Raw genomic sequence first — 144,179 nt, 5'->3', positions numbered from 1 at the left:
CTTGCTGTTGTGGGCGTTGTGATCTAGTCGTTCTCTGAATCTTGCCCTCTTGGTGGTTCGGATCAGCTGATGGTGTTTGCGGATGGCGTTCATGAGGGCTGTCATGTTTTCTGGTGTCTGGTTGCGGCACCAGGCTTTCTCGAGGCTGTGGCAGGATTGCTTGGAGTTTTTGAGGTCGTTGGTGAACCAGGAGGCTTTCTTGCTGACGGGTCTGCTGGGAGGGGATTCCAGCGGAGCAAGGTCATTGGCGCAGTTGGTGAGCCACTGTGTAAGGTTGCGGGCTGCTTCGTTGGGGTCCGTCGTGTTGGTGGGAGTGTTCTGGCTGAGGGAGGTGGTGAGCTGGTCTGCGGTATCTTGTTCCAGTTTCTTCGGGGGGCCTGGCGCGGGTGGTGGTGGGTCGTGATTCTCCTGAACTCGAAGTGGACGCAGCTGTGATCTGTACAGTGTAATTCGGTGGAGTGGCTGAAGGAGACGTGCTTGCTGGAGGAGAAGACGGGGTCAAGCGTGTGGCCGGCGTAGTGGATGGGGGTGTTCACCAGTTGCTTGAGTCCGAGGTTGGCGAGGTTGTCCAGTAGGGCGGCGGTGTTGCTGTCATTGTTGTTCTCCAGGTGGAAGTTGAGGTCCCCTAGGAGGATGTAGTCTGAGGAGGTTAGGGCGTGCTGGCTAAGGAAGTCTGCGATGTCTTTGCTGAATTGTGTGCGTGGTCCCGGTGGTCTGTAGATGAGGGTGCCTCTGAGGGTGGTCTTGGGGTCGGTGTGAATCTGGAAGTGGAGGTGCTCGGCGGTGGTGAGGGTGTCGTCGGAGTTGGTCGTGATTCGGATGGTGTTTCTGTGGCTATGGCGATGTCGGGAGCTGAGGAGGCGTTCATCCAGGTTTCCGTGAGGAAGGCGACGTCCGGTGATGTTGTGTCGAGAAGGTTCCGAGGTTCGACGGCGTGTCTGTGGATGGAGCGGGTGTTGAGCAGGAGGCACTTGAGGTGATTGTTGCTGGCGTCTGGCTTGGCCGGTGCGGTGCAGGTTGGGAGGCAGGTGAATTTGCAGGCTTGGCAGGTAAAGGGTCCGTGGGTGCGTTTCGGGGTGGCTCTGTAGCAGGCGGAGTTCCGGCCGGTGTTGAGTGCGTGGAGGGTGGTGGCATCGTAAGTCCTTCGTGTGGGCTGGCCTCGCCTGGGGCCAGGGGTCCTGGCGCTGGGCGCGGTCCAGGCGCGGACGGGCACAGACGGGCTTGCCTTTGGCGTGCCTTCGGTGCACCAGCGGAGCCCCCTGCTGCGCGTGCTCGCTGCGCGTGCTCGCTGCGCGTGCGCGCGGTCCCTGCCATAAATGGCGAAATGGGAGGTAGGAGCAGCTGGGAGGCGGGAGCGGGACGGCGAATAGGAAGGGTGCAGGGTACAGAAAAAGAAAAGGGGGCGGGCCGCAGGGGAGCAGCGACGGGGGAGCGGGAAGACGGTCGCGCAGGGCGGTGAGGAAAACCAGGAAACACGAGGTAGAAAACAGTCAGTGGGCACAGAATACAGTCCAATAAAACAGAAACAAGGCACAATACTCAATCAGCAGGGCGGACTCGGGCAGCAGCGGGAAAAACTCGGGCGCACTCATGGGGGGCGTGCGTTGCGTGGAGCGACCGGCCCTGTGAACAGGGTGAGAGGTCACAGCTCACCACCGCGCGGTCCCCGCCATAAATGTCCAAGTGGGAGGGAGGAGTAGCTGGAAGGCGGGAGCAGGGCGGCGAATAGGAAGGGTGCAGGGTACAGAAAAAGAAAAGGGGGCGGGGCCGCAGGGGAGTAGCGGCGGGGGAGCGGGAAGATGGTCGCGCAGGGCAACGAGGAAAACCAGGAAACACGAGGTAGAAAACAGTCACTGGGCACAGAATACAATCCAATAAAACAGAAACACGGCACAATACTCAGTCAGCAGGGCGGACTCAGGCAGCAGCGGGAACAACTTGGGCGCACTCACGGGGGGCCGTGCGGTTTGTGGAGCGACCGGCCCTGTGAACAGGGTCAGAGGTCAAAGTGTGTCGGGTTTCGTCGTGGAGTTCTATGGAGCCTTGGAGAAAAGATGCTGCAGGCGACCAGGAGAGAAGAGTCCGGTTGGATCCAAGGGCGGATCGAAGATGTAGAGTAACTGAGAGCAGAGGGGACAGAGTCTGGGTCACTAGCCAGTGACCAGAGTGGAACCAGGAAGGAACCAGGCGAGGTTGGGCGCAACCAGGTGGTTGTCACAAAGCTTGTCTCCGCTGCCACGTGGACCAGGAGGTATCGATGATGACCAGGAGCTGGCCACAGACTGTCCCACAAAGGTTCTCGCTGTCGGCGGTGTCGGCTTCCGGATCGGAGTCAACAAGCCTTGGCAAAGGCAACCCATGCAGGAACTGAAGAGGGCTTCCTACTCAGGCCAGCAAGGACTGAGGGGCTTCTCCTTCGCAGGGAAGCAAGGGTCAGTCTGGAGCAACCAGACCAGCAGTGTAGATTTCGGGTTTTGTCGTCACAGAGGCCACCAGCCAACGGGCAAGTGACTGGACAGACGCGTCGAGCAGAAAAATGCAAAAGGGCCCCACGCAGGGCTCGGTGAGTGTGGAGGGGGATCTTCGGTGCAGTTGATGCTCGGGGCTGGGGCTTCTCAATCCCCAATGCACAGCTTCGAGGGTGCCTCGGGAGCTGCACGGGAAGCGTCTTGCAGTCTTTTCAAGATGGCCAGTCCCACATCTCACATCGCCTCTACTGGTCTCAGCTTTGCTGTGGCTGTGGATCGGGCTGAAGGAAGTCTGGGAGTCTGGGTCTTGTCAGGCTCTGTGGTCGGGCTCCGGCGGGAGCATCGGACAAAGCAAGTCGTTGAGCGCTTGATGGTGCCTGCTTGCGCAGGATGGACACTCCTTGGCCACAAGGGAGATTCTTCAGTATCGTCTAGTAAAGTAGATGGTAGAAGGTCCAGAGTTATGTATCAAAGTTTCAGTCAGGATAATCTGATGTCTTAGGACGCAGCTCCTACCTTTATTCCAAATCAAGGGGCTGGATTACCTGCTAAGTCCCTCCTATGGGTGGGACCCAGGAAGGGGGTGGTTACACCCCTTTCCCTTTGTCCAGTTTCGTGCCAGAGCTGGGGCTGGGGTGCCCCAGCACCGGTTTGAACTGGGCTATGCATGGGACACCTTGTGTGCCCCAGACAGTGTCTAGTTTCATTCAGCCCTCCCTGCCCCAATCCACTATCTCCTGTCTGGGGTGGTGCTAGCACCTCCATGTGACAGGAAACCTATTGTCCAGGCCTCCCCTGCCGGAGTTTCGGTCAGCAGCAGGAGGCCAGACTTGTGTCTGTGGCACAAGCATCCATTTTGTGATGCTGAGGCTCTGGTTGATTTTAACCGCGTTTAAGGAAAGTAACATGTCTTCTCCCTCTAGAAGGGTGGAATGCTACCCCCGTCGCCAGAACTGGCGAGGGGGTAGTATTCCAAAGCGTATGACACCTTACACAGCATTTTTCGATAAAGCCAAATCAAAGTTAGCAATAACCGCAAGGATTATAATGCACTTAAGAGTATATGGTATGGCAATATCATAGAACAGATATAAGGACATGGTTCTGAAAGCTGCAGACAGGCTCAGCTCATGCTAGAGCACCATCTCACATAAAACCAAGCACTCTGCCTTCAGGATTGTTAAGGCCTGCCAAAGGAGTGACTTATAGGTTCATATGTGTCTAAATGTAAAGGTAGATATAGGAATACTATATCTAAGCAAGGGGTGATTACACCACCTTGCCCCAGCTGAGTTATCAGCCAGTTGTGTCAAATTGGAAGGCCAGCCAGGGGTGGCAAAAGATATGCTGCAGCCCCTGGGAGAGCAGATAGCCTGGGGTCCTGATTAGCAGGATCCCAGGCCAACTAAGTCGAAAACCAGCTAAACACAAGGCAAATAATCTGGGGTAACCATAGTCAGATATCAATCATCCTACACCATCTGTATTAAAAAATTAGTGAGTGCCAGCCCTTTGGCGTGCAGCTTTCTCCGTGGTCTTTGCATTTATGGCTAGAGGTGGGTTTTGAATGTTTGGGTGACTTTTTTAGTACATCTAATTTGATTACCAATGAGATGTTGTCCCAGTGGCTGGGCCCTAGGTTTCCAACTTTGGCATTTAGTTTTAATCAAATTTCGAGCTTTTTAAAAGCAAATTATGTTGTGACTGATAGTGACATTTTAAACATCTTAAACCAACTCTATGGTCAGGGTCTATGTGGAGTAGGCAACTGGTATTCTTCCCTAATACAGCCGGGCCAGCAGAAGGTGCTCAATACCTTCTCTTTATTGAAAGAAACCGGCTGCAGTTTTAGCAAAAAGGAATGGAAGTCTCTATGTGAAGTAGGCCATAAAGCGCTCAGAGCTCCAAACTTTAAAAAGAATGGCCTATTTGTCAAGATGGCTAACTTATTATACACCTAAAAGATTGAATACAATTTTCCAAGCCTCGTCAGAGTTTTGTTTTAGATGTGGGAACCCGGCGATAGGGTCCTGGCACCATATTCTTTTGTCCCGATCTATATCAAATCTGGCCTGATGTTTTCTTAAGAATTAATCAGTGTCTAGCTTTATCAGTTCACATTACTCCTACTATTAAATTAGTTATTTTTGGGTGTTCAATAGAGGTTCAACATTTGGCTAAATACCAACAATATTTCTGTTCAATAGCTATCCAGTGGCCAGGGCTTTAATTTTACAAAATTGGAAGTCTAATAAGATACCATTGATTCAGCAGTGGCAAGAAAAAATGGCTAAGACATATATATGGGAGGAACCATATGCTAAGCGGGTAGGGTCTCTTAGAAGATTTGTAGCATCTGGTCAGGGTTTTTCAATAATACATTTTAACATGCTCATAGTCATCTATACCCTCAACTAGCAGCCCGTCCCGACGTTGTCCGGGTATGAAATAGAATGTGTGTAATGTGTGTATTCAGATACAGTCATTCGCGTGTTCCCCCGCTGGAGGCCCAGCTGCAGCCCTGGTTGATGTTAGCAGGTGCGTGTCCCCCCGCTTGAGGCCCAGCTGCAGCCCTGGTTCATGTTAGCAAGCGCATGTAATTAGTGTAGTGATCCGCCGCCTGAGCCCGGCTACAGCCCTGGCTGATGTTAGCAGGCGCGTGTAATTTGGTTTAATGTGATAGTTCAGTAACAGCGCGCATGAGAGGCTGCAGTAATAGTCTCCGCAGACACGCTCAGTCGCGTGTGCCCCCACTTGAGGGCCAGCGGCGACCGTCTAACAATTAGAATTGTGAGAGTCTTGAATGATTTTTTCCCGCTGTTCTTATTTTTTTATGACCCACACCGACGCTCTTCGGCCCGAGTGCTTTTTAGACGCACCCAGGCCAAGCCCCACACTGCGTTCGGCCCTTTCAGATGCACCCAGGCCAAGGCGCACACTGCATTCGGCACCCCCAGTATGTGTGAGACAACGGGCAGTCCCCCAAGGGAGTCTTGCGAATGGTTACTTACCACGCTTCAAGGTGAACGCGTTTGTGACGCCCCAGCACACGGCCACAGCAGACGATCTGATTAATGTACGACCCAGATAGCATGAAGTGCGGAACGTAGCACACCCCCTCAGCGTTTGTCATGCCCCCAGCGTGCCCCTTGATGCGGCGCAATTGCGTAATTGGCGCTTCACATGGCATGAAGGGCAGACACACGCCCACAGCGCGGACACACGCCCACAGCGTTTGTCATGGCCCCAGCGTGTCACGCCCCCAGCATGCCCCTTGATGCAGCGCAATTACGACTCACATGGCATGAAGGGCGGAACGTACCACACGCCCCCAGCGTTTGTCACGCCCCCAGCACACGCCCACAGCAGAACGCAGACACGCCCACAAGGGACTACTTTGCTGGCACGGTTCTTTTACCATTTAAATGTATATGGTGGCCATCTGCATAACTTATGTCCTTCTGCTGCAACTGCCCTTTCCACCGCTGTATCGGGTGTTGTGATTGGTGCTGTGGTTACTGAGATTACCCGCCTCAAAGGTTTGGGCTCTCTCTTTATAATATTAGTATGGATATGTCATGAAAGTAGATTATTAGCTATGTGGCATTTGATCATCTGCACTTTACATCAAAGTATAAATAACTTGCAGCTATCGATATATTGCCTGACTTTGTACTGTTTAACACTTTATTTCTATAGCATAACACTTTATTAATGTATCTATGAACAGATTGTTTTATTGATTATATGTTGTGATGCTTTTTAAGCCAGCGATATTTTGGGTGTTTCAATTTTAGCACTGTATTGATATGCTATTAGCACTTTTTTATGGATTTTTCGATCTAGTAAGGATAGCACCTTAGTCCGATTGCACTAGCACTTTAATAATATAATTATGATATCTCTTGATGCACTTTTACCACTTTAGTGCCATTGCACTAATGTTTCTACTTATGTATGCAGGAATTGATTATTTTATTGATTTAAGCGGTATCATGCAATTGAGTTGTTTTTCTTTTTTTTTCTTCTAATCCACTCAATAAAAAAAAAGAAAAAAAGAAAAAGGACGTCTACATAAAGTGGTGGATGACCTGTCAGCCATAACAAAAGTGTATACATGCCTACACTCTGAATGAGGCCGACAAAACATCCACCATTTTCTGGTGGATATTCCCCATCCACTAAACTTTCAATGAAACCCTAGGGGGCCCATTAGGATCACGGGCGGATCGCCACCGCCCGCATGGCGGTGGTGATCCGCCCGTGATACGAGCCCACCGGCCACCCATTTCCCCCCCCCTGCCATATTACTATGACGGGGGACCGCAGCCACCGTCTGCCACTTTTCCGCCCGGTCAACGAGTTGACCAGACGGATAAGGGTTTAATATGCTGGTGGTGTCTGTTAGACACCGCCAGCCATATTAACATGGGTGCCGAAAGATGCCTCATGCGGAAATAGAGTGCGGGGAACCGTTGCGGGTCCCCACATACTCCAGGGGTGGGGGTCCCACATGGGGGTACCTATGGTACCCCCCTGCAGTTCCATGCACAACATGGCAGGCACCGCGCAGTGCCTGCCATGTTGTGCATGGAAGTGCACAACATGCCTTCTGCCACAATGACAGGAATGCAGGATGCGCCCGCCACTGTGGCGGGCGCATCCTAATTGCCCCCACGGGACCCCCGCCCTTATGGCGGGCGGTCCCGTTTCCCGATAGGGTGGCGGGCCATCCTAATGACCCCCTAAGGGTCTGATTTGGAGTATAGCAGACAGGGTAGACTGTCATAATGAGAGAGCTGTCCGTAAGGCCTGTGAATAACTCCATATTTGGTGGGTGGAGGTCCCTTGGGATAACAGAGGTATTGTCATCTTTTCTCCCAATTAGTGAACTCCGTCCACCAGACTAGAAATCAGGTCCTTAAGGTGGTGTTGTCTTGGGACCATGAGCAGACTGTACACAGTGACAAGTGTCTATATTCAAATACAACATTTGTTAACTGCAAAGTCCAAGCAGAGAGTGATTTTTTAAAGAGCAGAGTGCAGGTGCTGTTTTGAAGCAAAAGTGTGATAAGAGGCGCTGTGTGATCCTGTGTGGCTGTGCAGGAGAGGTATGTGAAGTGAATAGTGGCCCTGTGAAGCCCATTTTTGATATCGAAATATAAAAGTGCAACTATCTCAGGGCACCAGTTTATTACTAAGAAGCACTGGTAGTCTCCCATTAAAAGTGTTGCACTACAGCAGATGAGTGCCGTCGCCTGGATACCCTTACGCACAAGTAACGCTCTCCATATCTACTGATTGATTGATTGAGTGCCAGTACCCACCCTTTCAAATACATGCGGGTACTCAGTACCTGAGTGTTCCCACCCATTTAAAACACTGATAATCGGTTCTGCTCCCAATGGCTATTTGTTGAGCGTGCATTCATGGCCTTTGTTATACACCAGTCCATTTCTATCGTGGTGACTGAGGTCAATGAATACAAACATTAGACTGTAAAAGAAGAGGGCCATATTTTTCCTATCTCATCTACAGGGATGTAACTTGCACTTCTGCTTACAACCTAAGTAGAAAGATTTAAAATTAGGAATATTTCTGTACATTGATTGACGGTCTGCATTTGTATAGCACTGAGGCTCTCACTCACACTCCTCATTCATCCAACCTGTTTTTTTCCAAAATTGCTTAGAGCTACATTGCAATGTCTAGCTATTTATTTTACTGTAGGAGCTAAGCATCAGCATTTCTGATAAACAAACACTTGGAGCTTCAGTTTACTCTGGGTCTCTGCCAGAAACTGAGTTAAACAGAAAACTAGCAATAAATAAAGAAACCTTGTTTTTTACTATTCCCACTCCAGTGAGAACAAAAGTAGGGAAAGTGTTGGATAGTGGAGGCCACGAAATTACTATTCCCACTCCACTGAATGCAACAGTAGGATAAGTGTTGGGTAGCGGAGGAGTACAATGTTTTATTCCCACTCCGGTGAGGGCAAGAGTAGGGAAAGCGGAGGGGTAAAAATTACTATTCCCACTCCAGAGAGTGCAACAGTAGGGAAAGTGTTGGATAGCGGAGAGATAAAAATTACTATTTCAACTCCAGTGAGTGCAACATTAGGGAAAGTGTTGGATAGCAGAGAAACAAAAATGACTATTCACACTCAAACATTTAAAAAATATATATATATTAAAAAGTAAAAAACAATATTTAAAAATATATTAAACATATAAATGAACACATATTATAATATTAATTGCTTATAACAAAAACCTAGAAATATTCTGTAAAATAAACAAAAAAATTAATGTATAAAAAGAATTCTTTTAAACTAGAACATATTTACAAACAAAAAAATGTATTTAAACACAAATGTGTTTATTTTATTTCCTACCCTAAACACCACACCAATAACAAAACGCTTCAACATTTTTAATTAAACGTTTTTTCTAATTAACATAATTGATAATCAATTAAATAATTATTATCAATAAAAAAAACAATAAACATAATTGACTACAACCACTTTAACACTATAATATCCACAGCACACACCTAAATTAAACTATAAAATAATAAAACACAATTAAAACATATTTTTAAATTAAAAACTATTACTATTAACAACTAATATTTAAATAATTAAAATGTATTTAATACCCACACATTACTTCTTTAAAATTAAAAACAACACACGAAAAATAAACAATTGCTCAAAGTAAATGTCAAATAATTAACATTAATTAACAACTATACATTCATTAATTAAAACAAATTACTTCCCACCCTTTACTCCTATAAACACCACAACACACCCATAAAGTTAATTACGCAATCACCATAATTAATTACCAATTAATTCATTTAAATTATTAATTAACAACCAATTATAAATGTATCAATTACAAATAAATTACTTCCCACCCTTTACACCTATAAACACCACAACATACACCTACAATCATTTACACAAATACCAACATTAATTACCAATTAATTCAATACAATTAATTAACAACCAATTTATAATTAATTAATAATAAATTACTTTACACATTTAAGACTATAACATCTCAAATAAACATATATAAATAAATAAAAATATTCAATAAATTTAATATAATTAAATTACTTCCCACCCTATTCCCCTATAAACCCACAACCCGATACAGAACTAAAAACACATAAGTCTAATAAAAATAAATAAATAACTACTAAAAATGTAACACATATATTAAAAATGCAAGCAATTCGTATACAAAAAAATACATCACATAAATATATAAAATATAAATGAAAATACATAACATTAATAAAAAAATGATATTTTTAACAACTATATTCTTGCAAACGATAAGAAACACTTTGATATTTTTTAATTTGATATTACTTGCCTTAAGTCAATATTTTGACCACAATATTTTTCCTGTCGATGTTTCTCACCCACAATATTAAGGACTCGATATTTGTGCAACTCAGTACTTTTTTACTCCATATTCTTTCTCTGCACCAGCAGGATTACCTATACTCAAACTGCGTAGGCGAAGACAGTAGATTTGCAAAGACAACAACGTACTATGATTATATTTGTTTTTTAACTGCAAGCACATACCACAAAAATAAGACAAAAATAAGAATACGCATCCTTGCCATAAACTAAATTAAACAAAATAATTAAAAAATTTTAATTAACAAAAATATATATCAGCAGAGAAGATGCATTCTTACACAGAGGTGTAGAAAACTTTTTTGTTTGAACTAACAATAGAGTATAATGTGATTTTTATTGGCCGATAAAGGTACTAAAGCCTTTGATTTATTCCATTCTGATAACAGGAATTAAACCCACAATATGAAAAAAAAATAAAGAAGTATTACTATGTAAAGAAGAACAGCACTGCCAGAGAAGAGTATTGGCCAAACAGCACGGGCACTGAAGTACACTTCTTTTTTTACTGAAATTCCACAATTAATCAGGCAAAAAGCCATCTCTCACAGTGCAAGTGAACTGATAACTCAAGTGGGCTGACCCTTAGTAGTGGATAGAATATTCTGTTCCACCCATGGAAATGGCAGAATTTTGGTGATGTCACATTATTCTTGTAAGAGGGTGTTCTGGCCAAATTTTGAAAACTGCGCATGACAACCTTTTTTCTCATTCACTGCTCCAGAATGGTAAGTTGGCAAGCGTGAGTCCAGTCACTAGGAGGACATCCGGCAAGATTTATCTAATGTGGGCAGTTGTGGACCGTCGCGAGCGTTCAAGATCAGAAGGCTGCTGCTCGAGCAGCAACATCACCTCAGGGTAGCTGTACCCTCTGGTGCAGTACGTGGTGCCGTTCACACTGATTTTTCAGTGTGGAACACGGTACCGGTGCTAACTTACAGCACGAGCAGTGCAGCTTCCCTATTTCCACTCTGCAGAATCTCGTCGAGTTTTTATGTAACTCTGTGGAATTCCTCTGAGTCAAATTCTGCTAATTTCGCCCACCCCTATCTCTGACACACAGCCCCATGCCATCTGCTGTGATGGGTGGATACAAAACGTGAAAGGCAGTTGAATAGACCAATGGATTAAGAGGGGTGTCCTAACACAGGAGGAAGTCGTACTCAGTCGTGTTACAGGCTTTGGCCATTTATCATAAAAACATAAAATTGGCCAGTGTTGGAAACCAGCTATTTCGGGTAGGCTAAGGCTGACGCCAAAGCCAGGCCAAAACCACCATTCCAGTCAGGGCAAGGAAGTCACACGCCAAGATAACCCCTGCTCACCCTCGAGGTAGCATGGCGCGAGCAGTCTAGGCTAAACTCGGAGGCGATGTGTAAAGCATTTGCGTCAGCGCACAACAGCAACAACATACTAGGTACACCACAAAAGAGACTCCACACAAGGTTATATTAAAATAACTTTTGTATTGTCAAAAACATCTCAGATAGAAATCACACATGTACATTGTGCCAACGGGCACGGCAATATTCACAAGTGATTATTTACACAGGACAGGGCCACATGGGCCACTGTCATAATCAGCACTTTTAGAAATATAATAGTACTTATAGAACTTAGAATAAAAGTGTATAAAATCACTGTAACACAAAGTAACAGTTATAGATCACATCCAGTAACTACTGGGAACAGGTAAGTACCACCTACGCAACCCTAAACCCTTAGGAGACTGTCACGCAGGGGACCAGGACCTCACTAGGACCACCTGTACTAAAAAGAACAACCCCCTAAGTATCACACAGCATTTAGGGGTCTAAGAAAGAACACATTACCCATGATGTATGAAACACATTCAGAGGAGTAGTAAAGGAAAACCACCTAAGTAGCACACAGCGTTTTAGGGGTGTAAGGAAGAACACATTACCCATGATGCATAAATATACATTCAGAGGAGTAGTAAAGAGAAACACATAATGTATAAACCTACACATTCAGCGGTGTTAAGAATAAAGCACATGATGCAATAAAATTACATTCAGAGGTACCAGAATAATACAGTAGCGCAATAGTCACATGATGTCTAAAAGCATTCAGAGGTGCAGGAATAAGACATGATGCAAGAAATCACATTTAGAGGTGCAAGAACCATACAATTGCGCAAAACCTACATAAGCCACCACCTGTGGCAGTCCCTAGGCCAACTGGCCTTGTTGGGGCTAGAACGCCCTGAGTCTCAATGTCAGGGGCCTAAACGATGCAGGGGCCCACTATTTGCTGGGCCCCTGGGAACACTCACAAGGGCCTAAACGTTGCAGCTGGCACTAAGTGCTGCGCAGCTGGGAAGGCCGGGCACCACTGTGCCCTCGCTGTCCCACACAGGGACTCTCTCCTGAAATTGCGCCTAAACGGTGCAGCTGCCCACTAATTGCTGGGTAGCTGGAGGAAAACGGCGACAGGGCTCTCGCTAGCCCTTAGGAGACAAAACTGCACCAAACTGTAGGAGCCACACAGGCTCTGGGCAACACTACACAGACGTTGGAGCCACACAGGCTCTGGGCATCACATGCCCCCCATGCGGGGGCCACACAGGCTCTGCAGGCAATGCCCCCATGTTGGAGCCACACAGGCTCAGCGTCACGTTGGGGCGACCCGCTGCCAACCGGGGTCGCCCTTGAAGCCCTCGGGGCTTCCTCCTGGCGATGCTCGCACTACTGGGGGCGGGGAGTCCCTCTCGGGGGACTCAGAACACAATGCCCCTTGATGCGGCCGCTGGGCTGGCAACCCAATGCCCCCTGGACGTTGGAGCCTCGCTGGCTCAAAGCCCGCAATGCCCCATAACCCTTCTGGGGCTTCATCCTACGTTGGGGCGGCCCGCTGCCAACCGGGGCCGCCCTTCCCGTACCTCCATCTCTACGTGGGAGCGGTCCACTGCCATTCGGGACCGCTCTGGACCTGGTGCCCCCCCACCGGCACCGCCAGCAGCCTCATGGAGCCCCCAGCCCTCTCACTCACCGGGCTGTCTTCGGCGGGGCTCCTCTGCTGGCCTCTCCTTCGCCGGCGCTGCTCTCCCGGCTCCTCTCCTCGGCCGGACCTCCTGTCTCTGCAGGGCTCCCTCGGCACACGGGAGCCCTGCCAACCGGCCGCCTCATCTCCCTGGGGCTCCCTCAGCCGAGAGGAGCCCCTTCCACCGCCGCCATCTCCCGCGCCTTCTTCCTCTCCTTCCCGCCGACTGCGGGGGGCGGGGCTTCCGGCCGGCCGCGACAGGATTGGCCGGCCGGTCAGTCACTTCCGGGTCGCCGCGGGCAGCGCAGCGGCCCGATCCTTAGGCAGGCAGGCGGGGGCTGATTCCTTCTACGGGCCAGATACCGGGTGGGCACCGGCCATGGGAATAGAGCGCTTCTAAGCGCTAGGGAAAATGAGCAGAGCGCTACCAGCGCTATAATCGAAAATGAAGCGCTCCTCAGCGCTAGGAAAAGTCCAGACAAAGCGCTCTCAAGCGCTTGGGGAAAATGAAGCGCTCCAAAGCGCTAGACAACAGGCAGAGCGCTCCCAGGCGCTCAGGGGGAAGCACAGCGCCTCCAGGTGCTAGGAGTACAGCTCCAGCGCTCCTCCCCAGGAAAATGCAGCTTCTCCATGCTGCCAAGGCCCCAGAGTTTCCCAGGGGGCAAAGCCAAGTCCCCCCATCAGCCCAGGCAGGGCAGAGGGGTCCCCCAGGAGTCCAGGAAAGTCCATCAGGAGTCCAGGGGCTGGGCAGGACTCAGGGAGTCCCCTGAGCCCAAGCAGCAACACGCCCCTGGCAGATTCAAGTCAGAAAACAAGAACAAATTGGAAGGGAACACAGCCCCTTCTTATACACAGAAAAGGCTTTGAAGTCTTTTGAAGTCTTTGTGCAAGCGAGCCCTAAGCCCTGGGTGTATCTGGTTTCCCTCTCCTGTCAGCCTCAGGTCAGAGGTGACAGTGGATTATCAGGATGGAGAGCCATCAGGGGTGGGCCGACAGGCACAGCCTGGTTCCACCAGACGCTCTTTCCTCCCATCCCTGACAGCAGATGGGGGCCTTTCATCTACGGCTGACTCAGACCCCCCTCCTCCGGACAGTCCATCTACCAGCAGGCCCAGGCATGCCTGGGCCAGGCCCATCAGCCAATCACGTGCTAGCAGACTCACTACACAATTATGCCAACTTCTAAAAGTGGCGCTTCTGGACTAGATACATCCATGCCGCATATACCATCATGCAGCATTCACTCTCACGAGTTCACACATATCAAACTCAACCCTGCACTCCCCACGCATCAGGAATCTACCATGGGCATACATATTCCCCATTCATTCCTATGGGAGGGCAGGGCGCTCACCACACATACACAGAGAGCATACGCACTTTACACTGTACCACAGTGAAGAAGTGCGCAGAGGCCTAAAAATCACCAACTCAGGTTCCAAAAACAGGCTAGGAAAAAGCAAAAAGTCACGGGGTGAACCTGCCCAAAGGACCGGGTCCAACACATCCCCCTTCCAGCCAAAACGCAGAGTAGACCAATCACTACACTGATGGTCTTCAATGCTTTGGGCGACAAAACCCACGGACACGGGCCTGCACAGCAGGGACCTTCCAGTTTTTCGCCACTCTGAACCCACATAGATTTCCCTCACCAAAAGCTCTCTGGCACAACTAGGATACCCCACTGGTACACACTAGTCAACCACAGCCAGGACCAGGCCCTAGGCCATCCAACGATCACAGGTCCTAACCAATCCACAGAGTGGGGGCAGAAGCCCCTGGCACACAATAGCCAATCTCCACTCTCTCTCTCAGGGTAGCTACACTACCACTGATTCTACAACCTAGGGACCACACCCTCAGGCTGACTAGAGGTCACGGCAAGAATGCCCGATCCTACCTCTACTCCACCAATGTTAGAACTGGGGGTCTCTAGTTGGCAGAGGTAAGTACCTTAGACCAAGTAGGGACCCTTGCTTCCAGTCAGGGTGAAGGAATAACCCTCACAGGGAAGCACTCACCAGAACACAACTCTCCTACCAGATCAGGACCTCACTCCGTCACTGGTCTACCACCTGGAAACGATTCCACTTCTGAGGTACAAAGCATACAGCACAGTCCCTCTTCAAGCAGGTGGGGGCACAGCACACAGCAAAGCCCCCTTTCCTCTACCTTAGTGGAAACAACAAACCGCAGGCGGGCCCCAGAACACACAGCAAGGGCAGCCCCCTCGGTCTCTTCAGCTGATTCACCTTGGTAGAGTTCCTCTTGACCTAGAAGTATCCTAATCTCCCAACCTAGGATTTACACCCTCAAGTTGCACCGGGGTCAGAAGTACACCGTCCTTCTGCACCCCCTTCCAGTTCCATGATCACAGGCACAGTATGTCTCAGGCTAGACAGAGCACACGCCAGCGAGGTAGCAGCGACACACTCTCCTCCCACCGGGGTCAGAAGTAAGGACACCGTCCCTCTGCACCCCCCTCCAGAGTTCTGCACCCTCCCACCTGGGAGCGGTACCCCTGGAAGCCAACAACCGGTCAGGACACTGACTACAGATGCCGTTCCCTCCAGGTCAGGCTGAACCTGAACCTGGCCTCCCCCCTCCTCGGGGAACAACCTCCAGAGGCCCCAAAAAAAAATGGTCAAGCACTCTAGACGGTCAAATGCCCAGCGAACCAGGACTTCTGCACCCTCCACTTAGAAGCGGTACTGCCCAACACTAGGACCGCCGGAGTTCTGGTTACAGAAACTCCCCGTCCTCTAGACACAGGAAGATCCTCTTCAAATGACTTGTAAGTACAGCCTAGGCCCCTGACCTGGCGCTCCCTTAGGGAACCCTCCAGGCCCTCTGAGATACGGTTTCGGGCCAACGTGGGACACACCGTCCCACACTCACTCCGCCTCCACTGAGACAGGACGTGAGCCCCTACACCCCTACCATCCTAATGGGACATAGCTGGGCTACACATGAACCTCTTCACCTACACAGGATCATCAGATACACAAGCCACTACTTTTAGAATCACTTTCTAATGTCTCTGCACGACATCCAGCACACCGCCAGACATCCACCTTCTTGTCCAATGCCTCTGCAGGATCTCCTGCACACCACCAGAGGTACACCTCACGTGCAAGCTCCTTAAAAAAAAAACTCACACCAACTCCTCCAGTTCAAGACACCACACATCCACACACTCCCCCTCCAGACTGGTGAGACAGTTCCTCACTGCCTCTGACTCTCAACCTGTCACCCTCTTACTGAGCACCAGGCACCATACTCTGGGAACTGGGAATGGGACTTCACGCACTGGACACATTTAAGCTGCCACCACTGGATCCTACCCTACTTGGGAATCCAGACACACACACTACACTCAGGGAATAACCACCCTCCTGAGCAAGCAATTTCTCCTCCACCCTCCCTCTCTTCCATCTACCCACACAGGGACAGGAATAGGGATTGGACACTGGACCCAGCAAGGGATTCCTAACCTATGGGAACCTCCCCTATCTACTGGCGTCCCGCCCTGTCATTTTCTCTCATCTGCCACTAAACATAAAGCGCAGGAACACCATCTGAAAATGACACTTTTGAGGAAAAACAAAATCAAAAACAATAATCCCAAATATGTGACGATCTGAAAAACGCAGAGTTTTTGTAATGTAGCCAGTTGTCGCTATGGCACTGGGCAAACGCAAGTCCAAATCCGCACCGCTGACCCACCAAAGTTGGAAACCGGCTATTTCGGGTAGGCTAAGGCTGACGCCAAAGCCAGGCCGAAACCACCATTCCAGTCAGGGCAAGGAAGTCACACGCCAAGATAACCCCTGCTCACCCTCTAGGTAGCATGGCGCGAGCAGTCTAGGCTAAACTCGGAGGCGATGTGTAAAGCATTTGCGTCAGCGCACAACAGCAACAACATACTAGGTACACCACAAAAGAGACTCCACACAAGGTTATATTAAAATAATTTTTGTATTGTCAAAAACATCTCAGATAGAAATCACACATGTACATTGTGCCAACGGGCACGGCAATATTCACAAGGGATTATTTACACAGGACAGGGCCACATGGGCCACTGTCATAATCAGCACTTTTAGAAATATAATAGTACTTATAGAACGTAGAATAAAAGTGTATAAAATCACTGTAACACAAAGTAACAGTTATAGATCACATCCAGTAACTACTGGGAACAGGTAAGTACCACCTACGCAACCCTAACCCCTTAGGAGACTGTCACGCAGGGGACCAGGACCTCACTAGGACCACCTGTACTAAAAAGAACAACCACCTAAATATCACACAGCATTTAGGGGTCTAAGAAAGAACACATTACCCATGATGTATGAAACACATTCAGAGGAGTAGTAAAGGAAAACCACCTAAGTAGCACACAGCGTTTTAGGGGTCTAAGGAAGAACACATTACCCATGATGCATAAATATACATTCAGAGGAGTAGTAAAGAGAAACACATAATGTATAAACCTACACATTCAGCGGTGTTAAGAATAAAGCACATGATGCAATAAAATTACATTCAGAGGTACCAGAATAATACAGTAGCGCAATAGACACATGATGTCTAAAAGCATTCAGAGGTGCAGGAATAAGACATGATGCAAGAAATCACATTCAGAGGTGCAAGAACCATACAATTGCGCAAAACCTACATAAGCCACCACCTGTGGCAGTCCCTAGGCCAACTGGCCTTGTTGGGGCTAGAACGCCCTGAGTCTCAATGTCAGGGGCCTAAACGATGCAGGGGCCCACTACTTGCTGGGCCCCTGGGAACACTCACAAGGGCCTAAACATTGCAGCTGGCACTAAGTGCTGCGCAGCTGGGAAGGCCGGGCACCACTGTGCCCTCGCTGTCCCACACAGGGACTCTCTCCTGAAATTGCGCCTAAACGGTGCAGCTGCCCACTAATTGCTGGGTAGCTGGAGGAAAACGGCGACAGGGCTCTCGCTAGCCCTTAGGAGACAAAACTGCGCCAAACTGTAGGAGCCACACAGGCTCTGGGCAACACTACACAGACGTTGGAGCCACACAGGCTCTGGGCATCACATGCCCCCCATACGGGGGCCACACAGGCTCTGCAGGCAATGCCCCCATGTTGCATGGCTCGCCTGCAAGTGCTGTAGAATGCAGCAGCACGCTTGGTTCTTAGGCTGCCCAGAAGGGCGCCCTCGAAGGCGGCCCTCCAGAAGTTACACTGGCTCCCTGTGAGGAGAAGAGTGGAATACAAAGCCCTCTGCACCTGTCACCGAATCCTGAATGGTAGGGCTCCCGACCCACTGAACAAACTGATTGAAGTGTATCAACCTGCACGAGCACTCAGATCTGCAGGGGGTGGTCTTTTGAGGATCCCCAGAGTTAAGAGAGCCCGCATGGGAGGCAGGTCCTTTAGATGCCTAGCGGCAAATAAGTGGAACAAACTACCAGCGGACCTGCGCCTGGAACCGGAGGAAACGAGGTTCCGAGCGAAATTAAAAACATTCCTGTATACCAAATAACTGTCTGCCCAGTCTTTTGTGCTCCTTGCACGCTGCCTCTCTCACTGTCTTTAGCGCGTGGACACGCCGGTGTGTGTAACGCAGCGCTTTTACAAATGTCCCTATTATTATTATTTTATTATTTTGGAGCCACACAGGCTCAGCGTCACGTTGAGGCGACCCGCTGCCAACCGGGGTTGCCCTTGAAGCCCTCGGGGCTTCCTCCTGGCGATGCTCGCACTACTGGGGGCGGGGAGTCCCTCTCGGGGGACTCAGAACACAATGCCCATTGATGCGGCCGCTGGGCTGGCAACCCAATGCCCCCTGGACATTGGAGCCTCGCTGGCTCAAAGCCCGCAATGCCCCATAACCCTTCTGGGGCTCCATCCTACGTTGGGGCGGCCCGCTGCCAACCGGGGCCGCCCTTCCCGTACCTCCATCTCTACGTGGGAGCGGTCCACTGCCATTCGGGACCGCTCTGGACCTGGTGCCCCCCCACCGGCACCGCCAGCAGCCTCATGGAGCCCCCAGCCCTCTCACTCACCGGGCTGTCTTCGGCGGGGCTCCTCTGCTGGCCTCTCCTTTGCCGGCGCTGCTCTCCCGGCTCCTCTCCTCGGCCGGACCTCCTGTCTCTGCAGGGCTCCCTCGGCACACGGGAGCCCTGCCAACCGGCCGCCTCGTCTCCCTGGGGCTCCCTCAGCCGAGAGGAGCCCCTTCCACCGCCGCCATCTCCCGCGCCTTCTTCCTCTCCTTCCCGCCGACTGCGGGGGGCGGGGCTTCCGGCCGGCCGCGACAGGATTGGCCGGCCGGTCAGTCACTTCTGGGTCGCCGCGGGCAGCGCGGCGGCCCGATCCTTAGGCAGGCAGGCGGGGGCTGATTCCTTCTACGGGCCAGATACCGGGTGGGCACCCGCCATGGGAATAGAGCGCTTCTAAGCGCTAGGGAAAATGAGCAGAGCGCTACCAGCGCTATAATCGAAAATGAAGCGCTCCTCAGCGCTAGGAAAAGTCCAGACAAAGCGCTCTCAAGCGCTTGGGGAAAATGAAGCGCTCCAAAGCGCTAGACAACAGGCAGAGCTCTCCCAGGCGCTCAGGGGGAAGCACAGCGCCTCCAGGCGCTAGGAGTACAGCTCCAGCGCTCCTCCCCAGGAAAATGCAGCTTCTCCATGCTGCCAAGGCCCCAGAGTTTCCCAGGGGGCAAAGCCAAGTCCCCCCATCAGCCCAGGCAGGGCAGAGGGGTCCCCCAGGAGTCCAGGAAAGTCCATCAGGAGTCCAGGGGCTGGGCAGGACTCAGGGAGTCCCCTGAGCCCAAGCAGCAACACGCCCCTGGCAGATTCAAGTCAGAAAACAAGAACAAATTGGAAGGGAACACAGCCCCTTCTTATACACAGAAAAGGCTTTGAAGTCTTTTGAAGTCTTTGTGTAAGCGAGCCCTAAGCCCTGGGTGTATCTGGTTTCCCTCTCCTGTCAGCCTCAGGTCAGAGGTGACAGTGGATTATCAGGAGGGAGAGCCATCAGGGGTGGGCCGACAGGCACAGCCTGGTTCCACCAGACGCTCTTTCCTCCCATCCCTGACAGCAGATGGGGGCCTTTCATCTGACTCAGACCCCCCTCCTCCGGACAGTCCATCTACCAGCAGGCCCAGGCATGCCTGGGCCAGGCCCATCAGCCAATCACGTGCTAGCAGACTCACTACACAATTATGCCAACTTCTAAAAGTGGCGCTTCTGGACTAGATACAGCCATGCCGCATATACCATTATGCAGCATTCACTCTCACGAGTTCACACATATCAAACTCAACCCTGCACTCCCCACGCATCAGGAATCTACCATGGGCATACATATTCCCCATTCATTCCTATGGGAGGGCAGGGCGCTCACCACACATACACAGAGAGCACATGCACTTTACACTGTACCACAGTGAAGAAGTGCGCAGAGGCCTAAAAATCACCAACTCAGGTTCCAAAAACAGGCTAGGAAAAAGCAAAAAGTCACGGGGTAAACCTGCCCAAAGGACCGGGTCCAACAGCCAGGAAGAATTGTCTTACTTTACAGTTGATTGAAGCTGGCAACTCTTCTAGAGAACTTTACAAAATCTTACAATCTTTTGTAAAACCTGTGGCCTGTGAAAGCCCTGATGACTTCTCCCAAGCTTTGTGTGATGATATCGCTTTGTTCTTTGAGAATAAGATAGAGTTAATAAATGAAAAAATTACAAAGGCCGCTAATTCCAGGAGCAATGCTCATAGCCCGCCTCTTTTGCCACCCATGTGTGAAAGTACTCCACTCACTATGTTTCCAGAAGTCAGCCTATCTGATGTCATTTCCTTGTATAGCCAAATTAAGACAGGGTCCCCAACGGATCTTATGCCAGCCAAAATGATTGCTCTTTTAGGTAATTTACTCTTACCAGGTATCCAAACTGTCATTAACCTCTCCCTTAACCCCTTAAGTGCTGCCGTCGGCCGTTGGACGTCGCGAGCACTACCTTCCTAGTGCTGCGCACGTCCAACAGCTGACGGAGCCCCGCCCGTTTCGCGGAAGTGCCGCACTGCCGCGAAATCGCGGCCGCGGCAAACGGGTTAAGGAAGGAATGGAAAAAAGTGATAGTGAACCCTATTCGGAAGAACGCAGTGCTGCCATGGTCGGACCTTTCCAATCTCCGTCCTATCTCCCTTTTACCCTACCTTAGCAAGATGACCGAGAAGCATGTGAACACCCACCTGTCTAATTTCATCAGGGCAGCGGGTGGTCTGGACCATTCACAATCTGGGTTCAGACCTAATCACAGCACCAAATCAGCCCTTCTCTCCGTGACCGATACCATCAGGATGGCACAGGATAGGGGGGGTTCTATGTTCCTGGTGCTGTTGGATTTATCCGCTGCCTTTGACAGGGTGTCACATGATATTCTTCTCGGTCGTCTGCAAAGGGTGTGGATAGGCGAATCTGCTCTGTCCTGGCTTGAGAGTTTTCTCTCAGGCCGCTCACAAAATGTCAGATTGGGCTCCCACTATTCCACCTTTAGGGAGCTCACCAAGGGGGTTCCTCAGGGCTCATGCTTAAGCCCCACACTTTTCAATGTGTATGTGGCCCCCTTGGCTGACATTGTGAGAGAATTTGGGTTCACGCCAATATCGTACACTGACGACACCCAGCTTTTGTTTCCTTTCAAGGCTCTTACGCTAGCAGTCAAAAATGCTTTTGCTGTGGGTATGCGAGCAGTCTCCAACTGGATGGCCTCTAATTGCCTACAATGTAATGTGGGCAAGACGGAGGTCATGATTTTTGGGGAGGCCCCCCTCCTCTGGTCACCTGAATGGTGGCCTTTGGACTTAGGATCAGCTCCCTGCCCTAAGCAGGTAGTAAAGAACTTAGGGGTACGGCTTGACCAGGCACTGCTACTAAAAGACCATACTAATCAGGTAACGGGATCCTGTCTTAGGGTCATTGGACTCCTGAGGCGTGTGTTCCCGTATCTGGCAGACAGCCATAGGAAAACTTTGGTTCAAACGCTTGTAATCAGCAGATTAGATTACTGTAATGGGCTTCTTATATTGGCCAATGAAGAGCAGCTTGGCAGATTACAGGTAGCCCAGAACACGGCAGCTAGACTATTCCTTAATGCCCCAGCCAGATCCCCTTCTCATCCTCTTTTGGACAAACTTCACTGGCTACCTATCCACCAGCGGGTAAAGTTCAAAGTATGCTGCGTAATTCCTAAATGTCTGTATGGCATAGGCCCTAAATACCTGACTGAAAAATTCACACTTTATGAGCCAGGTTGTTCCTTGCGTTCTAGGAACCAATTGTTGCTCCAGGTTCCCAGTATCAAAAGGGAAAGGCAGGGTGGTCGAGCATTGTCCTATAGGGGCCCTACTTTGTGGAACACTCTGCCCCTTACCCTTAGGCAAAACACCAACCACCGAGCCTTTAGGAAATCCTTAAAGACATTCTTGTTTTCGACAGCTTAAACCCTGCATTATTCATGATTTGGTCTTGGCCTCTGGTAAGAACACAAGCGCGGAGATACCCCTTCGGGGGTCGAATTCCTGCGCTATATAAGCAAATAAATAAATAAATAAATAAAGCCATTCTATGTATGCGTGCAGATATGTGTATATTTTTATTCATGAGTTTTTAATTACATGATGCTGGAGAGATAGCAAAGATACTTCGAGGTCAGACCCAGTGGCGTAACGAAAGTTCGGGGGGGCCCTGCAAAGTACACAGTGGGGCCCCCACTCTGGATTTAATCCGGAGAGCTCAGGCCGGAGTACTGTGCTGAGGGGGCCCCCTGAAGCTCGGGGCCCACGCACCGCGGGGGCTGCGGGGGCCTTTGTTACGCCCCTGGCCAAACTCAAAAACCCAAAGAGAGCATTATTGGAAAAGTAAGTGTTGAACCTGAATCTTTTATACTCTTTGAAGCTTCTGCTTCAATCACCCATGACCCACAATCATTGGCTGAGAGAACAACATCCACAGTAAGTAAACAGAGGTCAACTTAATACGGTCAAAGCACAAAGTATTGAGAGCAAATGGATCAGTGTGTGAATGAGCGACACCTGCAGCTGCATTTTAAATGTTGGCTCATCCCCTTTGCACTGAACTGGAGAAGGGTCCCATGGGCCATGCTGTGCTTCCAAATCCTTTCTTCTTTGAAATGGCTTCCAAATATGCACAGCCCAATTGTGAAATGCCTTTGCTATCACATGTCGTTATTTCTTTTGTAATATATGGGTATATACAAGTTGCATCATAATTCTTAGTTCATTTGTTTAACTGATTCCTCGTGGTGCTATCTTTCTTTCACGCAACTTGATATTACATTATATTTTATTTAAATACACCTGCCCATGTGCTTGCAATAACTCCCTTTCTGTCGATGTTGTGTCTTTGTTACCCGTGACCTCTCACAAAAATGGTATCAAGTGAAATGGTAGCGCATGAAGCAATTGGAGCCATTTCAAGGCTACTAGGAAATCACAACTATTTTGGGAACTATTCCAATTCTAGGAACTAAAAAAGACTGGTCATCAAATTAAATTACCCATTAATTTACATAGCAGGAGAGGACACAAATCTTTTGCATAAGCAACATACAGCCACTGCTCTGTGGAGGAGAACCTAATAATGCACAACTAGGGTATTTGTTGTGGGTTGCTGCAGGGAGTACAGCAGCCACCCAGAAATATGTTTGGAAAAATAGCCCTGTGTTTCCTGGGGTATATAGAACATGACTCGAGGAAAATTTGACAATACGTTTAAGCATTCCCAGATTAGGATATTTTCCTCTTCAGCTTGGTAAACCAGGAACCCCTAGTGGTTGGTTTTATGGCTGCATTATGTGGCTTGAAGAGTGTAAAAGAAAGTCTGACACTTGTTTAATGTTTGTTTGAGTACAAATACATTAAATATTTATAGACAGACATTGCAACTATCCCTTGACAAAAACAATAGGCCTCCCTTTTATATATTGACAGACTTACATTAAAAAAAACACTAGAAATGACATTCACTGAAAAAAACAAAGGTGAAAGAGAAAAAAAGCATAGGTTAAAGTGGTGCTATAATTAGGTGACAATGCCAGTTGCAACACGCCATTTTATACAAACAAAAAAAAATTCACCAGTTATAGTTAACTGAAGTAACTATAACCCGAGTCCTGAAGTAACTGTAACTCATGCCCTAGCCATGCACTGCTTATACCCTTACATATTACATGGTTCATGGCATGTTCAATGACAGCATTGATAACATCACTGATGACATCTGAAATGACATCACTAATGACTACACTGTGCATGGTGGGGGCATATCTACACATGCATACGCTAGCGCTGTTTTTGAACGAGACTGAATAGTTCACGCGAGGGGCATTCCGAGTCTGCATAAAGAACCCCAGTTTCAACTTGTTCTTCCTACAGCCCCAGAAGCTCGAAATAGAAACACTGCTTACTGTCAAGGCACTGTTCTACAGGCGCGGCCGACTCGAATTACAGTCTTCCAGCATGTCAAGCGTACAGAATGAGCCTGCTTGCCATGGTGTGCACTCCCTGCTGGAAACCACCCTCTGCCTAGGGCCACTCCTAATAGCACAGCAGACCTGAATGCAGGGCAGGTGTTTTGACACAGACACACCATTGATATGATTGTGCTTTGTAAGACAAGTCGCACGTGAGATGTTGAGTAAGTATATCACTCACGGCAAGTGATTACCAGCCAACATGCTGTCAAGATTTCCTGAGCTTCTCAGATAAGCATAGACCTAAGAGTTTCATAATAAAATGTTTGGCAAACGTACTCGGTCCTGTGTGAAAGAGGAGTTGTTTTGCAACTAAGGACACACAGCTCTAGGCTGAGGTAACATTTGCAAAAACAACAGTTGATGGACAGAATGCAGAACAATGTCATACATTCACCCCAGTACAGAGATCTGGGCCTAAATCCATCGTTTTTACTTCAGGGCTCAGGTTATCGTTTTGCACTCCACACCACCCCAGTTCAGATATGGCCATATGCAAATCAGCCTTGACCCTGTGCCTCATGGGAACAGTCCAGCCCGAACTGCCAAACCATGTCTTCCCTGGACCGGAATCTAGCATCCTAGGACCGGTTTCTGGCTATCAGCCGTCATCAGCCAGGATAGCTTGACTCCAGTGGTGTGGAGAGCACGGGACTCACTTCTGAGCATACCCATCCCACTCGGGTGACAAATGCAAAAACAACAGTTAATGGACAGACTGCATAACCTTCCATCCATCATCTTGTGTGTTTTGCTGTTCACCCTATGTGGGAAGGGTATGCCCAGATGTGGGTCCCGTGATCACTATGCCACTGGAGTCAAGCTATCCTGGCTGAAGACGGCTGATAGCCAGAAAACGGTCCTAGGATGCTTGATTCCGGTCCAGGGAAGACATCCAGGCATTGGTCATTTCAAGGATTGAATATGGCTGCACAACCTTAGCAGGGCTCCCTAAGATCTCAACAGCCCCATTGAAAGCATGGCTTAAGGCAGCCACAAGACTTATAGCGGGATCCAAAAAATTCGACCATTTCTCTCCTCATTTGAAAGCTCTCAACTGGCTACCTTTTGAAGCACGCATCCAATTCAAGCTGGCATGCATCACTCATAAAGCTATACACAACAAATCTCCAGTCTATCTCGCCCAGAAACTCACGCTTTCAGGGGTGACATGCTCCTCCAGGAGCAAAGCGGATCTACTACTGAAACCGGCACGTTCCCGTAAGAAAAAAACTTATGACCGAGCATTCTCAGGGGCAGCACCGAGAATTTGAAACGCCCTCCCCCCCTGACATTAGAAGAATCCCATCCATCGCAGCAAGGAAGCAAATTTGTTTTATATGAGGAAATGTCTTGCCTAATTCCTTACAGCTGAACTATATATATGTCATGCTGCTCTGCTGTTCGAGTGTTCACACTAGCAGCTCACTGTACAATTTTTGGACTTGTATATTCGTGTTTTGTCTTATTGTGTTGTATAGTTCTAGAGGCTTTATGGTAGTCTATCTGTTGAACACTTTATATGTGGTTATACTTACGCAATTGTAAATGTTGCAAACCAGTAATGGCTCGTAATATGTAAGAGTTGGGGTGTTTAAATGCTCCTGTAAAGCACTCTGATACCCGGTACTGGGTCATGTTCGCGCTATAGAAAACCTGAAAATGAAATAAATAAAAATAAAACATGGCTTGGCAGTTTGGGCTGGACTGTTCCCATGAGGCACAGGGTCAAGACTGATTTGCATATGGCCATGTCTGAACTGGGCTGGCTTGGTGAGCAAAATAACGATGGATTAAACCCAGATCTGTGACTGGGGGTGAATGTTTTGCCATTGTGCAACATTCCGTCCATCATCTTGTGTGTTTTGCTGTTCACCCTATGTGGGAAGGGTATGCCCAGACGTGGGTCCCGTGCTCACTAAGCCACTGGAGTCAAGCTATCCTGCCTGAAGACGGCTGATAGCCAGATACCAGTCCTAGGATGCTTGGTTCCGGTCCAAGGAAGACATGGCTTGGCAGTTTGGGCTGGACTGTTCTTATGAGGTACAGGGTCAAGACTGATTTCCATATGGTCATGTCTGAACTGGGGTGGCTTGGTGAGCAAAATAACGATCGATTAAACCCAGATCTGTGACTGGGGGTGAATGTTTTGCCATTGTGCAACATTCCGTCCATCATCTTGTGTGTTTTGCTGTTCACCCTATGTGGGAAGGGTATGCCCAGATGTGGATCCCATGCTCACTAAGCCACTGGAGTCAAGCTATCCTGGCTGAAGACGGCTGATAGCCAGAAACCGGTCCTAGGATGCTTGATTCCGGTCCAGGAAAGACATGGCTTGGCAGTTCGGGCTGGACTGTTCCCATGAGGCACAGGGTCAAGATTGATTTGCATATGGCCATGTCTGAACTGGGGTGGCCTGGTGAGCAAAATAACAATGGATTAAACCCAGATCTGTGACTGGGGGTGAATGTTTTGCCATTGTGCAACATTCCGTCCATCATCTTGTGTGTTTTTTAAGGTAACATTTGCAGCCAGGAATGGATAGTAGAAAATCAAAACCTTTAGAAATAGCTGTCACCATCTTTTTAAGTCTCCAAAAAGTTATGAAAACATTTCAATATGTCTTATCATAGGTTGTATGATAGTGGGTGTATTGATTAGTATTGTTTTATATAATTTGTTTATCATTTCAGACTAGCAACATGGACCAGAAACACTCTCTAGTTGGTTGGGTGAGGGCCTGCCGCCTTTTGTGTGTGTCATTCGTAGAGTCCGGCTAGATAGTGTGACCCATTTGGGGTAGCTTTGGGTCTTGTGTTTGAGGGTAAGAGGTGTACTCCAATCATGGTGTAATAAACGTGTAGTTCTGCCTTTGCAGAAAGTGAGGCACTTTCGTCTTATGCAGAAATACCATCATATCTCACTCAGGATAGGCAGGAGTAGAGGATCATTTTTTCAGCTATATTGGGACTGCAAGAAAATTAAGTTTTGTCCTATTTTTAGGCCTGATCTTAGCTAAGACCTTTATATTTTGACTAAAATTACATATAAAATACCAACTTATAGGGGCTTTAAGCAGCCTTTTTTAGCCATTGGTCTGTTGCATTTATTTTTCTGCTCATAAGAGCATAGAGCATGGGCAATGGGTCAGTCCACTTCATCCATTGATGTGTATCGCTATGAGTGTCGTCAATCTGGTCTTTCACAAAGAGCATATCCGCACACAAAAGTAGTTTCCTTCACTGTCAAGGACGACTATATCGGTCTGTAGTATTTGTTATATTTTTGCTCTATGCCAATGTTTTTTTTAAAAATATTGTCCGGGGTTCAGCATCTCCGCCAACACAAAGTTTTAGAAAGACCATGACAAAACAAGCATTGACAAACCAAAAAGATGGTAGCAAACGCCAGACGAACTACTATTTCCATTGTTTCCCTTGATCTATGGAAAATGACCCTAAAATAGGAGAAGTCACATGCATGTGTCCCATTAAGTATCAGTAAAAATAATTTATAATAAGTGTCATAAGATATTATTTACTTGTAATAAGGTGGACAGGATATCAGTCACATTTGGGATAGAGCAAACTGATAACCAAACTATAAATTAGGCTCTTAGTGTAGTATCAGTAACCACAAAGAGTGTATAGTTATTATAAACGTATGCACTGATGCATGACAATCGAGAAGGTTCCAAATGAAAACCCCAAAATTATAATGGGTATCATTCAAATTTAGTATATGTAAATGTATCTCCCATGAATATAAGTTACAGCTTGTGTAACCCTTGCCCTGGTGGATCAACAATGGACCCCACCAATCTATACCATTTCTAACTTGATTCCACCCAGCACAAGAGAGGCTCTCTCTGAAGCTTGTGTTTCTATAGTTAATCCAACCTCTTGTTATTCATAGAAGCATCTTGCACTTTTAGAGGTGTTACTGTTTCAGATTTTCTAGTAAATTACTGATTATATACAAAAAGACCTGCCAAGTTCTTTCTTTTGTTAAATTGGGAGATGCTCTCTGAATTAACAGTACACATACAATAAGATGCAGAGAGATCAAAATGTGTTGGTAATGACTTCTGGGAATAGCATAGCATTAAAATTGGCGAGCAAATTACTTTTGTCAAATGCAGTATTAGAAGGGATGGAAGAAGAGGAACACAGAAAATTTTCATATAGAGGACGCGTAAAATCTATACTACTATTATAAAGGAAGAACTTTGCACCTTTGAGGCGGGTAAACTCGGGAACCACAGCGCCAATCCACACACCCGATACACCGTTGGAATCGTCAGGGTGTGTAGATGGTTATAGGCTCTATAAATAAATAAAAAAATGTTATTTAAAAAATTAACATAAAAAAAAGTAGTCCCTTCGAAGTAGCGCCGGCCGCGACCTGCGTGCTGACGTCAGGAGCGCGGGGAGGAGCGGCGTCCAGGAACGCGAGGAGGAGCGGTGGACATGGCGCGGGGGAGGAGCGGTGACGAACGGCGGAATGGCGGTGAGGACCGGCGGACAGGCGGGAGGAGCGATAAGCGGCAAGGAGCGGCAGAGCGGTGAAATGAGGAGCGCGGGGAAGGAGCGGCGGCTGAGGTAAGGCTCCGGGCAGGCGGGGGTCGGGGCAGGCGGTGGAAGGGGCGGGCGGGGGCCCGTGCTGCTTGACAATGTCGGGGCGGGCTGGGACCTGGGCTGCTGCACAATGTGCGGTTAAATGAGGAGCGCGGGGGAGGAGCGGCAGCTGAGGTAAGGCTCCGGGGAGGCGGGGGTCGGGGCAGGCGGGGGACGGGGCGGGCGGGGGCCCGGGCTGCTTGACAATGTCGGGGCGGGCGGGAGGCCGGGCTGCGGCACAATGTCGGGCGGGCTGCCAGTATTAGATAAAGGAGCACTCAGTTATTTAAAAACTCTCATTTTTTGCACTTAATCATTGATATAAACTAAACAAGATGTCAGGATCTGAATAACAAAAACATCACACGATTAACACCTTGTCATGTCAACAACCTCCTATATTCTGTTGAGGGTTTAGAGGAAAGGAAAAGCCACACCCTGATACTTTCTGCCCCTTTTACATTCATGTCAATGAAACCACTGAAAGCAAGGATGGTCATGTGGGCGCCCCTAATCGCGATTTTTAGTGATCACGTTAGTGTAAGAAGAATGATCCGCAGTCTCTCCGCATTTGGAAATTGAATCTGATGGCATGGATCTAGACAGAGCGTGTACAGAGAAGGTTACCTGTATTTTTAAGTACATTATATTGTAACATTTATATAGCTCTTACTACCCCTAGGTGGGTGCCGAAGCACCAGTAGATCTCACACTAGACTCAGTTCAAACTCTGAAATTCTATCTTGGAATGTCTGCTCTCACTTGTTCGGTGCAGCTGGTGCCACCATTTTCTCCCATATAAGTTACCACATTTCTGACACCTTTACTGGGTGGAAGCGGTCAGACATCGACAATAACACCTTAACGTTCTCCCCTTATAGAAATGAAACATCAGCACTTTAGCAGATCCTAGGTACAGTGCAAATTTGGATGCTGGCCAAATTTCATCAATTTAACACTTCAACATTGAAGCTGATTTTGGGATCCATGAAATAAATATTTTTTTTCTTTATTACAGGTCCCAGAAGCGTTTCACTAGTTACATTTTTACATCAGTAAAGTGAAAGGTCTTGGCCTTCCTTTCATTCAGTATTTGACATTAGGAACTTAAAATAAGTTACATTTTTGGACATGGTTTGTTCCAATAAACTGACCTATAGCCATAGATTATAGTAATACCAATAAATAGATGTACAACTTGAACACATTTTAGTGTTGAAGGAAGTAAAACATGCAGCTATAAGATTAATTTCACTGTTTTCATAAAAAGAATCCTGTCATTTCCATTAGATGAGATATGATTCAGAAGGCCAAGCCCATCTGCTGGGCCCATCTGATGGGCCCATCTGATGGCCAACCCATCATCTTGACATGGTCCAAGGGGCGTAGTTTGCAAAATGTGGATAAAGTAATATAATATTACCATAAATGTAACATGATTTTGATATTCACAAATGCATTGATGCACAACAAGGGTAGAGCTGTAAGATTATCAGAGTAACTTATTTTCAGTCCACTGCCTTTCCTTTCACCAACCATTGTTTGCAGGTGTATTGGTGGATTTCTGTTCAGTGAATTGCAACTCCTCCCAGAATGCAGTTGGCTATCAAGCCAAAGCCCCATGGTCATCTGGGTGGGTGTTGGGATCACTCAGATGTTCACATCAACGTTGAGTGTTAGAATGAAATTACCCTGGAAGCCTGTTCTCTTAGTAAGGAGGGTAAACATTACTACAGAAAAGTACTGAAACTTGTTTTTCCAAAATGTACTTGTAGCAGCATGCCCAAAGCGATAATGTTTTCAGTAGCGCCATGTGACTATTGCAAATAAATACTTGGAAACTGAATGTTCATTGGGCCTGTTCCAGACTCTGGTGTTTACATTTTTTAAAAACACTCTTGACAGCATGTTCACATTTTATAACCTGGGCCTGCAGATTAAAGTCCTCTCAAGGACATGTTAACATTATAGCTTTCCACTCCTTCCTCTTGTGGTTTTTCAGGGAGTGATTTCTGAGTTATTTTAGAACCTTTACTCCTTCTCTGATGAATTATGTCTTTGTTTTCATTAATCTTGGAGCTCTTTTTTCACACTAGAGAATTAACTTTGTGCCTATTTCCCTCACACCCTGAACATGCAGCACGCTATTGCATAGTTAATAAGGGTATTCATGTCCTATGTGTCACCTTTAGTTTGGTCTTTTAAGGTTTAAAAAACTTTTATTAGGCACTAAAGAGTTAACATATATATAGCATCCAAATAGAGCAAAATTAACAAAACTAAAGCAAAGCCAACCTAATGTAAGTGGTACAATTTCAACAATCATGAAATAGCTGGTAAATGATATATTGCACAGCCCATGTCATAGCATTTAGCTTAACACGTGTAGGCAAGAAACCCTGCCTCTCAATACATCATTTAATTTCTACAAATATACCACTATCATAACATTCAGCAGACCACAATTGAAGAAAAGACTTCAGACCTTGATCCATTCCCACGTCTCCAATTGCATCCATGCCTTCCTACGATGTCCAAAGTTAAGTCTCTTACTCACTCCCTTCTTCCTTGGTGATGGGGAGAAATACACTAGCCGCCTTGGGATTTATGAGCATCATAGTCCTTACCTGCATCACATACTTCAACTTCTGGAAGACACCAGAGGTATCCTTCATACCCTTTTTACAACCAGCATGCAATATTTCAGGATGTAAAAATCATGTCTATGTCGCACCATCACCAAGATTAAAACGGGGAGCATGTTCCTTCTGGGGTCACTTCCATTCTGAGTTTCCTTGATGCCGGTTTAGTTTAGGAGTTTGATGCCGGGAGCTCTTCTCGGGTTTGCTGCGGATGAATCCTTGGCTTTTATTCTCCTTGGATTAAAAGGATAGAGGAGGAGCAGGTTTAAGATCTCTGAGCAGAACCAGGCGGAAATCCAGGCCTACTGCACAGCCTTAGCTCAGAAGCTTGAAGAGGTCTCTGCCCAAACTGTTGTCCTGGAACATGAGGTAACAAACATGAAACAGGTTATTGAGGAGAATACTGCAGGCATAAGTCACCTGAGCAAACAGAATAAGGAGCTGAGAGAAGACATAGAAAGGCTCGAAAACCATTCAGGCAGAAATAATCTCAGACTTCTAAACGTTCCTGAATCCATGGACGGCTCGGATTTTAAGGCCTTTGTCATCTCATTATTGCAGGGAACAATCCTGAAAAATATGACAGATATTAATTTTGCCTCTGAAATTCAACGGGTACAGCGGGACCCATTAAAAAGGAATCCCAGGGGGCGTGGCCAAGATGGCGGCCGGAGCGGACGCTTGAACGAGAAGCTCCTCGCCCCGAACCCCCTTAGCACCCTTATACAGATAAGCTGACCCCCCTATTTATCCAAGCGGTGTCTCCTGGAACCGCAAACACCTGGCCCCCCTGGCGGTGAGCGGACTGCGGCGGGCGTGGCCCCAGAAACCGGCCCCGGTGGCGTGTGCCGGGAAGGGCCGGAGAGGATAGCGAGCGACGACGGGACTGGCTGGTTCCCCCTGGTCGGAGCACCCCCTCTTGGGAGTTGGTTGGACCCCGAGTGGAGATCGCCCCGAGACGACTCGCCGCCCGGGTGACGGGGAGGCGGCCCGGAGGACGAGCAGAACCGGAGCCCGCCAAAACAGAGCCGGCAGAGGAGCAGCGGCGACCGGGCCCCAAGATCACTACTCGAGGCCCCGGCTCGGGCCCGAGTAGGAGCCGGAGCGGCCGCCCGGCAGACAGCACGAAGGCGGGGGACGCGGCGGAGCGCTGACCAAGAAGCCCTCCACGGAGGTGAGGAGCTGGATCCGGGTCTCGTCCCGGGGGTGGAGACCGTGCCCTCGGCGGGAGGAGCAGGGGAGCCCACACGACGCCAGGCCTAAAGCGCCCGGACCCGGCAGGTACGGGCGGCTGAGTGCGGTGGAGACGGGTGTCAGCGGGGAGAGCTCCCCGAAGGCCACTGAGTGGGGAGATGAGAAGCGCTGGGCCCCCACAGAGCCCCGGTGTGGAGTTTGGGGCTCCGCTCGCTGGGATACCGCGGCCTCGGGGAGCGAAAATCGAGCTCCCGGCGCGGGGCCTAGTGAGGCCGGCTCGACCCAGAACACCGGAACCGGCGCAGACTGAGGCGGGTCCAGAAGGGAAGCCCGGGGGAGTCCGAAGACAAGCACAGAGTAGGGTGATCCTGACCGGCAGGCCCAAGGGACGGAGCACTTCCCTGACACATAGGGCGACAAGGCCGGGAGCACGGGCCTCGTCGGGACTGAAGGAGCCCAGAGACAGTCAAGGGCACCGGGCGGAGCTCGTGGCATACAGGGATTAATGGACCGATAGTTATCGGCTCCGAATTAATTGAGCCCATCCACCCCAAGGTCACCCCTCCTCTGACGTTGCCGGGGCAAATCCCTGCTGTCTTGGGGGCCACAGCTACCGGGAGCAGCATGGCTAACACGGGACGCAGGAACAACCGCACTATCCCAGATATGCTCGGCAAGACCACCCCCAAAGGAGGGAAAACTCAAGCACCCTCCCCGCTTCCAGTCGCCGTCAAAGAGACGCAGCAAGGGGATGGTGAAGCGCCCATCACAAAGACTTTCCTGGAATCCCTCTTCAACACCCTAAGGGACGATTTCCAGGCACTGAAGCAGGACATATCTGGTGAGCAGAGAGAACTCCGTAGGGATATTGACGGGCTAGGGGAGCGAGTGGCAGTGGTGGAGGACGCTGGCCATGCCCGCAGTGAGGAGCTGGTTCACCTTCAACAAGAGGGCCTTCGCCTACAAGAACAACAAGTGGACCTACAGGCGCACGCGGAGGACCTCGAGAATCGCTCTCGGAGGAACAACATTCGGGTCAGGAATGTACCGCTTAAAGCAGAGGGGAATAGCATCACCTGTTATCTGCAGGACCTCTTCAGGGAGGTCCTGGGGGAGCCATCTGACTTTGTCATCCGCATAGATCGGGCGCACAGGGTGGGCCTGGCGAGACGTGCGCCGGCCCCGCCACCGGACATTCTGGCTTACCTCCCAGACTTCCCCCTGAAGGAGCGGATTTTACAGGTAGCCCGCCAAAAGCAGCCCTTGCAGTTCCGAGGCGACTCCATCGCTCTGTTCTAAGATCTGTCGCCATCACACACAAAAGAGAAGGGCTTTCAAAGTGGTCACGACATTTCTACGCAACCACGAGGTGCCATACTCGTGGGGTCACCCATTTCGCATCATCTTCAAATGGCAGGGGAAGCTGCACCAACTCCGCTCTCTTAGCGATACATGTGCCCTATTGCACATTGACGTACCAGAGGATGGGGGATCCGGAGGGGCCTCCCCACACCGGCCACAGCACGGGTCTACACAGCACCCCCACGAGGGTTGGCAGCGAGTTCGCCGATGGCGCCACTCCAAGGCGCGCCTCAATCCTGACCCCACGATGATGGCCCAGGAACGGGCAGCGGCCATCCAGGAGGTGGTCAGAGATACCACAGCTCCTTCCTGAAAAGCCTTGCATGGGGGGACAGCCTCTAACGCTTTGATTTGGTAGGGGGAGACGGGCGGGGAACCGATGAGGGCCGCCATTGACACGTTTCCCAACAGATGACTTACTACGGACCTGAACTTGGTCACACCAGGCCCAAGACTATGGTTTGCAATCAGGGTGTTCATGTTTGGGTGAGGGGGGGAGAGGGAGGTGGGAGGGAGGCAGGTTGGGGACGGGGGGTTGTTGAGGACTATGCAGCTCGAGTTGGGGTGAAGGTGGGGGGGTGGGGGGTTGGGGGAGTTGGAGGGAGTTGGAATGGGGGGATTGGGGGATTTGGGGAGGGGGGTGGGGGTAGGGGTAGGGGAGGGTTGGAGGGGGGGTTCCAGGGTGGGCCATCCAGTGCTATCTCCAGGCTCTGGGTCTTTGAGATATCAGTCCACACAGTCCACCACCAGATCACCTACAGTGTTTGCCACTGGGAAGAGGACACAGAACTTTAATCTCCATTATCATCCATGCCACCCACAACCTTTAATATTCTGACCCTTAATGTTAGGGATTTAAACAACCCAGTCAAACGGCGAGCGATACTGTCCCATTTAGAAAACACCAGGGCTGACATTTGCTTGTTACAAGAAACTCATTTGCTACCGCGAGACTGCCACAGATTCCGCTCACACAAGTTCCCGACTCAGTTTTTTTCGTCGGGACACAACAAGACTGCAGGGGTGGCGATTTTGGTCGCACGACACTTCAAAGGGGAGGTCCTTCACAAATGCGCAGAACAGAAGGGAAGGCTACTAGCTTACTGGCTTAAGATAGGGGGCCTCACGTTCACGGTAGGGTCCCTATATAGCCCTAATGAGAGTCAGGAACGTTTCTTCCACTCAGCCCTGACTGACATCACAGACACACCGGATAGACATATCATACTCGGGGGGGATTTCAACATGGTCTTTGACACAACATTAGATAGATCTGCCCAGCGCGCGTCCCAAGCAGGAACATTCACATCCGGCTGTAAAGAGCGGATGATGGAACTAGATCTCCATGACCTTTGGCGCCACACACACCCCCGAGATAGGGAATACTCGTACTACTCCAATGCACATAAAACATATGCCAGGCTGGACCACCTTCTGGTCACGGGACCGGTGTGTGCTTTAGTTTCCACGACAGAGATCGGAGTTATCTCCTTGTCTGATCATGCGCCAGTATTCACCACACTCCAGTTACCACCACTTACATATCCCCCTAGAGTCTGGCATCTCCGGGACACTTTGCTCCATAAGAAACCAGTAGTGAAGCGAATCCAAGACACTATCCGTGACTATTTATCGCACAACGCCAACGATGACACCTCCTTGGCGATTCAATGGGCAGCCCTGAAGGCAGTCGTCCGGGGAGAATTTCTGGCCCTCTCCTCCGCGGAGAATAAGGAACGGCAATGCAAACGAGATGAACTCACCCAACGAGTTCGCAAACTCGAGCAGATGCATTAACGTACGGGAGCTCCCCGAATCTGGAGGCAACTCAAAGTGGCGAGGAAACTCCTGGCGGCCCTAGACATGGACCGGGCCGAATATGCAGCGCTGCGGCTGCGGCACACTTACTATACCAGTGGGGACAGGTGCGGCTGACTACTGGCGAATAGACTTCGAGTGGCGCACCAACGGCACTTGATGAAGGAGATCACTGGGCCGGACGGGACTATGATCACGGAGGACGCCCGAATAACGGACACTTTCCGTAGCTTCTATGCAACCCTCTATACGGGTGACTCAGTGGACACTCGAACGGTGGATGACTATTTAGACTCGGTCACTCTCCCCGCCTTAGCCCCCTCTCAGGCGGAACACCTCGACAGGGACATCCGCATTGAGGAAGTAATTTCTGCCATTGCCAAACTTAAGCATGGGAAGGCCCCAGGACCAGATGGCTACACATCTCTCTTTTATAAAACGTTTTGTACGACACTGGTGCCCATCCTGACCCGCCTTTTCAATTCCTTTTCTGAACCGGGTGCGATTCCGTCAGACCTTCTGCAGGCATCTCTCACGGTCATCCCCAAGCCGGGTAAAGACAAGAACAAATACAGCTCTTATAGGCCTATATCGCTCCTGAATGTAGATCTTAAGTTGTATACCGGGATCCTAGCGGCCAGATTGGCCCCTCACCTGCCGGGCCTTGTTGACCCGGACCAGGCGGGGTTTATCCCCGGGCAACAGACGGTGGACAACACCAAACGGATCATGCACCTCAAAGCTTACCGAGTCCCCGGAGAGAGATTGCTGCTAGCGGTCGACGCTGAGAAGGCGTTTGACCGTGTACATTGGCCATACCTCGAACGGGTCTTGGCGAAAGCCGGCCTTGGGGAAAAATTTCGCTCATTCATTTTTAACTGTTACAATTTCCAACGGCAGTGGTGAGAGTGAATGGCTGCAACTCCCAGAGCTTCCCCATTGAGAGGGGTGCCCGCTGTCGCCTCTCCTCTTTGCCTTGTATATGGAGTCCTTTGCCCAGCGGATCCGCCAGACACCTGAGGCAACAGGGGTGAAGTTCGGCGGCTTCACCCACACCATCAGTCTCTATGCCGACAATGTCATACTGTCCCTAGAGAATCCGCGAACGGCCCTACCGGCCTGCATTGCGGAGATAGACATATTCACGAAGGTCGCAGGATTCAAAATGAACCTAGATAAATCGGTTGCTCTGACCCTGTCCCTCGATCCCGCTACCCGAACGTCCTTACAGGACCTCTTCCGCTTACAGTGGTCGTCAGACCTCGCGCTTTACCTGGGGGTTCAGCTCGCCCCCACCTTGCCGGCCATGGTAAGGGCCAACTTCACTGCCCTCCACAAGAAAATACAAGAGGAGTTGAGACGCTGGCGGAGTGGCACCCTATCATGGCTGGGCAGAATCGCCGCAGTCAAGATGACCGTCCTCCCCCAGATCCTCTACCTATTCCGAGCGCTACCACTCCGGCCACCAACGGGCTGGATTCAACAAACGCAGGCAGACCTCTCACGCTTTTTCTGGCAGGGCCGGAAGCCCAGGCTGAAAAAGACGCTGTCTACGCTGGCACCGGAGGCCGGGGGGTTGGGGATACCAGACCTGCGCAAATACTTTCTGGCAGCACAACTACGTTATCTAGTTGAATGGAGCAAATGGGAGTCAGACAAGCACTGGCTCTTTCAGGATCAGGCTGTAACAGGGCGGCCGCTCCAGGAAATACCCTTTCTGCGCAAGACTCACCGGCCCACCAACCTGTATGCTTCCTTTGTCACAAGGGTACCCTTGCAGGCTTGGGATGCCACCAATACTGCACACGAACTCACCACCTTCCCCTCACCACTCACCCCCCTGGTCGACAACCCAGATTTCACCCCAGGGCTAGAACAGGGGGCTTTTACACACTGGCGACCCGCGGGGTGCCGTTTTCTCCACCATATGTATGGGCCGGATGGTGTCATCCCTTTCTCGCTCTTTAAACGAGAATACTCGATGCAAGAGACGGAACGGCTGCGCTACATGCAGGTCCGCCATTGGGCCCTACACCCACAAGTGCGGGAGATGGCGGACAGGAAACTCCTTCCCTATGAACAGTGGCTAACATCCCGCACCTCGGACGCCAAGTTGATATCTGACCTTTACAAATTCTTGCAACCACCAAGTATACACCTTTATAACCCAGGCAGGGAACGTTGGGAACGGGAACTGGGTAGGACATTAAGCTGCAAGGAATGGGATCAAATCTCATACAGGGCTCGACACTCAGCATACCACACAGGGCTCACGGAAACACTTACCAAGGTATCTACCTACTGGTACTATACCCCAGAACGGATACACGAGATGGACCGCAGCAGACCCAACACTTGTTGGCGGGAATGTGGGCACACAGGCACGTTATCACACATCTTATGGGACTGCCCGCTTCTACACCCCTCCTGGAAACAGGTCTGGATGACATTGACACTCACTTTCAGATTGAACTACCTCGCTTTCCTGCCTATGTCTTACTGGGGCTTCCAAACCGCCTAATGTATCCCCTCCGCTCACGTAGGGGACGACAGATCGCTATCGCCCTGGGCTCGGCATTGCAGAATATCCTTACACATTGGCGCACTACTACAGTCCCTTCCCTCACAGGGTGGTTGCATAGACTGTGGCACGTACTGGGAATGGAGAAGTTGTCCCTTACCCTCGCTGGAGATATAGACCAGTTTGATGAACTTTGGCAACGGTTCCACTCCTTGTTAGCCACTGAATTTAGAGAAATTACCTGCCTGAAATATCTCAGTCTCCTACGGCTTACTACACCTCATGGGGAGAACGCTTGCACAAATCCCACACAGGTGGGCCCTCATTGATGGGGAAATGGTACTAAGGAGTGGAATTAACCTGGGCACTGGACGGAGGGAGGGGGGATGGGAAGGGTTGGGGAAAGGGAGGTTTGGAGGGAGGGGGGGTTTCGCTGGAGTTGTTTTCCATTTTGCAGCACTGTCTATGCCAATTTCGTATTCTTGATGGGACTACTTTGGACTGTCATCAGGAGGGCCTCTGCGCCGTACGAGGGCCCACGCCCTTTGCAATTCCATTTCATCTATGCAATGTATGTTTTGGTTCTTTGTGCTGCACCAATAAAAATGATTTAAACCTAAAAGGAATCCCAGGAGGCAGAAACCGAGGACAATTGTAATCAATTTTCTCTTGTATACATTTAAGGAGGCGATTTTGACCATGGCATTAGGGGTTTGCTCTTATTCAGCGGGTGCTTATTCATTCTCTATAAGATCAGATGTTTGCCATACCACAGTCCAGAGACAGTGGGAGCAGGGGAAGAGTATGGAGGAGCTGAACAAACTTGGGGCTAAAGCACAGCTGAAATTTCCAGCTTCATTACGGATTATATGGAATAATCACTTGTATAACTATGTGGAGGAAGTGGATGGACTGATTGATACAATTAGGAAAGGAGCAGGCACCTGATATGTCTTGGGAAGGGTAGGCTTGATGGGGAAAGTAGGACCTGGTATACTTCTTATTTCCATCATGTTAGTTTCCCTCTGAGAGAAGACCACCAGGCAGCAATGACTAAAAATCAAGGGAGGGTTACCCAGGACAGGGGGCCGGGGGAGCACAGGGTGTGGTTTGGGGGTGGGATGGGGTAGGGCACGTGGTGGGAGCAGTGAGAAAAAAACTCTAAAAAAGGAATTCTCAATACCACCTTTACACATAAGTATAGTGTTGTGGCAGTGGTGTGCAGTATCAATCTCAAACTACCTAGATGAGGGGAGCTAATGAGCTATCATTCCTGTCCTGGAATGTTAATGGTCTTAGGGCTAAGCATAGGCAGAGGCTAATAATGAGATATCTGGAAGAAAGTCAAGCCCATGTCATTTCATTACAGGAAACTCAGCTGCTAGCAAGGGTAGTGGCCTCCTCTCTTAATGTAGTTGGATAGAGAATGTTGTTGTTTCTGAGCAGACAGAGCACTGTAAGGGTATAGCAATCCTGATCAGGAGGGGAGTTGGATGTGTTATAAAATCCTCTAAGACTAATCACTCCGGGAGATGGATTGTCGCAACTCTTGGTTGTGGAGGTGCCGAGTTGGTACGCGCTGTCTTCTACGGGCCTAACATTGACAAACCTTGCTATCTAAGTTGGGGTGGAATTTAATGGAGGCTACATCCCCAATTGTTATCAGGAGTATTTTAACGTCCGCCTCAATCCAATATTGGATAGGTCTACTGAAAAGAGACAAGTCCACGCCCCTCGCGTACGGCAGGCTCTTAAAAATATGCTGTATGATTTGGCTCTACTGGATGTGTTGAGACACAGGATGGGAGTCAGTCAAGGTTTTACTTTCCACAGCAAGAAGTATGGACATTTCTCTAGGTTAGATTATTTCTTTGAAGATAGGACCATAATGGATTGCATAACAACAATAAGCATTTTACCTGGCTACATTTTTGATCATGCTGCGGTCACTATGTCGGTAAAAGGGTATGGTGGACTACCGAAGCCAAGATGGACGTTTTAAAGGGCTATTCTTTCTGACTTAGAGATAGGGGAGGCACTAAAGTGAGCAAGTACGGCCTACTTTCTTGATAATATGGGGTACACTATCCCAGATGTAGTTTGGGATGACTTTAAGGCTTATATTAGAGGGATGCTACAGAATCTGGCTCATACTAAAACAAAGACTGATTGATTAAGCATGAAGAGATTCGAAGACAAAGTGGGGTCTTTAGAGGCTGATTTGTTGTGGCTTGGCTGGAAAGGAGCAGTTACTGAGGTAATTAGAAGAGCCGAGGCAGAATTTCAGGATCAAATTAGATCAGAAGCAGGAAGCAATGGCAAGCCGGCTGTATGAAGAATTTTTAATATGGTGAGAAAGCAGGGGCACAACTAGCATGGAATGCCAGAACTGATAGGTCACTGAATGTTATCAGACAGTTGGTAGTCAAGCCCAAGGGTGATGTCACAGATCACCCCTGGGGATGGAAGAGATGCAAGCCTGCATTATATCCCTATTCTCTGAACTATATACGGAGGAGGCTCGCAAGGATCAAGACTTACTTAAAGCTTGGCTGATGAAAGTGCAATTGCCAAGATTGACAGTTGAGGGTAGGGAGGGGCTTGACGCTCCTATTATCACGGAGGAGATCCGCTCATGTCTATCTCAGAGTAAGAATGCTAAGGCTGCCGAACCTGATCTCCTGCCGGCCGAAGTGTATAAATTCCTAATTGAAGAACATGTTCCAGTTCTGCAGAACCTGCTTAATTCAATCTATCGGCAGGGTAGGCGTATTCCCAGAACATGGAAGATGGCCACTATAATCCTGATTTTAAAACCCTCTAAAGACCCTAGTAGGGCCGGATTTCTATCGTCCAATTTCCCTGCTGAATGCCGATTATAAAATCTTCATGAGCATTCTGGCGGGGAGATAAGCAAAGCTTGCCCCACAACTGATACATTTAGATCAGAACGTTTTTTATTTCCAGGAGACAGACTTAGGAGTTGACGCAACAACTTATTGGTACGATAGATCTTGCCACAACCTGCTTGGCTCCCTTGGCCATTATCGCAGTAGATCAGATGTGTTGGACATACCTTTGGGAGGTCCTGAGAGCCATGAGATTCAGCCCCTGTTTCACATATGCCCTTCAGATGCTGTATCAAGATGCATCGGCCAGGATTCTTCTTAATTGTATATTGGCTCTGAGCTTCAGCATTTCAAGAGGTACGCAGCAAGGATGTCCCCTGTCACCCCTCTTGTTTGATATCTACATTGAGCCATTTGTGCAGCTTTTAAGAGCAGATGGACAGGATGTTCCTTTTAGTTCTTCACCCTATAATAGTAAGGTCTGGTTATATGCAGAAGACCTGTTCATTTATACGGCAGATCCCGCTATAACTATCCCGAGAGTAGAACATCTGGATGTAGAATTTGGGGCCTTCTCAGGGCATTTAGTAGCTGGAGTGATGTGCTGGAATATCAAAGGTCGTGGTGGGCGGACTAGCCCTGGCATTAGATATCTAGGGATCTCAATTGTAAATAAGGTGGATGAAATTCCCCAGCATAATCTGCAAAGGGTAGCTAGAGAGATAGATCGCCTTATTGGTAGGTGGAAGAACTTGCCACTAACAATTTATGGCTGCATGAATTTAATAAAGATGGCGGTCCTTCCCAAGCTGATGTATCTTTTCAATTGTATCCCTCTGCCGTTCTCAAATTCCAGCATTGATAAAGTTCAGGGGAAGGTAGTTAGTTTTATCTTGGCTGATAAGGGGGCTGGGCTGGCCTGGAAAAGCTAAGATGCAGGCTTGATTAGGGAGGCCTGGCTCTTCCCTATTTCAATCTCTTTTGACAGCATTCCAGTTAAAAAATGTGCGAATGCTGTTAGGGAAACCCGATAAGTCTACTTGGGGGAGGCTCTTGGGTGAAATGGTGAGAGAACTGGGTGAGGTGAGTTTCCTGTACAAGTTCGGGCCCCCAGATTTTTAAAGGAAAGTTTGTCTTAGAGTTTTGAGGTCTGCGCTGACTTTATGGTACAAGATCAGGAGAATGTTAGGGTATAACTCTGACTTCGCCCCAGTATGGGACTCTCCTGGAACCCCTCTATGTTTGGAAGACAGCCTAAGTCTCCCATTAAGGAGGCTGGCATCACTATCTTGGCTGAACTGATGACATCTGAGGGGCGGCATCCATTGGAAGCTTTAAAAGCAAAAGTTGGAGCTAGCCTGTACAGGTTCAAATTTGTACAATTATCCTCCTGGTTTGTGGCCTCAAAGCAGGGGATGGGGGCGACTGTGATTTGCAATTTCCTCTTCAGGATGTAAGAGCTAAGAGTAAGGAAGTTGTAGCCAGGTATTGGAAACTCCTGACCCTGGATGAGAAGAACTCGACGCCTCCTTACTTAGTCTGGGAAGGAGCCTTTCAAGAGACAGATCTGCTACCGGCCTGGAGTAACTGTTTGAGGCTCTTGTACTAATTTGCCAAACCAGCGAATCTAAAGAGGAACAATTTCTTTACTATCAATCGGCTCTACTGGACACCAGATAAAATTGCTAAGTTTGCCCCCCTTCCTCCCTCCAAGTGTAAGCGGTGTGAATATGTGGAAGCCAATGATGTCCAGGTTTTCCTCCATTCTCCTGGGTTAAAGCATTATTGGGGAGGAATTGAACTTATTTTGCAAGACATCTTCAGTGTGCTGATTGTTATGAACCCCATGCTAGCCCTCCTGGAAGTTGATGAGATAACACTCAAACACTTGCGTTGTCTGCAGAGAGGGCTATTATTCTACTTGATACTCATTGCAAGGAGGGAAGTCTGTAAGATGGGGACCAATCCATTACCCTGAAGGTGGATGACTGGGTTAGGGCGGCTGTTTGGGTTTGTCGCTCTGATCTGGGGTCTGAAATGGGCGATCCCTCTGATCTATGGGCCGATTTTTCAGAGTGGTGCAGGAACCAAGGGATAGGTCAAGCATTCCAATGGGGAAACATCCTTTTCAACGCAACTTTTACCACGCAGTGCCTTTACGACGCAACTATTACAACGCATGTCATTACAACGCATTGCGCTGGGGGGGCGCTCTAGGATAGGGAATGGATTTAATTTACTATCCAACACCTTCCCTACAATCCACAGGGACTGGAGTTGGAATAGTAAATTAAAATATTCACTATCCAGCACCCCTTAACGCTATGCGTTGTAACAGCATGCGTTGTAAAATCTGCGATGTAAAGGCATGCGTAATAAAAGCATGCGTTGTAATGTCATACATCCATTCCAATGATTTCACCAAGGAGCCATGAGAGGTGATGGTCTGGTTCTTTGTTGGGACCCTGGATGAATGCAGTAGACCGCAGGGTGGATAGATCGCGCGGTTTGAGACTTGCAGACGCCCCCAGTGGTATGAGGATAAAAATAAAATAAAAAAGGTGGCGGTCCCATGGGATGACAGAGGTATTGTCCCCTGCTGTCCCAATGTAGTGAACTCTGTCCACCAGTCTATGAATCAGGCCCTTAAGGTGGTGTTGTCTTGGGACCATGAGCAGACTGTACACAGTGACACGCGTCTATGTTCAAATACAACATTTGTTGACTGCAAAGTCCAAGTAGACAGTGATTTTTGAAAGCGGAGTGCAGGAGCAGTTTTGAAGCAAAGGTGCGTGTGAGAAGTTGGCCTGGTATATGATGTCCACAGTTCTGTGGGCACCTTGTATCAGTCCAAACAATCCCTTATGGTGATGGTTGTAAGTCAACCTTATAGACAAGCTATCCTAGGGGTAGCATGGACTAAGCAGCCTTAAAGGCTTAACTCAAGAGGGCATGTGAAGCAAGCTGTTTTACCATATGCAATCCTGTAATACCAAATGAAAGGACACCACACAAGTTATATATTATAAAAATATATGTATTTATTCTCAGAATAATCCCCACTACTCTTTATGAGCAATGAAGCACAAGCGTTTAAACAAAAGCACAATATAACATATACAAGTTGCACGTTTTTGGATGAGGCCGGTGGCCACTCAAACCATATATCAAAAAAGTGGTATAACAATCACTAATCGATCGGACGTAAGGCCTGGGGCCTTGGGAATCGCTGGGACTACACTGGACTAACAGCAGTTAGGACGGGAGTAGCCCGCGGGATTCGGGTGCAGTGCAGAAAGCACACGCATGCACCAATGTAAAGTCAATGGTGCGTAAAAGTTATCGTTTTACAGATTAAAGAGTCTTCCGACTGGACTAGGACTTCCAAACTTTAGAGTTAGGCACTAGAGGTGTGTACCAGTGTAAAAACACCGGCGCTAGTAAGTTACCTCACCCTCAGGAAGCGGGTGCATAGGTGCCAAAGTGTGTCGGGTTTCGTCATGCAGTTCGATGGTGCCTGAAGATGAAGATGCTGCAGGCGTCCAGAAGAGAAGTGTCCGGTGCGATCCAAGGGTGGATCGAAGCTGGAGGGTACCTGAAAGCAGAGGGGACCGAGTCTGGGTCACTGGGCAGTGACCAGGGAGGAACCAGGAAGGAACCAGGCAATGTCGGGCGCAATCAGGTCGATGTTGTGTAGCTTCTCTCCGCTGCCACATGGTCTCTGGGGCACCGAGGATGTCCTGGAGTGAATCACGAGCTGTACCACAAAGACTCTCGCTGTCGGCGGTGTCGGTTTCACGATCGGAGTCAACAAGCCTTGGCAAAGGCAACCCACGCAGGATTCGAAGATGGCTTAATACTCGGACCAGCAAGGTCTGAGCGAGTGCTCCTTTTCAGGGGAGCGAGTGCCAGTCTGGAGCAACCAGACCAGCTGTATAAATTAAAGGGTTCGTCGGTTCTGGGGTCACTAGCCAACGGGCAAGCAACCGGACCAACGCGTCAAGCAGGAAAATGCAAAAGGGCCCCACGCAGCACTCGTTGAGTGTGGAGGGGTGAGTTTCAGTGCACAAGCTGCTTGGGGCTTGAGCTTCTCACACTCCAATGCACAGCCTCGAGGAAGACTCAGGTGCTGCATGGTCAGCGCTTTGTGGTTTTTTCAAGATGGCGGCTCCCACGCTTCAGGTCGCCTCCACGGATCCCAGCTCTGCATGGACTGTGGATCGGGCTGTTGGAAGTTAGGATAGCTGGCTCTTGTCAGTCTCTGTTGCTCGAGTTCCGGCGGGAACTGCAACAAAGCAAATGTCGAGGTGCTGGATGGTGCCTGTTTGGACAGGGTGGTCACTCCTTGACCACAAGGGAGATTCTTCAGTCTTCCACGTCGAGTGGGATTTCGAAGGGTCCAGAGTTTCATTTCATAAGTTTCAGTCAGGATAATCTGATGTGCATTGGCACTGCTCCCACCTATATTCCAAATCTGGGGGCTGGATTACCTGCTAGGTCCCTCCTATGGGTGGGACCCAGGAAGGGGGTGGTTACACCCATTTCCCTTTGTCCAGCTTCCCACCAGGATTGGGGCTGGAAAGCCCCAGAACCGGTTTGGCTGGCATTTGCTTGGGGACACCTTGTGCGCCCCAGGCAGTGTCTAGTTTCATTCAACCTTCCCTGCTACAATCCACTATCTCCTGTCTGGGGTGGTGTAACACCTCCCTGTGACAGGAGATCCTTTGATCAAGCCTCCTCTGTCGAGTATGGGTCAGCAGCAGGAGGCCAGACTAGTGTCTGTGGCAGCAGCATCCATTTTGTGATGCTGGGGCTCTGGTTTGGATTAACCGGATTTGCAGTAAGTAACATGTCTTCCCCTCCTGGAGGGGTGGCACGCTGCCCCCGTCGTCAGAATCGTCGAGGGGGTAGCATTCCACGTTGTATGACACCAAACACGACATGTTTTGATAAAGCCAAACCGGAGTTGCAATAACCGAAGGATTATAATGCACTTAAGAGTATGTGGTATGGCAGTATCACTGGAACAGCTATAGGGAAATGGTCCCGCAAGCTGCAGACAGGCTCAGCTCATGCCAGAGCACTATCTCACATAAAACCAAGCACTCTGCCTCCAGGATTGTTAAGGCCTGCTATAGGAGTGGCTGATAGGTATATATGTGTCCAGATATAGGTTTAGACATAGGTATACTATATCTAAGGATTACACCACCTTGCCCCAGCTGAGTGATCAGCCAGTTGTGTCAATTTAAGAACCAGCCAGGGGTGGCAAAAGCTATGCTTCAGCCCCTGGTAGGCCTTGGATGCCCCTATGCCCTGGGCACCTATAGTGCACTGTACAGGGGCTGACAAGGAGTCCAGTACCCAATTTGGTTATGTACCTATAGTACATGTCTGTGAATTTAGAGAGAGAACAGCAGGCTGTGGGTCTGATTAGCAGGCCCACAGCCACATTAAGTCGAAAACCAGTGAAGCAAAAAGCAAAAATTGGGGTGACCATAGGATAGCAGACCCTACTCTCCTACACAACCCCCCCAAACGCAGGGACATTAAACTTAACCTTGACCAGATAAGTCTTCATGTTCTAAGTGGAAATACCTGGAGAGACCATCTGCATTGCCATGGTCAGTCCCTGGTCTGTGCTCCACTGTAAAGTCCATCCCCTGTAGGGAAATGGACCACCTGAGCAGTTTGGGGTTTTCACCCTTCATCTGATTAAGCCATAAGAGGGGCTTATGGTCTGTCTGAATTAGGAAGTGAGTGCCAAACAAGTATGGTCTCAACTTCTTCAGGGCCCAAACCACAGCAAAGGCCTCCCTCTCAATAGCTGACCAACGTTTCTCTCTAGGGGTCAGCCTCCTGCTAATAAAAGCAATGGGCTGGTCTTGACCATCTACATTGAGTTGTGAAAGCACAGCTCCCACCCCCAACTCAGAAGTATCTGTTTGAACAATGAACTGTTTGGAGTAGTCAGGACTCTTCAGGATAGGTGCAGAGCACATGGCCTTCTTCAGGTCATCAAATGCCTTTTGACAGCTAACTGTCCACTGAACCTTTTTTGGGCATCTTCTTGGAGGTCAAATCATCTAATGGTGTCACAATGGACCCATGGTTCTTTACAAACTTTCTGTAATACCCAGTCAGGCCCAAGAAGGCTCTGACTTGTGTCTGGGTAGTTGGAGGAGCCCAGTCCTGTATGACCTGGATCTTGCTCTCCAATGGTTGAACTTGACCCCCACCTACTAGGTGGCCCAAGTACACATCCTTGCTCTGCCCTATCTGGCACTTAGTAGCCTTGATAGTCAGGCCTGCGTTTTGCAGGGCCTCCAGAACCTTCTTCAGGTGGATCAGGTGATCCTCCCAGGTAGAGCTAAAGACAGCAGTATCATCTAGATATGCTGCACAAAAGTCATCCAACCCAGAAAGGACTTGATTCACCAACCTTTGGAAGGTGGCAGGTGCATTCTTCAAACCAAAGGGCATCACCACAAACTGATAATGCCCACTGGGGGTAGAGAATGCTGTCTTGGCCTTTGACTCTTCAGCTAACCTGATTTGCCAATAGCCAGCTGTCAGATCAAATATGCTCAGAAACTTGGCAGAAGCCAATTTGTCAATGAGCTCATCTGCCCTTGGAATGGGATGAGCATCTGTCCTAGTGACAGCATTGAGACCTCTATAGTCCACACAAAACCTAATTTCTCTCTTTCCATCTTGGATATGGGGTTTTGGCACAAGGACTACTGGGCTGGCCCAGGGGCTCTCTGATGACTCAATCACTCCAAGTTCTAACATTTTCTGCACCTCAGCCTTGATACAATCCCTGACATGGTCAGGTTGCCTGTAAATTTTATTCTTCACAGGTAGACTATCACCAGTGTCCACCACATGGGTGCACCAGTTAGTCTGACTGGTTGTGAGTGAAAACATGTGTCTATGGGATTGCAAAACTTGTCTGCAGTCCATCTGTTGCTGGTCAGTGAGGCTGCCTGCCAAGGCTACTCCATCAACTGAGCCATCATCAGGGTTTTGCGAAAGCAGGTCTGGGAGAGGGTCACTCTCCTCCTCCTGATCCCCATCTGTAGCCATGAGCAAGCCCATGCTTTCATTGTCAACAAATGCTTTCAGTCTGTTCACATGGATCACCCTGTGGGGGTTCCTAGAGGTTTCAAAGTTCACCATGTAGGTGACCTCCCCCTTCTTTTCCATTATGGTGTAGGGTCCAGACCATTTGTCCTGGAGAGCTGCTGGGGCCACTGGCTCCAACACCCACACCTTCTGCCCTGGCTGGTATCAGTCAGAACAGCCTTTTGGTCATGCCAAGCTTTCTGTAATTCTTGGCTGGCCTCCAGGTTTTTGGATGCTTTCTCCATGTACTCAGCCATCCTGGAGCGGAGACCAAGTACATAGTCCACTATGTCAAGTTTAGGCTTTTTGAGAGGTAACTCCCATCCTTCCCTCACAAGACACAATGGACCCCTCACAGGGTGGCCAAACAAAAGTTCAAAAGGGCTGTAGCCAACCCCCTTCTGTGGGACCTCTCTGTAAGCAAAGAGTAAGCAGGGTGAAAGGATGTCCCATCTACCCCTGAGCTTTTCAGGTAATCCTTTTATCATTCCCTTTAGGGTCTTGTTGAATCTTTCAACAAGCCCATTGCACTGTGGGTGATAGGGTGTGGTGAACTTGTAGTTCACTCCACACTCCTTCTACATTGCCTTCAAATATCCAGACATAAAGTTAGTACCTCTGGCTGAAAGTACCTCCTTTGGAAAGCCCACTCTGGAGAAAACTCCAAGTAGGGCCCTTGCCACAACAGGAGCTGTTGTGGTCCTTAGGGGAATTGCCTCTGGGTACCTGGTGGCATGATCCACGACCACCAGAATAAATCTGTGCCCAGATGCTGTTTGGGGATCCATTGGTCCAACAATGTCAATCCCAACTCTCTCAAAGGGTACCCCCACTACAGGTAGAGGTATAAGGGGGGCCTTTGTGGTGCCACCTGATTTGCCACTGGCTTGGCAGGTGACACAGGAGCGACAAAACTCCTTGGTATCTTCTGACATATGAGGCCAGTGAAAGTGAGGGACAAGCCTGTCCCAAGTCTTGTTCTGGCCTAAGTGTCCTGCAAGGGGAATATCATGGGCCAAGGTTAGAAGGAAGCCCCTAAATTGCAAAAGTATGACCAACCTCCTGGTTGCACCAGGCTTGGGGTCTCTAGCCTCTGAAAAAAGGAGCCCATCATCCCAATACACTGTATGGGTACCTTGAGCATTCCCTGCAGCCTCAGCAGCAGCTTGCTGTCTGAGGGGTTCAAGTGAAGGGCAAGTCAACTGAGCCTGCCCCAGGTCTGCCCTTGAGGGTCCCCCTGTCCCCAGAAACTCAACCTGATCAGGTTCAAGCTCTTCAGAGACAGTCTCCTCTTGGATCACAGAATCACCCTCCTGTGAGGTCTGATCCTCAACCTGGGGCAAGTGGGAAGGCTCTGCCTTCAACCTCTTGCTCCTTCTCTTGGGTTGTGGTTGGTCTAATGTTCCAAGATCCACCACAGGTTCAGGTAGGCACTTCTTGGCCTGGGACCTGGTTACAGCAAGGACATGGGCTGAAATCCCTAGCATTTCTGCATGAGTCCTGTACTCCACTTCTGACCATAATGATTCCTCCAGATCATTGCCCAACAAACAGTCAACTGGGAGGTCTGCACTAACAACAACTCTTTTGAGGCCAGTTACCACTCCCCAGGAGAAATTAACAACAGCCACACTATGTTTAGTAGTGGTGTTGCTAGCATTGGTCACTAGGTAATTCTCACCTAGTATCATCTGTTCAGGGTCCACAAAGTTAGGTGTCACCATAGTGACACTGGCACAAGTGTCCCTGTAGGCCTGAGCCATGTTGTCATTGATTAAAGGCGTCTGCCTGTACTTGCCCAGGTTACTAGCACTCACAGTAGAGGACATAATTATGTCCCCCTCACAGATCATAACTGCCCGAGTAGGGATTCTGACTAAGCCAGTCTCCCCCTCAGACCCCAGGGTTAACCCTACTATCCCCTTGGGTTGTGTACTACTACTGCTAACTGTACTAGGGGGTGCAGGTGTCTTAGGGACTGCAGTAGTAGCCACTGGGTTTTTCTTAGTGCATTCACTTCCCCCAATGAGAAGTGGACTTGCAAAAGTTGCACCAAGGTTTCTTTTGGCCATCATTCTTCTTCTTTTTTCCATTTTGGGAACCACCCTCCTTATTATTAGTTTGGGGGCCTGGTGAAGACTTCTGGTCTTTATCTTTCTGATTACCACCCTTTTGGTCTGCTTTCTTCTGATCACCTCCTTGGTTCTGGGGTTTCTGCTTAACCCTTGTTCTGACCCATTTGTCTGCCTTCTTTCCCAATTCTTGGGGAGAGGTCTGATCAGAGTCTACAAGGTGTTGATGCAATAGCTGGTTCTGACAGTTATTAAGGATCTGCTCTCTCATTATAAGATTGTACAATCCTGTATAGTCTGAGACTTTACTTCCCTGCAACCAACCCTCCAGAGCCTTAGTGGCACAATCAACAAAATCAGTCCAGTCTTGAGTCTGTGCTTTTTGGGTGTCTCTGAACAACAACCTGTATTGCTCAGTGGTTAGGCCAAAACCCTTCAATAAGAGCACTCTTCAAGACAGAGTAGTTTTTAGCATCCTCAGGTCTAACTGTGAGGAGCTTATCTCTCCCTTTCTCAGAAAAGGAGAGCCACAAGATTGCTGCCCACTGATCTGAAGGAACCTGCTGTACCATGCAGACCCTCTCCAGAGCAGTTATCCATTTGTGGATGTCATCCCCATCTCTGTAGGGGGGCACAATCCTTCTCAGGTTTCTATTGTCATAGGACCTGTCTATCTCTTGGGATAATGCTGCCACCAGTGGGAGTCTCCCCACTCAATTTTTGCTCTCTTGCAAGAGCTAGTCTAGCTTGGGCCAGGGCTAATTCCTCTCTTTCTATTTGGAGATTAACTGCTCTCATCCTGGCTCTATGCTCTTTTCTTTGAGGGGAAGTCATTCCTCTCTGTGATTCTCTCAAGGCACTAGAAATGTGAGAATCCCTGGAAGGGCTTCTATCTCTCCTATTGCCTGGGAGAATCCTGTAATGTACTCTGGGAAGGGGCTGGCCCTCTCCATTTCCATGTAGGTCCAAGTTGGCCCGGCTAAGCCTTCCAACTGGTACCTGGCTAACCCCTTGATCCACATCTGAATCTTCTCCATTTGACTCAGGGTCTGCCTCCTCATGTTCTACACCTGGGGGGGTGTTCTCTGTGTCTGGGGGGTTCACTCCTTCTCCTGATCCTGAGGGGACTATCTTGCCTTTCTCAAGGTCATCCTTTTCTAGGATGGCTATCATGATAGGAATGGTAGGGTTGTGACCCTTTCTCAGCTTCCTTGCAGTGCAGAAGGCACTCAAGTCTCTATGGCTGAATCTGTCATAGTCTGAGGTTGCCTTTGGAGGGTCAACCACCACAGGTAGAGAGCCTGTAGGTTCACCTGTGCCAGACATGACTCTAGTGTGGTGTAAGTGATGCACCTACCTACATTAAGTGTTTTCCTACTGTACCTTACTAGTGAGTTGTAGTCAGGGTGTGCTAAGCCCTTTCCTCTACAACTACTAAGTCCAGTAGAACTTAATATGCTAAGCTTTGTTTATATGTACCTAAGTACTTACTGTGATCTTTCAATTTGATATAAAGATTGCAATGGTAAAACAACAGCAAGCTCAAATCCCACTGCTGCCACCAATGTGAGAAGTTGGCCTGGTATATGATGTCCACAGTTCTGTGGGCACCTTGTATCAGTCCAAACAATCCCTTATGGTGATGGTTGTAGGTCAACCTTATAGACAAGCTATCCTAGGGGTAGCATGAACTAAGCAGCCTTAAAGGCTTAACTCAAGAGGGCATGTGAAGCAAGCTGTTGTACCATATGCAATCCTGTAATACCAAATAAAAGGACACCACACAAGTTATATATTATAAAAATATATGTATTTATTCTCAGAATAATCCCCACTACTCTTTATGAGCAATGAAGCACAAGCGTTTAAACAAAAGCACAATATAACATGTACAAGTTGCACGTTTTTGGATGAGGCCGGTGGCCACTCAAACCATATATCAAAAAAGTGGTATAACAATCACTAATCGATCGGGGGTAAGGCCTGGGGCCTTGGGAATCGCTGGGACTACACTGGACTAACAGCAGTTAGGACGGGAGTAGCCCGCGGGATTCAGGTGCAGTGCAGAAAGCACACGCATGCACCAATGTAAAGTCAATGGTGCGTAAAAGTTATCGTTTTACAGATTAAAGCGTCTTCCGACTGGACTAGGACTACCAAACTTTAGAGTTAGGCACTAGAGGTGTGTACCAGTGTAAGAACACCGGCGCTAGTAAGTTACCTCACCCACAGGAAGCGGGTGCATAGGTGCCAAAGTGTGTCGGGTTTCGTCATGCAGTTCGATGGTGCCTGAAGATGAAGATGCTGCAGGCGTCCAGAAGAGAAGTGTCCGGTGCGATCCAAGGGTGGATCGAAGCTGGAGGGTACCTGAAAGCAGAGAGGACAGAGTCTGGGTCACTGGGCAGTGACCAGGAAGGAACCAGGAAGGAACCAGGCAATGTCGGGCGCAATCAGGTCGATGTTGTGTAGCTTCTCTCCGCTGCTACGTGGTTTATAGGGCACCGAGGATGTCTTGGAGTGAATCACGAGCTGTACCACAAAGGTTCTCGCTGTCGGCGGTGTCGGCTTCACGATCAGAGTCAACAAGCCTTGGCAAAGGCAACCCACGCAGGATTCAAAGATGGCTTAATACTCGGACCAGCAAGGTCTGAGCGGGTGCTCCTTTTCAGGGGAGTGAGTGCCAGTCTGGAGCAACTAGACCAGCTGTGTAAATTAAAGGGTTCGTCCGTTTTGGGGTCACTAGCCAACGGGCAAGCGACCGGAACAACGCGTCAAGCAGGAAAATGCAAAAGGGCCCCACGCAGCACTCGTCAAGTGTGGAGGGGTGAGCTTCGGTGCACAAGTTGCTCGGGGCTGGAGCTTCTCACATTCCAATGCACAGCATCGAAGAAGCCTTGGGTGCTGCACGGTCAGCGCTTCATGGTTTATTCAAGATGGCCGCTCCCACGCTTCAGGTCACCTCCACGGGTCCCAGCTCTGCATGGACTGTGGATCAGGCTGTTAGAAGTCAGGATAGCTGTCTCTTGTCAGTCTCTGTTGCTCGAGTTCCGGCGGGAACTGCAACAAATCAAACATCTAGGTGCTGGATGGTGCCTGTTTGCACAGGGTGGTCACTCCTTGACCACAAGGGAGATTCTTCAGTCTTCCACATCGAGTGGGATGTCGAAGGGTCCAGAGTTTCGTTTCATAGGTTTCAGTCAGGATAATCTGATGTGCATTGGCACTGCTCCCACTTATATTCCAAATCTGGGGTCTGGATTACCTGCTAGGTCCCTCCTATGGGTGGGACCCAGGAAGGGGGTGGTTACACCCCTTTCCCTTTGTCCAGCTTCCCGCCAGGACTGGGGATGGAAAGCCCCAGAACCGGTTTGGCTGGCATTTGCTTGGGGACACCTTGTGCGCCCCAGGCAGTGTCTAGTTTCATTCAACCCTCCCTGCTACAATCCACTATCTCCTGTCTGGGGTGGTGTAACACCTCCCTGTGACAGGAGATCTTTTGATCAAGCCTCCTCTGTCGAGTATCGGTCAGCAGCAGGAGGCCAGACTAGTGTCTGTGGCAGCAGCATCTATTTTGTGATGCTGGGGCTCTGGTTTGGATTAACCGCATTTGCAGTAAGTAACATGTCTTCCCCACCTGGAGGGGGGGCACGCTGCCCCCATTATCAGAATCGTCGAGGGGGTGGCATTCTACGTTGTATGACACCAAACACGACATGTTTTGATAAAGCCAAACCGGAGTTGCAATAACCGTAAGGATTATAATGCACCTAAGAGTATATGGTATGGCAGTATCACTGGAACAGCTATAGGGAAATGGTCCCGCAAGCTGCAGACAGGCTCAGCTCATGCCAGAGCACTATCTCACATAAAACCAAGCACTCTGCCTCCAGGATTGTTAAGGCCTGCTATAGGAGTGGCTGATAGGTATATATGTGTCCAGATATAGGTTTAGACATAGGTATACTATATCTAAGCAAGGGGTGATTACACCACCTTGCCCCAGCTGAGTGATCAGCCAGTTGTGTCAATTTAAGAACCAGCCAGGGGTGGCAAAAGCTATGCTTCAACCCCTGGTAGGCCTTGGGTGCCCCTATGCCCTGGGCACCTATAGTGCACTGTACAGGGGCTGACAAGGAGTCCAGTACCAATTTGGTTATGTACCTATAGTACATGTCTGTGAATTTAGAGAGAGAACAGCAGGCTGTGGGTCTGATTAGCAGGCCCACAGCCACATTAAGTCGAAAACCAGTGAAGCAAAAAGCAAAAATTGGGGTGACCATAGGATAGCAGACCCTACTCTCCTACAGTGCGTGATCCTGTTTGGCTGTGCATGAGAGGTGTGTGAAGTGAACAGTGGCCCTGTGAAGCCCATTCTTGAAATAGAAATAAAAAAGTGCAGGTACTCACCATCTCAGGACACCAGTTTGTTACTAAGAAGCACTGGTAGTCTCCCATCAAAAGGGTTGCACTTCTGCAGATGAGGACCGTCGCCTGGATACCCTCACGGGTAACAAGTAGCGCTCTACATATCTACTGATTGAATGATTGAGTGCCAGTACTCACCCTTTCACAAGAAAGACATGCGGGGACTCAGTACCTTAGAGTTCCTGCCCACTTAAAGCACTGCTAATTGGTCCTGCTCCCAATGGCTATTTGTTGAGGGTGCATTCATGGCCTTTGTTATACACCAGTCCATGTCTATTGTGATGACTGAGGTCAATGAATACAAACATTAGAACTGTAAAGGAAGAGGCCCATGTTTTTCCTATCTTCTCTACAGGGATGTAATTTGCACTTCTGCTTGCAACCTAAGTAGAAAGATTTTAAATTAGGAATGTTTCTGTACATTGAACGATTGTCTACATTTGTATAACACTCATATGTTTTTCGACTGCCCTCATCTGTCTCTTTTTTGGAATGATATAAGCAACTGTCTTTCTGCATCGGTTGGCTCCAATATTGCCCTGAGTCTTGTATCAGTAATTTTTGGTCTTGTGGAAGGAGTTCCCCCTTCTGAGAGGAAGCTCATTTTTTACTCTATTTTGCTTGCTAGGAGATATGCAAGAAATGGAAAGACCCTTCTCCCCCTACTATCACTGACTGGTATAATGCCACCTTGCAGGTCTCTAAATTGGACTTGGCCAGAGCATGTAACCCAGAGAAAACATCCTTCTGGCGTTTGTTGAGATGGGATCATTGAGCATCGGGTTTCCCCCCCCCCCCCCCCCCCCCCCAGGTCCAATGATTAAGCCACTAAGCCCAGAAATATGGCAAAGCTGTATATAAATGCTTACACCAACATTCTGGCTGTACTACGGTTACCTCTGTATGGCTCTTATCCCGGTGATCGTTGTGGTTGAGGCTTACTTGCTGAGGGACTAGGTTCAGGATCCACTATTGTCCCCCTCCAGTTGATATAACTGTGGCAGCACAAAGCTTTTTAAACCCAACAGATTGCTTGTTTAGAATTTGGGTGGCAAATGAGGACAAAAAAAAAAAAAAACACTGGCGGGGGCATCCTGCATTTTTACCATTGCGGCGGGCGGTGCTTAATGCGCCACCCGCCACAATGGTAAAAATGCACGTTGTGCATTTCAAAGCACAACATGACAGGCACTGCTCGGTGCATGCCATGTTGCACTCTGAAATGCGGGGGCTACCATAGGTACCCCCATGTGTACCCCCCACCCCCGGAGTCCCAGGGGGCCGGCAACGGGCCCCCGCAGGGAGTCTCCGCATGCCAATGCTGCCACGGAAAGGCATTTCTGCAAGCCCATCATAATATGGCTGGCGGTGGCTAATAGACACCGCCACCCTATCAAACATTTTCTGAGCCGGCCGCATGGCGGGGTGGACCGTGGCGGACGTAAACACTGTCCGCCGCGGTCCCCCCGCCATAGTAATATGGCGGGGGGGAAATGGGTGGCGGCTGGGAAGGAATGTCGGGCGTTGGTGGCGGTAGCGATCTGCCCGACATCGTAATGGGCTCCTAAGGCTCTCCAATCCAATCCAATGTTTCTTTATTTCGGTTACTCACCATAAAAGAGCAAGCACAAATATACACAAACAAGTTAAAATAATTAAAATAGTTTAAAAGAGATAAAATAGAATAATTCATCTGACATAGTGCATTTTAAGTTAAAAAGCGATAAAAAGTCCACAACAATCAAGGTCAAGACCTTGGTTTTGCATCTTAAGGAAATTTCTCTTAAAATCCCACGTGAGATTTGACCGCAAAAACTATATGAGAATTTGTGTGGTATTTTAGGATTCTAAAGGCTTCAATACAGTGGGTTGTGCCTAAGTTTTTACATAACTGTACTAACCATCTCTGTCTTGCTGTGCGATATCCTGAACAAAAAAAGAACACATGAAGTTCAGACTCATCACACGTGTTGCACGCTCTCACTCCACACCTCATTCGTCCAACCTGTTTTTCTCAAAATACCTTCCTGGTACATTCCAATGTCTAGCTATTAATTATACTGTAGGAGCCAGGCATTAGCATTTCTGATAAACAAACACTTGGAGCTTCAGTTTACTCTGGGTCTCTGCCAGAAACTGATGTTTAGAGTTAAACAGAGAACGAGCAATAAATAATGAAACCTTGTTTAAGGGTGCACATTCCAAGGCAGGGCAGGAGATGTTTTCATGCTTGCAGTTACCAGTGCTTGCCTTGAGCCTGTAACTGAAGCTGGTGGGCATCATCACTGATCTTTGATGGGCCATGGCCTTCCTTTCCATCAACAGACTTTGACACAGAGCAAGAGAAAAGGAGGCAGAAAAGGGAGAAAGGAGGAGTTAGTGAAAATGAGGAAACAGGATAGAAAGCAGAGCTGAATAACAACCTGCAACCATGAGGTAAGTAGACAAAAGGTGAAGGGTGGTGGAGGAAAGAGGCATGAAGTGGACTCAAGAGTAGGCAGCCTCAGTGTTCAGCAGCCCAGGCATTTGGCAGAGCAGGCAGTAGTCTCCATAGACAAGTTTTGGGCACCTGCACTTTAGGTTTCTTTACAAATTAAGCTTAGCATTTTTGCAATAGCAAAGCCTTCTTTCTCCCTCCCTCATATACAGTGAAGTCCAGCCCATCATTAGCTGCCTGTGTTCATGCCGTCACTAGAACCAGCCCTCGTGGGAAGATCCAGTACATGGTACAATCGCTTCTGTGGCACTACGAATTGACTGAGCGACACTTCTGCTCTCTTCCTGGTGGGCTGTAGAAAAGGCCTGAGAAATCCGATCGAACACCCACAGGAAAAAAGAAGAGCAAAGTGACATCTCCAGAGCTGATGTTTAGGGAGAAGATATTGGGACAGAAATAAAACTGGAAGATCCACATACAAAGGGCAATCGTAAAGAGTTCATATGTATGTAGGTATGTGTGTATACAGACATACAAATAGATGGAAGGGTGTGTGGGTGGATGGGTGGGTGGGTGGGTGGGTAGATGGATGGATGGATGGATGGATGGATACATGGATGGATGGGTGTGTGGGTGGATGGGTGAGTGGGTAGATGGATGGATGAATGGATACATGGATGGATGGGTGTGTGGGTGGATGGGTGGGTGGGTAGATGGATGGATGGATGGATGGATGGATGGGTGTGTGGGTGGATGGGTGGGTGGGTAGATGGATGGATGGATACATGGATGGATGGGTGTGTGGGTGGATGGGTGGGTGGGTAGATGGATGGATGGATGGATGGATACATGGATGGATGGGTGGGTGGGTGGATGGGTGGGTGGGTAGATGGATGGATGGATGGATACATGGATGGATGGGTGTGTGGGTAGATGGATGGATGGATGGATGGATGGATGGATAAATGGATGGATGGGTGGGTGGGTGGATGGGTGGGTGGGTAGATGGATGGATGGATGGATACATGGATGGATGGGTGTGTGGGTGGATGGGTGGGTGGGTAGATGGATGGATGGATGGATGGATACATGGATGGATGGGTGTGTGGGTGGATGGGTGGGTGGGTAGATGGATGGATGGATGGATACATGGATGGATGGGTGTGTGGGTGGATGGGTGGGTGGGTAGATGGATGGATGGATGGATGGATGGATGGATGGATGGATGGATGGATAAATGGATGGATGGGTGGGTGGGTAGATGTGTGGATGGATGGATGGATGGATGGATGGATGGATAGGGTTCCTGTTTTTGTAAATCTTTTAGCATTTGACTTTGTATTGACGTATGTGCCAATATACCTGTACACACAGACAACCATCCAAACAAGATCACTTTGATTGATGCTTTGCAGGTAAAGGCAGATAGGTATTTTTATGTGTATGGCAAGTGCAGTGTCTATTGTTCTGTTTTGCCCCCTGGCACATACAGCAGCTCTGGTGAAGGGGCACAAATGGGGACAGAACAAACGGAGCTTAGCCGTCAAGATTAGCCATTTTTGGTGTTCAATAATCAGGAGGTCTCATGAGAAAACCTCCGAACCCCCTGAACTTTTTTTTTTCATTTAGTTCAAATCGCTTGTATCAACTTTGGAAATATCCATAATAAACACAAAAAACACATTTGACACAATTTTTCAAATCATATAACATATTTTAGCATTTTGTGGAGAAATCCATACATCCACAGCCCTGTTGATTGGTGCATTACATGAAAAGTCTATGGGGTCCATTATGATGTCGGGCGGATTGCCTCCGCCAGGCTGGCGGTAGCCACCGCCGGCCTGGCGGAGGCAATCCGCCCGACATCCATTGCCAAATTCCCCCCCGCCATATTAGGATGGCGGGGGGGACCGCAGCGGTGAAAATCACCGCCCGCCTGTTTTCCGCCCCGGTGGCCTTGCGGCCGGGGCGGAATATGTTTAATATGGTGGCGGTGTCTGTTAGACACCGCCAGCCATATTACAATGCGCATTCTGTCACGCCTTTCCGTGGCGGCAATGCCGCCACGGAAAGGCAGGCGGAGTCCCCCTGCAGGGGCCCGTTGCGGGCCCCCAGGGACTCCGTGGGAGTGGGGGGTGCACATGGGGGGTACCTATGGTACCCCCCTGCATTTCAATACACAACATAACAGGCACCTCGCGGTGCCTGTCATGTTGTGCATTGAAATGCACAACGTGCATTTTTAGCATTGCGGCGGGCGGTGCTTTCAGCACCGCCCGCCGCAATGTTAAAAATGCGGGAAGCGCCCGCCACTGTGGCGGGCGCATCTTAATATGTACAACGGGACCCCCGCCCTTATGGCAGGTGGTCCCATTCACCGGTAGGATGACGGGCGGACAAAGTCCGCCCGTCATCCTAATGGACCCCTTAGTGTTTATTTAATGTTGCCTACATATTTTTCATTATAGAATTTTACTTAAATGTACACGACTGTGGAAAGAAATAGTGTTTATCATTTTAGAAACAAGCATTGCCAGTCGCTCTGGGAAACATTGGAAGAACCCTTCTTTTGTGACATGTGCAGTCTAGAATTCTTCTAATGCAACCTTCTTCTCAAGCAATCTGAAACTTCTACCTGTACTCTCAGTTTCTGTCTTTGCTTCCTGATAAAGAGTTTTGTGGATACAGCATCAGCATGGCAGCTGTCGTAATCGACAACGGATCCGGGATGTGTAAAGCTGGAGTGGCTGGAGAAAACACGCCGCGGTCTATCATGTCCACTGTTGTGGGGTATCCAAGGACCAGGCCAGCCATGTTGGGAGCTGGACATAGGGAATATTATGTTGGAGAAGAGGCTCAAGCGAAAAGAGGGATTTTGCGTCTGCAGTTCCCTATGGAGCATGGGATTGTGACCTCTTGGGACGACATGGAGAAAATATGGAGGTATCTGTACCACCGAGCATTGAAGATAAAATCTAGGAGCAGACCGGTGCTGCTCACGGACGCCCCGCTGAACCCTCGCCAGAATCGCGAAAAGATGGCTGAGATGATGTTTGAGCATTTTCAAGTGCCGGCGATGTACGTGGCAATGCAGGCTATGCTGGCACTGTATGCATGTGGGCACACCACCGGAGTTGTCCTAGACAGTGGAGATGGTGTTACCCACTCGGTGGCCGTCTTCGATGGGCACAGTTTGAGGCATAGTGTTTCACGACTGGATTATGCTGGAAGAGACATTACAATGTACCTTACGCGACTTCTCATGGAAAGTGGATTTTCCTTCCAGAGCTCCTCAGACAGAGAGATTGTGAGAGATATCAAGGAGTCCCTGTGCTACATAGCCCTGGAGCCAAAGATTGAGCCGAAAGACCTCCTTCGAGTCTATAATCTTCCAGATGGTAGTAGCATTCATATTGGTAGCCCACTCTTCGAAGCCCCAGAGTCCCTTTTCAATCCTAGTGCCGCTGGGATAACAGAGCCAGGGATTCACACTATGGTACTGTCCAGCATCAAGAAATGTGACAAAGACATTCACAGAGATCTCTTTAGGAATGTGGTCCTGGCCGGTGGGTCAACGCTCTTCCACGATATTGACCGCCGTTTGCTGAACGAGATCCAGGGGCAGGTGGCAAGTCGAGTTCAGATCCGCATCATAGCCCCGCCAGAACGCATCCACTCCAGCTGGATCGGGGGATCCATTCTTGCATCTTTGCAATCTTTTACTCAACTTTGGGTTACGGCAGATGAGTACAAGGAGCATGGGTCAGCTGCGATTCAAAAAAAGTGCTTCTAAAGGCTCGTACAGGGCACCTTGATTAATCACCAAAAAACGTAGAAAAATGGCAAATATGTTACAATTTTATATATAACCCAATTTAAATTGAATATCATAAGGTAAATTTAAAAAACAAAGCCATATTGGATAGTAATTCTCTTCTGGAGTTTGGAGTTGAAGTAAGTAGCTACTCCACCATGATCCAGGTTTGCGGCAGGGTTGTCCTCTCTTTTCCATTTGTGAGGGTCCTCTTCTCATCAGGCATTCATCGCTGAAGGTTGCAAAAAATACATAGTTATTTAGGATTTTTGCAGGCTCACTACAGGAAGGATTACATCTGCTTCTTGGCACGGCTTTTACTTGGATTCATTTTTTATGAGTTGAACTTGTTTTGTGATCTGTCTTTACTCATTTATTATGGTGAGGTAATCCAAACAGAACAAACTCTATCCTAATAGTTACTTAAATTATTTGACTAAAATACTCTTGCTGCATTCACTGACCAAATTCCAAATAAAATAGTGTTATGCATTGCAGGAATATTTTTACTTATTTCATAAAGTTTTAGTTCTCAGAGTGTGGATGGTTTAATTCAAGACAGAGCAAGTGGTTTTGCACAAGGAATACCGCACACTATGTGCTTGGTTAATAGCCTTAGGCCTGACCCTAAAACATAATTTTAGGCTAATCCGAAGCCTATTCTCGAGCGTAGACCTTACTTCAACCCTAATCATAAATATAAGCCTTGCACTTTGATTTTATAACAGGGTACGTTATAGGAACAGCAAATATTTACAAACCAAAAACACCATAAACCAAGATCTAAAATGTTGATGTGTCAGCAAAATAAATACATCAAAAAAGACCATACTAACAAAGCGACCTTATGAGCCCAATCACTAAAACCAAAGAGAAATACAAATGGTCATTATTATCATACACGAAATTCTGTAGCCTTGATCACTGCCTAATTAATAGCGTTAAGTCTAGGGCCCGAGGTAGGGCTGTGGGTTAGCACGGGGTTCTAGTATTAGTTAGGCATAGCCTTAGGTTTAGCTGTCGGTTTAGGGTTAAGATTAGGGTTGGAGTAATGTCTAGGCTCGAGAGTAGACTTTGGGTTAGCATAAGGTTAGGTTTCAGAGTTAGGCCTATGGTTAATTGCCAATAAACAGCTTGTTAGAGCCATAATAAGTGAATAGTGATTGCAACACTGTTCCAGGGTGCCATATCAAACCCAAGCCATTGCTGTCATATGCATGTTCTTTACCACATGCCAGAGAATTCTATCATATGCACAAACACATTAACACATACACACAGAGACATGCAGACACAAACGCACACTCCACCACACTGTATATCAACCACCATGGTTCATGTAGTAAACGTCCTCTCCACTGTCCTCCTCTGGATAGACTGTACTATGATATCTGTGACGTCCTCTCCACTGTTCTCCTCTGGATAGACTGTACTATGATATCTGTGACGTCCTCTCCACTGTTCTCCTCTGGATAGGCTGTACTATGATATCTGTGACATCATAGAATGCCCAGGTGTCCCTCTGGCTCACAGTGCCTCTCTCTAACTTACTGTGGCAGTTGGTCATATGAGGCTGAGCTGCCAGCAGCTGGCTCCTGGTGGGGTCTACTCTTATACTTATTATATTGGAAGGAACTTACAATAAAGAATCCTACTTACACAATGGACTGTGCAACCTTCATTTATTACAGTTCACATGTGCCCTACCTTGGCCCAGTGCTTCTCCCAACTCTTCCTATATCCTATCCTGTGCTCTGGTGGGTAAATTCTTGCTATCTCCTGTTAGTCCAAATAAAATCCATACATGTGTACCTAGGGCAGGTTTCAATGTACACATGTGCATAGGGACATCAACAAGGGTTGACTGAGGTTAATTGGCTGGAATGGAGTCAACCCATTTTTGTGGAGCAGCCTTCACCAATGTGATGGAAAAGGACATTTGAAAATGTCTCTGAGTGCTTCGAGCATGCAGGACAATGGGGGCCTAGAACATGCTACTGTGTATGTTTTCAAACTTTCTTCCTGTTACCTTTTGTGTGTTGGATGTAAGAAGTTGAGGGGGTGGCGTTGCCCAAATGTGGTTGCCTTGCTCACTTTGCCATAGGAGCAAGTTATAGCTACTGAAGAAACTTGACTATTTAAAACTGGCCTGATGTGACTTGTGATCCCTTCTGGAGGAGCCGGACTGTTCCCGTGAGAAGTTGGGTGAGCACTGATTTGCATGAGGAGGACCTCTGCCGGGTGTGGCACAGTGGGTGAAAAATGATGGGTTGAAACGCCTCTAACACGGATTGCCAATGGTTCAGACTATTTCAAACTATTTCTCTTGTGTGTGTGCGTGTATGAAAAAAAAAGGAATCCATGCAGCCGCGTTCCATGCAGCAAAGAGCGGTGCGGCGGGAGGGGGGGGGGGGTATTTCAACGGACGATGATAAGGGAAAATTAAATAAATAATTCATTTGCCCTCATCGTCATCTGTCGAAATCCCCCCCACTGGGCCCCACAGATCTTACCTGCACAGGCCGCGGTGAATCCATTGGACGACATTCAGGTATGAGGGCGTCCCAGTCTTGGCGTAAAAGACAAGGGGTGGAAATTGGACCTCGGTCATGTTGAGACCACCGTACAGGCTCCACATTCTCAAGTAATGGCTTGAACATATGCAGTCGATGGTTATTTTTGTTTTATTTGTTTGTTGTTTTTCTTCACTGCAACATATCTATGAATAGCTTGACTGGAGCAGTGGTGGCCTCTGTGATATTCTGTCGTAGGACAGCGGCCTTCACAGGACCAGCTACCAGCAGTGCTATGTATGGATGCTGCACTGGCATTGGTGTTAGAGTTTCAACATCTTGCTCTAATTAATATTTCTTTTGTGAGGCTGGTTCACAAGAACAGCATCATGTTGTGATGTACATGCCGTGCCCGCTCTTACCGTAGATAGAATAAACACGTCCTAATCTGGAAGCAAGACCTTGGAACATTCCAATTCCAGCATAAAGCCCACACGTCTTCTTTCTCAGAAAAACCACAAAATAAAAAACAAAAACAAAACTTGGAAAACTTAGGCAAAAAACACTGTCATGAAAACATCATAGTGGCACAGACGGGTTGCTTTGACATTCCTGTTAAGTAAACACAACCAGATTCTTGTAAGTGATCAACAGCTGGTGTTGTAGGGAATGTATGACGTTACAACACATACATTTACAATGCATGCCTTTACAACGCAGTTTTTACATCGTAACATCCTTTACAACGCATTCTTTTACATTGCATGCCATTACATCACATTTTCAGAAACTACCTTTACAACGCGCTCCATTACATCGCATTATACCTGTACAACGCAGACCATTACAATGAATACCAATATATAGCATTTAAGGTAAGTGTTGGATGGTGTAGGTGTAATAATTACTATTCTAACTCCAGTGAGTGCAACAGTAGGGTAAGTGTTGGATAGTGTAAGGGTACCATGCGTTGTAATGGTGTGCATTGTATTGACTTGCGATGTAATGCCTGCGTTGTAGTGGCATGCATTGTAATGACATGCGTTGTAGTGACATGCAATGTAATGGCTGCGTTGTAATGACATGCGATGTAAAGGATGTTGTGCTGTAATGACTGCTATGTAAAGGTAGTGCGATGTAATGACTGTGTTGTAAAGGTTGTTTCCCGTTGTAGGGCAGTGGTTTGCACTCAGTGGCAGCACATCCCTATGTCACACAGGGATGCACAGCCATTGCACACCCATAGGAGAGGCATTCCACTGCACCAAAATGGACCCAAAGAATTCAAGCCTTGTACCGCTGTAACCTATTGCCTCATTTTACATCAGAGATGTGGAGTCTTTCAAAGTTAAGTGACTCACAGGGTCACAATTTGTTTTAATAAACTTTGCCAGCCCTTTGTGCTTCCCGCGCATATGTCAGACTGAACCAGACATCTCCGTTGACATGTAAGCCCTGTGCATTATCCTCCATTACACCCGGCCTTCACTTGTAGCGGGGTCCTACTCTCTGTTGTAGGATGCCCCGCTCTCCATAGATAGGATATCCTGCAGCTAAGAAATATCCTTAGCAAGATGGTAACATCAGGCCTTCCATTCCATTAACCTTTTGCGTGCTTCTGTCGGCCAACGGCCGTCGCGTACACTACCTCCGTAGTGCTGCGCACGACTGTTGGGCGAACGCGGCCCCGCCCACTCATCAAAGGCGCCGCACTGCGGTGGATTTGCCGCCGCGGTAAAAGGGTTAATCTTTAGCTCTTTGTGACTAGACCAGGGTTCTCCAAAGTCAGTCCTGGAAGGCCAGATCCATGCCAGATTTTTAAGATCAATACATTTATCTAAATGGGGATATACTCAAAATCTGGCATGGATCTGGGCCCTCCAGGACCGACTTTGAAGAACACTGGATTGGACCAATGGAACAATTAGTTTCAATGGAACAATGTCAGAGCCTCTCTTAGAGTGTGACAGCTACCGGAACTCCCTGTTCCATCCCACATTGATGCATATATCATGTAATCAAGGATAGTTTCAATTGCTATAAGAATTTATTTAGGCTCCGGCTGACGTTATTTGTGGGACTCCGCCTTCTTGGTGGTGATCATTTTAATAAAAGTGCATCATTTTCAGATATAAATTCACCTTGAAGTTTGTTTCTGAAAACCAATAGTTGATTCCAGCATGCAGGGAGTTTTCTCCCTACATGTGTAGATTAGAATAGGACACGTTACAACGCAAACATTTACAATGCATGCCTTCACAACACGGTTTTTATATCACAACATCCATTACAATGCTTGGTTTTCCAATGCATACCATCACAACGCACTTTTAGAAACTACATTTACAACATATTCCATTACAACGCATACCACCACAACGCATACCATTACAATGCATAATACTTTTAGGACAACAGTAGGGTAAGTGTTGGATAGTGTAGGGGTACAAATTACTATTCCCACTCCAGTGAGTGCAACAGTAGGGTAAGTGTTGGATTCCCACTCCAGTGAGTGCAGCAGTGGGGTAAGCGTTGGGTAGTGTAGGGGTACAAATTACTATTCCCACTCCAGTGAGTGCAGCAGTGGGGTAAGTGTTGGGTAGTATAGGGGTACAAATTACTATTCCCACTCCAGTGAGTGCAACAGTAGGGTAAGTGTTGGATTCCCACTCAAGTGAGTGCAGCAGTGGGTTAAGTGTTGGGTAGTATAGGGGTACAAATTACTATTCCCACTCCAGTGAATGCAGCAGTGGGGTAAGTGTTGGGTAGTATAGGGGTACAAATTACTATTCCCACTCCAGTGAGTGCAACAGTAGGGTAAGTGTTGGATTCCCACTCCAGTGAGTGCAGCAATGGGGTAAGTGTTGGATAGTGTAGGGGTAAAAATTACTATTCCCACTCCCGTGAGTGCAACAGTAGGGTAAGTGTTGGATTCCCACTCCAGTGAATGCAGCAGTGGGGTAAGTGTTGGATAGTGTTGGGGTAAAAATTACTATTCCCACTCCAGTGAGTGCAACAGTAGGGTAAGTGTTGGATAGTGTAGGGGTAAACATTACTATTCCCACTCCAGTGAGTGCAGCAGTGGGGTAAGTGTTGGATAGTGTAGGGGTAAAACATACTATTCCCACTCCAGTGAGTGCAGCAGTGGGGTAAGTGTTGGATAGTGTAGGGGTAAAAATTACTATTCCCACTCCAGTGAGTGCAACAGTGGGGAAAGTGTTGGATAGTGTAGGGGTAAATATTACTATTCCCACTCCAGTGAGTGCAACAGTAGGGTAAGTGTTGGATAGTGTAGGGGTAAACATTACTATTCCCACTCCAGTGAGTGCAGCAGTGGGGTAAGTGTTGGATAGTGTAGGGGTAAAACATACTATTCACACTCCAGTGAGTGCAAAAGTGGGGAAAGTGTTGGATAGTGTAGGGGTAAATATTACTATTCCCACTCCAGTGAGTGCAGCAGTGGGGTAAGTGTTGGATAGTGTAGGGGTAAACATTACTATTCCCACTCCAGTGAGTGCAGCAGTAGAGTAAGTGTTGGATAGTGTAGGGTCTCTGAATGGGTGAGGGCATGGGAAAGCGGGTGGCTAGAGAGTCGGGACATGGCACAACAAAGGTGAGTGTCACTCAATGAGTGGAGGGACAGAGAGAGCAAAAGCACAAATACATCTTAACACCGGATGAGAGGACACTGACAGGAAGATGTGTAAAATGTACATTTTGCAAAAATTACAAACTTCCACAGTTGCAAAGCTGGCAACGTTTTTTAAACTTTGAAAAAACTGTGTATGTGAGTGAAAATTCTTACAGGGGTTTTCTGACGAAAATAATAATCTTTTTAATAGTTCTCACACCAAAATTGGACTTTTCTGAGATTTTATTTTTGTATAACCTACCTTTAATCGAGAACAGGGTAGGGGCGCGTAATTTAGGCCCCTCCACCCGCCTGTTGCACAATGCTGCCCTCAATCCTCCAGGGGGACCCCCACACTTCCAGGGGCCCCCTCCTCAGCCAATACCAATATATATCTCTAAGATACAGGAGACCCATTCTGCAGCTGCTCCAGTGCCGCCATTTTGTGTTACGCAACTGGAACAGGGGTATTCCCACAATTGATACATCACAGGTTTGTGAACCTTGTGAAGTAAAAAATGTTCCACAAAGTTAACCGAGAAAAAACACTCTGCAGCTACGCCCACTTCTTCTTTATATGTAAATATAAAAAAGACACGTCTATTTTCAAACAAGGAGTGGTCCAAGCCATAACCACTTGGTTTTCTCGATGGGCTGATCTTAATTTAACACCAGCACCTCCCAAACAGGGATGGCCATGTGCAGGGCTGTCAAAGTGCTTCACCGCATCATAACTACCAGGGTGGTAGTTAAAGGCTAACCAGAATGTAACAATAGTAACAGCAGAGAATGTCTGTTCGTGTGATGCGATGCCAAAGAGCTGCTCCCAGTATTACCTCATAGTTTGCCTGAACCGGGTTTTCTTCTAATTCAAAATTTTATTTGTCACACAAAAGAAAAAAAATCATACAAAACTGGTCAAATCAGAAATACATTGAAGCATGCATACATTATTGCCCATACTTAAGAAAGGCAGAGATCTAAACGTTTTATAGCATATACAATTGTTTACAAAATTATAACGAATCCAATGATTTATTAAAGTTTTTTTTAAATCGTGCATTTGAAATTGCCTATTATTATAAAGAAATTGCTATTACAGCCTAGGTTGTAAGCACTGTGGCTTAAAATTGGCTAAATGCTGCACAGCACAAAGTTGAAGGGTGCAACGCTGCCACAGAAAAGTCTGTGCTGCGAGCTTGTGGGGAATCTATTCACCCTGTAGTCTTTTTTATACTTTTGCCTCATGTTCGTGTATATTTCTGAAAATGATTACACAAAGTTTGGAGAAATAAAATACATTAAAAAATATATAGTTATAATCTGCGCAGAGGGTCGTGGAATAGAATAAATCTTCCAAACTTCAGACTGAACAAAGAATGACACATTGGTTCATAAATAAACCCTCATTCACTGCTCCCTTGGCTTCAGCTCAGCCTTCAATTTGCTTCTGCCCTCTCATAAAATGCACAGTCTACATTCCACAAATCACGTAAAAATTCTTCATCCCTGTTTTGTAATGTCAAAGCTTCAGCTGTAGCACAAGGGCGTTAATTGCATATAACTGCCCTCCTACAGTTGTGAGCCCGGACAGAGGCAATCAATGTGCATTAATCAACTTTTGGCAAAACAGTATTGGAAAGTTTTGTGATCTACACCCAAGCCTCGTCTGGTGCAGAAGCATGTTACATGCCAATCTCTATATGTAAAATGTATCTCCTGCCATCTCCTTTATGCAGGGGCGTAACACAGGCCCCGCAGCCCCGTGGTGCGGGGGGGGGGGGGGGGGGGTCCCCCATGTTCTAGGGCCCCCCCTCAGTACAGCACTCTGGCCGGAGAGCTACTGATTGAGCCCGGAGGGGCCCCCTCCGCGTACCTTGCAGGGAGCCCCCTCAATTTTCGTTACGCCAATGCCTTTACGCTGTGCTGGATTACGCTTGTGGTGCGTTGTCGTGATTGCGGTAGTTGCATCTAAATCACGCAACAGAGAATTTTTCAGGAATCTTTTTTTATCGATAACCAGCAATCATACCCCACCAGCCAGTGCTCTCCCATCCCTTTGAGTAAACACCCCCTGCAGATAACATGCCTACGCCGTATTTATCTCATGCAGGGTACTGACCTGTGCGAATATTTGCACACGCCAAGTTCAGCGATAGTCACGTTCATGGCCATATTCCCAGTACTACTAAACAGTAGCCCCAATCAGAACTACAGTTAACTTTTTGGGTGTGGAAGTCATGAAATCTTGCATCTAGAATTTCAGAGATTTTTCCATTTTTTCATAGTTTAAATGGCCATACTCATAAGGAGTCACTTATACACTGCCAGACTGTAAGTAAGTGAAATACTCTGCTTAATCCTCTAATTTTAGGATTTTTAATATAGCCTTAGAGCCTGATGTAGTAAGCTCTACTGGCTATTAGAAAATTGGAATGTTGGGAGCTCCATTGAAAACAATGGAGTGCTCCAGGCTTATAATGGAAAGTATAAGCCTGGAGTTCCAACATTCCAATGTTTCTTTGTTCACAGCTCTGGCTGTGAACAAAGACTTCAGGGAGCCTGAGGGGATTCCAATCCCCTCACACTCCCATAAGGCTTTGTTCTTTTTTGTTAGAACATTCTGCCCTGTTGTGTCAGAATGTTCTAATAGCCTTATAGCCCTTCGTAGCTGGGCTATACCGGCTATTAAAGTCCCTCTCCCTTGTTAAAGAACGCTGGAGAGGGCCTTTAATAGCCGGTATAGCCCTCTACGGCGGGCTATAAGGCTATATTAGAACATTGGAATGTTGGTAGCTCCATTGAAAACAATGGAGTGCTCCGGGCTTATAATGGCTGGTATAAGCCTGGAGCTCCAACATTCTAATGTTTCTTTGTTCACAGCTCTGGCTGTGAACAAAGGCTTCAGGGAGCCTGAGGGGATTCCAATCCCCTCACGCTCCCATAGGGCTTTGTTGTTTTTTTTGTTAGAACATTCTGACCTCTAGTGGCAGAATGTTCTAATAGCCTTATAGGCCTTCGTAGCTGGGCTATACCGGCTATTAAAGTCCCTCTCCCTTGTTTAACGCCGGAGAGGGCCTTTAATAGCCGGTATAGCCCTCTACGGCGGACTATAAGGCTATATTAAAAGGCTGCTCCAGCTTTTGGCGAAGGCCTTTAACAAGGGAGCGGTCCTTTAAAGGGCGGTAGAGCCTGCTAGGAGAGGCTTTAAGGCTATTAGAACATTCCGCCCCTAGAGGGCAGAATGTTCTAATTTTTAAAACAGAGGCCTCAGGGAGCCTGAGGGCGTTGAAATCCCCTCCGCTCCATGAGGCCTTTGTTCACAGCAAGAGCTGTGAACAAATATTGGAATGTTGATGCTCAGTGCTTCTACCTGCCATTAGAAGTCCAGAGCACTGCATTGTCTTCAATGGAGTGCACAACATTCAAATGTTCTAATTCTCAACATTCCGATGTTCTAATTCTCAACATTCCAATGTTCTAATTCTCAACCTTCCGATGTTCTAATTCTCAACATTCCAATGTTCTAATTCACAACTTTCCAATGTTCTAATTCTAGTGTCAAAATTCACAGGAGTTGCATCCTACATTTAGAGTAAATTACGTGCTGTTTTGAATCTACGTCACATCACATCTTTCCAGGAATACTTGCATGCATAACTATATGCAGATTTACAGATACTTACATGGAACACGTTGGCATTTATGCAACTGTGAATGCAACTAATTTGAACGTAGGGGCACACTTTGTGTCCTGATCTGGGGTAATGTATAAGATGAATCTTTGGCTAAGAGTATTCCAGAGCATTTGACTGTGTACTAGGAAGGATCACCTCCCACAAGGTTGCCCCTTAAATTACTGTGCTTGAGCTTCCTGTTAAGAGCCTAATAAGGGCCCGCTGCTTACCCATCCTTCCCCCTGAATGCATAATTTCATTAACCTCAGAAACGTATCATAACAAACTCCAAACATGACACATTATTCCAACCTTGATCTGGCAGACCCAGATAGCTGCTGACTATTCTTGAATGGTCAACTCGCGGAAAAACTGATATAAAAGTCAGCTACATTCTAAACGCCAACTTCATGGAAGAAAAAAACCTACTATCTGACCACTTGTGTGAATTTGTTTCACCTGGAACATACCAATACATGTGGAGGTAATGAACCTATTGTTCTGGTTAGCATTGAAGGGACATTTGAGTTGATTAAATCTCTCCATAAACTCCCCCTGCAACATACAACCTTACTTTTCCTTATTGTAATCAGCATATAATACACAGAAAAGTTGTCCAAAGTGAGAAGAGCAGCTGCAGTTCTCCTTTCTTGGAAATGGAACACCATGAGTCACCCAAAATATAAAAAATTATTTAGCTTCTGAACTGTAATGATGTGTGGCATCACAATGCTTGTTGCCACGGCCACTAGACTGGGCGAAGGGCTGGTCTGGGAACAGAGCTAAAACTGCTATTTAGACTTTGAAAAAGAGAACTAGAACCAGCTTTTCACAGCTTATTGGAACTGTTTTCTAAAATTAAAATTCTTTAGCAGGAGGGGAAATTTACGTCAGCATGTTTAGTTTTTTCACGTACAGCAAGCAGGAATCTCTCTACCTCTTACCACACAGTATGAACTAGAGGTGGTTTTGGAAGTGACTTACATCAAACTATATATAATATAATTTTCCAAGAAATGACTTGTACCTTATTGGTGTGTTTAATTCCTCACTATGTTTATTCTACATACTTGTAACTACAGTCCTTCATGCGAAGAAACAAGTGGGCAAGTATGTTCGCTTTTGGGGAATGGCAATGGTGTGACCATGCATTATAAGAAATAAAGTAACCTCTATCTTATATTAAAAGGATATTGCAAGTCACGTCAGAGTTTTAAAGGAATTCAGCGACCAGCAATGCTCCTCTACATGCTCACAGCATCCTTGGTGCCTTGCAATCTCATTAGAATATAGTATGGGGTGCGTTAACCCATACATATTGCCAATTTCGCTTTGGCGCAGTAGATAATGACATGTTTTACCTGTCCACAGAGCCACTGACTGTTTTTACAATAACTCAGAGGCACTGACAAGGGCCACTATCAGTATTATCATATTTCAAAACACCCTGCGTTTGTGAGGATGTACAGTGCTTATTTTGAGCCAGTGTTTGCAGGTGGGGGGGGAAAGCAGCACTCATTTTTGGGGACCGGCATTTATTTTCCCGCATCGGATATTTCCTGGGCGAATAGCGGGAAAAGGCACAGAGGAAAAAGACAGAGGAAGAGAACGACTCTAAAACCATCACAGAAGAAGAAAGCAGGAGCCTGCAAGAGTGAGATAAAGGGATAGGGAATGCCAGTATTGACGTAAAAGTCGGACAGAGGAATGTCCTGAATGAACCCCTAAGGAATAGTTGTTCATGCATAATAAATGAGTTCTTCGAGGAATCAATAATCCAAGCAGGGGAAGTCCTAAAGGCTTAAGAGTCTGGTTTTCCAAGATCTCGTTGTGACGTGGAATGAACAGATGTAGGTGACCATGCCTGTATTTGGTTGGCATGGCAATGCCTAAATAAGGACTGGAATTATATGCCTAAATAAGGGCAAATGAGAGTTGTGCCTATACAAGGGCATGATTCGGGAAACCTGTGTACGGGTATCTAAATCGAAACACAGTAGTGTCTGGTAGTTAATTAAAGAGGCACAAGGTGGTCTTAAGACTACCAGCCTTGGTATTCGGAGCGCCAAGAGCTTCTGAGCAGAACTTTGGGCACCTGCACTTCCATTTATAAGTTAATCACTGGATGTACTAACGGCTGTCCCTGTGTTTTAGCAGGATGTGGCCGGCCGGACAATTCCACATAAGGTAGAAGACAGTATTCTGCGACCCACTGCCCGTTTACGCATCCCCGGTTTTTACACTGCAGTTGTAATAAGTCACAAGAATACAGCATATAGGGCCATATGTATCAATTTCCCCATGGACACAGAATGGGCAAAACCCGTTGATACATCTGGCCTATAGTCCCAATTTTTACAAAGCTAAAGTGTGAGAATCCATTGCAACTTTCCACAGAGCCCCGGCACTACCTACTAAGAACCATTACCATCTCTAAGGCGGTATCACCAGTAATGGATTTGAGCGATCGTTTCCTGATATCGAAGAAAGTAACTGAGTATTCTCATTGTTTCAGAAGTTACCTTGGAAGTATTGAAAGTTCTCCACTGCATTGCCATTTTTCACACTTCCCCAACATTTGTTGATAGTTTCAAAGAACGATCAAGGCATTGTCAGTGCTCACAACATGCCTACCTAGGAAAGCACACATTGGGCACATATTTTGAGCTTGCCTCTGTGATCTCCTTGCCTTTATAGCTGAGCAAACGAGGGGAGAAAAGAGGTTAAAGGGCTGAGGGCAAGTATCCTATGATCACTGCTCTCTGAGCTCATGTGAAACTGCTACCCTGACTTGCATTCTCACCCCACTTGGAGATCATGTCTTAACATCAGCGCTGTGCCACCCTCAGTACTCCTTACTCTCTCGTCCGTCTTCCCTGACCCAGTCCTTACCCCCGAGATTTATCGCCAACTACAGACCAGGACTCGGAGTAATGAAGATTACCGGTAAGTAACCGAGGCATTCACAGTGGCCGTGTGCCTCATGGGATCCATTGCATGGTTAAGGCCCCCACATGAATCTCCTCTTGTTGCCTGATTGACAGCAGCAGAAACCTTTGAATGCTGGTGATGGTGAAAACTAGGTTCCAGCAGCACAGGCGTTCAAGAGCTCCCGATGAGTGCTACCAGAGTGGGCAGGGCTCCCTCTATGTCGTTTCTGCTAAACCTTTAATTCCTATCAACCCATTCTTCAGACACATACTCAACCTCTTGCCTAGCACAAAGATTAAATAACCTGCATATTTCTGAAAGTCTTCATTTTTATCTTTCTGCTTTGTTGGTAGTTCCCTAGTTCCTAGCAGCAGGACACCTTCAAGAGAATGAAGTTTTCTACAGATTCAACATCAACATGCTACTGCTGCTAGGGTCTGAAACCCTCCTTGTGGGGGCTGCGGAGAGCCAGAGGCAAAGACATGTATGCAGAAAACAAGCAAGAGACAGTAACAATTCCTGCCCAAGGCACAGAGTCTCTCCTTTTATTTAAGGAGCATTCAAAACCTTTCCAGACTTAACCATGTAGGAAAGCATGAGTCATTGCCTGGAGTGATTCCTAGTATTTTCCTATCTTTGGAATTCCAGTTATGCATTCCACAGGAAACATGTGGCACTCAGAATGGAAACACCAAATCCAAGATGTTAATTCCCCCAAACTAGTGCTTGAATTGGGTAGGTAGTACCTGCGCTACTTAAGTTCTTGCATTTAAAGGGAGAGTACCAGCACCCCTCGGCAGTGCTGCAATACATTTAAAGGGAGAGTACCAGCACTTCTCAGCACTACTGTAATACATTTAAAGGGAGAGTACCGGCACTTCTCAGCACTACTGTAATACATTCAAAGAGAGAGTACCGGCACTTCTCAGCACTGCTGCAATAACTTTAAAGGGAGAGTATTGGAACTTCTCAGCACTACTGTAATACATTTAAAGAGAGAGTACCGGCACTTCTCAACACTGCTGCAATACATTTAGTGGGAGAGTACTGCCACTTTTCAGCACTGCTGCAATACATTTAATGGGAGAGTACCTGGACTTCTCAACACTGCTGCAATACATTTAGTGGGAGAGTACTGCCACTTTTCAGCACTGCTGCAATACATTTAATGGGAGAGTACCACCACTTCTCAGCACTGCTGCAATACATTTAATGGGAGAGTACTGCCACTTTTCAGCACTGCTGCAATACATTTAATGGGAGAGTACCGGCACTTCTCAACACTGGTGCAATACATTTAGTGGGAGAGTACTGGCACTTCTCAGCACTGCTGCAATAAATTTAATGGGAGAGTACCAGCACTTCTCACCACTACTGCAATACATTTAATGAGAGAGTACCAGCACTTCTCACCACTACTGTAATACATTTAATGGGAGAGTACCAGCACTTCTCACCACTACTGCAATACATTTAATGGGAGAGTACTAGCACTTCTCAGCATTGCTGCAATACATTCAATGGGAGAGTACCAGCACTTCTCACCACTACTACAATACATTTAATGGGAGAGTACCAGCACTTCTCAGCACTGCTGCAATACATTTAATGGGCTAGTGCTGGCACTTCTCAGCAATGCTGTAATACATTTAATGGGAGAGTACCGGCACTTCTCAGCACTGCTGCAATACATTTAAATAGAGTGCTGCCACTTCTCAGCACTGCTGCAATGCATTTATTGGAAGAGTACTGGCACTTCTCAGGAGAAACCAGGTATTCTAAATAGTTAATACCTGCACTTCCATATTTACATTAAAAAGCCCCGAAAAAACTGACAATTCCCATTCAATGGTTCAGTCAGAGACACATTGCACATTTGTTACAGAAAATACTGCAGTGCAAGGTGGTCGTCTCTATCTAGAAACAGACTGCCGAGGAAACACTGTGTGGTATACACAAGTTGGGCGGGACAATGTGAATAAAATACTGTTCCTGTGCTTCCCTGACATACAAAATCATCATTTGCTAAGAAACATTTTTAATTAAATCCAGTGAATCGACCTAGTCTTGCATTTTGCAAAGGTTGGAATCCTTTTTGTATCAATATGTATTAAATGACAAAATTGACACATTTCCCTGTGATATAATATTCAACATACTTCTACTTATTTCACCTTTTCTTGCAGCGTAATTTAGTCAGCCTAGAGGCATGTTTTGGTCCTTCAGTGCGCTAATTCATTGTTATAAAGCGCCCTTGTCAGGAGGCCACCACAGTTTGCACCACACATTGCCACTGTACTGACACAACTACTAACCATCACACTGCTTGCTACAAGTGTGACAGTTCAGACTGTTCGAAGACGCAATGCTTTAAGAATGGCTTGGGTGGCATGTATTAGTTGTTTTTAATGTATGTTGAATTAACAAACAACTTTTTTTCTGTTCATCTTTAAATTGCACAAACAGCGCCACCATGTTGCAGTTGTCATTAGTGCAGGTTCTGGCAATTAAGTGCTGGTACCGAGCACTGGAAACCACCGGCTCAAATTAAGCACTGTTTTTACACAATGTCATCATAGGCTCAGGGCAGGAAGTGGTCTAGACTATCTTCCATATCCTCAGGGGCACGAGACTGCCCAACACATTTCGGTTTCAGAGACTGGGCGCAATCTCTGTCATGCCCACAGCCCCCGGGCCTGACGCCAGTCCATCCCTTCATCCATTAATGAAGGTTGTGAAACAGCACAGTGGAACGCTGACCTCTAAAAAGTATAGTAAAAACGTGCACTGACGTGCTGCATTGCTATTGGTGGGCATTATGCATAGGTAACTTTGTGTGAGTTCACCCACTCAGAGTGCATTTTTTCCAGGTTTCTGTGATTTACTTTGTACGTTAGCAAGATTAAGTGTTAAAGTTCACTACAAGGGGAAATGTTAATGTTTAAAGAAATGTTGGCACGAGCGAATAAAAGAAAGAAAAATATTGTCAACAATAAAAGCAAGCATTGGCAAAGTCAATGGGCGTCTACGTTTCGCTGCTAATGTTATACTCAGTCATTTTGAAATTATGTTTAGCATATGCCAAGAGGGAGAAAAAAAAGCTTTTTGCTGATGCTGCGCAGCATTAACAAAAATGTGCAATTATTTGTCGATTCAAAATGGTGAAAGCCAACCTCGAAGCAGTAAGTAAAAATAAAAAAGCTACATGTAGAAGAAAGTACTTTCTGAAAAAGTAGCGGCCTGAGAGCAGGGGGTGGTGGGAAAGAAGTGGGTGAATGGGCAGGGGGAGAAATGATAGAACGCGAAACGACGATCAAAAAGTGGAGTAGTTCCACGAATGGCAGCAGTGGAAGGATACAAGTCACTCAGTCAAATAGGAGTTTAAAAAAACCTGTGCAACAAGGAGGGCCAAACTGAAGAAGAAGGAGGAAAGCCATCCAATAAGAAACAAGCAAATGAGAGTGAAAGTGATCCATTTGTAAGTATTTGACTGTCCCGAAGCCCACAGCAAGTTTTTTTGTATCTTCTACAGGAGTCTTTCGACAACAGACAACTAATGCTGACTGGAGATGACAACTAGATGTTACACATTTAACTAAACAAAACAACCACATACTTGATATATAAATGGAAAACACCCTGATTTCTGGAAAAACCTCTAAATTTAGAGGTAGACTCTCCCAATTACATGTTTTCTACATGGTGGACTCTTATCTGGATTCACTCCCTTTTGTGTTTCTTAGCCTCGTAAGAGAGCTTTCTCATGGGAGAGTCTGCTGAAAGCTAAAGGGACAACCTGTTGTTGGATCCATCTCCCTTTTGAATCGGGAAACAACCTTTACAATGCAACCATTACATTGCACTACACTTACAACGCAGGCATTACATCGCAACATTCTTTACAACGCAAGACATTACAACGCAGGCATTATAACACATACCATTACAACGCATTACACTACATCGCATATCACTACAACACAGGCATTACAACGCATACCATTACAATACATCACACTGGAGTTAGAATAGTAATTTTTACCCCTACTCTATCCAACACTTTCCCTACTGTTGCACCACCTGGAGTTAGAATAGTAATTTTTACCCCTACACTATCCAATACTTACCACAAATGCAATGTAATGGTATGCGTTGTAATGGTATGCATTGTAAAGGTAGTATGCGATGTAGCGGAATGCGTTGTAAAGGTAGTTTTTTAAAATGCGATGTAGTGTCATGCGATGTAATGGAATGATTTGTAGTGGATGTGTTGTAAATGTATGCGTTGTAACGTCACACATTCTTTAGAATCACAAAGACGTCATGGAGGGACTTGACAAAGTGTCTCTGAGGCCTAAAAATTGTGATGCTGTGTGAGCAAGATGGTGAAGTCCTCCTGTAAGGACATCATTTTTCATGTCCATCAGGAGTCATTCTGCACAGATGCAGCTTCCATCGTATCCTCAGGGAAATGCCTCGGTGAGTTTAACAAAATGTGCCTTATGGAACCGGAGCTTAAACGGTGTCTCATTACATAACATAAATTATTGATTGATTAATTGATATAACAAAAATTATTGATGATTTTTTGTGAACAGAGTTCCACTGGCCGTAGCGGGCATCGGGCTTTTTCCCAGGAGGCTGGAAGGGTGTGGGCTGTGTGTGTTTTGTTGCTGGGGGTGGTTTTGTATCGGTGCTGCAATATCAGCCCACAGTAACAAAGGCAGCAGTATTTCACACTTGCACCCCCAACCCCAGTTCCCCTCTCCCGGGGAGGAGGGGTCTTGTCCTACAAAATTCCCAGGGCTGCTCTGGGTTCCCAGTCCTCCCCTGTTTGTGTATTTATGTATATATTTATGCAGTGTATCATATAGGAAACATGGCCGAATTGCCTTAAAAAGTTCAGAAGAAAAAGATCAAAGTTACATGACAAAGTGAAGGGGACCAGAGCATACCAATGAAGCCTGCTTCGGTCACAACCGGTTCAATGTAGGAAGGGAATCAAAGTGGGACATATTCAAAGAACAGAAAACACTTGCAAGGCACAAATCAATAAAATGCCAGAAAGGATCAGGGATGGGATGTGTACCAAACAAAATTACCACAAGGCAGAAATTAGGATTTAGATGTTAAAGTTAGAGATAAGGGAAATAATGTGAAAGGTGGCTGGAGAAAAGGTACCTAAAGTGCATGCTGTAGGAATGGACAGAATGTGAAGGAGACGGGAAGCTAAACACCAGAGAAGACAGAGGAGTGAATTAAACAGAGAAAAGGACATGAACATACAGAAAATAAACTTAACTGAAAGGAGATTGGAAGCAGGGCCGGACTAGCTGCAGCGGGGATCAGCCATTTGCCAGGGAGGCTGGAATGGTGGGGGCCAATTTTGGAGCATTGGGGGCTAGTTTGGTTATTGAGGGACAGTTTTGCCGCGAAGCTGAAATATCGACCCCCAGTAACAAAAGCAGCAGAGTTAGGCTCCGGTTTTATTAAGAAGCAGTGCTTTATGCTTGTGCCCACCTCCCAGGGTGTTGGGGCCGGTGTGACAAAATTGCCAGGGCTGCTTTGGGTTCCCAGTCCGGCCCTTATCGGAAGTGCCTCTGGAAAATGAGTCTCAGCTCATTCTTGAACCTAATCAGAACATATGTAAGCCTGGGGAGAGAATGTACAATGAGAGTTGAGTTGTTAGTTCAGTTCTCTACTCCTAACTTCGATAGTAATGTAAATATGCTGTTAGTGGCCATTTGGGCCGCCTTTAGTGCTGGTGGCGCCTGGTGTGACAATCTTTTTTGGCACCCCAATGACCTTCTTCTCCTGATTACCTCATTACCCCCCTCTAACCATACCCATCATCTTTCCATAGCCTCTCTTTCACATGCACTTCATTAGTTTTATAGCTCTACTCATACCAGTGTAGGGTGTCAGAGCACTTTACATCACACACATTATAAAGAGACAACTAATCATATGTGTGTAAATTAGTCTATAGAAAATGTCACATAAGACAATGAGAATTACAATGTGTAGTAATCACATATACGTGAAGTAGTGTGGCTCACTGGTTAGAGGCGGCAGACCCGAGAGCAGAGGACGGCCCGGGACCAGGGTTCGATTCCCGGCACGGCAGGTTTCTGGACCAGGGTCAGCGGACTCGATAATTCTCTCGCCTCGGTGCCCACTCTGATCAGCGTTCACACTCGGCAACTCTGGGCATTAGCTTGCCTCATCTTCACTAACGGCCCCACCAGACCGCCGGGGATGCCTGGTCTCACCCTGGAGATACCCATTAAGGGACCATCTCTCAGGGAAGCCAGGAAGGGTTTCGCAGCGGTCGAAGCGCCTTGGGACCCTACGGGTAAGTAGTGCGCTATATAAATGCCTATACATTTACATTTACATTTACATATCATCCATATCTAGCAGCCAGTACATTTTAAGAGCGTTTAGTCTGAAGAAGCACAAACTCAGAATTAAAAAAAACATCACAGTGGCTGGGATAAGCCTTGCTAACAAGAATGTATTTCCACCCAAACAAACCCTTTTTAACAACGTTAGGATAATGCGCGACTGGGAGAAAATAACACACGACTGAGCCACATAAAATACAGCTCTGTTATCTGCATGGTACACAGTCTTTGCAGCTGGCATATTAACCCTCTGTGCTACTTTATGATAAAGCAAGACTGCCACTAGACACATTTCTTTCCAGCAGGAACATTAATCACCAGAGTTATCTTTACATTTTTTTTGTTGCCTTAAAACTGCTGGACATACAAGGAACTCTGCAGCAGAGCCATTTAAACCAAGAACGTATTTCTTAACACAGCTCCCTTGTTCCCCTCCCCCCTCTCTGGACTCAGCAACCCATGCGGCTGCACCGTTGGCACCGCCTAAAGACGGCCATGGTTGCTACTGGATATTTCCCTTTCAGGTACAATAATTTGAGGTAAGCACTAACATTATACCCTATCAGTTAAAATTCTACATTTTCTCAAATATTTATTGCAGAGTAGGAAGTAAAAAATACAGTTAATTTTACAGTATCAAACATTACTAGTTTATTTACTTACTTACTCACTCTCGCTCACTTGCTTCTTCAATCAAATCGTTACATCACAATTATAATATGAAATCAAGAGAAGACTAGGGGGCTAGTTTAGAATTTTACAGACAGGGTATCCTCCAGTACCAATGTGGCAGAGTACCCTGCCCACCAAATTGGCAGTCTGCCTGATCTATTTAGAGTTGGTGTAAAGTAATATTTAAGACAGGAGTGCTCCTACTGACAGAAACCCTACACTGGCAGAGTTTGGGCTGTTAGAGTTGGTGCATCAGATCATCCATCCTACTAAGAGAAGATATGCTGATGTACTTTTGTTTTAGTTTGGGAACCTGGTGGTCCGAAACAGAAAACAAATCCAAATTATCCTTACACACTAGGTGTAACATGGCCGCCGTTCAGCCAACTTTCAGTGCCTTCAAATGAGCTGGTGGGGTGGCTGCTTCTCTAACGGCATAGAGATCTCTGCAAGGTCCGTGTAGATATCTAAATATAGTGGGTGGTAGTCCAGTGAGGGTGGCGAAGGCCATGACCTCTGCGAAACTGATGGAGCGTGGGCGGCCCATCAAACTCAAAATCTGGGGGCATATTATCAACAACTAGCGATATTTATCGCTAAATGAGCTTAGCGATATTTTTTTTCGCCACGCATCGCTGGATTTTATCGCAGAGATAACGTGATTTAGCAACGTTTATCTCCAAAGTGATAAAATATCCAGTGATAGTGGCGAAATGCGTGAACATCGCTGGAAATCCAGCGATATTCAGGCATTATCGCTAATAGGGTCTTAACCTGAATATCCACCTCCCATCTATACTACTATTATAAAGGAAGAACTTTGAGGCTTTGAGGCGGGTAAACTCGGGAACCACAGCGCCAATCCACACACCCGATACATCGTTGTAATCCTCAGGGTGTACAGATGGACATAGGCTATATAAATTAAAAATAAATAAGTTATTAAAAAATATAAGTTAAAAAAAGTAGTCCCTTCAAAGTAGCGCAAGTCGCGACGTGCTTGCTGACACCAGGAGCGGCGTACACGCGAGGAGCGGCGTACAGGAGCGGCGGAGAACAGCGTGGGGAGGAGCGGCGGAGATCAGCACGGGGAGGAGCAGTGACGAGGAGCGGCGGAGATCAGGGGAGCAGCGGACATGACCGGCGGACAGGCGGTGAGGATCAGCGGGCAGACAGTGAGGGGCTGCAGAGATTGAATATTCACTGTACTGTACGGCTCTAATAATTTAGTGAGAGCTGGTACCGGGGCCTATCGGAGGAGCTGCACTTGCTCTCCTATTAAAGGGCCCACACCGGGGTTTTTAAGGCTGCAAACACTGCGAGATCTTACGCTTTCTTCCCCATGGCAACCACTGTACCACTGCCATCTTTTCAGCCCCCCTCTGCAGCCGTCCGGACATCGCCACCAGTGCTGGGAAGGTACAAGCATGCCATCTCTGCATTGTTTTGGTATGCTGTTTTATGTTAAGGTAGAGGCTGTTTGTATAGCACCTGTGGCAGCCATAGATTGCTTCTAACCGCTGAAAATCATGTCGAATCGTCAGGTGTGCGCCTGAGTGGAGCTGCTGCCGTGTTCTTCTCGGATGAGAGCGTAAGGTGCTGATAACATGGAATTGTGAAACGCGCAGAGTACTGCTATCAGGCCCATGAGCACAGTGAATATAAAGCGTGTCTGCTGTTCAGAAAAGGCATTTCCTTTGAAATTGAATCAATTAGTTGTCGGGGGAAGTGACGGGACAGTACAGGGACTTCTGGGGGGCAAGCAGGTACTCTGTGACGCTAACTACCTGCACTTTTCCATTAAGGAGACAAAGGAGGCTCAATAAAAAGAGCATTTATAAAACAAATAAAAGCAAAGAATGTATAAAGAAAGAAAGAGAAAGCACGCATAGACAATCTGTTCTGTTATGTTAATCACTGGCAGGTGGATGGGTAACGTTCAACACAATGAAAATAGAGGGGATTAAAAATATAAAAAGGTAGTGGACACCGCCGGTGCGTCACGCAGAGCACCCGGGTCACCCCTCTGCGGAGAACAGTCATCAAGTCCTAATAATGTGTCTCGTGGGCAGGTACCAAACGGGGCATTACAGCAGGAAAAAGTGACATGAGCAGTGACGTGGGCAGGTTACACACCATCAGGGCGGGCGGGGGCCCTGAGCCATGATTGCTCCCGGACAACGTCGGGACGGGCTGCTAGTTGGATATACAGGTTAAGAAGTGGTCAAAACAGGCGTTAGGTTTTGGCGATATTCGCACTTAGCACAAATATTTTTGTCCCTACACCTGCGTTGATAATTGGCGATAGCGATGTTAGCGAATGCTTTCAGTCGCTAACAGGTTGGGTACGCCCACTTTGCATGTCATTAGCGATAAATATCGCTGACATGCAAAGCAGGCCCCAAACTGCTCGCTATCGCCTACAAGCTGTCGCTAACTGCTGTTAGCGACAGCTTGCTAATAGGGCGATAAAATTATCGCCACTTTTCGGCCCAAAACGGCCACAAAAGCGGCGATAATCTCATATCGCCCGCCTTGATAATATGCCCCCTGGTCCTTTGTGTTTGCTATGATGATAATTCTGCATTACTAAATGTAAATCAATATTAACATGGCTATAAGATAATCCATTTCCTCAAACATCATTTCTATATAAAATATAGCATGTCTTTGATTTCCATTTCCCTTAGTGTAATCAAGGGACAAAGAGACAACATTCCAAAGGTGTTGCATTCTTTTCATGCTTGACCACACAGGAAGCCAGACTTATACTGATTTCCTTTCTCTGTTTATCATTGGTAGTAATGGCCAACTAAGTCTGGGCAAGGGCCCAACAGCAGTAACAACGAAATACAGGTGTTTCAAAAGTGTTACAACAGAAAAGTAGTTCAAAGGGCCATTTATGAGCAGGGATGATGCTCTGATGACTTCCTGTAAGAAGGAGAAGTGTACGTGCCCTCGGCTACTTCATTACCTTTTGAACACAGTGTTGATTAAACTTTAAAATCCCCAATTTATCATTTGAACCGTGCATGAAGACTCAGGTATCTGAAGGATCTGTGCTGGAAGTACAAACTAGAAAAATTGTGAAGGACTGTTCTAATCAGTTGTGATTTATTGCATCATCAGACAAAATAGATGTAGGCATTTTAGAGCATCAATACAGGGTGTGGAATCTGAAGGAAGAGCTGAAAGTCGTAGGGTGTATTGGTTGGGACAAAGATTCAAATCCTCGAGACATTATTTAGGGTACATTTAAGCGCACTTTGTAATTTAGGGCCAGATTATGATGTCAAGCGGAAAGCCATCTTTACCTCCTGCCTCAAGCAGAGGATTTTATCACGATTTGTTTTGTTTTGTGTTGCCAGATTGGTCATGTAGCTCACCCCACAGCCTCTGTTACTAGCACCTCCATCACTCAGTAGTCACAGCATTGGTGCAAGAAGAGAAATAGAGGAGAGAAAATAGGGACAGAGGTGAGGGAAAGAGAGAAGATGGAAAGATGGAGTTGGAGAGATTAGAGTAAGAGAGTGAAGATAGACAAAGGAGGTAAAGTACCAGAGAATGAGTGGATGGATGAAAAGAGAGACATGGAGCGAACAGAATGAGAAGCAGAAAAGGGAGAAAGTAGATGAGAGGAGAAGAATGGATGGATGGATGGATGGATGGATGGATGGATGGATGGATGGATGGATGGATGGATGGATGGATGGATGGAAAGAGAGAGTTGGTTAAAAGAGAGCCGTGCAGGTTTGAATTTTTTCGCATTTTTCCACATAGATCAAATGTAAACCTTTATGCCTGATTAAAGTGCTTCATTTCTAGTTTTAGGCTTATTATTGCAAGTCATTTTGCATCTGACCAACCTTTTCAGAAAATATTTACCTAAAACATCTTAACAGCATGAAAAAGCGTGTTTCATGCCTTGCACTCAGTTGTTCGTTTGCAAAAGGTATATTACCTTTTTGGTACATGGATACTTTGAAGTTGGTGTTGTTAACTACTAAGGTTATTTCATGAGGATCTTGAAATTAGAATTGTAAATCATGCCTGGTGTTGTGATTTTTGTATTCTCTCTATCAAAGAAGATCAATTTGATCCCTTTTCCATTTTTCCGTCTGTCCCATCTCTTCTCCCATCATTTTGTCTCAATTTCTGGAGTCACCTTTATTTATTTATTTATTTATTTGCTGGTTTGTATAGCGCTTGAATCAACTCCAGCTGGAGTATCTCTGCGCTTGTGGAGCCAGTGGTAACGGAGGTTATGAGTAAATGAATCTAAATCTCATTTCTGAACAGAGCAGTTTTCAGAAGTTTGCGGAATGTAAGATGTTCTTTACATTGTCTCAAAGACAAAGGGAGTCTGTTCCATAGGGTGGGTCCAGAGATAGATAGAGCTTTACACCCGTGTCTGGTCTTCTTGGCACGGGGGACCACCAAAAGAAGATTGTTACTGGACCTGAGAGATCGGGTTGGAATATAGGGAACAAATTTTCTTTCAAGGTAGACGGGTCCTTGTCCATTTAGACATTTATGGATCAGACAGCATACTTTAAATTTGGCTCTTTGTCGGATTGAGAGCCAGTGCAGCTGCTCAAGGAGGGGTTTGGAGGGAGTTCTCGGGGGGGCATTGAGAACAAGGCGAGCCGCCGTGTTCTGAATGACCTGAAGCTTGGCCAACACGCCTTCGTTGGCTGAAAGCAACAGGCCATTACAATAGTCGGTCCGACTTAGAATCAATGCCTGAACAAGAGTTTTCCTAGCAGAGTCAGGTAGCAAAGGAAAAACTTTGCGTAGTAGGCTGATGGTATGGAAGCATATTCCAGAAATATAGTTAGTGTGTTGTTTGAGTGACAAATCATGGTCGAATCGGATCCCCAGATTCTTCATGACCTGTTTGGGTTCAGGAACTGCTCCTAGATCTTGCGGCCACCACTCTGGAGTCCATAGCATCTTAGCTTCTCCAAACAGCATTACCTCCGTTTTGCTGACATTACACTGAAGAAGATTGGAGGACATCCAGTTTGCCACTGCTTTCATGCCTGATGAAAAAGAGCTCCTAACATCAGCGGAGAGAGTCTTAAAAGGGAAGAGGAGCTGTGTATCATCAGCGTATGATATTGGGATGAAACCATACCTACGCATCACTCTTGCCAGGGGTGCCACATAAATGTTAAAAAGGGTTGGGCTTAAGCAGGAGCCCTGAGGCACCCCTTTTGAGATCTCTACTTCCGCTGAACGATACGCACCCATGGTGACTCTCTGGGTGCGATCTGATAGGAAGCTCTTCAACCAGTCAAGGGCATTGTTCTTAATGCCGGCGTTCGACAACCGATCAGTCAAGATGGTGTGAGACACGGTGTCGAACGCTGCCGACAGATCCAATAGAACCAGGATGACTGAGAGGCCCTTGTCCTGGTACATATGTAGATCATCAGTGACAGACAGGAGGGTGGACTCCGTGCTGTGTTTTGGCCGGAACCCTGACTGGGAATAGTCCAGGGCACCGGCAAGTTCAATGTATCCGGATAGGTGATGGTTTACGTGTTTCTCAATCAGTTTCCCCAAGAATGGTAGTAAGGAGATGGGTCTGAGGTTAGCTAGGTCAGTCCATGGGGTGGCAGTATTTTTCCTAATGGGTCTGACAAGGGCTCGTTTCCATTCTTTGGGAACGGTACCTGAACTGAGTGAGAGATTCACCAATTTTTCAATCGTGGGGCAGAGTTGTTCTGCTAGGGCAGGCATTATCCTAGCAGGGATGGTATCATCTGGACTACCACTCTTAATCTGTGGTATTAATGAGGCGGTTTCTTGTAAGGAAATGAGAGGGAAGGTATCTAAAGAGTGTGTGTCCAGTTTTAGTTCCGTATCCACCAGGGGAAGTGCCAAATCTGTGGTGATTGCCTTGTTGGCGCAAACAATTTTGTCGTAGATTTTATCAATTTTGTTGGTGAAGTAGCAGGAGATTTCATCGCACAGCTGTTGAGATGCCATGTCAGAGGATTCACATGCAGCTGGCTTAACAAATGTTTGCAAAATTTGGTAGAGGACCCTTGGAGAGTTCCCTGCATCTTTTATTTGTGATGCGATATAGGTTTTGCGTGCTACGCGAATCGCCTTATGGTAGAAGGAAAGTGCATCCCAATACTTTTCCTTATCCTCTTGTAGGTGGGAAGTTCTCCACCTTTTTTCTAGTTTCCTGGCACTTAGTTTAAGTGTCCGTAAGTGGTCAGAAAACCAGATTTCTTGTTTGTTGGCCGGTCTTGGTTTGAACTGTTTCATTGGGGCAATTTTATCTATTGCTTCCTTGGTAGCCCTTTCAAATTTATTGAGGGTGGTAGCAATATTTTCCTGAGGGGCGGAAAGAGGGCAGTTACATTTTTCCTTAAAGGTGGTGTCAGTGACTTTGTGCCACTGTCTGCGGACACTAGGTAATAAAATTGGGCGTGAAGGGGAGGGTACAAAGTAAGGAGTGATAAATTCTACAATAAAGTGGTCAGTCCAATTGACCTATGTTGCAGGTGGACAGGAGACTAGCGGGACGTTGGAGAATATCAGGTCCAGGGTATGACCTGCCTGATGTGTAGGCCCACTGTTCCTCTGCATTAGTCCTAGGGAGGACAGGTCTGTTGATAGGGATTGTGCCTCATTACAATCTGACCTATCACTATGTACATTAAAATCTCCAACTAGCATGAACTCACTGTCATTGTTGACGTGTGGGGCTAGTAGCTCTATCAGCGTATTGGAAAAGTTATTACATGGACCAGGCGGGCGGTATACAAGGGCACCCTTATGACTTTCTGTGGGGGACAGTGTTATTTTAAAAACTAAAATTTCAATTTCCGAGGTACTTAGTTCTTCTAAGACCGAAATAGTAATTTCTTGTTTATGTACAATAGCAATCCCACCACCTGTTTTAGTGGGACGGTCTAATCTTACTATTTTATAGTTACTTGTAATTCCCAGTGTATTGGCAGGGGTACAGTGTGGTTTGAGCCACGTCTCTGTGAGGTAGCACATGTCGGGTTGTTTAGACGAAATTAGGTCCCAAACCTCCGCGGAGTGTTTGGAGAGTGACCTAATATTACAAAGGATATTTTTCCTCCCTAGGGGAGTATATTGGTTCTCAGCAGCATTACTAATAATAGGGTTCATGGGTTCGGGATATATCATATTGTGAGTCTCCCTCATATACGTGGAAAACTGGGTGTGGCAATGGCGGCAGGAGAAAGACCCTTCAACCTCAAGAAGATCGCCAGATTTACAGCCCAGTAACAAATATGTGTTAAGTCCCAATAGTACCTGAGAAGTGCAAATTATCCTTTTGGGGGGGAGGCCATGAAATTCTGTCATAGAAGCCTCCATGGCCCCTGGTCCCGTCCTGTCGCGGACGGGCGCAGACGGGCTGGTCTTTGGCTTGTCTTCGGCGCCGTTGATGGCGCCCCTCTGCGCGCAACCGCTGTGCGCTTTAGCCGAGGAGTGGTTAAGTAGCCCTGTGGGGAGTGCTGCTAGAGCGCTAACCGCTCGGCTGTCTCGGAGTTGCTGGGCGTGTCTTGCTCTTGTCTACCCCGCCCTCCGCTCAACGGTATAGGATACCGAGTCGGGCCAGGGCGGGTAGGCTGGATCACCGAGCAAAGACAAGGACTTGGCCCCTAGAGCCCCTTACACTTCAGGGAAGATCGTAAGTGCACTCTAAGAAATTATATTAAAATTAGCAATCAATTCAAATATAACATAACATGAGCAACTTATAAGTATTCTGTCAGATAAAACGCGGCGCAAGTGACTTTAAAATTATTATCTCAATTTCCAATTTCCAACCTTTCCTCTTCTTACTCTTATTAACTAACCATTGTCTAAGTACTAATCCTCATCTTAAGAATAGTCTTTTCTTCTTACTCACCCTTGTCTTAAAATACTCTCTTCCTCTTAGAAATCCGGCCCCTTTTAGCCCTTTCTCCCCACATTAACCTGTCAGTACTCATCCTTCCCTCTCTGCTCTCCTCTAACTTCCTTACCTGTCCAGGTCCCCAAAATGGACCCCTTCCAACTTTTTAATATTAGCTTTTTTTCTTTTTCCTATCTGTAAAAAGTGTCTATCTATTGACGTAGATCATTGGTTAAGTCAATTTTAAGACAAAGTTTCTCTTTTTTACTGTGTTGATTTAGGTATCTTGCTTGTTTACAGAATTACTCATAGGTATTTAGCAAAAACTCCACCATCAGACAGAGAGATGGCAGGATACCTTTCCTCAACATTGAAAACGAAAACATTTCCAAAGTTCAAACTTTCAGTTAAGCAATTACTTGGTGTTTTAAGGGCATGTTTGAATTTTAGCAGACAGCAAATAAAAGTTCAGAAAACAAATGTGTCCCTCATACAATTGGCACAGTTCATTCCAGGACAGGCCAGAACTTGCAAATTCTTCCAGCTCCAAAAATCCCACTGCACTACAATAAAGCAGGGTAAACAAGAAATAAGGTTTTTTTCTGAAACTTTTACGAAACACACCTGTGGATATCCCTGTGTCTTTTGGTAAACTTTTATAATGAGCGGAATAAGACACAAAGAATGGGGGGATCCCTCCAACATGGTCCTCTTAGCCGGCCCTCTGGTTTCCACCCACCCACCACAGCATTACAACCAGTAGTCCCACCAGTTGCGGCTGGTACAGAACAGGGATGGCGGGCGGAGATGGGATGGGAGACAAGAAAATGTCACTTACCGCTGCATGCCATCTCCCCTACATCGTCTCTCTTCCGCATCTTTTCCAGGAAGTACCCAGGGTCCCCTAAGCCAATTACGATGCTGCTGTCACCATAACAGCAGCATCAGGATTGGTCTGAGCGCCATGGTTTGGCCCTCAGACAGTGATTACGAGTCTGTACATGTTCTCCACCCAGGGTGTGCATTACAGCCCGGTGGAGAACATGACTGTTTAGCCGGCCCAAGACGGCTGGCCAAACCGTTGTGCGCACTTACGTGCACATACCACTCCTCCCCCTACTGGCTGTGACGACAGCCAAGGCCCGCCCCGCGCCAAAACTGGCTTTAGCAAGGAAAAATAAAATGATGATAACAGCGAGATATTATCATTTTATTTTTAATTTTTTACACTGCTGAAAAGCAGTGGGGCGACACTCCTCTGTGTGGTATTCCATGCTCATGTCACGCTTGTGGTTCTTAGAACCTGTGAGGTCATGGTAGAATGTGGGGTCGTGAGTTAGCGGTTTCTGAAGGGAGCGGTTCGTTTTCTAAGCTGTTCCTACTGTGGATGTCAAGCTGTTCTTCATCCTGAATAAAGCCTACTTGAAACCTAATTGCTCGTGGACCCATTTACTACACATTTCTTGGCGACGATCGGGAGCATCTGTTATCAAGAATTACACGGCTTACAAGGATACGAAGAACAACGTTCACTTTTCCTTCGTTTTTGATCATCGCTCTTCAACTGGAGTTGAATTCGAGCTCAAAGATTACTCCGATCCAGTTCATCTGTTCGGTTACATTCACCGGATCGGTAATATTTGTTTAGTCATTTCGTACTTTAATTAGAATTATCTCCTTGCCGTTGGTGAGCGTGCTGTTCAAACTTACCCCAGTGTTCTCTCCTCGCGCGCCTCTCACCCACGTGTCTCCGAGCTTCTCTGAAGAACGTAAAGCATTGTGGAACATTGCGAGGCATTGTGGGAGATCGCGAGGCATTGTGGGAATCACCTCTCACCTCGTCTGACGCGGTGACGTCATTTACGTGCCTCCATCTTGGTTTTTTTTTCTCGTTTTTTCTTTCTCAGCATCTGGAGCCTCTAATCATCATCTTCTCACTGATATAACATCTGTCATTCATCATAAGGTATTTCTTTTGCTTCGTTTCCACATAAAACTTGGAACACTCGATAGACTTCATTTATTCTTTTCAGAATGTCTAATATTGCAGCTCCTCCTCATTTTTTGCAGTCTGCTGGTGATCCGAACATTGAGTGGGATTTATGGTTTCCAATGTTTATGGCCTATGTTGATGTTCTTGAAAAGGATGGTTGTTCTGCCAAGCGCAAACTAGCCCTTTTGAGACATTGTTTAGGGGGCGCTGGTATCAAAGAATTTTACAACCTTCCTCCTATTGATGAAGCTGGAGATATTGATATTTTTGAGAAAGCTATCAGACAGATGAAAATTCGTTTTGGTAGGAAAAGCAACACAGTTATGGAGAGGTTCAAGTTTTATTCTCGTGTACAGAAACAAGATGAATCAATTGAGGATTATGTTTCCGCTTTACCTTCCTTAGCTTGTTATTGTGCTTTTGAAACGATTTCTTATGAACAGGTTCTCAGAGACCAGATCATGATGCGTACTAAGAGCAAAAAAATCCAAGAGAGACTTTGGTTAGGCACTGAATCTTCTCTTAGTGCAGTAATTAATATTGCCAAGGGAATTGAGCAGTCCGAATTATTTGTATCTGAGATCCGAGGTACTACATCTACACCTAAACCACAGGTTACTGAACCGGAGGTTTCTCTAGTTAAAAGCCAAGTGTCTTCTAGTTCTAAAGGTGTTTTCAAGAAGGACGTTGATAAGAAGTTCGTAGATAATAAGAATTTTTCTGATAACAAATTTTTTCCCAAAAGAAATATTGCATGTTATAGGTGTGGAAGTCCTAACCATCTTGGCAATTACAGAGGATGTCCTGCTTGGGATAGAATATGCGTAAAATGCAAGAGAAAGGGACATTTTGGTAATGTTTGTCGTTCTCTCCAAAAAGTTAACTACATTTCTCAAGAAGAAGAAGAAGTTCTCAATAGTTTTAATTGCATACTTTCTGTTGATGAAGTTGAACGTAAACAATTTCCTTCTTGGCCCATTTTAATTGACAATATTTCTATTGAATTAATGATAGATTCCTGTTCTTGGTATACTATCATTGGTTTGAAGTTATCCAATGATTTGTGGAAAGACAGGGACTTGTTAATATCTGATATCCAACTCGGAGGTTACACTGGAAAAAAAATAAGCCTCGAGGGTTTCTTTTGGGCTACTATCCAGGTCAAAGATAGAGTCACCAAAGGGAAGGTGTATGTGGCTACTAAGGGTGTAGCTATCCTGGGGTGGCCACATCAACACGATTTAGGAATCAAACTTGATCCCAATTCCAATCCCCCTGTCTGTTTTACGGATTTGAATGTACATTCTTTGTCTGAAACGAATACTTGTAAGTTTCCTGAGGATTCAGTTTTTGTAAACAATCTTAAGTTGAATTTTCCTGAAGTGTTTAAAGATACTCTTGGAAAATTCTCTAATTTTAAACATAAACTAATCCTTAATGATGATGCTGTCTCGGTTAGACATAAGGTTAGGAATGTTCCGTTAGCCTTTAGAAGCAAACTTAAAGAAATCTTAGATGACCTTATTTTAAAAAAAATTATTGAACCTGTTGAATCTTCCCCATGGGTTTCCCCTATCGTTTTGTCACTTAAGAGTTCAGGGGATCTCCGCTTATGTGTTGATCTTCGTAGTTTGAATCAAGAAATCTGGGTTGACAAGCATCCTCTACCCAATATTCACGAATTAATTTCTTCTCTTTCTGGTGCCACTGTGTTTTCCACAATTGATTTGGCCAGTGCATACCACCAGGTGGAATTGCACGAAGATTCCAAAAAATTGACTGCATTCGTTACCCCGGAAGGTATGTTTCAATATTTGAGGATGCCCTTCGGGTTGGCTAGTGCCGCCTCTGTTTTCCAACGTTTGATGAAAGAGTTATTAAAGAATTGTAAAGGGGCAATAGCATTTCAAGATGATATATTAATTTTTGGCAAAGATTTTCAAGAACATGATTGTAATCTACATTCAGTTTTCAGCAATGTGCAGGAAAAAGGTCTTACTTTGAAGTTTTCCAAATGTAAATTTAGACAGTCTAATGTTGAGTATTTGGGCCATGAAATTTCTAGTGATGGCATCAAGCCCAAAATTAACCATGTCAAGAGTATTACCTCAGCTCCTGTTCCCACCTCCAAGGAGCAGTTATTATCCTTTCTTGGTCTCACTGAATTTTATGGAAAATTCGTACAGAATTATTCAACAATTGTTTATCCTTTACGATCTTTACTCAAAAAACAGGCAAAATTTGTATGGAGTAACGACCAACAACTTTTTTTTGACACTCTCAAAAGTAAAATTGTTGAGGCCCCTTTCCTAAAACCATTTTCTGTTGCCAAAGAATGTATTGTGTGTGTGGACGCCAGCAATGTTGGCCTTGGTGCAGTTTTGATGCAAAAAGATAAATTTGGAGAGTATGTTGTCTCTTATGCTTCTAGAACTCTGCGTGGCGCTGAGTTTAATTACTCTACAATAGAGAAGGAGTTACTTGCCTGTACTTGGGCGGTCCAGCATTTCCACCAATTTCTTTGGGGTACAAAATTTTATTTGAGGACAGATCATAAACCTCTTGTCAGTATGTTATCAGCAGGTGGGGGTAGGATTCTTACTGCTCGCTTAGCGAGACTCGCTGCCAAGTTGCAAGAGTATCGATGTGAGGTTGTTTATGTTCCTGGACGTCTCAATGTTCATGCAGATTTCATGTCACGATTTCCTGTTCGTGATAGTTCAAATATTGTGCAGTCCGAGGAATGTAATGTTGCTTTTACTCTGTGTGACGTTAACATTATTTCTGGTAACGATCATTCCAACTTGATTTCTGAAGCCTTATGGGCACAAGCGATGCAACTGGATGACGTCCTGAAGAAGGTAAGAGCCTTTCTAAGGGATGGTTGGCCTGAAGAGAGGAAATTGAGTGGTGATTTAGCTTCTTTCTTTAAAGCTAGGGATGAATTGATGGAAAATCTTGGCATGGTTTTTAGATCTGATAAAATTGTTCCTCCCAGAGATATCAGAGAGTCTATTTGCAATCTTGCTCACGAAGGGCATATGGGGATGTCCACAACGAAGAGAAGGATTAGGGAATTTTACTGGTGGCCCAGTATGGATGCTATGATTGACAGGTGGGTCAGGAACTGCACCCCTTGTTCTTTGAGTGATAAGACTGTTAAACCCATTTCTGCTGGTGGCATTACCCCCATTGAGTTTGTCCAGAGTCCTTGGCGTAAGTTAGGTGTTGACATTATTGGTCCTTTTAATTATCAATCTGGTAAAGATATGTTTGCTATTGTTTTGGTCGACTACTTTTCTAAGTGGCCTGAATTAAAAATTGTTGAGAAGGTCAATTCTGATGTCATTATCGAATTTTTGAATGAAGTTTTCTGCAGAGAAGGTTTGCCTGAAGAAATTATCTCCGATAATGGTCCTCAGTTTGTCAGTGTTGTTTTTACATCTTTTCTTTCCAGCTGTGGTATTACTCATAAGAGAGTTTCAAATTATTTTCCTCAAGCAAACGGTCAAGTTGAACGTTTTAATAGGGTCATTAATGAGTCTTGTCAGTTAGCTTTACGTAGTGGTTTGAAGTGGAGAGAGGCTTTGCAAGCTACCCTTTTCACTTATCGTATGTCCCCTAATCCTGTGACTGGGTTATCTCCTTTTGAGATGTTGCGTTGTAGGAAACCTGGCTCCAAACTCATGCCCTGGTGGTTGAGGGCCAAGGATCGTGATTATTTGGAATTGGATCTTAAAGGTGTTAGGGATCGTGTTAGCAAATACCAAGCGAAAATTTCACAACGTTTTCCCCAGAAAACCAACTCTCCTAAGTTACGTGTTGGCGACTTTGTGCGCGTGAAATTTGGTGGTCTTGTTCGCAAAGGTGTTTCTAGATGGTCTAGTCCTGTTGTTGTGACTGAGGTTTTTAGTAAAGCCGTGAGAGTTGAGGGTGGTAAGATTTGGAATTTTCGACGCATTTCCTTATGCAAACCTAATTTTTCTCAGTCTACGCTCCATCATTCCAATCTGGAGTTCTCTGAGCACCCACATGTTGTTAATGATGATTCTTGCTTTTCTGGTACTCATGAAGTTTTTGATCATCTTTCTCCTCAGAATGAAGGATCTTGTCATGATAATGTAACCAATGTTAGCACTTTTGACATTACTGTTCATGAGAATGTTTCCAATTATAATTTTTCTAGTTCCTCTCTTCATGACAGTCCTTCTACTGCTGTTTCCACTAATTGTTTTCATGATTCAAGTGTTTCACGTAAGAGTTCTCGTGTGAAACTTGCTCCTCAGAAATTCAAGGATTTTGTTCGTTATTAGGGTTTTTTCTATTTTCTTTTCTCTTCTTTCTTTTTCTTTTTTTTTGTTTAAGGGGGAGGTGTGTGGTATTCCATGCTCATGTCACGCTTGTGGTTCTTAGAACCTGTGAGGTCATGGTAGAATGTGGGGTCGTGAGGTAGCGGTTTCTGAAGGGAGAGGTTCGTTTTCTAAGCTGTTCCTACTGTGGATGTCAAGCTGTTCTTCATCCTGAATAAAGCCTACTTGAAACCTAATTGCTCGTGGACCCATTTACTACACTCTGCTTATCCGAGGAACCGCCACTGAGTCCCACATGCCATGTCTGACCAAGTGTACAGATCCTCAGTTGTCGTCAAGGCAAGGTTGGACTTGCCAAAACTTGCCATAGCTCAATTCAGGTGCAGATACCCACTTTGCCAGTCTTATGGACAGATGTTTTGGTAAGATCATCTGATGGACCTTTTATTTTGTACATTTCACCCCTTATTCCGTCTCTGGTTTCTCCCCACAACACAGAAGAGTGCTTTAAGAAAGAGAAGTGTCTGGGATTCCACTGGTCTTGTGTTAAACAATTTTCTTAAGATTGCAAGTCTAGGGTTTTAGACATATTGGTGCAAAAAAATGATCATGAATACATGAGAGTAACGCTAATTACCAGAATGCGAGCAACTGCTGTTTGCACCGCTTGTGTGTTTTTTGTGTAAGGACCCATTTTGTTCTTAAACATGGAGCCAAATTCCGATTTTCCTTTATGAATAATTTTGCCACATTTTTCCAATTTTTTTCTTAATTAAATTGGAGGATTTTTGTTCACTCCTATTTAGTAGTCCATATGCTTTCAAACTATATTATTACATGGAACCTACATGGAGATGGAAGAAAGCTGAAGGTGGGTCCTGTTGAGCCTACAAAAGACTTATGGAATATACGGAAAGTCGGTGAGGCTGGAGTGTGGAAATAAGAAAGACCGGCCAATGCCGATGAGGACAACCGCGCTGGGGTCAGAGGCAGGCCAGCCTTCACTAGATTACTCAAGGCTCAATTCCTCAGTGAGAAGGCAACACCAGTCACACCTGGGGGCTTGTGCTTGAGTTACATAAGGAAGGTGGGAGTCCCACAGATCTACTCACATTACACGCATTCCTACTGGCTCCAAAGGCTCTTGTTTACAACCTCTTACATTGGCATTGCTTGGAGTGAGCTGGCACAATGTGCTTGGACTTAATCTAGATTTTATGGGGCTAATCATTACAGCATTTTCAAAGGTGTGTTCGCTGGGCAACATCCGATTGGTTTGAACAATCTCATTTACTGCCATCATCGTTCAAAGGTTGTTCAATTCCTTGTGATGTGGCATAGTGATAGTTTTAGGTCTGGTTGTTGTGTTACTAGCGTTTGCCTGCTGTTGATTTGTGCTTCAAAGGTCATCTGTGCTGTTTATCAATTTTTCAGATGAAGTGATAGCAACCAGTGCGGTATTGAAATCTGGCCAGTGGCACTTGGTACTAGGGACAGCAAACCACACATGGTGCTGAATCGTTTCTCTTCTCTTCTCTTCTCTTCTTTTCTCTTCTCTTCTCTCTCTCTCTTCTCTTCTCTTCTCTTCTTTTCTCTTCTCTTCTCTTCTTTTCTCTTCTCTTCTCTTCTTTTCTCTTCTCTTCTCCTCTTCTCTTCTTTTCTTTTCTCTTCTCTTCTCTTCTCTTCTCTTCTCTTCTTTTCTCTTCTCTTCTCTCTCTTCTTCTCCTCTCTTCTCTTCTTTTCTCTTCTCTTCTCTTCTCTTCTCTTCTCTCTCTTCTTCTCTTCTCTTCTCTTCTCTTCTTTTCTTTTCTCTTCTCTTCTCTTCTTTTCTCTTCTCTTCTCTCTCTCTTCTTCTCTTCTCGTCTCTTCTCTTCTCTTCTTTTCTTTTCTCTTCTCTTCTCTTCTCTTCTCTTCTCTTCTCTCTCTTCTTCTCTTCTCTTCTCTTCTTTTCTCTTCTCTTCTCTTCTCTTCTCTTCTCTCTCTTCTTCTCTTCTCTTCTCTTCTTTTCTCTTCTCTTCTCTTCTCTTCTCTTCTCTTCTCTCTCTTCTTCTCTTCTCTTCTCTTCTCTTCTTTTCTTTTCTCTTCTCTTCTCTTCTTTTCTCTTCTCTTCTCTCTCTTCTTCTCTTCTCTTCTCTTCTCTTCTCTTCTTTTCTCTTCTCTTCTCTCTCTTCTTCTCCTCTCTTCTCTTCTTTTCTCTTCTCTTCTCTTCTCTTCTCTTCTCTCTCTTCTTCTCTTCTCTTCTCTTCTCTTCTTTTCTTTTCTCTTCTCTTCTCTTCTTTTCTCTTCTCTTCTCTCTCTTCTTCTCTTCTCGTCTCTTCTCTTCTCTTCTCTTCTCTTCTCTTCTCTCTCTTCTTCTCTTCTCTTCTCTTCTTTTCTTTTCTCTTCTCTTCTCTTCTCTTCTCTTCTCTTCTCTCTCTTCTTCTCTTCTCTTCTCTTCTCTTCTCTTCTCTCTCTTCTTCTCTTCTCTTCTCTTCTCTTCTCTCTCTTCTTCTCTTCTCTTCTCTTCTCTCTCTTCTTCTCTTCTCTTCTCTTCTTTTCTCTTCTCTTCTCGTCTCTTCTCTTCTCTTCTTTTCTCTTCTCTTCTCTCTCTTCTTCTCTTCTCTTCTTTTCTCTTCTCTTCTCTTCTCTTCTCTCTCTTCTTCTCTTCTCTTCTCTTCTCTTCCTATATTGCGGACAGCTTCCCCAAAAGGCCTCCCGGTGCTGAATAGGAATACTACCACATCAGACTGCTTCTTAGTGACTACAAAACCCCAGCGAGGTATCACTTAGACACTACTCCGCATTATAGGTACATTAGCTCGCTCCAAGGCAACGGGACCCGACGGATACTAACCAATCACACTGCACTACATCCAAGGGCCACACATTTGCCTGCCTGCAGCTCCTCCTCTCTTCTCATACTGACTTTCAGTGGCACTCCACAATCGCACATCTCTGCATGACAGACACTTAACAACCACAGGCCTATCAACCCCACACTCAGCACTGACTCCTATGGATACTGACATACTGGAATGGGTGTTGCAATGGGCGCATCGCCGCAACACCCATTGCTTTTTGACACTGCCCCCTATTTACGAGGATGGGGCAGCACCAAAAACTAAGGCCAGATAAAACCTGGCCTAAAGATGGCGATATGAGGAACAATTATCAATTTCTCCTCGTATTTTGCATTCTACAGAACACAAATCGCCTTTAAAGATTGTTTTATATGCAGGAAGGTGACCCTTCCCCCACATAAACAATGGCCCCAGCAGCGCAGGCAACCTTGCAACATGGAGCAAGGGTGCCAGCGCTGGCACGAGGCAGCTTTTTAGCACCAGTACTTGGGGAAACGCAGGGGTTCGCTTATTTTTGTAAATACGGCACATCCCTGCGTTTAAAAACTTCAGAGCACGGTGTTATCAATTTTGGAGTAACACCGCGCTCCGATATTTTATTGTAAATATCCTGCCTAGGAGTCCTAACCCACCACTCTAACTTCTATCTTAGTGATATCTCATCACAATTCACTGAAGGCATGCACACAACACCACCACACCGCCTCTTTGTGATAAGTACGTCCAGCTGGTCCAAAACGGGGCGCTAGATTGCTTAAACATGTCCCATTCAAGCAACATATTTCTTCGCACCTCAAAGAGTTGCATTGGTTGCCGGTCACCAACAGAATAAAATTCAAAGCCCTCACGTTAGCCTTCCGGGCATTCCATGGAGCCTGCCCCAATTATCTGAAGCAGAGGCTTGGGGCATACAAACAGCCTCGCCTATTGAGATCTAGCTCCCAAAATCGGCTATGCATACCCCGAGTTAGGAGAGCTCGACTGGGTGGCAGATCCTTTACGGTTAGGGCTGCCATGCTTTGGAATTCCCTGCCCAATGCCATACGACAAATCACCTCTGAAACTATTTTCAGGAAGTCAATTAAAACTTGGCTTTTTAATCTGGACTAACCGGCTGTACTTCCTGCGGCTAGTTAGTTATCCTGCAGGCCACCTGTCGCTGCAGCACCGGAACACCTCCTAGGAGGTAGCTGTTCACGCTTTACAAATCACAGTATTATTATTATTATTATTAAGTACGTGCTGCTGTTGTGTACACCAACCTACCACACTGCAATGCATCTCAGGGACATTATGCCTTACGCATCCCAACACACTGCAGTTCATATAATGAAATCCCACTACAGTGCAGCAGCACCTCAGGTCACCAACCCACCATACTGCACTACAGACCACTAACACTACTCCACAGAATGGACATTAACCCGCCATGTGGCACTGCATACTTTAACCCCTCGGCTGCGCCGCCGATTTTGCGGAAAAAACGGGCGGGGCCACGTCGGCCATTGGCCGACGGCAGCACCAGCGAGGTAGTGCTGCCGTCGGCCAATGGCCGACGGCAGCATGGAAGGGGTTTAACACAACCACACTGCATTCTATGAACACTACCATACCAAAGTGCATTGTAATAAGAGATAGGAGCACTGTTAATCCGATATCTCATCACACTGCACTGTCTCAGGGACACCCTCTGACCTCACAGCTTCATAAAGACACAACAGCACTATACTACACTTCATCCATAGGTCAATGAACAACGCATTGCACCATAAAGCGCACGATCTCACCACACAGCAATCCATTACACTACAAGGCATGCTCGAGGTATTATCTCATCACGTAAAACTGTATCTAAGCAACAGTTACTAAGCAGCCTGAATAACACCATAATAAAACGAATCAAATGCAATGGATGCTGGAGACACTCATCTGCACTGTGTTCTTAGGACACCAACCCATCATTCTGCACCTCATCAAAGGAACTTCCTGGGACCTTGTCCACTCCCTATCTAAGAAGGGGGGTGTGGCCTAACAGCCAGAGAGGCCAACTTTGAAGCTAGAGAACCAGTTTTGAGTCTCAGCCTCTGCTCAATATCCTGTGATTCTGGGCAAATCACCTAATCTCCCAATGCCTCACAAAATGAATGTGTTCTTGTGTAACCTGACAGGTGTTCATGTAAAGCGTTCCAATACCTTTGGGTCGAGTACACGCTATATAAAACTGCAACAAACAAAAACAAGGGGAAAACGAGTCTAACAGAGGGCAGAAGGGCACAAAAAACGAGTCTATCAGAGGGCAGAAGGGCAGAAAAACAAGGGAAAAACGAGTCTATCAGAGGGCAGAAGGGCACAAAAAACGAGTCTATCAGAGGGCAGAAGGGCAGAAAATCAAGGGAAAAACGAGTCTATCAGAGGGCAGAAGGGCACAAAAGACGAGTCTAACAGGGGCAGAAAGGCACAAAAAGCGAGTCTAACAGAGGGCAGAAGGGCACAAAAACAAGGTAAAAACGAGTCTAACAGAGGGCAGGGCACAAAAAACGAGACCAGAAGGGCAGAAAAACAATGGAAAAACGAGTCTAACAGAGGGCAGAAGGGCACAAAAAACGAGTCTAACAGAGGGCAGAAAAACAAGGGAAAAACGTGTCTTAACAGAGGGCATGCTCATAAGCAGCGCCCGCATTTTAAGATTAAACAAAAATGGCTAATGTCGTCGGCCCCGAAAAGTTAAAGAAACTAGGTGGTAAAGTCAGTTGGCCGTAAACAAATGTCGCCCACAGCAACAAATGAGCTGACAAGTCAGCTAATGTGTATGTAGTGCCCTCATCATAAAGTTAAACGAAGTGGTGAGAAAAGCTGTGATCAAATGTAATAAAAAGGGCCCGCAGTGTGAGATTAGACAAAGCAGTACACTGGGAGGGGGGAAGATGTTGAAAGAGACACGGCCTGGCGGCCGTGAAAGTGAAAGTACGGCCGTGGGCAGCAACAGCAGGGGTGAATAATTAGGGGGGGGGAGAAATGCCTGAGGCCGAGCGCACGCTGGGGGAAGCTTCAGATGCCTGTGGGAGGGAGGCTGATGGCTTTGATGTGGACGCGCTTTCCGCACGAGTGCACCACACGAACCGTCTGAAATCCGCGATGGTTTAAGACCTTGGTTTGACCACTATACTCTTGTATATTTATCCCTTGCGGGATATAATAGTCTCGACCTAAAAAAGTGGTGCGAGGGTTGAGCCTTTAGAACGGGATGATACATAGTCAAATAGCAAGAGGAGCTTGACAAAATGACAACAGAAGAAAAAACACATTATGGCAGATTAGAAGACCTCGGGCACACACCACTCACCGGTAGCAATAAAAGATACACGTTGGAAATATGCACACCAGTTTATCACATTTACATTTGGAATCCCTAGTTCAAATACAAACTTATATATTAACAATTATATGTCAATATTAAATAATGGAAACATACAAGGAGAGCCTCATTGAGTAAGCTAACATGTTTTTATTATTTGTCTTATGCGCGAGAGAGAGGCCGGGTATTGTTTGCTACTTCTTATTCTCTTTCTCTCACTCTCTTTTTTCTTCTCTCTCTCTCTCTCTCGCTCTTCATAACTTGATTTTCTTCTCTCTCTCTTTGTCTCTAGCTCTCTCTCTTCATCAATTACTTTTCTTCTCTCTTTCTCTCTCTCTATCCCTCTCTCTTTTTCTTCATCATGTTTTTTTGCTCTCTGACTTTCTCTGTCTGTCTCTTTCTCTCTAGCGCTCTCTCTTCTTCATCAATTGCTTTTCTTCTCTCTTATTCTCTTTTTCTTCATCACTTGCTTTTCTTTGCTCTCTCTTTCTCTGTCTGACTCTTTCTTTCTAGCTCTCTCTTTTTCTTCATCACTTGCTTTTCTTATCTCTATCTCTGTCTCTTTTTCTTAATCACTTGCTTTTCTTCTCTCTTTATTTCTCTCTCTCTCTAGCTCCCTCTCTTTTTCTTCAACACGTGTTTTTCTTTTCTCTCTGTCTTTCTCCGTCTCTCTCTTTCTCTAGGTATCCAGCTTTCTCTTGCTCGGTATCTCACTAAGGATCACTGTGTTTCATTCGCTGTGTTTTCTCTCGTTTTCTATGTTTAGTTTCTCCACTCTCTTTTTTCCGCTCATTACCTCTGACTGTTTAGGTCATGCTGCCTCGCTTGCATGTTCTGCATCTCATAGTATCTCTTTCTCCGTATCTGGAGTTATCTCTTTCGCTCGTTGTCTCTCTTTCTCTATTTGTATCTAAGTTCTCTTTTTAACCTCACGAGTCCAACTGAGAAGTATTAGTTCCACTTAACTTTAAGTGACTGCTGAGAGCTTCTTGGAAGTGTAGACACTCTCTGTGTGAAAATCCCTGCTTCCTTGTAAGAAAAGCTGACACTGCTCCATCATCGCTTTGAGAAGGGTTAGACGCGGCCCCTGAAACAGGAAGATTAGAAGATGCTCGGGACAAAGTGCTACCCGCGTCTTGCACTGCTCAGGCGGTGGGTGCGCAGTGCGGCTCTACAAGATGAAAGGAGTTAGCGGTTCATTTAGGCGAGTGAAGCATCATGACATTTGCCAAATTTCGGTGGACGTACCCACACTTTCGTCATGGTTCCACTGCCTCATATAAATGTTATGTTAGGTTATGCTATGCTATGCTATGCTATGCCATGCTATGTTATGTTATAACTTATATTATATTTTATTATTTATTTATTTTATTTAAATAGTTTTATATAGCGCTGGCTAGACCCGAAGGTATCAGAGCGCTTTACATGAGAATCAACAATGTAACAGAAAAAGATCAACAATTACACAATACATCAATAAAATAGGCAATGCAATTAGGAGAGGAGAGAAAGGAGAGAGAAAAGTAGTGGAGGGGGCAGGGGAGGGGAGAAAGGGAGGATAAGGGAAGAGACAACAAGGAGAGATGAAAGGAAATCTGTCTAAAGACCGACTGGGTATGTGACGACCAAGGAGGAAATCCACGGCCCATCTCCCCTATAGCTAAACCAGGTAGCTCCATCGGGCATCAGACAAAATAGTTCAGTCTCAATACATTGAGAGAGGAGAAAAGGAGAGACATAAATAGAGGGAGGATGCGGGAAGAGACGACAGGAGAGACGAAAGGAAGTCTGTCTAAAGACCGACTGGGTAGGTGACGACCAAGGAGGAAATCCACGGCCCATCTCCCCTATAGCTAAACCAGGTAGCTCCAGCAGGCATCAGACAAAATAGTTCAGTCTCAATACATTGAGAGAGGAGAAAAGGAGAGACATAAATAGAGGGAGGATGCGGGAAGAGACGACAGGAGAGACGAAAGGAAGTCTGTCTAAAGACCGACTGGGTAGGTGACGTCCAAGGAGGGAATCCCAGGCCTGTCTCCCCTATAGCTAAACCAGGTAGCTCCATCGGGCATCAGACAAAATAGTTCAGTCTCAATACATTGAGAGAGGAGAAAAGGAGAGACATAAATAGAGGGAGGATGCGGGAAGAGACGACAGGAGAGACGAAAGGAAGTCTGTCTAAAGACCGACTGGGTAGGTGACGACCAAGGAGGAAATCCACGGCCTGTCTCCCCTATAGCTAAACCAGGTAGCTCCATCGGGCATCAGACAAAATAGTTCAGTCTCAATACATTGAGAGAGGAGAAAAGGAGAGACATAAATAGAGGGAGGATGCGGGAAGAGACGACAGGAGAGATGAAAGGAAATCTGTCTAAAGACCGACTGGGTATGTGACGACCAAGGAGGAAATCCACGGCCCATCTCCCCTATAGCTAAACCAGGTAGCTCCATCGGGCATCAGACAAAATAGTTCAGTCTCAATACATTGAGAGAGGAGAAAAGGAGAGACATAAATAGAGGGAGGATGCGGGAAGAGACGACAGGAGAGACGAAAGGAAGTCTGTCTAAAGACCGACTGGGTAGGTGACGACCAAGGAGGAAATCCACGGCCCATCTCCCCTATAGCTAAACCAGGTAGCTCCAGCAGGCATCAGACAAAATAGTTCAGTCTCAATACATTGAGAGAGGAGAAAAGGAGAGACATAAATAGAGGGAGGATGCGGGAAGAGACGACAGGAGAGACGAAAGGAAGTCTGTCTAAAGACCGACTGGGTATGTGACGACCAAGGAGGAAATCCACGGCCCATCTCCCCTATAGCTAAACCAGGTAGCTCCAGCAGGCATCAGACAAAATAGTTCAGTCTCAATACATTGAGAGAGGAGAAAAGGAGAGACATAAATAGAGGGAGGATGCGGGAAGAGACGACAGGAGAGACGAAAGGAAGTCTGTCTAAAGACCGACTGGGTAGGTGACGTCCAAGGAGGGAATCCCAGGCCTGTCTCCCCTATAGCTAAACCAGGTAGCTCCATCGGGCATCAGACAAAATAGTTCAGTCTCAATACATTGAGAGAGGAGAAAAGGAGAGACATAAATAGAGGGAGGATGCGGGAAGAGACGACAGGAGAGACGAAAGGAAGTCTGTCTAAAGACCGACTGGGTAGGTGACGTCCAAGGAGGGAATCCCAGGCCTGTCTCCCCTATAGCTAAACCAGGTAGCTCCATCGGGCATCAGACAAAATAGTTCAGTCTCAATACATTGAGAGAGGAGAAAAGGAGAGACATAAATAGAGGGAGGATGCGGGAAGAGACGACAGGAGAGACGAAAGGAAGTCTGTCTAAAGACCGACTGGGTAGGTGACGTCCAAGGAGGGAATCCCAGGCCTGTCTCCCCTATAGCTAAACCAGGTAGCTCCATCGGGCATCGGACAAAATAGCTAGATCTCAATTGACGAGGGAAAATTCACAGATAAACAGGGTGGGGACTAAGGGCCAGGACAGGTGAGGGCAAAGGTCAGTAGCAGGAAAGTGGCGAAGAGTAGAGCGAAGAGAAACGTTTTATATAGCACTGGCAGACCCGGAGGTATCAGAGCGCTATACATAATGAGGTACAGTTGCTTCAAGAACGTAGTTACATAATTACAACAGTATCAGGAACAAAAATGAAGGAGAAATAGGAGTTATTTAAAGGCATGGGTTAGGTGTGGGGAGAGGAAATGGAGGCAGGGGAGAGAGAAATTAGGGGAAGTGAGGAGTGAGGGAGGAAAGAGGAGAGGGAGGGGTTGGGAAACGCAAGTGCGACTAGAGAAGAAGTCAAAAGAATGGATGGGTAGGAGACGGTCCAGGAGGGAGACCAGAGCCAAGCTCCTCAAAAGCTACATAGGGTAACTCCATCGGCCAGAGGTTGCTCGGTCGACCGAAGTACAACAAAGGGTAAAGATAACAGCCTAGATGGATTGTCAAAAATTACAGGGAGGGGACCTATCACGATGCAAAGGTGAATAGGTTCCCAGCGAAAATGGGAACATTCCTAAACCTCCAATGATGTGAGATTCCCTAAACACTGTGGACTCTATCAGAGGGCTACCTGAGACTCCAGTGCAGAAATGCAGGCTCCCTCCCCAACAAGGGGAGAAGGAGTACTTTGGCAAGGGGTGCATTAAAAGGAGGCCAATTAAGGCCTTTTCCAATTTTATGTGAATCCCAAGCACTGTGGACTCTCTCAGAGGGGAATCTGAGACTCCGGGGCAAGAATGCTGGAGCCCTCCCCAACAAGGGGATAACATGGTATGCCATGTTATGTAATGTTATGCTATGCTATGCTATGCTTTACTATTTTATTGTTATGTTATGTTTTGTTATACTATGCTATGCTATAGTATGCCATGCTATGCGGTTATGTTATGGTATGTTATGCTATGCCATGCTATGTTATGTTATATTATATTTTATTATGTTATGCTATGCCAAGATATGGTATGTTATGTTATACTAGGTTGTGCTATGTTATGTTAGCTTTTGTTATGTTATATTATTCCGTATTTACAGAGCACTTGTCAGGGCCGGACTGGCTACCGGGCAGTTTGGAATGCTGCTGAGCTGAAGGCTGATTTCGTTCATGGAGACCTGCGTGTGCTAAACGAAATTCGTTTTGCTTTAATTATTTCGAGGCACACGCAGGTCTCCATGAACGAAATCAGCCCCCACTGCAGTGAAATCAGCCCCCAGCTTGGCAGCATTCCAAACTGCCCGGTAGTCAGTCCGGCCCTGGCACTTGTTCACTCAAGAGTATGATATTCTATTCTATGTGAACATAACCTGTTCGTTTCTGAAGGCAGAGCCAGGGGTAGCTTAGTCCACAGTGTTAGTGATGTGCGAGTTTGAGATTTTCCAACAAACAACCCGATGTACCAACTAAAAAGGACACAGTTGGTTGAGCCGCTAGACAGTGGTAATGGATAGGGTTGGGGGGATTGATTTGTATTATTTGGGAAAGTATGGACACCCTGCGCAGCGCCGCGCAGAGGTAATTGGATGTGCATTAAGTGTGGACACCTGTATGACACACTGAGAGGTACGGTGAGAAAGTGACACCACTATCAGACTCATCCTCAAAGCTCTCACTTGTGCCTCGCCGTGAACGCTCGCCAACAACCAGAACCCACTCAGATGCCTACAGCAGCTCGGTTCAATAGAGAAGAGTCATATGTGGCATGAAAAAATACAGAAACACAACATATGGAAAAACCAGATGCTCTTAGAAAATGCATGGTGATGTTAAAATGAAATGTAAACATGCACTCCATCAAATTTGTGGATACTGCAAGACTTTCTGCAGTCGTTTTTGGGAATTCAAGCATTGTTTTTGCCCATTGAGGACATTTAGTTTAGGACCCAAGGGGACCTATTTGAAATGACAGTTTTTAACTGTTGCCACATTTGAGACTTAGCAAGTCCGACTTACTTAAGTACCTGCATGTGGCGCACTGATGTGGAGTGTGTGATGTCAGTGGCATAACGAAACTTGAGGGGGTGCCCCTTCAAAGTACACGGAGCTGGAACTCCCCGCCTCTGCACCTCGGGGCAATCACCATCGCTGCCGCAATTCATGAAGGACCTCAAGACCTGGCTCTCTGACTGAACCGTAGATTCACCCCCCACCCCCACTCAGTGCTTTGGGTGAGTAATAGCGCTTTATAAGAAACCTGATTGATTGATTGATGGAGGGGGTCCCTCCGGACCAAGGCAGGGGCTCTCAGGCCACTACTGGGGGGGGTCCCCTAGAGCACGGGGACCCCCTCGCACCATAGAAGTTGCGGGGCAAATGGTACGCCACTGCGTGACATGCAGGGGCCCTTCAGATCTGTTCCCTCAGCCCTTCCTGTACATCACCCTGCCATCCCAGACTCAGTCTTGGAGCTGAGTGAGCCATTGGGCGAGTGCTTACTCCACTAAAGTCTGCAAGTCTGAATATTTTCCCTTCATATTTCCACCAGTGAATTTAGGAAGGCTTGACCAGCTGAAATGTATTCTGGTGGTCTAATAGCTTGAGGCTAGAGGGGAATCTGCAGTGGCATAAACTCTGTCTTGTGTGTGTCTATGATATACAAGTTCTATACTAGGACATCTCATGATAACAACTAGTGAGATGCCTAAAATAGATACCAGTTTTTCTACAAAATCCCAGATGATGATGCTCCGCCATTGGGTGGGCTGATGGGTTCTGTTTCCATTTTTTGTATATCATAGACACACACAAGACAGAGTTCATGCCACTGTAGATGCCCCTCTAGCCTCATGCTATTAGACCACTAGTATCCATTTTCGTTATTAGTACAATTGGATTGGGGGTAGGATACTAGAGGGTCTGTAATCTTATTTCCCCTTGGACTCTCTGTTAAAGTTTAGTTTTACATTTTACACAGCTGAAATTTATCCCGGGGATGCGGATTTAGTCATACCTGATATTTACAACGTGGGATAAAAACCCACCATTCATAATTCCGATATATGCAGATATATCGTAAGTTGCCAGACACACCGGAATTATACAGGGCACTCGTTATGAGGCCCACATATCTGCATGACTGGTTCCTCTCACAGGTATATACTGCATGACTAGTTTAGCCTATCTGAGGAACACACTGCAAGAACAACTTTAATACAATCAACATTTGAAATATGGGGTAACCCAGTCCTAAATACTCATAATGTACTGTTGAGTTGCAAGTCTTTTTTAGGTCTCGTAGAGAGACCTATTACTATCAAACCAGAAAGCTAAAACCAGGCGGATTTTGCCGAGTGCATGTGTGTCCGTGCACGCGCTCTCCATTTGCTTCCCGAGCCGCCTGCCTGCTTCACACATCAAAGCCATCAGCCTCCCTCCCACCTCCCCCCTAATTGCTTTCCCTTATCAGGCCGCGAGGCCATGAGCTACTTCAAAGGGATCCGCTCCCCGCCTCCCGCCTCCCCCCCCCTGCCGCTTGTCCTGTCTATTAAGCCTTTCTCACCTCTCTCCTTATCTCCTTTTCTCTCCCACTGGCTTCACTTATGTGGTTTTCTGCTGTCAACCCTCATTTCTTCCTTCCACTTTATTCCCTCCTGTCTATCGTTCTCTTTCTATGTATATCCAAGTCACCAGCCTCACCTCTGCTATTTTCTTTTCTCTTTCTCCTACACCTATGTTTCTCTACCCACTCTACCCCCAGAATTTTCCCACTTTCTTTTCTTTTCTAATCTCCTCTTTTGTCTAATCGCCCACAACCTTTTCACCTGCCTTTCTCCCTGTTTCAACCCTGCATTTGCTTCTCTGTCTGCCTTTAACAATTTATTATCGCTTTTACTTTCTACATGTAATGGTCTCTATCTCTGTGCCTCTCTCCAGACTGCCAACCCCTTGTTCTTTCTGTGTCGCACTCCCCGCAGTCACTAACAGCCCTGGCTTATCGTTGCCAAAACTGTTTGCTATCGAGTATCCATTTCCAACCTTGCATCCAGCAACAGGCTGTACTAGAGTGACGTTTTATAAATCACGCAGCAATTTGTTTAAAAATTCCATGCTGTGTTCATCCTGGTCACATTCGGTACTTATAACTGGCCTGTCCGGCTTCACGGCGGTCCCATAAACAGCCCTTTCTTGCATTGGCTCAGGGGAGTTCGCATACACACGTTGCTTAATCAGCTATTGAGTGTATGTGATCTCTGGTGGGGCCTGCCTGCACTCTCTGCCTCCATCACAAGGGTAGATGGCCTGTCTCTCTATTTGCGTGACATTGTTTGCCTTCTCATTGGAAACAGTGCAGCCCATTATTACGTTTCTCCCAGTGGTATTTCTAGCAGCGACCTCCAAAGTGTTCACTTTCCCATGCACACAGCACTCTGGTGCCAAAAATTACTTAGAAGACTTTGGAGGCAGTTAGACTCCCACGGTTAATCAATCAAATCATTCAGGATTTATAAAGCGCAGATGCCCTTGCCTGGTGTTGCTGCAGTTTGAAACATCTTGTCATGGAGGTCTTTTTATTTATCTTTATTCAAGACTTTTCAGACATCCATGCCTCTTCAGTGGATAGTTTGTGATTTTAGATTCGAAGTTTGGCTGTCGCTTGGATGCAAGTTGCATAGAACAATTTGCATTAACGTATAGTTCTGTTTTTATTATGCTCTGGCAAGTTTAATGTGTGGGTTCATGTAACTATTATTGAAGTACCACAAGCATCAGACATCCACAAGCATCAGACATTCACAAACGTCGGGCATCCACAAGCGTCAGACATCCACAAGCGGCAGACATCCACAAGCATCAGACATTCACAAGCATCAGACATTCACAAACGTCGGGCATCCACAAGCGTCAGGCATCCACAAGCGCCAGGCATCCACAAGCGTCAGACATCCACAAGCGCCAGGCATCCACAAGCGTCAGACATCCACAAGCGTCAGGCATCCACAAGCGTCAGACATCCACAAGCGCCAGGCATCCACAAGCGTCAGACATCCACAAGCGTCAGGCATCCACAAGCGTCAGGCATGCACAAGCGTCAAGCATTCACAAGCATCAGACATTCACAAACGTCAGGCATCCACAAGCGTCAAGCATTCACAAACGTCAGACATCCACAAGCGTCAGACATCCACAAGCGTCAGGCATCCACAAGCATCAGACATCCACAAGCGCCAGGCATCCACAAGCGTCAGACATCCACAAGCGCCAGGCATCCACAAGCGCCAGGCATCCAGAAGCGTCAGACATCCACAAGCGCCAGGCATCCACAAGCGTCAGACATCCACAAGCTTCAGACATCCACAAGCGCCAGGCATCCACAAGCGTCAGACATCCACAAGCGCCAGGCATCCACAAGCGTCAGGCATCCACAAGCGTCAGCCATCCACAAGCGCCAGGCATCCACAAGCGTCAGGCATCCACAAGCGTCAGACATCCACAAACATCAGGCATCAGACTTTTATTTAAGTATTAATTATTTAAAAAAATGAAAAACCATTGTTATTTGTAATATCAATACATGTAAGTCACGTAAATACAACACATATTGCATTACAAATGCTATAGGTGTCACATTTGCGAAAGTTATAACTATTGGCATGGTAAATGACAAAGCTATTAATTTCGCTATTTTCAAAAACAAAACCTAAATAAAAAATGTAATTTACAATACCAATAGCTCAAACTTTCCTAATACGAGACCTATTGCATTGCAAATGCTTGTTAATTCAAGGTACTACAATCTATACACAAGGAGGCCACCATTGTTTTAATTTACTGTTGCTAGGATACTCTACAAGCCTGAAATCTTTCCCTGGGACATTTCATAAGCCGTTCACATCCCTCACAAGCCTTTTTCACCTTTACTTGTAGCACAGGCTTTTGAAAGGCATAAGGGTCCTTTATGAAACAGCAGTAATGCGACAAAATGGAAATATTACTTAATAGCAACCTGTTTGCGGGGATGTTTTTGGCTCCACAGCATTACAACAATAATAGCAATTATTGGTAAGTGTGACGGCAATATTGCACGTGTCGCGGTAATCACCACCCTTACCTCTTAAAGCCTCCACTGCCACAATGAGGGTGAACAAATGAAAGGCACTAACAATGTCACCGCTATTACTGAAATCAGCTCAGCACAGCAGAAATGTCTGCTGGTAATGCTATTAAATTACTCCCAGGGCCATTTCCAGCATTTTTACCACCAGCGTTCCATTAATCAGGGCCGTAGGATAACACAATTATCCCTTACAGTAAGATGCTAGGCTGAGAAAGGGGTGGTAATACTGGACCTGGTAAAGAACAGTCCCCGCGTAATGAGTATTTACTGGGAGCATTTTCCTTGCATATAGCGCGCAAATATCAAATATTATTTATTTTTTTGCATGATTAGTGGGGTATATACCAACATCAACAGCCAGCAAAGACAGAGACAGCACATGTCAGAAAACACAGGGATTAAACAGTGTTTCAGACAGCTGATGCAGGTGCAAAAACAGCATAGAAAATAGCATACAAATCACAAACCTTTTGGGACAGAATTAAAATGCAACTGAACCAAACAAAATTACAGCCAACCCAGATCAAAAAAAAAATATATATATATATAATATAATATAATAGTCCTACTGCCGTCTCCATTGCCGGGTGCACAATTGACGCGCCGACATACAGCAACGAAGAGTAAGGTGTCCTCAATGATAAAAACTCTCTTCATTGACTAAAATGCTTGGCTTCCATCCTGAGTCTGGTAGAGCTGCATTTGAGCAAACAAACATGTTCCAAGTCGTCGAGCAGGAGTGCTGTGGGAAATATGGAAAAATTACTTGTAACTTTATTTTTCAGCAAATTGTATCCACAGAACTTTAAATCACTGTCCCTGTCAGAGGATGTATTGGGACTTGTCAATCAACCGCTGACAGGTCCTGGTAGCCAACACTTGTGCTTCTTGTATCATTCAATTGATTGTCTATCAAAGTGCCATGTGCCTGATGTTTTTAATGAACACTGTTAATGACTTAAACATTATCTATCTATCTATCTTGCATAAATATATATATATATATATACACACACATATATATACACTCACAAATATGTACACCCACATATGACCAAAGATGTAAAATAACCTACTAGATTCAACACAACCCTGAAATATGTATCCACCTATTGATGATATTAGAGACCTTTAAATCTTGTCATCTCTGGATAAGGATTAGGTACCAGCAGTAGCGGCTCCTTGAGGGAATGCTGCGGGGCGGTAAGCGGGGCGGGCGGGGGCAGGGCAGGGTGCGGGGTAGTAAACTCCGGCATACGGCCAAACGAAGGTAAGTAAATAAATAAATGAATAAAATGAATTACATTGCGCGCGCTGCAACGCCAAATGGCGATGCAGTACGCTCAAAATACATTTGATTTATTTACTTACCTCCGTTCGGCCGTATGACGGAGTTTACTACCCCCCACCCTGCCCCTCCTCCGCCCTGCCCCACCGCTCCACAGCCCTCCCTGCCAAAGGAAAATGTAACTCATTTTGTGATAGTGGCTTAAAGTAATTCTCACAATTTATGCCACCAGGTGCACTTAATATTGACAAGTTTATGAAAGAGGTGACCAATGACTTTTTTAGGTTTGGAGGGTAAGAGGTATAAACGGAACACTCAAACAATAATCTTTCCTTTAAGGAAGACAAGCTTTGACCAAAGTTTAGTAATCGATGAAGTTTATAAAAGTGTCAGCATGCACATAAATTAGGTGTGGGTGATCAGAGATAACTAGTAGTTCGGAGTTGCTATCGGGGATACCAAAGGGTACTCGAAAAACTAATAGCAGGCATAACAAACAACATTAATGGGTGATTGATGGACTGGAAAGAAAGAGGTCTAATCTTTCAAACTGGAATATAGGTATCTACTAGTGTCACCACCCAGATACCCCTCTCCATTACTTACCCAAAGTAGAACAAAGCAAGATTTCTTCCTCAAAGAGTGATTATATCACACATAAGTTCCCCTACAGAGCATCTGTCAGAATAAGTAGACATCTTTATGCAGGTCTATGCAGGATATATACCCTCTTGCATCTGGCATGGCAAAGAAACCCAGAAGAAATGTGAAGATGTGATTTGGGATTCAGAAAAAAGGATCTTCATAACTTTAGATGTGTGTAGCTCGTATGCATGCATTTGGAACGGGAAATGCAATGAGATATTTTCTCTCCAATTGCAAAACATATCACGTTGAAGAAATAAAAATCTTGCTGAAGAGGGCTGACATTATATTGAACAATTTCCATTTACATCCTGATGTTTGGTATCAACAATTGTTGGGAACTGTTGTGGGCTCCAGGTTTGCTTCTTCTAATGGCAACCTGTTAATGGGTTGGTTTGAGAAGACGCATTCCTGAGGCCAAAAAGTAGTGATAAGCCTAGGGTAGCTATTATCAATCTTTTCTCCGATCTCTGCGGGCAAGCCACCATCTGCCACAGGGTCATTTCTGATCATTTTTAAAAAGACTGGCACGACTTCTAGTTTTAGCCTTCTCTACAGCCTGCTTTAGTAATCTGTCAGAATAACCTCGAGCTTTTAGTCTGGTCAACATTAATTCAAGGCATTTGTCATATATATATATATACTTATTTTTAATTTAAATTAATGTTTTATCACTAACCTGGAGAGTGACAAACCAAACTACTTTTGTGACAGCAGTATTTAAACACAAGATGCTGGTGAACAATCAATGGCTGGTGAGTGGGCTGGAGTTGGAGTTGAGTCAAAATGTTCTATCCTGTCTGGAGAAGCTGCTTTGCATGATCTCCTCACAAGTTGGACATCTTAAATATATATAAGAGGGGTAACCTGTGGAAAGGAGGTCAAGATTCTGAAGTGACAAGCAAGATGGGATACATACTGATAACAAAGTCAAATATGCTTTATCTTATCCTTTCACATGGTTTCATCCCAGAATCTAGTATGTGTGTTTGAGGAAGAGATCAAAATGTATTATACCTAACACCTCTCTCTAATTCTACGTCACACGAAATTGCGCACACTTGAATCTGATCCAGGGGTGGAACTGGATTGCCCAATTAGGAACCTGTTCACAGAAATTACTGACAGTGTTAATTATTAAAAGTCCTTAGGGGGAGGGGATGAGCTTAAAGCTTAATGTTTGATTTTCAAAGAGGCAGTAATACCTTTCACACTCAGATGGTTCATTCCCAGGAAGTACAGTCATGGCATTCAGAGAAATAAGTGCACAGTTGAATGATATTGCTAATTTCCCTGAACCTGTGATGCATCACTTCCATGTGTGAACACCTGCATTATTTCACTGGTAACTGGCAGTGGGTTGGAAGTCTTTCACAAGACATTAGTTACACCAGGGAAAATGGAGCTGGAATCCATCCAAGTGTGGGGGCAGAAACAGGTGTGCGCTGGCATTTGGAATGAGTAAAACCCATGAAAAGAATCTATTGACAGGCTAAGTGGTCACTATCTGAGAAGCATTTATTCTTACTTTGATATCTATACCCATTGTATGAAACCTTATTTTATTTTGTCCTCTTTTTGCTCATAAAGTTTCAAAAGGTTATATCTACATGTCTAAAATGTTTTCGCTAAACATGTAGGATTGATTTTCCTCGTTTTTATTTTATAAAATGTATTAAAAGCTGTAGATGGGTGTTTCATTATATGGAAGCTTAAGGTTGAGCTATCTGCATTGCTTTTGTAATTTAAAAAATACGGGAAACATCCTTTACAACGCAACTTTTACCACGCAGTGCCTTTACGACGCAACTTTTACAATGCAAACCATTACAACGCATTGCGCTGGGGGGCGCTCTAGGATAGGGAATAGGTTTAATGTACTATCCAACACCTTCCCTACTATCCACGGGGACTGGAGTTGGAATAGTAAATTAAACTATTCACTATCCAGCGCCCCGAAGCACTATGCGTTGTAATGGTATGCGTTGTAAAACTTGCGATGTAAAAGCATGCGTGGTAAAAGCATGCGTTGTAATGTCGTACATCCAAAAAATACATATTTTAACACACATACACATACCTAGAGGACTTTGGTTCATCCCTCTTCTGCAATTGTGTTTTTTGTGTGCTAGTCACATTCTCCTTCACCTACGAAAGCAGGTAGCATGTGGCAATCGGCCACTAACTCCAGCCATTAGCTCTGTTTCCTTCTGCCTCCTTTGCATTTTGCTGGACAACATGCCTGAAAGTGAGTGCACTTCAATGCGCGGGCCGGTGTACACGTTCTTTCATTTTCTATTTTCTCCTTTTATATGTATCTTTTGATTTCTTTCTTTTTCATTTTTTTATTTAATTTGTCTATAGGTCCCAGTAAAATAAATGGTACCAGTGGACTGCAGCACTCATTGTGCCATCTATTACAATGGCACTGTAAAGCATGTCTCCAGACTTACCATTGTCACTTGGTAGTGCAGTTTTAACCTGCAACTTCAACCTGTCAAAATAACTCATTTTTGACAGGCCTAAGCCTTCCTTTTAAACATGAATAAGTCACTGCTAAGTAGGCCTTTTGCCCAAATGACAGGATGCACAGTGTTTAAAAACAGAACATGTAAAAGGTTAATGTTAAACATGCCCTTGCAGTAACAATGCCCTCAAAGCTATTTTTACTGTAGCTGTGTGATACAATAACACGTTTACAAAAGAAGATCTCCATCTAGGAAACACCTGCAAATTACATTTTTGGATTTTTTGAAATCTTTATTACACACCCAATTCACTGGTGAAGTCAGATTTGTAATAAATATTTTGATAAGTTTACTTTTAGAAAGTCCCCTTTGCCTTGCCTGCAGTCCCTGGAAGCTCACTGTTCTGCCAACCAGAAATTAGCATTTCAATGGGCATGAATGAGGTGAAACTTACTCCCAGGACAGGAACAAAAGGCCTTGGGTATGAGGAGATGTTGCCCTGGACAAGATGGACTATGGGCTAGGCATAAAGACTAGATTAACTCCAAAGAGGCTTATTCTGTCACAGGTGTACCTAACAGATAGGTCAGCACCCTACTTTTATTCCCTAAGTCCAACCAACCTGCATCACACTGGATCTCTAGTAGACATCACAGAACATCCTGGGCTGTCAAGACCCACTTGACAGGTCTGCTAGGGGTTTTTTCATATGATATTTGGGGCACAGTTCAAAAGATGGAACCACAATTCCAAACCGGTTTGTGTATATCCACTGCCTGTTTGCTGAATGCTCAGCTGTGTTATACCTGACTTCTGTCTCTGAAGTTGTTGTGGCACAGGGGCTGCCTAAAACTGGATTTTAGTGTTATATGTGGGAGGTCACTATGTTTACCATAATGCATGTCCCATGCACACCCCCAGACCTCAGTGCCCACGTTCAGTGTGGCTGAAGACTTCGTCCATCTTGTAAAATGCCCACAGTGGGTAGGATTATCTCCGACAGCATTCACCCAAGTGTTTAGGGTGTACCCAGAGGTCATTCCCCACACCACCTCCTGCTAGACACAAATGTGGCATCTCCAGGCACCCACTTCAGAGCACTCCAGAACCTGTGGAAGATTTGAAGATGATTGAACCTGCTGTCTGAGACCCAAGAATAGCCCTAAAGGACTGTATCTGCTCTCCATCTTGTCCCGAGGACAAAGAAGTGGACTACAGTGTTCCTACGGCTCACCTCTTGTTCAAGCTATAGGGATACAATAAGCTACATGGGGCCTTTCCTACAACTGCTGAGCTGATCACTGGCAATTGGACCTATACAGGACTCTGCTGCCACCCTGAGTAGCTATGTGCCTCCCATGATGTCCTGGGGGCTTTAGAAGTGTACTTCTGTAGTTTATAGGATCTTAAAATAGTACCTGGGACAGTAACATTTTTGACCGGAGTAAACTCGGTTGGTGTATTTGACATTTGCCCCATCCAGGAAGTGTCTAATTGCACCAAGGTCCCGGACTTATGCGACTATTCAATATGATTGGCAGTTTATGCTTCTTGGCACCAGTTCTACTTAAAACTTTAAAAATTCATCACTCTGGTTTCACTTATTGGACTTTTGTCATTTTTGTGTCATTTTGACTGGCCTTGGATTATCTCGCTGGCCGTCACCTACCCACACGGTCCTTGGGTTGACTTTCCCTTTATCTCCTTTCCTTTTTCCCCCTCGTTCTCTCCCCTCTCACTCCACCTCTCCCCTTTCCCTCCCTATTTGTCTCTCTGGACTTTGGACACAGTTCTTCCTCGTCTCCCTGCTAAGGCTCCGTCCTCCCCTCCTTTTCCTATAAATTCTCTCAACCTCGTTGTTTGTTTACTGTACCTTTCTACGCCTTTGTAACTGATGTACTTTGTAATGCAATCTTCCTCTGTTATAGCGCTCTGATACCTACGGGTCTAGCAAGCGTTTTATAATCCTTTTGATGTATCTTATGATGCAATGTTCCCCTGGTTATGCGCTCTGATACCTCCGGGTCTAGATAGCGCTATATAACCTTCGCAAATCAATTAAACTAAAAACTGTTTTTTCCTGAAATGCTGAGACCTGAGCAACATGGCTGATGACCAGTGGAGCTGCATGACAGCTAATGAGGAGTCTGGCCCTGGTTTTCCCCCTTGACCATCACCTACCCAGCCGGACATTGGGCATTGGTCCTCCTCGTCTCCCCGCTATTACTCCTTCCTCCCGTTGTTTGTTTACTATATCTACTACACTATTGTAACTGATATCATTTGTAACGCAATCTTCCACTGCTATAGCGCTCTGATACCTACGGGTCTAACCAGCGCTTTATAATCCTTTTTTATTTTATTTTATTTTTTAATAAAATTTTTATTGAAAACATAAATCAGAGCACATTCAGCAATATAAAGCACAAAAGCGAAAGGTGACCATAATACAGGCATCGGGGCAATTCAGAATTGTTTCAGGTAATCGAGGAAAACAATCCAAAAAATCAATTCAATTACAATCATACAAAACTTTCGAAAACAACACGGGGCAATACACACAATAGTCCTACAGTCAATGCCTATCAATTTGGGTCGCTATACACATTTCTCAACCTGTCTATGGCCATGTCTGTAGTGGGAGAGCTCCAGATCTCACCTCTATATGCATTCAATTTACCCCACTTCTTGTCCCATTTCTTGGGGCACCCTCTGAGTTTGTAAACTGTTTTTTCAGCGACCATAGCTCTATCCATTTCTGCGGTCCAACCCACCACCAGAGGACGATCAGGAGAACCCCACTTCATCGCTATGGAACGTTTTATGAGGAGGCAGCTGCGGGCCAGCCATTGATGTTCAATATCTGTCAGGTCCGTTGCCCCTCAGACATTGAGGAGCCCTCCCCTAGGAGTCAGTGGGATCTGCTTCCTTAGCGCCTCCGCCATTTTCTTGGTCGCACTGGTCCACAGGAGCTGAACCATGGGGCATTCCCACAAGGTGTGATAGAAAGTACCAGTTAAGCCGCAGCCCCGCAGACACAAGTCGTTTGGGCGTCTGCCAAGTTTCGCCAGTAGGGGACCAGACATGTATTTCCTGTGAAGGATTTTGAGTTGTATCAGGCGGAAACGGTGACTAATGGCCGACTCCCTTGGGGACATCAGCGCCGTCTGCCAGTCTTCTTCTTCTAAGTGTTCCACATCCCCGTCTCCCATTTGTCGCGCAGGGCCTGGAACGAGTCAGGCAGATTGTTACAAAGCTTGCGGTAGGTACAGGAGATAGCCTTTGTCAGAAGGGGTTCGGAGAGTAACCTGTCTTCGAGGGGTGAAGCTTCGGGGAGGGAAGGGAGATCAGATACCATAGTAAGGATGGCGTGTTTAATCTGAAGATATCGAAAAGCCTCCCCTTGGGCAAGTGCATGTTTCTTCTGGAGATCAGAAAAGGAGATGAGCGTTCGTTTGTGTAGCATGTCTCCCAGGGTGGATATGCCTATGGTGTCCCATTTATCGAAACCCAGGTGGAAGCACAAGGAGCCAAGGGCCTGAGAGGACCAGAGGGGAGTGGCTTTGGTAAACCTACCGGACCATCCCAGATTTTTGTTAGCTCGGTGCCATATGGCCGTCGTCTGGCACATTGGGCCAACATAGCGGTTACGAACGGGTTTACTATATAGCGCCCCCAGGTAACCATCACGTCCCGTTTGATATCTCTCCAAATGAAATGCTGGGTTTGTGGATGATCCGTGGATCCAGGAGTTGGTGGCCACCAGCTGGGATGCCCAGTAATACAGACGCATGTCGGACAGGGCAATGCCACCGTCATACCAACCCTTGGTGAGTTTACGGAGAGCGATGCGGGGAGCCCCTCCATCCCACAATAGCAGGCACATATCTCCTTCCAGCGCGGTAAAAAAGGAATCTGCAATAGGAAAGGGACAGTTTTGGAAGACGTATAAAAAGCGCGGGAGGGCCAACATTTTGAATAGGGCGGCTTTACCGGGGAGGGACAGCGGCAGTGACCTCCAATGAGAGATATCATCATGTAGTCTTTGCAGTATAATCCTTTTTGATGTACCTTATAATGCAACGTTCCCCTGGTTATGCGCTCTGATACCTCCGGGTCTAGATAGCGCCATATAACCTTCGCATATCAAATAAACTAAAAATTGGCTTTTCCTGAACGCTGAGACCTGAGCAACATGGCTGATGACCAGTGGAGCTGCTTGACAGCTAATGAGGAGTCTGGCCCTGGTTTTCGCTCTTGACCGTCACCTACCCAGCCGGACATTGGGCATTGTTCGTCCTCGTCTCCCCGCTATTACTCATTCCTCCCCTCCCTCCTTTGAATTACTGTAACATTGTTTTATGTGTACTGTTCATTACTATGCTTTTGTATCTGATGTAAGTTGTAACGCAACGATCCTAAATGTAAAGCGCTCTGATACCCTCTTGGGTCAAGTTCGCGCTCTATAAAAACTTTATAAATAAATTTTGTTTATTAAAGCTTACTCTATATTTCTACATTCTTTTTGGTATTTTTACTGTTTTGCATTTTGATTTAATTACTGTTTTAGTACTGCATAAATACTTTACAACTTGCCTCTAAGTGTGTCATAGCTACGAGGGGGTTGAGCTCAGGTTTATTTAGTCACTGTTGTGGTTCAGGCTGACAAGGACTGTGGTTATTACTTGCTGTGTATACTAACGCCCATCAACTAAAACCCCAATTTCTTACAACGGGTGATTGGGTAAATACAAGATTGAGAACATTTGTGGATAAAAGGATGCATGAATTGCAGGATCTGTGACACAGTGTGTGTGCATAACGACTTATTGAGTACCTAAGTCCCCAGCAATCGATGTGGCACTTTCGGTTATAAGCCAGACATATTGGCATTGCCAATGCTTGGCTTAATAATTTGCATTAATTATATGTACTGAAATAAAACCTAATGTTAAACCAGAAAAAGTGGCTTGGTTTTATCAAGGTCCTTCAGCTGCTTAGTACTTTCTTAGGACTGTTTTAAGTCCAAAAATACAGTCCTAAGGCGGCCTAAAGCAGGAAAATCCAGTGTCATTCAGGCATGATAATCTAAGTCAGACTTCAGCCATGAATGGCAACCTTTAGACCGTCTTTTTCCAGGTTAAAACTATGAACTAGGTTCATAGTTATTTCCCTGTGTAAAAAAAATCCTTAGTAAGTAGGGCCTTACCTTTGTGCTTTTATTCTTCAAACTGAAGCAATTGATTTGTTTGCAGATAGCCTTATGTAATACTTAATAACCTTTGCATTATTATAAATACACTTATGAGGTGAAAAATGTGAAGGCTACACCAAGTATACTAATGTTAAGTATCTGTACCTGTACATGTGTACAAAGGAATTATTCCAAACAAACCCTATGTCGATATTCAAGCGACCCAAAAGGATCCATTTTCTCAGAACTTGTAGGCAAGAAAAAACCTGTAGTCAAACAGTTATCAAGGATCCGAGCCCCGCAGCGGCACCTACTAGGTTTTACAACTCCTGGAAGGACTGCCCTGTCTCTCTCCACTCGTGAGACATGTGTGGTCCACCCAAGTGGGGTTGGATAAACCAATGATTGAACACCTCTACTGAGTATACGAATATCCATAAGGCGTATATGGTGTAACAGCTTTCTGTTCCATGACTTTGTTGATTTTATATCCATGGAGGGATTTGTCTCTGTAGGTTGCCCTGATGAAAGCCGTGGACACATAGGGCCGTTCACTAGCTGAAACGTGTTGTCAATGATTGTAGGGTCATAGGACCATTCTATCCTTGGGACACCCTATTACTTGTTTTTAACATCTGCAATTACTACATATTAAAGGGATATCTAGAGTATTTGGAGGATTGTTAATCTTTAGACCCACCTGGTCTTTTATCAAAAGCACTCCCTGAAACACAGATGAGCCCACCCTCGCCTTTAGGAGCCAGGATGAACCCGATGATGAAGTATGACACTACTAGAGTGTGTGAGGATTACTATACAAAGAGGAATTGCTGCCAGTCATATTAGTAACATCTGATTTGACCTCCTTTCTCAGAGAACTGTGCCTATACCTAACATTTGTTTCTATTGGGTGGGATACTCTTTTGAATTGTTAATACTTATTTGGGAGGACGTATCCCCTCCATTTTGCTTCCATTTGTGTGGAAGATTCTCTCCACCCTTCAGGCATCTGGCCAGTATTTGTACAGTCTTAGGCCCCCATTAGGATGGCGGGTCGATCGCCCCCACCCGGCCTGGCGGGGGCGATCCGACCTCCATCCTATCCGGAATGACCCCTCGCCATATTAGCATGGCTGGGGGTCCGCGGCGGATGGAAAGACCGTCCGCCGCTTTTCCGTCCCGGTCGCCTTGCGACCGGGCGAAAAAGGGTTTATATGGTGGCGGTGTCTATCAGACACCGTCAGCCATATTAGGATGGGCTTCTGCCACCACGCAAAGGCATGCGGAGTCTGCTTTGGGGGCCCGATGCGGGCCCCCATGGACTCCGGGGGGGTGGAGGGTGCACATGGGAGGTACCTATGTGCACCCATGGCACATCATGTGCACAGCATGGCAGACACCGCGCGGTGCCTGCCATGCTGTGCATGGAAGTACACAACATGCCTTCCTGCCACTGTGGCGGGCGGTGCTGAGTGCATCGCCAGCCACAATGGTAGGAATGCTGGATGCGCCCGCCACTGTGGCGGGCGTATCCTAATGCTGGCCACGGGACCCCCGCCCTTATGGCGGGCGGTCTTTTTCACCGCTAGGATGACGGGCGGACAAAGTCCACCCGTCATCCTAATGACCCCCTTAGTATTTATAACCTTACAAGAAATGTATTTTCTGGCATTAAACCCCTTTGCTTGTCGAAATCCTGACACTAAAAATTCCAAAGAGGAGTAAATCCAATCAAGAGTCTACGACCAAAATCTGAGTATAGCAAAAGTGGTTTTGCACTCATAGAAAACATTAATTACATGTGGAAATCAAACTTACAAACTAAAAGTTTTTAGAATAGTTGGCATAGAGTATTTTAGGACCCATGGTAAACAGATCTAGAAGATTGGTTTGAACTTTTATGTTTCAACAAATGAATATCACCGGAGAATAGTTCTGAGATGAGCAAAAAATTCCATAAAAATTGGCGTGTTTTGCATATTATTTTTGAGGCTAACTAAATTAGAAAGATGATTCATTCCTCTCACCCTCAAAAGAGTGTTGTTTCGCTGTGGTTCTCGTTCTCACATACATGTTCACCAGAAACATTAGTGTCAGCAGTAACTTCTGTGCACTTCCCAAAGCTTTAAATGTCATTTCTCACTTTCTTGTGAATTTCAAAAGAGCTCAAGTGGTATCTTCCTCATCTAAAGTACTGCTTTCAGATTTGGTGACCTTGGCCCACATGCATCATTGTGTCTTTTTGCATTTCTTAATTTGCGAAAAATAAGGAATCGCAAATTAAGAAATGCAAAATTATATGCATCAATATTTTCGGTATTCTTGTGGGATTCGGTAAAAATCGCATTTTTTACCGAATCCCAAAGAAATACCGATTTCTTAACTACATTTTCGCAATTTCCATTGATTCCTATGGGCCAAAAGGCCCATAGGAGTCAATGGAAATTGCGAGTGGCACTTAGAAAATTTCATGGGTGCAGGGGGGGGTCCAAAGGACCCCCCCATGCACCCCTGAAATGTACTTTTCAGCATAAGTTACATACACACATGTCCTAAGGACATGTGTGTGTGTAACTTTACAGTTTAAAAAATGCATTTTTGTGCATATTTAATCAATTTCGCAATTTACCACGAAGTTGAACTTCGTGGTAATTTGCACTTCCAATTTTAAAAAAAGCATATTTTTCTACAATGATGCATAGCATTTAAGAAATCGCACAATTGCGATTTCTTAAATGCTAATGCAATTTTAGAAATCGTAAAAAAGATGCGACTTCTAAAATGGCATGATGCATCCCAACAAGCACTTTTGCATTCGCAAACGGCCGATTTTAAGGAATCGCACCGTCTGCAAATGCAAAAATGCTTGATGCATGTGGGCCCTTATGTGTAAATGTAAGTACAGAGACCGAGGTTTTCTCTAGTCTAGGACCCCACCGCTGATGTTGCCGAAAACCGGCTCACCGGACAACAAGGTCATTTTCACCCACCACCCTACACTTCCTGCCACTTTATCTCACTCTATCATTCTTTCTCCCTTTTCTCCCTTTCCCTCTCCTCCATTGGATTATGAGCCGTCAAAGAAAAAAAATATGAATTTTTAATTCAAAAAATTATGAGAGAGTTCTTTTATGATAGTTTAGTAAACCCGTGATTAGTAAATTGCCTGGTTTGAGGAGTGTTCGCATATTATGTTTAGTTGGAACCACTGAGTGCACAGCGTCAGCAATAAGGGCAAAGAAACGCTGAAGAAAATAGTGTGTTGGCAGAAACCACTCGGAAGAGGAAGTGGGGGGATCTTTTTTCACAAAATGCAAATGGTTTTTGTGAAACGCTGCGGTGCTGAGAGAGTACCGAGGAAAACACCATGATTGGCGTTTCTGAAACTGCTCTGCTGCTCCAACCTCCCGCCATTTTGAGGCCTCTCAAAGGATGGGGAATTTCTTCATTTCTTGCTGTCCTCACAAAAAAATATTTCAGCGTCTTTCAGTGTGCGGGATTTCGATGAGTAAACTCGAAACTGTTGATAAAGGCATAGAGGTAAGTGTTAACTTGGCAGTGAGCCCAGAGAAGGCCAAAAATATCGAAGGGGCCCAAGTCACCCTGAGCAGGGTCTGAAACTGAAAGCCAAGAGAGGTGTCTCTTGGACATTGAGAAGGTTTTGAAATCTAGACAGAGAAAGTAAACAAGGTAAATCATGAACACTTAGAAGGGAAATATAAAAATAAGATACTGCTTTCTGAAGATAAAAACTGAGGGGCAGATTTACAAGCCCCTTGTGACACATTTACGCCGCCGTTGCGTCACTTCTGTGACGCAGCGGCGTAGTAAACAATGCACCATGTTGTGACATATTTACAACGTGACGCATCTAGGGAGATGCGTCACGTTGTAAAGCCCTGCGCTACATTATACCTGCGTTTCAGGTATATTGTGTGCAGGGTGGCCGTTCCCATGCAGGAAAGCCTCGTAAAAGTGAAGCAGTGAAATCTACAAGATTTCATTGTGCCACTTCTACGACGCCACAGCCTCAAAACCTTACGCTTCCTTAAAGCAGGCGTAAGGAGTGACGCAGCACAATAAGTATAGGCCGCCCCTGAGCAATGCTGGAGTTGCATCGCGCTTGCGAAACTACTCCAGCAGTGCGCTGCCCTTACGCCAAAAGATGCTACACACATCTGTCTATCCTTGCGCCACAGTGCGCCGCATTGTAAATGCAACGCATCCGTGGTGGCGCAAGAGTATTTTTGCGTGTCACATCTTAACTGGTGAATCCCTGCTAATAAGCAGAGATGCGGCAGTTCTTGTAAATCTGCCTCGGAGCCTTTCAGGCTTTGCATGCAAAGCCTGAAAGGCTCAGAGGCTGCCTTGGAGGGAAAGCATGTTTTTAGCCATAGTATGTCTACTGTCATGAACATTAGCTGACATATGCATACATATACACATTAGAAGCATAGCCAGGCTGTCATGGGCCTCACGAAATGCCCACCCTGGCTGCGGTTTGAAATATACAATAATCAAGGTTCAGTGGACCACACAGGCCCGTGGGCCCTGGTGTCAGTACACCTACTGAACCAATGGAATCTCCGCCCTTGGCACATATATAGAAACGTACATTCCTGTTATATAACTGTGAGACACTCAGTGCAAATGTAGATGGGAGTCGCTTAGCTTAGTGCGAAGGAATTGTTCTCCCAACCCAGGCAGTGGAAGGACCCAACTGTCCCTGTCAACTTCCTTTCTGGAATCCCAACTCATAGAGGGCCGAAGGACTTAAATGCCTATAATAACAGTAGAAAGGAAACAGAACATAACGATGCATACATTCTTATAGAAATACTTCCCTGACAAGCACAGAACACTCCCGGCATGGGTAACAGCAGTGAAAGCTTCCCTTAGACTGTTACTGGTCAGACAGAAACAGTGCACGCTTTCTTAGACCAATAATATGTTACTACTCATGCAGCAGCAGTGCAAGCTTCCTTACACAGAGAATGTGGCAGCAGTGCAAGCTTCCTTACACAGAGAATGTGGCAGCAGTGCAAGCTTCCTTACACAGAGAATGTGGCAGCAGTGCAAGCTTCCTTACACAGAGAATGTGGCAGCAGTGCAAGCTTCCTTACACAGAGAATGTGGCAGCAGTGCAAGCTTCCTTACACAGAGAATGTGGCAGCAGTGCAAGCTTACTTACACAGAGAATGTGGCAGCAGAGCAAGCTTACTTACACAGAGCATGTGCTACTGATCATCAGCAGCAGCAGTGCAAGCTTCATTACAAATAGAAAACTGTTACTGCTCAGGCAGAGACAGTGCAAGGTTCCTTACACAGAGAACATGTTACTGCTCAGACAGCAATGGTGCCATCTTCCTTACATAGTGAATGTGTCACTGCTCTGACAGAAGCAGTGCAATCTTCCTTACACATAGAATGTGTTACTTTTCAGGCAGCAGCAGTACAAGCTTCCTTACAAAGAGAAAACTGTTACTGCTCAGACAGAAGCAGTGCAAGCTTATCTTACACACATAATATGTTACTACTGAGGCATCAGCAGTGCAATCTTCCTTACACAGAGAATGTGGATGCAGTGCAAGCTTCCTTACACAAAGAATGTGTTACAGCTCTGACACCAGCAGTGCAAGCTTCCCTAAAAAAGAAAACTGTTACTGCTCAGATAGAAGTAGTGCTAGATTCCAAACCCAGAGAATGTGTTCCTGCTCAGACAGCAGTGGTGCAAGCTTCCTTACACAGAGAATGTGTTACTTCTCAAGCAGTAGCAGTGCAGAGTTCCTTACAAAGAAAAAATGGTTACTGCTCAGACAGAAGCAGCGCAGAGTTCTTTACACAGAGATTGTGTTAGTGCACCAGCAGCGGCAGTGCAAGCTACCTTACATGGAGAATGTATTACAGTTCAGCCACCAGCAGGGCAGGCTTAATTAAACATAGAAAACTGTTTCGGCTTAGATAGCAGTAGTGTTAGATTTCAAACACAGAGAATGTGTTACTGCTCAACCAGCAGCAGTACAGGCTTCCTTACAAAGAGAAAACTGTTACTTCTCAGACAGAAGCAGTGCATGCTTCTCTTACACACAGAGAAGGGTACCTGCTCAGACAGAAGCTGTGCAAGCCTACTTACACAGAGAATGTTTTACTGCTAAGACAAAAAGGTCAAGCTTCCGTTATACTGAGAATATGCTACTGCCGAGACAGCAGCAGCAGTGCAAACTTATCTTACACAGAGAATGTATTACTGCTCAGATGGAAGAAATACAAGCTTCTCTTACACAGAGGGAACTGTTACTGCTCATGCAGCAGCAGTGCAAGCTTTCTTGCACAGACAATGTGGCACAGAGAATGTATTACTGCTCAGAGAGCAGCAGTGCAAGCTTCCTTACCGAGAGAATATGTTACTGTTCAGACAGCAGCAGTACAAGCTTCCTTACAAAGAGAAAACTGCTATCGCTCAGGCAAAAGCAGTGCAAGCTTCTCTTACACGAGAGAACTGTTACTGCTCAGAGAGCAGCAGTGCAAGCTTCCTTACCGAGAGAATATGTTACTGTTCAGACAGCAGCAGTACAAGCTTCCTCACAAAGAGAAAACTGTTAATGCTCAGACAGAAGCAGTGCAAGCTTCCTTACACAGACAATTTGGCAGCAGTGCAAGCTTCTTTTAACAGAGAATGTGTTACTGCTCAGACAGCAGCAGAGAAAGCGCCCTTACAAAGAAATAACAGTTACTGCTCAGACAGAAGCATTGCAAGCTTTCTTACACTGAGGATGTGTTACAGCTCAGACACCAGCAGTGCAAGCTTTCTTAAAAATAGAAAACAATTACTTCTTAGACAGAAGTAGTGCAAGTTTCCGAACACAGAGAATGTGTTACTCTTCAGCAGCAGTGCAAGCTTCCTTACAAAGAGAAAACGTTTACTCCTCAGACAGAAGCAGTGCACGCTTTTCTTACACACACAAACATGTACCTGCTCAGACAGATGCAGTGCAAGCTTCCTTACACAGAGAATGAGTTACAGCTCAGACACCAGAAGTGCAAGCTTACTTACAAATAGAAAAATGTTACTGCTTAGACAGAAGCAGTGCACGTTTCGCACTGCAAGCTTCCTTACACAGTGACTGTATTACTGCTTAGACACCATCAGTTCAAGCTTCCTTACAAATAGAAAACTTTTACTGCTCAGACGAAGCAGTGCACTTTTCCTTACACAGAAATTGTGTTAGTGCACTGGCAACAGCACTGCAAGCTTCCTTACACAGTACATGTGTTACTGCTCAGACACCAGCAGAGCAAGCCTCCTTACCAATAGAAAAATGTAACTGCTCAGTAAGAAGTAGTGCAAACTTCCTTACACAGAGAATATGTTCCTGCTCAGATAGCAGCAGTGGAAGCTTCCTTACAAAGTAAAAACTGTTACTGCTCAGACAGAAGCATTGCAGGATTCCTTACACAGGGAATGTGTTAGCGCAGCAGCGGTGCAAGCTTCCTTACACTGAGAATGTGTAACAGCTCAGACAGGAGCAGTGCAAGCTTCCTTACAAAGAGAAAACTGTTTCTTCTTCGATAGAAGTAGCGCAAGTTTCCGAACACACAGAATGTGTTACTCTTCAGCAGCAGTGCAAGCTTCCTTACAAAGAGAAAACATTTACTCCTCAGACAGAAGCAGTGCACGCTTTTCTTACACACACAAACATGTGCCTGCTCAGACAGATGCAGTGCAAGCTTCCTTACACAGAGAATGACTTACAGCTCAGACACCAGAAGTGCAAGCTTACTTACAAATAGAAAAATGTTACTGCTTAGACAGAAGCAGTGCACGTTTCGCACTGCAAGCTTCCTTACACAGTGACTGTATTACTGCTTAGACACCATCAGTTCAAGCTTCCTTACAAATAGAAAACTGTTACTGCTCAGACGAAGCAGTTCACTTTTCCTTACACAGAGATTGTGTTAGTGCACTGGCAACAGCACTGCAAGCTTCCTTACACAGTAAATGTGTTACTGCTCAGACACCAGCAGAGCAAGCCTCCTTACCAATAGAAAAATGTAACTGCTCAGTAAGAAGTAGTGCAAACTTCCTTACACAGAGAATATGTTCCTGCTCAGACAGCAGCAGTGGAAGCTTCCTTACAAAGTAAAAACTGTTACTGCTCAGACAGAAGCATTGCCGGATTCCTTACACAGGGAATGTGTTAGCGCAGCAGCAGTGCAAGCTTCCTTACACTGAGAATGTGTTACAGCTCAGACACGAGCAGTGCAAGCTTCCTTACAAAGAGAAAACTGTTTCTTCTTCGATAGAAGTAGTGCAAGTTTCCGAACACACAGAAACGTGTACCTGTTCAGACAGATGCAGTGCAAGCTTCCTTACACAGTGAATGTTACAGCTCAGACACCAGCAGTACATGCTTCCTTACAAATAGAAAACTGTAACTGCTTAGACAGAAGCAGTGCACGTTTCCTTACACAGAGATTGTGTTAGTGCACTGGCAACAGCACTGCAAGCTTTCTTACACAGAGAATGTGTTACTGCTCAGACAGCAGCATTGCATGCTTCCTTACAAAGAGAAAACGGTTACTGCTCAGACAAAAGCAGTGCAAGCTTCTCTTACACAACGGGAACTGTTACTGCGCAGGCAAAAGCAGTGTACGCTTTCTTACAGCAAGAACGTTACTGCTCAGACAAAAGCTACTGCTCAGGCAGAAGCAGTGCAAGCTTTCTTACAGCAAGAACATGTTATTGCTCAGGCAGTAACAGTGCAATCCTCCATACCCATAGAATGTGTTACTCCTCAGACAGCAGCAGTGCGAGCTTCCTTGCCAAGAGAAAACTGTTATAGGACCAGAATGCCTCAACTCCCGACTGTCCTTCTACTATCCCTCCCGCCAACTAAGATCATCCAGTCAAGCCCTCGCCGCAGTCCCGCGCATCCGAAAAACCACCATGGGCGGCAGATCCTTCTCCTTCCTGGCTGCCAAGACCTGGAACTCACTCCCCACCCACCTCCGCCTTACTCAGAATCACATCTCCTTCAGAAAAGAATTGAAAACTTGGCTATTCGATAAACAATGAACCCCTCCCTCTAGCGCCTTGAGACCCTCTGGGTGAGTAGTGCGCTTTATAAATGCTTGAACTTGAACTATCGCTCAGACAAAAGCAGTGCAAGCTTCTCTTACACAGAAATAACTGTTAAGGCTCAGACAGAAGCAGTGCAAGCTTTCTTAGACAAAGAATATGTTACTGCTCAGGCAGCAGCAGTGCAAGCTTCCTTACACAGAGAAGGTGGCTGCAGTGCAAGCTTCCAACAGAGAATGTGTTACTGCTCAGGCAGCAGCAGTGCAAGCTTTCTTGCACAGAGAACATGTTACTGCTCAGACAGCAGCAGTGCAAGCTTCCTTACACAGAGAACGTGTCACTGCTCAGACAGCAGTGGTGGACGTTTTTCTTACACAAAAATAACTGTACCTGCTCACATAGATGCAGTGCAAGCTTCCTTACACAGAGATTGTATTACTGCTCAGACAGCAGCAGTGCAAGCATCCTTAAACATAGAGAATGTGTTACTGCTCAGGCAGCAGCGGTGCAAGCTTCCTTAAAAATAGAAAACTGTTACTTCTTAGATAGAAGTAGTGCAAGTTTCCGAACACAGAGAATGTGTTACTGCTCAGCAGCAGCAGTACAAGCTTCCTTACAAATAGAAAACTGTTACTGCTCAGACAAAACCATGCACATTTCCTTACACAGAGATTGTGTTAGTGCACTGGCAACAGCGCTGCAAGCTTCCTTACACAATGAATGTGTTACTGCTCAGACACCAGCAGTGCAAACTTCCTTACAAATAGACAATTTGTAACTGCTCAGTAAGAAGTAGTGCAAACTTCCTTACAAAGAGAATGTGTTCCTGCTCAGACAGCAGCAGTGCAAGCTTCCCTACAAAGCAAAAAGTGTTACTGCTCAGACAGAAGCATTGCAGGATTCCTTGCACAGAGAATGTGTTTGTGCAGCAGCAGTGCAAGCTTCCTTACAACGAGAATGAGTTACAGCTCAGACACCAGCAGTGCAAGCTTCCTTACAAATAGAAAACTGTTACTTCTTAGATATAACTAGTCCAAGTTTCCGAACACAGAGAATGTTTTACTTCTTAGCAGCAGTACAAGCTTCATTACAAAGAAAAACTTTTACTCCTCAGACAGACGCAGTGCAAGCTTCTCTTACACACAGAAATATGTACCTGCTCAGACAGATGCAGTGCAAGTTTCCGTACACAGTAAATATGTTACTGCTCAGACAGCAGCAGTGGAAGCTTCCTTACAAATAGAAAACTGTAACTGCTCCGACAGAAGCAGTGCACGTTTCCTTACACAGAGAATGTGTTATTGCTCAGACAGCAGCAGTGCAAGCTTCCTTACAAAAAGAAAACTGTTACTGCTCAGACAGAAGCAGTGCAAGCTTCTCTTACACAATGGGAACTGTTACTGTGCAGGCAAAAGCAGTGCACGCTTTCTTACACCAAGAACGTTACGGCTCAGACAGAAGCTTACTGCTCAAGCAGAAGCAGTGCAAGCTTTCTTACACCAAGAAAATGTTATTGCTCAGGCAGTAGCAATGCAATCCTCCTTACACATAGAATCTGTTACTGCTCAGACAGCAGCAGTGCGAGCTTCCTTACCAAGAGAAAACTGTTATCGCTCAGACAAAAGCAGTGCAAGCTTCTCTTACACAGAGAGAACTGTTACTGCACAGACATAAGCATTGCAAGCTTTCTTAGACAAAGAATATGTTACTGCTCAGGCAGCAGCAGTGCAAGCTTCCTTACACAAAGAAGGCGGCTGCAGTGCAAGCTTCCAACAGTGAATGTGTTACTGCTCAGACAGCAGCAGTGCAAGTTTACTTGCACAGAGAACTTGTCACTGCTCAGACAGCAGTGGTGCAAGCTTTTCTTACACACACAAAAACTGTACCTGTCAAATAGATGCAGTGCAAGCTTCCTTACACAGATATTGTATTACTGCTCAGACAGCAGAAGTGCAAGCATCCTTACACATAGCGAATATGTTACTGATCAGGCAGCAGCAGTGTAAGCTTCCTTACACGAAGACTGTGGCATTAGTACGAGCTTCCTGACACAGAGAATGTGTTACTGCTCAGACAGCAGCAGTGCAAGCTTCCTTATACAGAGAATGTGTTACCTCTCAGGCAGCAGCAGTGCAAACTTCCTTACAAAGAGTAAACGGTTACTGCTCAGACAGAAGCAGTGCAGAGTTCCTTACACAGAGAGTGCGTTAGTTCACCAGCAGCGGCAGTGCAAGCGACCTTACAGGGAAAATGTATTACAGTTGAGACACCAGTAGGGCAGGCTTAAATAAACATAGAAACCTGTTTCGGCTTAGATAGAAGTAGTGCTAGATTTCAAACACAGAGTATGTGTTACTGCTCAGAAAGCAGCAGTACAAGCTTCCTTACAAAGAGAAAACTGTTGTCGCTCAGACAGATGCAGTGAAAGCTTCTCTTACACATAGGAAACTGTTACTGCTCAGACAAAAGCAGTGCAAGCTTTCTTACACAAAGAATATGTTACTGCTCATGCAGCAGCAGTGCAAGCTTCCTTACACAGAGAATGTGGCAGCAGTACAAGTTTCCTTACAAAAAGAAAACTGTTACTGCTCAGAAATAAGCAGTGCAAGCTTCTCTTACACACTGAGAGGTTTTACTGTCCAGATAAAAGCAGTGCTAGCTTCCTTGCACAGATAATGTGCTACTTCTCGGACAGAAGAAGTACAGGCTTCCCCTAGACAGAGAATGTGTTACTGCTCAGACAGCAGCAGTATAACCTTACTTACAAAGAGAAAACTGTTACTGTTCAGACAGAAACAGTCAATGCTTCTTACACAGAGGGAACTGTTACTGCTCAGACAGCAGCAGTGCAAGCTTACTTACAAAGAGAAAACTGTTATGGTTCAGACTAAAGCAGTGCAATCTTCCTTACACAGAGATTGTGCTCAAACACCAGCAGAGCAAGCCTCCTTACAAATAGAAACCTGTTGCTGCTCAGATAGAAGTAGTGCAAGCTTCCTTAGGCAAAGAATGTGTTACTGCTCAGACAGCAGCTGTGCAAGCTTCTCTTATATAGAGAATGTGTTACTGCTAAGACAGAAGCAGTGCAAGCTTCTTTGAAACATAGAATGTGCTACTGCTCGGGGAGCAGTAGTGCAAGCTTCCTTACAAAGATAATGTGTTACTGCTCAGACATCAGCAGTGCCAGGAGAGTTGAAAAGGGTCTGTATTTTTTCTGGTTTGCAGTAAGGTTGCTATTGAGTTGATGCTGCGGTGAGGTGTGGTTGTGGGGAACTTTACGTGGAGGTGAGTTCGGGTGGACAGTGAAGTTGAATTGAGGTTGGTCTGTGGTAAATTTGATGCGAGTTAAGATTTAGTTGAGGAGAAACGAAGGTGAGGTGTGGCAAAGAGGTCAGGTTGAAATTATGTTGTGGGTGCATTCGGCACATTTTCGACGTGTAATACCTCAAAAACATGATTTTTATCGCTCTTCGATGGGAGATCTAGTGAAGTAACCCAGAACAATAGGATTGCTCAAGATCTAGGAGCACTAGTTATCTGTAACAATAATGTATGTGCCTATAAAATATTTGTGATACTGCAAAACACTAAGCATGCAGCAGGACAAGTTTTGTGCAATACGAACTGTAAGGCCTTTCCCACACACTGTGCTGCACTGGAAATAAATTATCATTGATAATCCAGGTCTATAAAACGAAGTCCCATGTCAATGCTTATAACAATTAAAAGAGCATCAAAATGTCAGTGCCACAAAATAAAACATCAGTTTGTGGTTTTACAGGATAGGGTGCTGCAATATGTTTTTTTGAGAGTTCACACAACTTTAGGTGGGGTCAAGCACATTAACAAAATTATTTTTTGTGAAGCAGCACCTCATACCATACTGATGCCATTTCTAAGAACTATAAATAACATGTCTTACCATTAGAGATTTGTTATTATTTTATAACCAAACTGGGAAGGACAGAAGCCTGGTAGACTAACCTTTGTTTCAACAGTGAATTGAGCTGAAATATAATTGGAAACTCCTTTGCTCTCAAGCCCTCCCATTTCAAAGCTTGTGCATCCTAAGCTCACCCCTACTCAACCCCCCGCCCCCACCCCCTTTTTAGGTCGAGCCTAGGCAGAGCATGCGCTTTTCTGCAAAGCATGCTGTGTTCAGGTAGGGACTTGAAGCTGCGCCCGCTCTCCGCCCATATTTTTGATTGGCTAATGTCATTGTCCACTAAAACTGTGGCTGTTCATTGGTCAATAGGCTTAGTAGTCACTCCTTAGTACCGCCTTGCCTCATTTTGTAACCTACCATGGCGACACCCCTTGTTACATGTGTTGTTACTCGGTAGGCTTTAATTACACTCTCCAAGCACAATTTTCTCAAATAGCTTTGTACTGACTGCTGTTGCAGGCAGGACACGCTCTCTACTAATGCTTTTATTTTTAATGTTATAGCACAAAAGCATTTGCAATAGGTCTTGCATTTGCAAGAGTTTAAGCTATTGGCATTGTAAATGGCAATGCCTTTCATGTATCTGTTTTGATAATTAACACATAAATAAAAGGCATTGCCATTTACAATGCAAATAGCTCAAACGCTCGTAAATGCAAGATCTATTGCATTGCAAATGCTTGTTGTCATTAATAAACAGCTCTTTGTGCCACTGCATCCGGTTAAACATTCAACCAATAGTTATGCGCTGTACAAAGCTCTGGTCAGCTTTCTTTTTCCACCAGTCACCATTTCTTTTTTTTTTAATCCAAAGTTTTTATTTGAAACAAAACACATACCAAATGCTTTGGGCATTGCATGACTGTTCCTTAAAAGGCCTTGGCAAATTCAGAAGAGCTGCCTTTAGTCCCCAAAAAAGGTTTTGTGGAATGAGCGTGAAGTTTTTTTTTCTTCTGGCATGTCTTTACATTACGGTTGTGTATCTGGAGATGGCACTTTATATTGTTGCCAGTTTTCACAGTGAGGGCTGTGGATTGAACACCTGGGTCTGATATCAATTATACTTACTGAACATGTATAAAGTACGCAAGCAGGGCATGCTAAAATATATCTCTTCTGCTCAGTTGGTTTGTTACTCTCTTAATTTGGCAGCTTCAGAAGATATGAATAGGGATTGCTAGATTCTTAAAAGTGGAATAACGATAGATGTTTGCAGTTTCAGCAAAGAGACCATTATTTGAATGGGCACAGAGTGTGGAATCCTCCTATATACCCCTAAGCCAGTTTGACGGATAATGGTACATTATAGAAACGGTGGCTCAGGCCAAGCTATTCTCAAACACAGAACAGCTGCGGGAGTGGTAGAAATAGTGCCTGACAGACACACAGACACAAACACACACACACACACCCGACACACACCCCAGTTGAAGTGGAGGCAGCAGTAGTGCGTCATTCAGATACAGCAATAATACAATAGGATAATCTCAACACCAGGACTGAATCTAAATTGAGTAGGCAGCTTTATAAAGATTAAAAAGGAAAAGAAACTCCACTTAGTGGTTCGGTTTGGTTTTATATCTTGCAGCTTTATGAACATTAAAAAGAAGGGAAAAATGGGTTACTGATTTTAATTTAATCTCTACGGGGGCAGAGGCTTGCTCACCGGTCAGCTGAGTATCCGGTGCTCTTAGCTCTGATATGCAGATTAATCATATATCAGTTTTAATGACTTAAAAATAGCTTGAGTTATTTTTAAATCCTGCCTCAGTCCTCCATTCCCAACATTCTGCTGGTAAACTTCCTGCACAGAAAAGGAGATAAGAAACGTGTAGTTGTATGAATGTGCAGGCTGAGTCCAACAGCAGCACCCACCTCTCTGTGGTGTTGTCAGGGCACAGCTAAAGTCTCCCATCTGACCCCGCCTTGACAGCCGAATAGTGCATAAAGGACGCAATTGTTGGGCATAGGGCCATAAAGAAGTACAAAGGAGATTAGAAGAAGGACAATTGTTGTCGCCCATAGCATAGTCAAAGAGAAAAACTTCTAGTGTCACCTTTCGGCACATCCAGCCAAACCTCTGTGTCCACAAGCCGCAAATAGCTGCCAAGTGGGCCCATGCATAAGGCTGAGGGATGTGGAATTTGTCTGGATTTAAACTCATGGTGTTCAAATCACAGCACATATTATGATTGTTCAACTCACTGAGCCATCCTACTAGCTTCTTAATTGCACCAGGATGCACATGTATTTGCTCACTGTGCCAGCTGTCGAGGGACTGACTTTAGAAAGTAGAGGTCAGCCTTCACAGAGATGTTACACAATGCGATAATAGTTTATCAACCTCAGAAGGATGATACATTGAGCAGGCCCTTCTCTGAATCAAACGTATGACCAGTATATCACTCCAGACACCAGCATCAATGGCTACATTTGGAAAGACATTTTCCTAATTTACATGTTTAAACACTGAAGAACCACTGAGCTGCCTGCTTACGGTAAGGCAGCAGAGCTATCTCTCTGGTTACACAGTTCCAGGTGAGACAGAACATCCAGGGTTTAGGAAAACACAGAAGAGCATTCTCTCAACCTTCACAGACTTACAGGTTCTGGCCTCAGACAGCAGAGCTATGGCTGTTATGATCGACCACTATTTCTCAAAGCGGCTTGGTGTCCTTTTGCATCATGTGATTACTACAGGGTCCCAGACTAAGGTTCAACTCAGCAAGCTGTGGCTGCTGATATGACTTGGTAGTGCTAATCCAGGTTATGACTTCCCCTCAGGTAACATGTCTTACAGGAAATGTAGCTATAAATAAGATTACAGATATTGCCTTGAACGTTGTATTCTCATTACATCTGTATGTACAATGACTGTTTACACAATGCCTCTATTTGAAAGGTGCAAAAAGAACATCTGATGAACAGAATGCAGAACAATGTCATACATTCACCCCAGTACAGAGATATGGGCCTAAATCCATCGTTTTTTTGCACACCATGCCATTCCACATGCAAATCAGTCTTGACCCTGTGCCCAATGGGAACAGTCCAGCCCAAACTGCCAGGCCAGGTCCTCCCTGGACTGAAAAAAAGCATCCTAGGACCGGTTTCGGGGATTCACCCCTCATCAGCCAGGATAGCTTGATTGCAGTGGAATGGAGAGCACTGGACCCACCTCTGGGCATACCCGAACCACTTGGGGTGACAAATACAAAAAGAACAACTGATTAACAGAATGCAGAACAATGTCATACATTCACCCCAGTACAGAGCTCTGGGCCTAAATCCATTGTTTTTTTTGCAAACTAGACTGGCTGATGAGGGCTGTTAGCCCAAAACCAGTCCCAGGATGCTTGTTTCCGGTCCAGGGAAGACATGGCTTGACAGTTCAGGCTGGACTGTTCCCATGAGGCACAGTGTCAAGACTGATTTGCACATAGCTGTGTCTTAACTGGGGTAGCGAAGTGAGCTAAAGAACGATGATGGAATGGATTCAACCCAGATCTGTGACTGGGGGTGAGTGTCTAAAAAGTTTCAGCGCTCCGTCTATCATCTACTTGTGTTTGCTTTGTTTGCCCTAAATTGGCAGGGTATGCCCAGACGTGGGTTCCTTGCTCACTTTGCCACTGGATTCAAGCTGGCCTGGCTGATGCCGGCTGTTAGCCTGAAACCGGTCCCAGGATGCTTGCTTCCGGTCCAGGAAAGACATGGATTGGCAGTTCAGGCTGGACTGTTCCCATGAGGCACAGGGTCAAGACTGATTTGCATATAGTTGGGACTGAACTGGGGTGGCAAAGTGAGCTAAAGAACGATGATGGATTCAACCCAGATCTGTGACTGAAAAGTTTCAGCGCTCCGTACCATATCCCCAAATTCGAAGATGGAAAAGAGAGGCTGAAAACCAAAGTAAGTGAATTGGTGGGGAGAGGAAGGGATGGAGGCGGGTGCCAGGGTATAACTGGAAGTTAGTCAGGGCAGTGGCCTTCTCCAAGGTCTGTGACCTTTCCATACTTAAATATCTCAAAACCATATCTCTCTATTGCCTTAGTCTGCAGATCACGCATTGCTTTGGCAGGTTTTACACTGGCCCTTTCGGCAAGGACACTTCCAATAATGCACACTTTCACAAAAATCTTAGGAGAACACTTTAATGCATCTTTTCTTGAGTTGTCTCCCTATCGTTCCCAAAACCTGCTTTTAATTGTCATTTCTGTAGTCTATGTTCTCGAAAATGTTCAAGCACATTGCTAAGGGCCTGTGCCAAGCTGGCGCCGCATCAAGCCTTCATTAAATGGCTGCCCCGTCGCGCCACATTAAAGCGCAGCCGCGTGCCTCGGATGTGTCGGGCGCCGTGGCGTGCGGGGAAGCACGTAGCGTGCGCTCGTGAATGACCGGCCTGTATGCGGCCTGTGAGTCAGCACGCGGACATCCTGGGCGGCGCGCGCTGTGTGTCCGCGCGACGTCACGCGCGAGGGCAGCTGTGCGCAGATTGCAGCGTCCGAGGAAGGCACATGACGCTGAAACCCTATCAGATCTTGAGCAGTCAGAGCGTGAAGACCTCCCAATTAATTTAAATGGGATCGCCCTGTGCAGTATAACAAAAATATGACCGGCAATATGAGTGCAATGGAAAATTATAATGTTCAAAATAAACCTGAAAAGTCAATTAGAGAGAAAACTACTCGCATAAAATTGATCATAGCCAGTGCGCCTGATGTTTTCACTGCATCATCGGCTTCCGGTATAAGGCTGAGGCATCCTCTGGGTCAAGAATATTTTTCGCACTTTGTGGGCATGGCCAGTGCTACATTTAGGTCGCTGAGGGGTCCTGAAGTACAGCAACAACGTCCACAAGTGGCCTCTAGGGGCAGCTGATTAGATTGCCCCAAGCTGCCCCGGCCATGATTTTGTTGTTAGAAGAGGGGGAGACCCCAAATGGCAAACTGTCATTTTGCCTGAGAACACGAAAATCCTTACACTATTCCATATAAGGTTTAGAACCAATCTGGCTGAGGGGGTAGCCAACCTGGCCACCTGGAGGAAGACAGTGACAAACTATGAGAAACTTCCTAGTACATTTCAGGCCCTGTAGTTGTAAGAAATTGGGACAGGCAGGCATTCAAAGGCAGATATATCATTACCAGGTATAATAGGAAGGGACTAATTTACAAACACAATCACCATCGCACAGGACTGCATAGACGCAGCCTGGCACAAATCTCACAGGCGCTGACTTTAGAAAGTAGAGGTCAGCCTTCACAGTGATGTTACACAAGACGATAAGGATGAAACGTTGAGCAGGCCCTGCTGGGAACTAAACGTATGACCGGTATATCACGCCAGACACCATCAGCAAAGGCTATATTTGGAAAGCCAATTTCCTAATGTGCAGGTATAAAACACTGAAGAACCACTGAGCTGTCTGCTTTCGGTAAGGCAGCAGAGCTATCTCTCTGGTTACGCAGATCTTACAGATGCTTGGATTAGGCAGGAGGGCTATACTCCGGGTGAGACAGAACATCCAGGCTTTAGGAAAACACAGAACAGACTTCTCTCAAGCTCCAAGGAATTAAAGGTTCTGGCCTCCTCAGACAGCAGACCTATGATGTGGGCCGGAAAATTACAGGCCTCAGCCACCATAGTTGAATAAAGGTTATCAACCAGTGCTAGCTTTTCCTCCAATAATAATCACAATTATACAATAAAAAAGGACAGTATTTGCAGGGTCCATGCACTAACTGAAGATGGTTGCATGGCTCCGTTGTTTGTAAGCATCTCTTCAAAAGCATTGTGGCACCTATCAGTACTTTTGGTGGTGCAGACTCGTCCTGCCGCTCTTTTGACATGATTCGGAATGGGTTTCCCGCCCATGATTGTCTTTGGTTTTCTTTTCACCCTTGCCCACTAGGAGAGTTAAAGTGTGTTTTCATGTATTCATCCGACCATCAGTTCACCTTTCCGCCCAATCCTTCCACACTACCATTCATCCAAGGAGCCAGCCAAGCAGTCAGTCACCCATCCACGTATCCATCCGTTGGCACTCTCGCCATTCATTCATTCAACCATCAACCCATCCATTCGTCCACATAATCGCTCATCCATCTGTCTAGCCTCCCAGCCATCCTTCCATCACGTTCTCCATCCATCTATCCGGTATTTGATCTGCGCAGACCATCGTCCGTGTGTCAAGGACCATCCACTGATTCATCCATCCATCCACCCATCAATACACCAACCCACCCACCCATCCATCCAGCCACCAATCCATCCATTCACCCATCTCTCCATGCGTGAATCCACCCATGCATCCCCATAAAGACACAGCCAGTCGTTTGTTCCATCCATCCATCCATCCATCCATCCCCCAATCCTTCCATTCACCCATCTCTCCATGCGTAAATCACCCATCCATCCATGCATCCCCATAATACACAGCCAGTCGTTTGTTCCATCCATCCATCCATCCATCCATACATCCACCCACCCACTCATCCATCCACCCATCCATCCCGCTAAAACACGCAGCCATTAATTCCCCCATCCATCCATTCCCCCGGCTATGACCGGCACGTACTGCAAACTCTCCTCCCAGAAGAAGAATGCACGGGGGTTTAGCGCGGAGTTTCCCCCCTGTAGACGTGCGGCTATCCACGTGGTGAAACAATCCTGTCCTCTCCCTCAGCATCGCGCGTTAATACGAAGCATATGCAGCATATGCATGCCTGCCGGGTGCCAAGACACCCACTGATTCCCGGCTGCCGGCGACCTTTCCCCCAGTGAACCCTGTACAGACAAAGGACCTGGGAGAGGCTGACTCAGAGAATCACCATTTGGACCAGAATATCTGGATATCGGACCACGGGTCGGGACGTCGCGTCCATTATCTCTGCAATAAACACAATTAATATACACAAGTCCACGCATTTCAACGGCACGTAGGACGCTCGTCCCACACAAATGCGTCAACGCGCGAGCGCCATGTTTCTAATAAAGTCCAAACTCGAAACAAACTTTCAACTTGTCAGACAACGGCGCGTGCCGCAGCAAAGATGGCGCGGGCGAAATGCAAGCACGGGACATGGGGCCCAGTTGGATGTTTATGTAGTAAATCACTAATCGGGGGCCCAGGGGTGTAAGGGGGCCATCACCCCTTCAAAGTCCCCCAACCCTTCAAGGGGCACCCATTCAGCCCAGTGCCAATGACTATCTGTGAAGAATTCAAGACTCAAGGGACCCCTCTTCACATATTGGAGGGGGGCCATGTCATTTTGCGTCTCTTACAGCAACAACCATAATTCAGTGGACCGCCTCCGCCCTCTGTAACGCGGCACCACTGTACCTGCCGAGCTGCAGCTGCGCTACTGACAATGGGTCTGATTCAGAAAAAGCCATTTTTTGGTGTAAACATATGAAATTATACATAGAGGTCTATTTACTCTGGCGTAATGGTACGCAGCCCCTCAGCACAATTACGCAGGGGTAATTTATGTCCAAGGGCTGCAGTGTGGGATTTACAGGCCGGGTTACCCTTTTTGTTTTGTGAACGCCCACAAACACATCTAATTTCTGGCCCTTTGCCACCCAAGACATAGTAGAGACATGTTGTTGAAAAGGCCTGGAGCAAAGCTGCTTCCTGGATTGGGCGGCCACCCGACTAGTATTTAATGTTCGGCACCAGACAATTATGTGACCATCACCAGAGAGCGGGTGGCTCTGCCCACATGTTGGGAACCAGGGGTACATGTTTTGATAGGGCCGAAGTTGTTTGCTTACACATAAAAGTGCTACCCCTCCACACAGCTGTTGTGATTTTGTTTGTTTATCCAGCTGCCTGAGCTTGAACTTTCAGGGGCACACACAACATTGTAAGGCTATTAAAATGTCTTACATTACTGGATAATGAATGCTGTTATTCTCTTGTGGCAGCGCAGATGGAGGGGTGGCAGCCACTAACATACATGGATTTTTAGGTCTGGCTTGACAGTGCAACTTTCACCTGACCTTTTAACGTTTACCAATATTACTCTTCACTTTTTTGCTTTCACGCAAATACATATCCATTCCCATACTATCCTCATGTAATACTTTATGTTGTCATGCGACATTCCTTTAAAGCATACCTATTGGCATTGCCAATGCGTTTTTTTGTTTTATTTCCCAGCCTGACCTGTATTTATGAGTCCATGCCTGATAAAATATTAAGAAAAGCAGCCAAATTTGATATTTTTTCCTGTGTGAAGCATAAACAAAAAATAGCAAACCAATGAAGAAAGTAGTTTCAAACGATTCAAGAGCTGCATACATCGTTTCAGAAGACCTGACTTGACTTACTTTCTTCTCTAATCAATAATATGAATCCATGTAATTACCGGCAGAGTCACCGTGGCACATTTTCAAGTACATAACAAAATGTTGTCTCTGGAACCTTTGTTTTAACTTTCAGAGTGAAGATAAAAAAATAGCCAGAGGAAACATTGTTACTAACACTAAGTTCCACTTTTTCCATCCAAATTCTAAATATGACAGTAACTGTCGTTGGTAATGGTAATACAGTTGCATCCATTTTGATCACATTTTCCAGCAGACTCTAGAACTTGGTATCCAAACACAATTCCTAACCGTCCCCACTCAGGGATTATCAAATATGCAAAAATATTGCAACACTTGAAAATAAAGGTCCTGATTCACAAAGATAAACTGAGATGAAAACCTAACTTTATGACTTTTGGTATTCACAGAGGGCACTTACAAGTAGTAAAATTAGACTATTGCCTCAGTTAAACTCACATTTTGGTCTTAAGTGTAGCTGAGACCAAAAGTCTTTAGTCTAAGGACTTTCGTTCTCAGTTATACTTAAGACCAAAAGTTAAGTTTAAATGAGGCAATGGTGTAACTTTACCACTTGTAAATGCCCCTTGTGAATACCAAAAGTTGTAAAGATAGACTTTCATCTCATTTTACCTTTGTGAATCTTGACCAAAGTGTAGACCTATAAAGTTCTCATACAGTGTAAAGTTTTTTCCCCTGCAGAGTAAGCTCCGTTGGATGTTTGCTAATTAGACATTCCATGGTACTTCAAATGTCTTTGGCATTGCTATCTGTGGTTTTTTTCTTTTCATGTTAGTGGAAGGGGTAAGCTTAGCCTAAATGTATCTCAGGAGCTCTGCAGTGAGGTTGTTTGTCAGCTGGAGTCAAAGGCAGCTGGAGTCAAAGGGCGTGGCAGCCCAGGAAATGAGCACATAGATTTTTTTCTTGGGACAAACTCGCACAATTTCCTGAAAGCAGATTTAGTTTCACATTCACTTCTTGCACACTGCCAGTGTTTTCCGTCGCCCAGTTCCCAGGAAATTCCATCCTTACGCAATTGCTCAGATTTTGGAATGTACAGAGAAGGTGTTTAGCAAAATATTGAGCAATTGGTAAAACTTTATAAAAAATGTTGATCCAAAAGTTTTTCAAAATATATTTTTCTGGAGATATTGTGTTTTTCAAATTTCAGGGCAGTTTACCTAAAGCAGCAGTGAAGCCAGTGGTACGCTGCAAAATGATGCACACCCTATAGAATGTGATATGGGGACCCTGAGTTGCCCACACCTCATAGATATCTAGGGGCCCATTAGGATGTAGAGCGGATTGCCACAGCCCGCATGGCGGTGGCAATCCACCCTACATCCTTCCCCGCCCGCCACCCATTGTCCTCCACCATATTAGTATGGCGGGGGTTAAGGCGGCGGACAGGAAGGCCGTCCACCTCTTTTCCGCCCGGGCGACAAGTCGACCGGGCGGAAAAAGGGTTTAATATGGTGGCGGTGTCTGCTAGACACCGCCAACCATATTAGCATGGAGTCGAAAACATGGCCAAGGAAAGGCATGCCAATACTGCTTTCGGAGGCCCGTTGGGGGCCCACAGGGTATTGGATGGGTGGAGGTGCACACATTGTCATGGACATGGTGGCAGGCACCTCGCAGTGCCTGTCGCCTTGTGCATGACAATGCACGCAGTGCATTCTCAGCATTGTGGCGGGAGGTGCTGTGAGCACCGCCTGCCACAATGCTGGGAATGGAGGAAGCCACTGCCATGGTGGCGGTGGCATCCTGATCCCCGGGGCGGGACTGCTGCACCACTGGCGGCCGGTCCCAGCACTGCTAGGGTGGCGGGCAGACGGAAGTCCACCCGCCATCCTTATGGGCCCCTAAGTGTCCTTATGCTGAATGGGTGCACCCTAAAGGTTTGTGGCAAAAATCTCAGCTTTAGATACAGGTCTTTCTTCATTTAATCGACTTACAGCCACACATCTGGTGGTGGTGACTCCTGAACTATGTAGGATGAAAACAACTGACTTGGCCCTAGCCCTATGGGCCTGTCGATCCTGGAACCTGCTCCTGCCTAAATCCCGGTGACTCCTGCGGACAGCAACCTTGGGCCACCCGCAGGA

At 46.1% G+C, this 144,179-nt stretch overlaps 1 protein-coding gene and 1 long non-coding RNA gene across 2 annotated transcripts; one reads left to right on the top strand and one right to left on the bottom strand.

The window, feature by feature from the left end:
• Positions 1-31,996: 31,996 nt before the first annotated feature.
• On the bottom strand, positions 31,997-135,664 carry LOC144798245 (uncharacterized). Its single transcript, XR_013603490.1, has 3 exons — positions 135,616-135,664; positions 111,690-111,862; positions 31,997-32,067 (listed from the first exon to the last, which is right to left on the bottom strand). It is a non-coding gene; the product is annotated as an uncharacterized LOC144798245 (long non-coding RNA).
• Positions 60,215-61,312, top strand: LOC144798603 (actin, adductor muscle-like). The gene has a single exon (XM_078669559.1). The coding sequence runs from the start codon at positions 60,215-60,217 to the stop codon at positions 61,310-61,312; it is 1,098 nt and encodes a 365-aa protein (XP_078525685.1).
• Positions 135,665-144,179: the final 8,515 nt, after the last annotated feature.

Source organism: Lissotriton helveticus, chromosome 12, assembly GCF_964261635.1.
Source record: "Lissotriton helveticus chromosome 12, aLisHel1.1, whole genome shotgun sequence".
NCBI lineage: Eukaryota > Metazoa > Chordata > Amphibia > Caudata > Salamandridae > Lissotriton > Lissotriton helveticus.
Note: the sequence above shows the minus strand (reverse complement) of the source record. Positions and strands in the feature narration are given on the sequence as shown.

Coding starts and splice junctions, on each gene's coding strand:
- LOC144798603 (XM_078669559.1), top strand. CDS start 60,215: ATGGCAGCTGTCGTAATCGACAACGGATCCGGGATGTGTAAAGCTGGA.